Source organism: Mesoplodon densirostris, chromosome 11 (genome assembly GCF_025265405.1).
Source record: "Mesoplodon densirostris isolate mMesDen1 chromosome 11, mMesDen1 primary haplotype, whole genome shotgun sequence".
Lineage (NCBI taxonomy): Eukaryota > Metazoa > Chordata > Mammalia > Artiodactyla > Ziphiidae > Mesoplodon > Mesoplodon densirostris.
This window is the reverse complement of record NC_082671.1, coordinates 29512063-29656241: the sequence shown is the minus strand read 5'-3', so window position 1 is coordinate 29656241 and position 144179 is coordinate 29512063. Positions and strand designations below refer to the sequence as shown.

The following is a 144179-nucleotide window of genomic DNA, read 5'->3' as shown; positions in this document are numbered from 1 at the left end:
CTACTCCCTAGTTGTTATAGCAGAAGCCCTGATGGTTAGGTTTGAGCAGGCTCTGTTCCTTTTGAGTTTGTGTTTTGCCCCAAAGCAGGGGAGTGCTGAAGTAAGTGAGGTTCATGTGCTCACAGAGGTCTGATGCACCACATATGTAGACATCCACAGCTCTGCTCAAACACAGCCCAAGGTCACATACTTTCACCTGTTTTGGTTGTCCCAGAGCTACTGCAAATGCTATGGCATGGAGTGGGTGGGGCCACAGTGTTCATCAGGCTAGGGCTGGGGATCAGGGTGTTGTGGCAGTAGGAACTGAATTGGCTGCACTGCTGTCAGGGATCTGGGCTGTTTCTGGGGTGCTGATTGAGCTAGCACCAATATTGGCTGACACTGCCCCACCTGAACCACATACCAGGCCCCTGAGTCTCCTCTGCATCCTTAAATCAGGTCTTCTCCCAGGGCCTGTCTGCCTCAGATGCAGCACCAAGCTGTAGCATGAAGTGGGCAGGACCAGAGCATTCACTCATCTGGGAACAGGACAGCAATGTGGTGCTAATTGGGGTGGTTCCCAAGATGTGGCTTGAGTAAGAGCCAACAATGGCCACCACTGCCCCACACAGACCACACACACCCCATGCTCCTGATCTGTGTCCCTAGATAGTCTTTTTTCCAGAACCTGTCTGCTCCAGACCCAGTGCTGTATGGCATTGAGTGGGTGATACTAGAGCATTTACTTGACTGGGAGTGGGGACCACAGCTTACTGGTCATAGTGCCTCTTCAGTAAATGCCAAAAAAGTCTGCTGCTGCCCCACCCAGACCACACCCCAGGCACCAGGGCTGGTTCTGCAAAGCTAAACCAAATCTTTTCCTGGGCCCAGTTGGCCCAGATCCCGTGCCAAGCTGTGTTGTGGAATGAGCAGGCTGAGGTGTTTGCCCCACTTGGATTGTGGAGTGTGGCAAGGCAGCAGCCACTAGTGCGGAACTCTCTCCATCCTATTTGTTGGCAAGTCAGCACTTGCACCCTTTGTAAGTGGGGTCTAGGCTTCTCCAGCCCTTGAATCTGTCCCAGTGGTTCTCCTAGTAGCCATGTCACCTCTGTGTAGATCTCTGGAACACCATGTGGCAAATGGGATGCTCAGTCTGTGGCTTGACCTGTTCACTCCCCAGAATGAGGGTCCACCCATGTAGACCATCTTTTCCTTTCAGATCTTTTCTAGGGGTGGAGGTTCTGATGCTTTATCTCTTTTCCATCCTACCTGGTTATGTGGAAGTACTTTTTCAGCTTTGGTTGTATAGGTATTCTTCTGCCAACTTCCAGTTAGTTTCCTGTGAGAACTTTTCCACATGTAGATGTATTTTTGATGTTTTTAAGGGGGGAATGAGCTCCATATACTTCTATTCTGCCACCTTGTTCCAATCCTCTTTGTCAGTTTGGCCAGCTTAATGATTGTTTCAGTGGAGGGAGCTCCCTGCTTTGCCATTTTCCATGTTGTCACTCTTGTAATGTATTTTTTAACTGATTTATACAAAACAAATAACAGACTATTAAGACAGAATACATGAATTACAAATGGAAATAATTCTCTTGTATTTACAACTTACTTATGAAGATATTCTCTATAGGATCTAGACTACTGACAAGCTTTGCTAAAACTTTGAATTCTATAATATAATCAAATTATTTCCCAAGCTTGTCGTTTTAACAATGGTCTATGTTTTCTCAAAATCTATTTAGTAGAATTTAAAAAGTAGTAAAATTTCTTAAGCAAATGTCTTTTAAAGGGATCTTATTCTATGTATTCTAGTACATTTTACTGGAAGTCAAACATATAGTATTATAGTATCTAAGAAATTTTTAATTATATTAAAATTATAAAAATTTTTAAAGGGATTTTCTTTTAATATAATCATGAATGGGTTCAACCAAGACTGAACATCTTAAATTTTTTAGGCTACAAGTGACTGTAAACATCTAAATTCTCCCCTAAAGAATCATACTTCTCCCCGGAAGATGTGAGAAACCCACCTGAGGAACAGTGTTGTCACACTGCACAGACTAACATAACAGATAATTTTTCCCCTCTACATTTCATTTCAGTTAAAAATGAGAAATTAACTGAAGAAGAGAACTTATTTTGTAATAAATTTTTAGAGTCAATTCCAGTTTTGTTTATGCTATAAGGATGTACCACATTTGTTTATCCATTCATCAGTTGATGGATGTTACCACTTTTTGGCTACTAGGAATAATGATGCTATGAATATCAATATGATATATGTGAACATATGTTTTCAGTTCTTTGGTGGTGTATTCCTAGGAATGGAATTTCTGGTCATATGGCAACAAAATGTTAAACATTTTTAGGAACTTCCAAAATGTTTTCCAAAGGGGCTGCATCATTTATATCCATTGTTTATTTTGTTCACTGCTGTATCTCCAGCATTCAGACTATTGCATAGTAGATCTCAATAAATAGATACTGAATGAGTGAATGAATGAATGAACATGGTTCTTGTACTTATTAACAAGTTTTCTCTCAAATTAGCGACAAGCTCTTATTTAAAAGAAGAGGATTTAAGGAGGCAGTCCTAATCTCATTCTATTTAGTTAAAGCAGAAAAGAATCTCAGATAGTTACCTACAACTCAGGAGCACATGTTTTCTCAAGGAATAATCCTCATGAGCATCACTTAAGAATACAGAAATTACACATTCAAAGTAACATTAGAAGAAATGGTGGGAGTAACAAAAGTATATATATGATATATATTATCATTTATTCATAGTTAAAACTTACAAATATCATCTCAGTTTGTTAGTGTATATACTAATAAAAACAAGGTGAGGGACTTTCCTGGTGGTGCAGTAGTTAAGAATTTGCCTGCCAATTCAGGGGACACGGGTTCGATCCCTGGTCCAGGAAGATCCCACATGCCGTGGGGCAACTAAGCCTGTGTGCCACTAAGCCCGTGCACTGCAACTACTGAGCCTGTGTGCCACAAGTACTGAGCCCATGAGCTGCAACTACTGAAGCACACGTGCCTAGAACCCATGCTCTGCAACAAGAGAAACCACCTCAATGACAAGTCTGGGCTCCTCAAGGAAGAGTAACCCCCACTTACTGCAATGAGAGAAAGACTGTGCACAGCAATACAGACCCAACACAGCCAAATAATAATGATAATAGGGTTCAGGGAAGATGGAGGAATAGTAAGAGGCGGAGATCACCTTCCCCCCCACAGATACACCAGAAATACAGCTACACGTGGAACAACTCCTGCAGAACACCTACTGAATGCTGGAAGAAGACCTCAGACCCCCCAAAAGGCAAGAAGCTCCCCACATACCTGGGTAGGGCAAAAGAATAAACAGAGACAAAAGAATAGGGATGGGACCTGCACCAGTGGGAGGGAGCTGTGAAGGAGGAAAAGTTTCCATGCACTAGGAAGCCCCTTCACGGGCAGAGACTGCGGGTAGTGGAGGGGGAAACCTTTGGGGCCTCAAAGGAGAGCGCAGCAACAGGGATGTGGAGGGCAAAGTGGAGAGATTCCCGCACAGAGGATCGGTGCCGACTGGCACTCACCAGCCCGAGAGGCTTGTCTGCTCACCCACCGGGGCGGGCCGGGCTGGGAGCTGAGGCTCGGGCTTTGGTCGGAGAGCAGGGAGAGGACTGGGGTTGGTGGCCTGAACACAGCTTGCAGGGGGTTAGTGTGCCACGGCTAGCCGGGAGGGAGTCCGGGAAAAAGTCTGGACCTGCCGATGAGGCAAGAGACTTTTTCTTCCCTCTTTCTTTCCTGGTACATGAGGAGAGGGGATTAAGAGCACAACTTAAAGGAGTTCCAGAGACGGGCGCGAGCCGCGGCTAACAGCGCGGACCCCAGAGACGGGCATGAGACGCTAAGGCTGCTTTTGCCACCAACAAGAAGCCTGTGTGCAAGCACAGGTCACTATCCACACATCCCTTTGGGGGAGCCTGTGCAGCCTGCCACTGTCCCGGGATCCAGGGACAACTTCCCCAGGAGAACAAACGGCGTGCCTCAGACTGGTGCAACATCCCGCTGGCCTCTGCCGCCGCAGGAAGGCCGCGAAACTGCACCGCTCCCTCCCCCCGGCCTGAGTGAGCCAGAGTCCCTGAAGCAGCTGCTCCTTTAACCCCGTCCTGTCTGAGTGAAGAACAGATGCCCTCCATCGACCTACACACAGAGGCGGGGCCGAATCCCAAGCTGAGCCCCGGGAGCTGTGAGAACAAAGAAGAGAAAGGGAAATCTCTCCCAGCAGCCTAAGAAGTAGCAGATTAAAGCTCCACAATAAACTTGATGTACCCTGCATCTGTGGAATACATGAATAGACAACGAATCATCCCAAATTGAGGAGGTGAACTTTGAGAGCAAGATTTACTATTTTTTCCTCTTTTCCTCTTTTTGAGAGTGTGTATGTGTATGCTTCTGTGTGAGAGTTTGTCTGTATAGCTTTGCTGTCACCATTTGTCCTAGGGTTCTATCCGTCCATTGTTCTTTTTTTCTTTTCTTTTTATAAAAAATAATTTTTCTTAATAATTACTTTTTATTTTAGTTATTTTATTTTATTTTACTTTATTTTATTTTATCATCTTTCCTCTTTCTTTCTTTCTCTTCTTTCTTCCTTCCTTCCTTCCCTCCTTTCTTTCTCTCTTTCATTCTTTCTTCCTTTATTACTTTCTACTTTTTCTCCCTTTTATTCTGAGCCATGTGGATGAAAGGCTCTTGGTGCTGCAGCCAGGAGGCAGTGGTGTGCCTCTGAGGTGGGAGAGCCAACTTCAGGACACTGGTCCACAAGAGACCTCCCAGCTCCACATAATATCAAATGGCAAAAATCTCCCAGAGATCTCCATCTCAACACCAGCACCCAGATTCACTCAAGGACCAACAAGCTACAGTGCTGGACACCATATGCCAAACAACAAGCAAGACAGGAACACAACCTCACTCATTAGCAGACAGGCTGCCTAATATCATAATAAGTCCACAGAAACACCAAAACACACCACCAGACGAGGACCTGCCCACCAGAAAGACAAGATCCAGCCTCATCCACCAGAACACAGGCACTACTCCCCTGCACCAGGAAGCCTAAACAACCCACTGAACCAATATTAGCCACTGCAGACAGACAACAAAAACAACGGGACCTACAAACCTGCAGCCTGCAAAAAGGAGACCCCAAACACAGTAAGATAAGCAAAATGAGAAGACAGAAAAACACACAGCAGATGAAGGAGCAATATAAAAACCCACCAGACCTAACAAATGAAGAGGAAATAGGCAGTCTACCTGAAAAAGAATTCAGAGTAATGATAGTAAAGATGATGCAAAATCTTGGAAATAGAATAGAGAGTATGAAAGAAACATTTAACAAGGACCTAGAAGAATTAAAGATGAAACAAACAACAATGAACTACACATTAAATGAAATTAAAAATACTCTAGAAGGGATCATTAGCAGAATAACTGAGGCAGAAAAAAGGATAAGTGACGTGGAAGATAAAATAGTGGAAATAACTACTGCAGAGCAGAATAAAGAAAAATGAATGAAAAGAAAAGAGGACAGTCTCAGAGAACTCTGGGACAACATTAAACACAAAAATATTCGAATTATAGGGGTTCCAGAAGAAGAAGAGAAAAAGAAAGGGACTGAGAAAATATTTGAAGAGATTAAGGTTGAAAACTTCCCTAATATAGGAAAAGAAGTAGTTAATCAAGTCCAGGAAGCACAGAGAGTCCCATACAGGATAAATCCAAGGAGAAACATGCCAAGACACATATTAATCAACCTGTCAAAAATTAAATACAAAGAAAGCATATAAAAAGCAGCAAGGGAAAAACAAATAACACACAGGGGAATCCCCATAAGGTTAACAGCTTATCTTTCAGCAGAAACTCTGCAAGCCAGAAGGGACTGGCAGGACATATTTAAAGTGATGAAGGAGAAAAACCTACAACCAAGATTACTCTACACAGCAAGGATCTCATGCAGATTTGATGGAGAAATTAAAATCTTTACAGACAAGAAAAAGCTAAGACAGTTCAGCAACACCAAAGCAGCTTTACAAGAAATGATAAAGGACCTTCTCTAGGCAAGAAACACAAGAGAAGGTAAGACCTATAATAACAAAGCCAAAACAATTAAGAAAATGGGAATAGGAACATACATATCGATAATTACCTTAAATGTAAATGGATTAAATGCTTCCACCAAAAGACACAGACTGGATGAATGGATATAAAAACAAGACCCATATATATGGTGTCTACAAGAGACCCACTTCAGAACTGGAGACACATACAGAGTGAAAGTGAGGGGATGGATAAAGATATTCCATGCAAATGGAAATCAAAAGAAAGCTGGAGTAACAATTCTCATATCAGACAAAATAGACTTTAAAATAAAAACTATTAGAGGAGACAAAGAAGGACATTACATAATGATCAAGGGATCGATCCAAGAAGATATAATGATTGTAAATATTTATGTACCCAACAGGGGAGCACTTCAATACATAAGGCAAATACTAACAGCCATAAAAGGGGAGATCTACAGTTACACATTCATAGTAGGGGACTTTAACACCCCACTTTCACCAATGGACAGATCATCCAAAATGAAAATAAATAAGGAAACACAAGCTTTAAATGATACATTAAACAAGATGGACTTCATTGATATTTATAGGACATTCCATCCAAAAACAACAGAATACACATTTTTCACATGTTCTCATGGAGCATTCTCCAGGATAGATCATATCTTGGATCAAATCAAGCCTTAGTAAATTTAAGAAAATTGAAATTGTATCAAGTACCTTTTCTGACCACAATGCTATGAGACTCGATATGAATTACAGGAAAAGATCTGTAAAAAATACAAACACGTGGATGCTAAGCTATACACTAGTTAATATGGAGGGGACCACTGAAGAAATCAAAGAGGAAATCAAAAAATACATAGAAACCAATGACAATGGAGCCACGATGACCCAAAACCTACGGGATGCAGCAAAAGCAGTTCTAAGAGGGAAGTATACAGCAATACAAGCCTACCATAAGAAACAGGAAACATGTTGAATAAAGAAGCTAACCTTGCATCTAAAGCAGTTAGAGAAAGAAGAACAAAGAACCCCCAAAGTTAGCAGAAGGAAGGAAATCGTAAAGATCAGATCAGAAATAAATGAAAAAGAAATGAAGGAAACAATAGCAAAGATCAATAAAACTAAAAGCTGGTTCTTTGAGAAGATAAACAAAATTTATAAACCATTAGCCAGATGCATCAAGAAAAACAGGGAGGGGGCCTCCCTGGTGGTGCAGTGGTTGAGAGTCCGCCTGCCGATGCAGGGGATACGGGTTCGTGCCCCGGTCTGGGAGGATCCCATATGCCGCGGAGCGGCTGGGCCCGTGAGCCATGGCTGCTGGGCATGCGCATCCGGAGCCTGTGCTCCGCAACGGGAGAGGCCACAACAGTGAAAGGCCCACATACCACAAAAAAAAAAAAAAAAAAAAAAAAAAAGAAAAACAGGGAGAAGACTCAAACCAATAGAATTAGAAATGAAAAAGGAGAAGTAACAACTGACACTGCAGAAATACAAAAGATCATGAGAGATTACTACAAGCAACTTTATGCTAGTAAAATGTACAACCTGGAAGAAATGGACAAATTCTTAGATATGCACAACTTGCCAAGACTGAATCAGGAAGAAATAGAAAATATGAACAGACCAATGACAAGCACTGAAATGGAAACAGTGATTAAAATCTTCCAACTACCAAAAGCCCAGGACCAAATGGCTTCACAGGCGAATTCTATCAAACATTTAGAGAAGAGCTAACACCTATCCTTCTCAAACTCTTACAAAATATAGCAGAGGGAGGAACACTCCCAAACTCATTCCACGAGACCACCATCACCCTGATACCAAAACCAGACAAGGATGTCATAAAGAAAGAAAACTACAGGCCAATATCACTGATGAACATAGATGCAAAAATCCTCAACAAAATACTAGCAAACAGAATCCACAGCACATTAAAAGGATCATACAGCTTGATCAAGTGGGGTTTATTCCAGGAATGCAAGGATTCTTCAATATACGCAAATCAATCAACGTGATACACCATATTAACAAATTGAAGGAGAAAAACCATATGATTATTTCAATAGATTCAGAGAAAGCTATTGACAAAATTCAACACCCATTTATGATAAAAACCCTCCAGAAAGTAGGCACAGAGGTAACTTTCCTCAACATAATAAAGGTCATATATGAAAAACCCACAGCCAACATCGTCCTCAATGGTGAAAAACTGAAACCATTTCCACTAAGATCAGGAACAAGACAAGGTTGCCCACTCTCACCACTCTTATTCAATATAGTTTTGGAAGTTTTAGCCACAGCAATTGGAGAAGAAAAGGAAATAAAAGGAATCCAAATCAGAAAAAAAGAAGTGAAGCTGTCACTGTTTGTAGATCATATGATACTATACATAGAGAATCCTAAAGATGCTACCAGAAAACTACCAGAGCTAATCAATGAATTGGTAAAGTAGCAGGATACAAGATTAATGCACAGAAATCTCTGGCATTCCTATATACTAATGATGAAAAATCTGAAAGTGAAATCAAAAAACACTCCCATTTACCATTGCAACAAAAAGAATAAAATATCTAGGAATAAACCTACCTAAGGAGACAAAAGACCTTTATGCAGAAAATTATAAGACACTGATGGAAGAAATTAAAGATGATACAAATAGATGGAGATATATACCATGTTCTTGGATTGGAAGAATCAACATTGTGAAAATGACTCTACTACCCAAAGCAATCTACAGATTCAGTGCAATCCCTATCAAACTACCACTGGCATTTTTCACAGAACTAGAACAAAAAATTTCACAATTTGTATGGAAACACAAAAGGCCCCGAATAGCCAAAACTATCTTGAGAACAAAAAATAGAGCTGGAGGAATCAGGCTCCCTGTCTTCAGACTATACTACAAAGCTACAGTAATCAAAACAGTATGGTACTGGCACAAAAAGTGAAAGATAGATCAATGGAACAGGATAGAAAGCCCAGAGATAAACCCACACACATATGATCAACTTATCTCTGATAAAGGAGGCAGGAATATACAGTGGAGAAAGGACAGCCTCTTCAATAAGTGGTGCTGGGAAAACTGGACAGGGACATGTAAAGGTTTGAGATTAGATCACTCCCTAACACCATACACAAAAATAATCTCAAAATGGATTAAAGACCTAAATGTAAGGCCAGAAACTCTCAAACTCTTAGAGTAAAACATAGGCAGAACACTCTGTGACATAAATCACAGCAAGATCCTTTTTGACCCACCTCCCAGGGAAATGGAAATAAAAACAAAAATAAACAAAGGGGACCTAATGAAACTTCAAAGCTTTTGCACAGCCAAGGAAGCCATAAACAAGACCAAATGACGACCCTTAGAACGGGAGAAAATATTTGCAACTGAAGTAACTGACAAAGGCTTAATTTCCAAAACATACAAGCAACTCATGCAGCTCAATAACAAAAAAACAAAAAACCCAATCCAAAAATGGGCAGAAGATGCAAATAGACATTTCTCCAAAGAAGATATACAGACTGCCAACAAACACATGAAAGAATGCTCAAAATCATTAATCGTTAGAGAAATGCAAATCAAAAGTACAATGAGATATCATCTCACACCAGCCAGAATGGCCATCATCAAAAAATCTAGGAACAATAAATGATGGAAAGGGTGTGGAGAAAAGGGAACACTCTTGCACTGCTGGTGGGAATGTGAATTGGTACAGCCACTATGGAGAACAGTATCGAGGTTCCTTAAAAAACTACAAATAGAACTACAATATGACCCAGCAATCCCACTACTGGGCATATTCCCTGAGAAAACCATAATTCAAAAAGAGACATGTACCAAAATGTTCATTGCAGCTCTATTTACAATAGCCGGGACATGGAAACAACCTAAGTGTCCATCATCGGATGAATGGATAAAGAAGATGTGGCACATATATACAATGGAATATTACTCAGCCCTAAAAAGAAACGAAATTGAGCTATTTGTAATGAGGTGGATGGACCTAGAGTCTGTCATACAGAGTGAAGTAAGTCAGAAAGAGAAAGACAAATACAGTATGCTAACACATATTATGGAATTTAAGAAAAAAAATGTCATGAAGAACCTCAGTGTAAGACAGGAATGAAGACACACAGTTACTAGAGAATGGACTTGAGGATATGGGGAGAGGGAAGGGTAAGCTGTGACAAAGCGAGAGAGTGACATGGACATACATACACTAGCAAACGTAAAATAGATAGCTAGTGGGAAGCAGCCGCATAGCACAGGGAGATCAGCCCGGTGCTTTGTGACCACCTAGAGGGGTGCGATAGTGAGTGTGGGAGGGTGGGAGACGCAAGAGGGAAGAGACATGGGAACATATGTGTATGTATAACTGATTCACTTTGTTATAAAGCAGAAACTAGCACACCACTATAAAGCAATTATACTCCAATAAAGATGTAAAAAATAAAAAAATAATAGCTATATAATAATAATAAAGAAAGAAAGAAAAGAAAAGAAAAAAAACCAAGGTGATAAGATTGAACCTCATAAAAGTTGGTTTACTATTTGTTTTTGCAGTGGTCACACATTGCATTCCTCTGTCTAGGCAACTGAACACTGCAAAAAAATAAAGTGATTGCAACTACATTAGCAGAAGCAAATACCTCTACTAGACAAGATGCTTCAAGCTTGTTGACAGTTTCAGAGTTCTATCTGTAATCACAAAATATTTGGGTGTATATTTAAAGGTAATATTTGCCTTATGTACTCCAGATACTTGAGTAAAAACAACTTGGAAGCATGTTCCTATTTTAAATTCCTAGGAAATTCGTTGTGTTCTCATTCACTATTAACGCTATTAAGGGTTATGCATGTGAATCCAAGGAAAGAATAATTCCTTAATTATCAGATATTGATGTATTGCTGTATTTTGAACACCAGGCTAGCACTTGTTTCACCTTGAAACAATCGGTGAGCTGAAAGAATCCTAAAACCACTTAACTATAAAGTATAATTTGTTTTCTTAAATAATGTGAATGATAATGAAATATAAGCTCACATGGAGTAATCATTTTCATTTAATATTTTCATGTTTTTTGCATCTAATTTAAATGACAGTAGGATATTTATCTAAATTTATTTTGATGCTGTATAATGAAATGCAGTTCAAAGCAAAGCATTGATAAAAAGAGATGCTTGAATGTTCTTACAATCAGGATGGAAAAATGTGAACTCTATGAAAGTTTAAGGGAGACAGCGAGACTGCCACCATTTATTTAATTCCTGTAAAATATTAAGCATTGGAATCTCAGCTTTACATACATTATCTCATTTAATTGTCACATCACAGATAAAGTATCATAATCCTCAGGTTTATAGCAAATGATTCTGAGATTTTAGAAGCTTTATTGATCAAGAATGCTAAAGGAGGAAGTGGCAGTGCTGGGATTTAAATTTAGGATGTCTCTAAAGCCCAAACTCTTAACTACTCAACTATCATACTTTGTTCAAAATATTATTGCAATTTAAAAATAAGCCCCTTTGTAAAGTTTAGGTTCATTCTAAACAATATTATTATTATTATATAAATATCTTTTTCATATTCAATAGTAATACATGGTTGTTAAATAATTAGATAATACAGAATGAAATTATCTAATCTTATCATTGCTCAGTGTTCAATTACAGAGAACAGAATCTTTTCCACCACTCTAAACCAAAAGAGATTTTACTAAATACTAAATGGCTTACAGAATTATTGTAAAGAGTAAAGAGACAGATTCTAGGTTGTGCTGTCAGAAAGAATGCCAGAGCCATACCACAGGGAATTACTGATTCTTAAATGATTAGAAGTTAGAATTCAAAATCATGCCATCACTGCCAGGACTAGGAAACTGTTCCACAATCTACTCTGTGCATGCTATACTATACAACGGCAAAATGGATGTCCCATGGTCAGCTTCTTGAAAATCACATTACAAGTGACTCAACACTGGGACCCCTTTGATGATGTAGCAAAAAATCAAATGATTCTATGACTATGCTTGTGAGAAGAAATGGGAGTAACAAAATTATATCTACTGCCTCACTTGCACCTTCCAAATTTCCTGCAATAACATGGGGTTTGTGGGTGTTAAACAGATACAGAGCCCAAGCTGCAATGGAGCCTACAGAATGGAATTTCTAACTTTCTAGTCTCTACAGAATAGGAAAGCATCTGAGAAGAGGTTGGAAGAGGTGTTGAGCACCAGCCATCATATCTACTAAGCCCATATGACATAACCACTGTGAGCATTTGTTGATTTTTCTTAATATTTATAAATCAGTAGGTTTGTGCATCTCTATAATCTCATGATTTTTTATTGAATAGCTGAGTGGTATTCAATTGTATGGATATACCACAATTGATCTAATAAATCCCCTATTTAGAAATGCAGACAGTTCTAACATTTTTAATATTACAAACAATGTTTCAATAAATATTTTTGTTGCTAAATCAGTGAACACATTTATAATATTTTCCTTAGGATAAACCCTTAGAAGTGAATTTCTAAGTAAAGTATGCAACACTAATTTTAGAGAAATATATATCAATTTATTTTCTTACTAGCAGTGTACACAATTACCCATTCCCCCCCCCAAATCTGGCCTACATTGGGTCTTATCACTTTTTAAAAAAGATTATCAAATATTACTAAATTTTGTAGTTATTTGACTATTAATTATGTGGGACTATTCGGGGGCTTACTTCTGGTATAAAGTCTTAGAAATAATTCTTGGTTTTAAAGAGGCCACAAAGAACAACAGTTCTCAAAGTGTGGTCCCTGGACCAGCAGGAACCTAGAAATGCAAATTTTTATACCCCCACCTCAGACCTACTGATTCAGAAACTCTGAGAGTGTGGGCCAGGATTTGTGTTTTAACGAACCCTCCAGATGATTCTGATACATGCTAAGCTTTGAGATCACGAATTTAAAAGATAATTAATGGCTACTCCTACATCCTTTTTTTAAATAAAAATGTTTTACACTTCAATTTAAATTCATTTATACACACATTATATAAAAATTTACAAAAATATACAAATATGACCATATCATTCTTTTTTTTTTTTTAGTGAAGTCTTTGAAAAAAATACACTCAAGATAAAGACAGGAATTTTAAAGTAGTAACCTTTATTTTTGTAAGCAAGAGATGCAAAGAAAATTATATTCTTACATGTTTCTGGTAGAAATGTGATTTTAAATATGATTTCATATAGCAGAATTCTCTTCTTTGGGAACCTAAGTAATATAAATGAAATTTTCAGTATGTAAGGATCTAGGAAGTTCACTTCAATATACACCACGCACTGCTACAATATGTGTCACTGCATTATAGAGGGATCCATAGTGACGAATAACTAAAAATAAAGTGAATTTCCATCAGTAGGGAAATTGCTGAATAAATTATGGTATATCATCACATTGAAAAATTTATTGTCACTTAAAATAATTAAAGCTACCCAGTTGAAGTGAAGAGATTTTCATTAATTACAGTTGGGTAAGAACTCTACCTTTCTGGGAAATAGAAAATGATAGAACATCTATTTATACATGTCTATCCATATACTTGTTAAATCATATGAGAGAGGAGAAGAATGTGACAAGATGTATGCTAAGTTCTTAAATTGTATAACTATTGGGGGTAGTATTGGTTGCTAATTTGAATGGAGAGGTAGAGAAAGGTCATACTTCTATCATTATATGATTTTATCAATACACCTGGCTGGTTTAATAGTCTTTTAATCTCATTTTCCTACCCTATAAGCATCTCATGAGGATACGTGAGAAGCAGCAGCATACTGCAATAGTTAAGAACCCAAATTCTGCAACCTTAAGGACTTACTCCAAAACTAGGCTCAACTACTAATGGCTATATCGCCTAAGGAAGGCAACTTCAACTCTCTGTGGCTCAGCTTTCTCCTCTGTAAAGTGGGAAATGGCACCTATCTCATAAGTTTTTTGTGAGAATTAAGTTAATATATGTGAAAAGATTAAACTATGCCTGTCACTGTTCTAAATGAGTTAATATATGAGTTACTATTTGCTTACAAAGTGTTTAGTTTTATTTATTTATAAATTATTAATTTATTTAATTAACATTATCATTATTAAATTAAAAAATAAAATGTATAAGAGTCTTGACACAAAGCAGGTGCTCAAAAGTTAGAATTGTTCCTAAAATGCAAGTGACCACCTTCTTTCTTCTCAAAGGACATATTCCACTACTATCAAATGCTCTTTCTTCTAACACCTATTCTCTCAACTTCCCTGGGAATATAACAGTTTATCAGTTTCTTCTATACTCTGGTGTTTCACTTCTTTTTTCTTCCAGTTTTATTGATATGTAATTGCCATACAGCATTGTATAAGTTTAAAGTGTATGACATAATGATTTGACTTACATACATGATAAAATAATTAACACAGTTGGTTTAGTGAACTTCCATCATCTCATATAGATACAGAATTAAAGAAATAGAAAAAAAAGTATGTTTTTCCTTATGTTGAGAACCCTAGGATTTACTCTCTTAATAGCTTTCATTTATAACTTACAGCAGTATTAATTATCTTTATCATGTTGTACAGTACATCCTTAGTACTTATTTATCTTGTAACTGGAAGTTTACACTTTCTGACTGCCTTCCTCCAATTCCTCTTCCCCTCACCCTCTGCCTCTGCTAGCCACAAATCTGCTTTTTTTTCTATGAGTTAGTTACTTGGTTACACTTTGTTTCTGAATTGTAATTGACCTTCAACACTATGTTTGTTCCTAGCCCATAACGTAGCGATTCAATATTTCTGTACATTTTTAAATGATCAACATAATAAGTCTAGTTGTCATATGTCACCATACAAAGATATTACATAATTATTTATTATATTCCCCACACTGTACATTTCATACCTGTAACTCATTTTCTGGTAACTGAAAGTTTGTACCTCTTGATCTCCCTCACCTATTTCTCTCCTTTTTCCATACGCCTCCCCTCTGGCAACCAATGTTTCTTCTCTCTAACTATAGTTCAGTTTCTGTTTAGTTATGCTTGTTTATTTGTTTTGTTTTTTAGATTCCACATATAAGTGAAATCATGCAGTATTTGTCTTTCTGAGTCTGACTTATTATACTTAGTATAATACCATCTAGGTCCACCCATGTTGTTGGAAATGGCAAGATTTCATTCTTTTACATGGCTAAGTAACATAACTATATATATATATATATATATATATTTTTTTTTTTTTTTTTTTCATTTATTGATGTGCACTTAGGTTGCTCCCATATCTTGGCTATTGTAAATAATGTGCAATGCACATAGGGGTGTATATATCTTTTCTAATTAGTATTTTCCTTTTCTTTGGATAAATACCCAGGAGAGGATTTGCTAGATCATAAAAATAGTTCTATTTAATTTTCTATAGCTCTATTTTTAAATTTTTTGTGAAACCTCCACATTATTTTCCATAGTGGCTGCACCAATTTACATTCCTACCAGCAGTGCACAGGGTTTCCTTTCCTCTACATTCTCACCAACTTAATATTTCTTTCTTTCTTTGTTTATTTATTTATTTATAATACCATTCTAACAGGTGTGAGGGGATATCTTACTGTGGTTTTGATTTGAATTTCTCTGATTAGTGATGTTGAGCAGCTTTTTATGCGTTTATTGGCCATCTGTCTGTCCTCTGGAAAAATGTCTATGCAGATATTCTGCCCATTTTTTAAATTGGTTTTTTTTTTTGACGTTAAGTTGTATGAGTTCTTTGTATATCTTGGATATTAAACCCTTGTTGGATATATCATTTGCAAACATCTTCTCCCATTCAGCAGGCGGTCTTTCCATTTTGTTGATTGTTTTCTTCATTGTGCAAGAGCTTTTAAGTTTGATGTAGTCTGATTTGCTTATTTTCCCTATTGTTTCCCTTGCCTGAGGAGACACAGCCATACAAATATTGCTAAGACCAATGTTAAAGAGCATACTGCCTACATTTCAGGTCTTACATTTAAATCTTTAATCCATTTTGAGTTTATGTTTGTATATGGTGTGCAAAAGTTTGATTCTTTCACATGTAGCTGTCTAGTTTTCCCAATATCATGTATCAAAGAGCCTTTTTCTCCGCTGTATATTCTTGACTCCTTTGTCATAGATTAGTTGCCCATATAACTTTGGGTTCATTTCTGAGCTCTCTATTCAGTTCCATTGATCTATGTGGCTGTTTTTATGCCAGTACTAACTGTTTTGATGGCTACAGCTTTGTAGTATATTTTGAACTCAGGGAGCATTATACCTCCTGTTTTGTTCTCCTTTCTTAAGATTGTTTTGATTACCTGGGGTCTTTTGTGTTTCCACACAAATTTTAGATTATTTTTTCTAGTTATGTGAAAAATGCCCTTGGTATTTTGATATGAATTGCACTGAATCTGTAGGTTGCTTTGGGTAGCATGGTCATTTTAACAACATTTTTTCTAATCCATGAGCACGACATATCCTTCCACCTGTGTCACCTTTCATTTCTTTCATCAGTTTCTTATAGTTTTCCAAGTACAGGTCTTTTACCTCCCTACTTAGATTTATTCTTTTTAATAAGATTGTAAATGGGATTATTTTCTTAATTTCTCTTTCTGATAATTCATTGTTAGTGTGTAGATTTCTCTATATTAATTTTGTATCCTGCAACTTCACTGAATTCATTGATGAGTGCTAGTAGTTTTTTAATGGTTTCTTTAGGATTTCTATGCATAGTATCACGTCACCTGCAAACACTGAGAGCCTTACTTTTTCCTTTCATTTGGATTCTTTTAATTTCATTTTATTGTCTGACTGCTGTGGCTAGGATTTCCAATACTATGTTGAATAAAAGAGTGAGTATTCTTGTGTTCTTCCTATCATAGAGGAAATGCTTTCAACATTTTACCATCAAATATATGGCCTTTATTATGTTGAGATATGTTCACTCTATATCCACTTTGTTGAGAGTTATTATCACAAATGTTGAATTTTGTCAAAAGCTTTTTCTGCAACTATTGAGATGAGCATACAATTTTTATTCTTCAATTTGTCAATATTGTTTATCACATCGATTGATTTGCATATATGAAACCATTCTGGCATCCCTGGGATAAATCCCATTTGATCATGTTGTATGATCCTTTTAATGTATTGATGAATTTGGTTTGCTTATATTTTGTTGAGGATTGTTGCATTTAGGTTAATCAGTGATATTTGCCTGTAATTTTCTTTTTTGTGTGACATCCTTGTCTGGTTTTGATATTGGGGTGGTGCTGTCCTCATAATTGAATTTGGAAGCATTCTTTCCTTTGCAATTTTTTGAAATAGTTTGAGATTAGGTGTTAACTTTTCTCTAAATGTTTGGTAGAATTCATCTGTGACCATCAGGTCCTGGACTTTTATTAGTTGGAAGTTTTTTTTTTTTTTTTTTACCAATTCAATTTTATTACTGGCCATTGGTCAGTTCATATTTTCTATTTCTCCTGATTCAGTTTTGGGCTATTGTACATTTCTTGAAATTTGTCCATTTCTTTTTGGTTGTCCATTTTATTGGTGTATAATTGTTCACAGTAATCTCATGATCTTTGTATTTTTGTGGTCATGGTTATAACTTCTTTTTCATTTATGATTTTATTGATTTGGGCTCTCTCTTTTTTATTGATGAGTCCTGATAAAGGTCTATCAATTTTGTTTATTTTTTTTCAAAGAACCACCTCTCAGTTTCACTGATCTTTTTTATTTTATTTTATTATCTTATTTTATTATTTTTTTTTTAGTCTCTACTTCATTTATTTCTTCTCTCATCTTTATGATTTCTTTCCTTCTACTAATTTTGGGTTATGTTTGTTCCTCTTTTTCTAGTCCCGTTAGGTTTAAGTTCAGGTTATTTATTTGAGATTTTTCTAGTTTCCTGAGATAGGCTTTTATCACTATAAACTTCCCTCTTAGAACTGTTTTGCTGGGTCCCATAGATTTTGGATCATTATGTTTTCTTTTTCATTTGTCTCCAAGTATTTTTTTTATTTCCTGTTTGATTTCTTCAGTGATCCATTGGTTGTTTAGTAGCATATTGTGTAGCCTCCATATTTGTGTTTTGTGCAGTTTTTTTTTTGTAGTTTATTTCTAGTCTCATAGTGTTATGATCAGAAAGGATGCTTGATATGATTTCAGTCTTCTTAAGTTTACTGAGACTTGTTTTATGGCCTACCATGTTGTGTATCGTGGAGAATGCTCCATGTGCACTTGAAAAGAATGTGTATTCTGCTGCTTTTGGATGGAATAGTCTCCTCTCTCTGTCTCTCTCTGTCTCTGTCTCTCTCTGTCTCTCTCTATATATATATTCCATCCTGTGTAATGTATTGTTTAAGGCCAGTGTTTCCTTATTGATTTTTTTGTTTGGATGATCTGTATTGATGTAAGTGGGGTGTTGAAGTCTCCTACTGTGTTACTATCATTTTCTCCCTATGTCTGTTAATATTTGCTTTGTATATTTAGGTGTTCCTCTGTTGGGTGCATATATATTTACAATTATCAAATCTTCTTATTGGATCAATCCCATTATCACTATGTAATGTCATTCTTTGTTGCTTGTTATAGTCTTATTTTAAAGTCTATTTTGTCTGATCTATGTATTGCTACCCCACTTTTCTTGTTGTTTCCATTTGCATGGAATACCTTTTCTACTGTGGTATTTCTGAAACAGGTAATTAAAGGCTTTTATTTCTGATAACTAGAAAGAAGGCAATAGGGCTAACAAATGACATACATTAAGTTATTCATTCATTCATATTTATCAAATGACTATTACTGCTGGCACAGCACAAGGCAATTGGAAAAGAGCAGTAATGAATGAAGAAAATTTCTCTATATACTAGAGTTTATATCAAATTAATTATTCAATTTAAATTATGACATAGAGAATAAAAAGAAAGCATGAAGTCAAAGAATTCAGTAGAGAACAAAGAAAATAGGCAGAGGTCAAGTCAGGTAGGGCTTTACAGGCCACATGCAAGGTATTCTATATATGTAAAGCACAATGGGAAGGCACTGGGATGACATAATCAGAACTGTCCTTTTAAACAGTTAAACATGATGGATTGAAGATGTGTTTTCCTGCTCCTCTTGAGATGACACTGAAATGACAATACAGCAATGAAAGGCTATAAATCCAACAGGACAAAAAGAATAGGAGAGGACACAGGAGTTGACAAAAAATGTCATTAGCTTTACAAGATAGAAGAAGGTGGAGTAGTAACTGCCTTCCTGAGTAGAGGGAGCTTAAACCTCTAGAGGCAGATAAAAAGTGAGAAGTTAGTGCATCACCTCACAGAGCCTCAGAAAAACGCAAATATGAAGATACGTTGTACTGATTCTGCAGAAGTTGGGGGTAGGGTGAAGGGCTAAAAAAGGTGGGGTTAGGAGTTAGTGTAATTCTCTAAGTGTCTTGAGGCTCAAGTCTCCACCCATAAAATTCTTGTGGTCAGGTGATTACATTTCTCCAATCTTGCAAATAAAAAGGGATTTTCCCTGGAGATAGAAAGGCTCCAGAAACAAGACAATAGGATTTCAAGAGGGCAGATTGAGGCACCAGAAAAAGGAGGGTTAAGTAAAAGCAGACAGACTTTAATTATGAGCCCACATCTCTAATGAAAGATTAGATAGTCCTTCTCTGATATTTTGGGATGCTCCACTTCAAAGTACACCGAATCATTCTTCAGTGAAGCTCACTGGTTATAAGCCTTATTAATGCATTTCAGCTCCATATTATAGTGTTCTTAAATAGAAATAGAGAGCATTTACATCTAGTCATTTTTATCAGCAGACACCTGAGAAAATCCCACAACATGAAAAACAACAAAAAAACAAACAAACAAAAGTTATTCAGGGACACATAGTTTTTAGAGGCAGAAGCCCTGTGTGTCTCCCTTTGCCTGGCAAAACAATAAAGCTATCTTTTTTTACTTCACCCAAAACTCTGTCTCCAAGATTTGATTTGGCACCAGTGCACAGAGAGGCTGAGCTTTGGGTAACAGTTTTGGCAACCATGAAGGGGCCAACTTGGGGACGGTCCCAGGGGTGTCCCTGAAGGCCAGATCACCCTGGACCCTTGCCTGGAAAGGCTGAGCCCCAATCATACCCTGTCCACCATCCCAGCAGCTGGACTCTGAGTTCGGAATAGATAGTGGAAGAGGGACAGCCCTAGCAGCTGCGCTTTTGCTTTGAGGATGTTCCTCTCTTCCTCCTGCCTGGACCACCCTAGACTTCCTCCTCCAAGAAATTATTTTGGGGAAGCAGAAAAGATAGCATCTTATGTTGTGACACCTCTGCCAGAATCTGGGTCTCCCATCGCCTGGAAGCTTCCTTACATCCTTCCAAAGCTGGCAGACAAGATGCTGCTGAATGTGAAAAAGAGCAATGATCTGAGCAGCAGCTTGAAGAAAAATGGAAGGAACCCTATGATGTTCTTATTACTAGTCACGCTTCTCTAGAGTTGCATGGAGTAAAACTGTGGGTACATCACACTAGAGTAAGAAGATTACCAGAGATGAACCAGCCAAGCCTGCCTACAGCCAGTGAGCAGACTCCCAAGAAGCAGACATCTCACCCTTTGGGAAAGTATTTGTTTTGACAAATGGAATGAAAGTTCTGCTCTCTTATCCTTTCTCATACCTTTTACTACAAAACTATAGATTCATATGCTGATTCTTTCAATAATTTTAACTGCTAGATATGTGGTCAGCTTCCTATTTCCTGGTCTTCAGGATTGCCTTAATGGGTTTTCCCCATACAGGGAATGGTTTGAAAACAACTGGCTACAAGTCTCTCCAAAGTGCCAAGTGTGCAACGGGTTTCAGGCTTATTCCTAAGGGACTGAGATCTTAATCATAAAAGACTTGGATCTGGGACTTGGAACTCAAATATTTCTAATTCGGTATCTATTCCACCAAATTTAGGCAGGACTACACCCCATCTCAGCAGGAAGTAGTCAGAGCAGTCATCACCCCATTCCCTCAAAGATTTGGGAAAGATAAAACCGAAATGGGGATTAAAATCAAGTCCCCCTAAAACCAACTTCCTCTGCCGAGTTTATGATTAACATCTCTATTATCCAAAATGACTGTTTCCTTTCTTGTCCAACATCTGTTCTCCTCAAGATTGAGGAGTATCAAAGAAAAGGGGGTAATGAAACCAAGTGGGGCCCTGTGGGGCTCCTTGGCATGGAGGCCATTTTGTCCCCCATTCCTCTGTAGGCAAGACTCCAGCCTCCATGACTTTCCCTGAGTTCCAAAGGGCAGATTCAAGCAGACACTAATCAAGAGAGGAGCAGCCAAGAAACGACCTTAGGCAAGATTAAAGGGACCAGAGTAGCTCATCAAGATTAGGAGACAGACCACCTGAGATGAGATTAAGAGAGTGCATTAGTCAGAGTTCTCTAGTGACAGAACAAATAAATTTCAGAGGTAGTAAAATTTTTGGAGGGAAGAACCCCTGGATGATCATTTACTAAAATGAGAGTGTAATAGATGACAAGCCTTATTTTTGCAAATAATTAATGGATAATTCTATGTCTCTCATTTGATCTGCCTGAATTTTGGTTTATTGACATACCAGTTTCACAAAATGAAAGCATAGCTCGAAGTCCAAATCGCTATTTGTAGTTTTCTTTTTTCTCTTTTCTATTGAGGCAATGGTATTCTTTAATCCACACTTTTGGTATTCTAATACTTAAATTGCTACAGTTCATGATACACTAAAATGTGGTGATCATTTCACAGTATACACATAAATCATTATGTTGTACATCTTAAACTTATTCAATGTTATATGTCAATTATATCTCAATAAAACTAGAGCAAAAAGAAGTTATTCAGAGGGAAAAGACACAAGACAGAAACGGTGAAGGAAAGTTAAAGAAACAATTAACATGGTCTGAAAAAAAGTACAGACTATATGTCCATGAAATAAGAAGCAAAAACAATCAATAAAAAGTATGGGGCCCTCCCTGGTGGCACAGTGGTTAAGAATCTGCCTGCCAATGCAAGGGACACGGGTTCGATCCCTGGTCCAGGAAGATCCCACATGCTGCGGAGCAACTAAGCCCATGCGCCACAACTATGGAGCCTGAACGCTAGAGCCCGCAAGCCACAACTGCTGAGCCCATGTGCCACAACTACTGAAGCCCGCACACCTAAAGCCCGAGCTCCACAACAAGAGAAACCACTGTAATGAGAAACCTGCGTGTGGCAATGAGGAGTAGCCCCCGCTCAATGTAGCTAGAGAAAGCCCACGTGCAGCAACGAAAACCCAACACAACCAAATAAATAAATTAAAAAAAATAAAATAAAGACACGTGTTTCCCAAATCGCCCTTCCACTGAATGTTGGAGGTTTGCATAAGTAAAAAAATTTAAAAAGTATGCATATCTTAAAACTACAGTAGCTGAAATTGTAGGAATTTAATAGAAAGTTCATAAAAGAAAGTCAAGCATACAGATAGCCAATAGGCACATGAAAAGATGCTCAATATCACTAATTACCAGAGAAATGCAAATCAAAATCACAAAGAGTTATCACCCCACATAGGTAAGAATGCCCATCATCAAAAAGTCTACAAATAATAAATGCTGGGGAGGCTGTGAAGAAAAAAAACCCTCCTACACTGTTGGTGGGAATGTAAATTGGTGCAGCCTCTACGGAGAACAGTATGGAGGTTCCTTAAAAAATTAAAAATAGAGTTACCATATGATCCAGCAATCCCAATCCTGGGGATATATCCAGATAAATCTCGAATTCAAAAAATACAAGCACCACAATGTTCATAGCAGCACTATTTACAATAGCCAGGACATGGAAGTAACCCAAATGTCCATCAACAGATGAATGGATAAAGAAGATGCGATACATGTCTACAATAGACTACTACTCAGCCATAAAAAAAGAATGAGATAATGTCATTTTCAGTCACATGGATGGACCTAGAGATTATCATACTAAATGAAGTAAATCAGACAGAGAAAGACAAACTTCATATGATATCACTTATATGTGGAATCTAAAGTATGATACAAATGAACTTATTTATAAAACAGAATCAGACTCACAGATATAGAAAACAAATTTATGGTTACCAAAATGGAAAAGGGGAGGATAAATTAGGAGTTTGGGATTTGCAGATATGAACTACTATATATAAAATATATAAACAACAAGGTCCTACTATATACTACAGGGAACTACATTTAATAACTTGTAATAACATATAATAGAAAAGAATATGAAAAAGAATATATATATACACATACATATATCTGAATCACCTTGTTGTACACCAGAAACTAACATAACATTGTAAATCAACTATACTTCAATTTTCTTAAAAAAAAAAAGAAAATAAAGTCAAGGAAATTTCCCAAAATTTCAACTGCAAAGAGTAGGGGGTGGTAGAGATAGAAAGCAAAAGAATAACAAAATAAAAGATTCAATCCTGGTGGTCCAAAATCCAACACAAAGGAATTCTAGACAGATGCAAGAAATAGAAAGAAATAGAAAGAAATAGAAAAATAGAAAGCAAAGGATTATCAAAGGAATAAATCAATAGAATTTCTCAAAATTGAGTCTCTGAAATGTTCACTGAATATCTGTCAGGATAAATGAACAAGTGAACACAATGGAAAAAGAGAAGACACCAAACCTTCCAAAGTGATGAATCAGATTGATTAAAAGGATCTGTAGCCAGAATAGAATAGGACTTGTCAATAGCAATACCCATGCCTGCAAGCCAGAAATCTGGTCATCATCATCACCACTTGGGTGTGAATGACCATGCCATTCTCCAAATTAAGAAATATAGAGAAGGCCCAAGCATGTACAGGAAGTTAGAATTGGGCCCTTATGAACCTGAGCTACTATAGAACACAGAAAAAGAATGTGGTAAAGCTTTAAGTAAATTAAAATGCAATATTTGCCTCTGATCTTCATTTTCAGAGTGAGCTCAGCTGTTCTGATATTTCCTCATTTACTCACTCTCTTACTTCCTGTCTTTGGGGTCAAGTAATTTTTGAAATTATTTGAATGAAAAAAATGTTGACTGCCATATCAGTAAACAAAGGGTGTTGCAGCCATCAAGCCATCACATTGCAGCCACCCCAAAGGTGAGCCTTTGAGGGAACTCAGGATAGAAACAGGATGCCTGCCATCAAGCAGTCAATCACTGCAACAATCCTCCCAAAGGTGCACCCTGAGGAGACTCAGAATGGGAAAGCACAGGATATTGGCCCCACATAGTTAAGGTGTATATCAAAGGAATGATTTCAATGAGCCCAGACTCTTGTATCTTCCCATATATAGAAAAGTACTAAATTCCTTAACTTAAGCTATCTGGTTTTCTTTAACAGTAATCTTTTTATGTTCAGACTACTTGGTTTTTGTTGCAAAAACTCCTATATATCCTGGATCCTCCCTTACCTTTTCAGAGTGGTCCCTCAGAGTGATCTAAGAGTCCTGTCTCCCAGGCTCGGGCTTGAATTCCTCAGAAAATCCACCAAATAAAACGCAACTCTCAACTTCTAGGTTGTGCTTTTTTTTTTTTTTTTTCAGTCGACGATAGTTTCAGGAATGATTCACAAGTTCCCCTTACCTCAGGTAGATCTCTACCTAAGAAGATAACTCCCTCTCCTCCATATTTTGAAAGGGGTATGGGAAGAGGAAAAAGAAAGAATTGGAAAAGCATTGAGCAAGCAGGGATATCAGGGAGTACTGAATGTCCAAAATTACCACTCAAGAGGCTAGTTTAGCTCACACAGGAATTCTCATAGGATCTTCCCCCCCAAACCAATTCCTCCTCTACTTAATGCAAAGGTCACTCAGAATGAAGCTGTGACAAAGACGCTTAGAGCCTGTATTTTTTGATTATCAATGCCTCACGTTAGCACAGCAAATTGTGTTCAGTGTCAGCCTAACCTGTTCTCCCATTCCTTACTACTTTAGCAACTCCTTCAGAGTGTTGGTGAGGAAGTATATGAAAATATGTATTGCATGGTTTATTAGGCTCTTATTAAAATAGTTGACAAAGAAATTTAAAGACTGTGAGTTTAAATTCTTGTCATCTTATCCTTCATCATTGAAAAAAAAATGACTTTCAATGCAGTTTCTACTTTCCCAAAACTCTTACCTGAGCTTTAATAAGTGACATAAAATCCTGACTTGACCCACCTGTTAATGAACTGTGAGATGGCCTAAAGATGCCATCTCTAGATGGCTTAAAATAAATCAAATCCTTATGGTATTAATTTTAGAAGAAAGCAAAAATATTTCAGACAAATGAATTCAGCAAAATGAATATCCAAGCGAAATTAACTCTACTTGTTGTGGAAACACAGCAGTAGGAATAGTAATAAACAACCAAATAGTAGGAACAGCATAAACAAATACCAGGAAAGTTATTTTCAGAATTTGCTTACCTAATAATATTTAACACTGAAATCAAACATAAGAGGGTCATTAGAGAGACATTCTGCCTTACTCCACATAAGCAAGTAAGTAGTATAAAATCACTGATTTGGTCATCCCACACAAGAGCTCATATAGTAAATATGAAAACACAGCATTACATTACAAGTTGTTTCATATGGGTCTGTCTAGAGTGTGGAGGACTGGAGGGCAAGGACAATTGGAAAGGGCCTTACTAAAATCTGTTACAGCAGGACCCTGAGGGGCCTTCCTGAGTACAGAATCTCCTCTCTGCCCCCCATTTCTTGATTGTAGAAAAAAAAGGCATTAGTCTTCAAGGTCTTCAATGAGTTCCAAAGAGAAGGCTCAAGCAGTTAATGATTAGGACAATAGAGTCACAGGACTGCTAGTTCCTCCTGAAGATAGATATACAATCTGATGTGTATCTTTGAGTTATTCTGTAGAAACTAAGATGCCCCCACCCAGGTGGAGGATGGTGACTACATGCTGACCACAAGCATGTAGGCCCCAGACTGGTTGGAACCAGAAGGTTGAGATTTCCAAAACATCAGCCTATTACCTCACCACCAACCAATCAGAAGAATGTCCACAAGCTGATCACACAACCTATGACCTTCTTTCCTAACACTGTCTTTAAAAACCCTTGCCTGAAAGCCATTTGAGCATAAGCTGCCTGTTCTTCTTGCTTGGTGCCCTGCAAATAAATCCTTACTTTGCTGCAAACACCCTCTGTTAGAGTTTGGCTTTCTGTAACATGGGCACAGGAGCCCTTGTTCAGTAACACTTATCTTTAAACATAGCGGATATTCAAGATTTTTTTAAATGACAGTGAAATTATTTCTTTAGTCAATCTGATCTAAAAAAAAAAAAAAACCCCAAATCGATGTGCATAAAAAAAAAAAAGCAAATGAAGCCTGCAGATTTTACTTGCTCTTAATTCATGATAAAAATAGTCCTAGTGATACCAATTGTCCTATGAATCAGGTCAAAATGATTCAACTAATAAATGCTCCCTACTGGAATGTTATGCTGAATATTTATAGTAAGCTTTACCAGTGTTCTTACAGAGGAAATAACTTATCACAAACTGTCAAACAGGTTTAAAATAAAACAATCTATTCTACAGCAGCAAAACCTGCTGCCCCAAAATGTCTCTGGCATGTGGATTATTTTGAGCTGAAAACAACAGTACCAAAAAGACTCAGGAAGAAACTTCAACCTTCCTCCTAGCTGCCTAAAACAATGTAGATAGAGCTGTCCAGGAAGAGAGCTATCATCATAGGTAACTATTGTATGAACTAGATGTGTAGACGGGGAGGAACCTAGCAAGGTCTGTTTGTTAAAATTTTTCTTGTCTCCATATGGCCGAGAACACATTTGTTTACCAAGCATTTGCTTTCCCATCTCCATGTAAATTGCCTTCCTCCCCTTTGAGGTACCAAACCACTACCCCCAACACCCTTTTTTGCCTTTAGCTGAAGAGGGCTTTTAAGGTGAGGGCTGCAGCCATTTTGGTGAGTTACTCATTTTTTCCTGAGTCTCTCCCACTGTATACATGTTATATATATATTTTTTTCTCCTGTTGATTTGCTTCAAATCAATTTAATTCTTAGACCAGCCTGAAGAATCAAGATGGGTAGGGGGAAATTTCTTCCTCCTCAACAAGAACAAATTCAGGATATTCTATTTCTAAAGTAAAGAATCCTTACCTAACAAAGGTTAAATCAATCTTCAGCTTACACTATGGGATCAAACTCTGCCTGAAAACAATTTAAAAGCAATGTAAATGCATTTCCTGTAAACTTGTGGCACATGTTTATTAACATGATTTTGTAGCTTTAGCTCCATTAGTGATTATCACTCATTTGCATTAGAGAATTATAAGTCCAAGCCCCTCAGTCATCTCCTCGACTGAGATAAACACCTGAAAACAATTTCCTCAGGTTAAGCAGTGGTGTGTGTGAGAGATTTGAAATTAATCCTTCTCCCCTTTAACAACTGTGGCTTGTCTTTTTCAGTATTTAAGTCACTTGAAAGGGTGATAAACGGGTTCAGGTTATGCAGTCTCAATTTCCAATTCCAGATTAGTGGACAGAATCCTAACTGAATGTTAATACAAATAACGTATTTTGTTTTGGGATCTCCTAAGTTTAATAAAGAAAAAAATCAAAAAGGCAATAAATTAAAATTTGACTATTCAGTTTGTTTATGCATAAAGAAAAACTGAACTGGGTAATCAGTAAATACACCTCATGGTGAATTTCACTGCTAGTAATAAAAAGACCTCTTGGGTTGAATATTCTGTCTCTAAACAATCATAGTTAGAAATCATTTTTAAAATGCTTTCCTGGGATATCTTCTTTCTATAGACATCTAGTTTTATTACTCATCTACTCGTTTTTTCAATTTCACTTTTTCAGTTTGTTTTCAGTTGGAATGACTTTTCAGAAAAGTAGAACCGGATAGAACACATCCGTAGTCACATTGGAGGGAAGAGGGGATTGGGGTACGGAGGCTGAAAAAGGTACAGAGAAAACCAAGATTTTTTGCCCTCCTATGCCCCCAGAAGAGCATCCCCAGCCTCAGCAGGACGACCCAGCAGGGGAGCCGGGCCGCCCCTCCTCCATGGTCTCCCCCTTCCCCCGGGGACTAAAGAAGGCGCGTTCTGTTGGGGGTCACCGGGCCGGCGCCAGGCTGCGATTGGACGCGCCCCCGTCAGGCACCTGCCAGAAACACAAGCGCTGCAGCAGTCGAGGGCTTTAGTTTTTTTACGTCCCCCGCCCCCTCCCCTCCGTACTCCATGCCGGGTCTCTCTCCAGCTCGCTTGGGCTCGTTCGCGCCGCGTGAGAGTTGGCAAAAACCTCGCAGCCGCCGCTGCCGCCTCCGCCTCGCCCCGGTTACCGCCCCAGCCTCTCCCCCTTCTCCCGAGCCCTCCGCTCCCGCCATGGGGCCAACTTGGGGCTCCTAAATTGCCGCCTTTTAGCTGCGCGCTCTCCGGCCAAAGTCCTCGAGGGCTGGTTATGGTTTACGGCGCTAGAGGGGCCAGCACAGAGGTAACGGGAAGGGGAAAGGACAGCTAACTGGGTGAAGCAAGGCCAAACGATGAGTTTCCAAAAGGAGGACGGAGTGAGCAGCCTGTGCCAGAAGGCGCTGCATATCGTCACCGAGCTGTGCTTCGCGGGCCAGGTGGAGTGGGAGAAGTGCTCGAGCATCTTCCCCCCGGACAGGGGCAGCCAGGGCGGAAGTAGCACAGGTAATTGGGGGAGGGCTCCGCTCGCGACCTCCCAGTCGTCTGGGACCCGCGTCCTCTCGGCTCTAAGGTCCCGGGTCCTGAGCCTTCAGAGCGGCGCCGGCGCATCTTTGGGACGCCGCGCTTTCCTATCCTACCTCGCTCCTTCCTTCTGGTCAGCTCCTGGCGACTTCCAGCGTAGACTGTTCGGGTTTTGTCTCCTCGCCTCCATCTGCCCGGCTTCTTCCACTTCTCTGGTCCACTCCGTACCCGCCGGCGCCTTCTCTCGCTCCCAGGCGCCTGCACCCCCTCTCCCTGAGCTCTCCCACGCCTCCGATCTCCCTCCCGGAGTGGAGGGGCGAGGGCGAGCGGCGGCGTCCGATCATTAGCCGAGCGCTGCCCTCGGGGGCCATTCGCCACCCGGACTCTGGCTGCCCTAGCTTGTCCCGCGGGTGGTGGGTCGCGGCTTGGGGAAGGGGCCGGGCGGAAGAATCCGGGCGTGGACGCAAAGAACCGCGTTGGAAATGGGGCTGCCTTGGCCCCCGAGAGCAGAAAGGATCCCTGTAGGGATAACCCGCGGCCGCAAGCTGTCTAGCATTTGATAGTGTGCAAAGTCCTTTAATACATATGACTTTATAGGGCTTCATGACAACGTTGGCCCAACAGCAGGGATTATGGATCCCATTTTTTGACGCGACAGGTAAGGCTCAGCGCACATACAGATTTACGTGGAACAGAGGAAAAGGGTTATAAATCCTTTCTACACACGTGCTCATACACCCCCCAACACAGGCACCCTCTCTGCCCCTTCAAGAAACTTGGGGGGAAAAACGGGGTGGGGTGGAGGAAACATATCGACCTTCAGAAATCTGGAGGTGGAAAGAAGTCTCAGGTGACAGATTTTTCTCAAAGGGGTGTGGGGAACGTATCAGAGCCACTGTTTTTGTCATGCTTGGGGGAAAGGGTTTTTTACCACCTGCGCTATGTGCAGCCTGTTGTGCTGTTGACGCGGGCGAGATGGATTCCGGGAGTTGCTGGCCGCGTGGTTTTAAGAGTCCCTTGTGAGAGGGTCACTTGTTGCTTTGGGAGACGAACACTGGTTGGGGATTTTTGTCATCAGGCTGGAAGGTTATCATTCCTTCTGTAGGGTCTTGTTTCTTTCCCCTTACTTTCCCGTCATTTTAGTCACCTGGCAGGGATTCGTGGGTTGAGGGTAGCCAAGGCAACAGGTAAGAGCTGGACCGTAGCTCAGTGTGGAACGTGACAGTGGAGAACTCTGTGCTGGGGAGGAGGCGAAGTGGGCACAGTTAGTGATCCCCTCATCCACTACTACCAAAGACAGAGGGAGAGGGGATGGAGGTGGAGGAGAGATGTGGTTTAGTCTTTGCATACCATTATTTAAGTGGAATATTTGTACTCTTAAAATTCTCTGATCTTGGCAATAGGAACCACGAGAGGCTTCTGTATGCACTTGGCAGAACCTGAGGAGATGTTGCTGTTTGGGCCCTGGAGCGGAATGATGCATAATTGCTTCTGTACATATTCTGGAAACGTAGACATTTTGTGAATTTTTATAATCACAACAGAGACTTCCATTTGTTCATGAGGTGTTAAATTGCTAGGAATGTATGAAAGTCAACTACTAGTGGAAGGCACTGGGTGAACATTGTGTATATGCTTGTCTTGTGTATGGTAGCTAAACATGAGATAAACACTCAAAATAGAGTGAACTTAAAATCCTGTGTGGTGATTGGATAAGTTGCTCTGAAATGTCTTTGATGATACACTTGCTAAAGATAAGACTAAGAGAAGGAGGTGAAGTGAAAGAAATGAGAGTATTTAAGTTTAAAGATCTGTACTTTGGTCATTTAACAGTTGATACTGTGGATAAAACTACTGATTTCCACCATCACCCCACCACCCCACCTTGTGATCATACACCAAATAGTGGTTTCCTGGGTCTCAAATTGATTGATAATGAGGAAAATTTGAAGGTTGGAAAACAAACACTAGCTCTTAAATCTTTATAAATACACAATTATCAGCTTAAGGTAAAGCATAGTATATGAATTGTAGAAAGGGTTCTGAACTTGTCCTAAGCACTACAAGTAGTTGTAATCCTAATTCCCTTTGGACTTTCCCTTGGGAACAAAAAGTGGACAAAACATAGTCTAAAACAATTACATGGATATTCTTCTGCCCTTAGGGGAAAATATATACTATTCAAATGGGGTATTCAATTTAATATATGAATATTTATTCAATGGCTGTCACTAGAAAAGACATCCTACTAGGTTTTGTATGAGATATAAAGATGCACAAGATTGCTTTACATTTTCCATTTGTAAATCTATGCAACAATTAGAAGTACAATACTTTAATCTGCAAATATACTCCCAATACCAATATATATCTATGAAATGGATCAAAGATTATTTACCAAATCTTTAATTATATTAATAAGCCACTCAGCTTCACTTTGTTCTTTAAAGTAAATTTTCTTATAACTTATGTACTTGTGTCCTTTATTAAAGATCCCTACGTAAACACACTTCCAGTAGGCGATCCTTCTACTCACTGTTTGTTTAATGAGAAACACATTATTGGTAGGAGGACATGGACATTGAATGGTACAGTGGTTTTTTACTTTCAGCACTGCCCAGATGGTGTCAGTTATTCTAAGGTTGCAGTGACAATTGCAAGCTTCCAGATTGTGTATATTTTTAGATCCCTTCATATAAGTGTAGAGGCAGAGAAGTTCAGGTATAGTCCTCCTTTGGTCTCCATGGGGGATTTGCTCTAGGAGCCCCCACAGATAACAAAATTTGTGATGCTCAAGTTCCTTATATAAAATGATGTAGTATTTGCATGTAACCTACAGCACTTCCTCCCATATACTTTACATCATCTCCAGATTACTTTTAATACCTAAATCAATGTAAATGATTATGTAAATAGTTGTAAATACAATGTAAATGTAATGTAAATGGTAGCCTGTGTAACAAATTCAAGTTTTGGTTTTTTGAACTTCCTGGAAAAATTTTTTTTTTTTAAATATTTTCAGCCTGTGGTTGCTTGATCCCATGGATATGGAACATGGATACAGAGGGTTGACTGTAATCCTAAAGTTATTCTAACTTAAAGAAGGCATGAACCATATATATAAATAAGATATTCTCCTACTGTTTTTTTTAATGCCAGTAAGGAGCAGCTTCACCATTCTCTTTACGATTTACTACTACAGAAGTAGCAGAAGCAGCAGCAGCGTTATTGACTTGAGGATCAAGCAATTAAGTCGACAGATCCCATATTTTATTAAACTTTACAAAAACTTAACTGCAGATGGCAACACTGGTTAATTTACTCTTTTGGAATAGTTTTTTAGAGACATTATTGATGCCAACATTACTGGAAAGTTCATCATATGCTATTTTTTTTAGAAAATCAGATTTTTGCAGTCTTTTTGCCACTGATTCTCCCTGTCCCCCTAAATAGATAGATCACCCACTAAACTCATTAATTTATTGATATAATAGGACTTAATGCTATAATGTTTAGGGAAAATACAAAACAATATATTGGCCTTAAATGTGATTTTTCATACGTACTGTGATTGAATATACATAAGAATTTTTGAACTGCATTTGAGTTCATTTCTGGTCAGTCTTTAATTGCTTCTCCATATCCAAATCCCTATGAAGTTTTAGGAAACTTTGTTGCTTAAAAAGCAGACCTCATAAATGCAGCTAATCAAACCCACTTAAGCTCATAGTCACATCACAACTGTATAGACCTAACCATAATTTAAATATTTAAAATAAACATTTAATTCATTGTTATAAATTTTCATTTTTACACTTTTAATTTAGTACTAAAATTTCTAAAATAAACATTTAAACAAATTATTCTAAATTCATATGTGTGTTCTTCAATTTCTTATATGTGGGAGCAAGTAGGTATTTATATGGCAAACACTTTCACTGAAGTTACTTGACTAATAAGAATGATACCAGTACCATTAATTAAATGTTGTGCATAGTTGTTCAAGTTAATGTAAATGTAGAATTAATATACAATCACAGATTATAAATCATTTATAAATCATTTACTCAATTATGAGTATATGTAAAGACAAAAAATAAATTTGGCTAATTTAATACGATATTTGGTACTATACTTGATACCATATTTTATTGAATCTAAGATGCTATTGATTACAAGACACAACATTATTTTATATGATACCAAAAAAGGAAAAAGAAAGATGCAAATTAAATTATGCTTTCTTATCACATAGAATTTTTATTTTATACTTATGGAAAAACTTCTAAAAGTTAGAAATAAATTTTAAATATCATATATCACTCTTGTACAAATATAAAAAGGAAAGCATAAAAGACAAATAGGTTAAAATAATTTAAAAATTAAAATTTTGAGTCTGATTCTTCTGAATGGCTTTTTGAATGAGAATTGGTGATACCTTTGTTTATCCACTCATCATTGGACTCTTTGCCATCAAGAATGCTGTTAAGACTAGTAATGATGCCTTTTATTCCTTGCAGGAATTCATAAGAGATATAAAATCTAGTGTTGCTGTGCTCTAAAGCTAGCTGTACAGTTATGTCGAATGTTGGCAATGTTGCCAAACTCATCTGACCCAACAAAAGTTTGGCTTATGAGGGTTACGGGTCTGCTTCGCTATTTTCTCCAGTATTTTCTTCCAAGCCAATTTAGACTCATTCTGCGACTTCTGATGCTGATGTATTTGCTTTAGCACATACACAGATAAAACTATGACACACATACTTAATGGCAATTAGCAGTTGTAACAAGCTTGTTATTCTTCATCCAGCTGCCTGGAATGTAGACATTAAGCTTGCCATCTTGGACTTTAAGGAGAAAGCAAAAACCTTTGAATAGAAAAGCAAAAATATGGAAGAAACCAGGATTCCAAACACCTGAAGCTGATGTATTTGCCCTACTTTCTTATGCTGAGCCAATTAATTAAATGAGAGAGAAATAAACTTCTATCTTGTTTAAGTCAGTATTTATTTGGTCCCTTATTATAGAAATCAGAATTATACCCCATTATAATAATAACACCATATGAAGAGTATAAATAAGTTAACTTCAAAGATAATTCCAAATCTTCGTTTTAGAGGCAGCTTTCCTCGGCCTTCTCTGAATAAGAGTTGCTGGTTTGAGTTTTATTACCTCTTGTTCTCTGCAGAATGTTGCCATAAACATGGTCTGTCATCAGGCAACAATGAGGACAACCAAAGAAATAAAAGACTTGGAATATACAAGAAATTATAATTTCTGATTAATTGAGAAATTACTTCTTTGTACATTTTGAGAAATTAAAAAACTAGAATTTTAAAATTTTTTTTTTTTTTTTTTTTTTTTTTTTTTTTTTGCGGTATGCGGGCCTCTCACTGTTGTGGCCTCCCCCGTTGCGGAGCACAGTCTCCGGACGCGCAGGCTCAGCGGCCATGGCTCACGGGCCCAGCCGCTCCGCGGCATATGGGATCCTCCCAGACCGGGGCACGAACCCGTATCCCCTGCATCGGCAGGCGGACTCTCAACCACTTGCGCCACCAGGGAGGCCCTAGAATTTTAAAATTTAAAAAAAAATGATGCAGAAAGACACAGATAAGATTATCAACTAAGGCAGTAGTAATTGGAATTGAGAGCATACAAATTGGCCTATACTTTTCTGCATCGTAGCCATCTGCATGGTTAATAGGTAATTAGACCTAACAGTACTTACAATCCATAGTAATTAAGACCATGCAAATATTAGACTTTAGCAAAGTTCTGTTTTACTAAACGATTTTGAGGAATTAGCATTTTTTGCCTTATTCTGTTTTCTGATGAGAGTGGTCTTTCCTGTTTCTTTCAGAACAATGCCACTTTATTTTGAGATATTAAGACATGATAAAAGAGTAAGATCTTTATAGCTACAAATCATTCAAGAGATATAGAGTCAGCCAACCAGACAGACAGATAGATAAGTAGATACATACCGGTGGAAGCAATAGTTATGCATATGTATGTAGTCAAATCAGAGTTCGAGCAAATTTAAACCTGATTTTCTTTGACTGTAATCTAATTTTTGAAATTTCATTTACTCTAATTCTTACCAAGATATAATTGGATGAATGGCATATAATGGATTCTTTTTAATGCAAATGTCTTTAGTGTCTTTAATGTCTCTGCAAAGAGACATTAAAATTTTGAGCTAGAGAGATCCTACTCATCAAGCTTGCTCATTAAAATAGGCAATTTCAAAGTCTGTGTGGAGAAGGCAAACCATTCATATTCATCACCCTGACCTCAGAATGGTTGGCCCCTTTGCTCCAGTGATCTTCTCCTCTCCACCTTACCTCATTTCTTTTATGATCATGGTCAAACACTAGTCATTATGTTAAACAGTACTATTTTAGAATTATAAATTCAAATATTCTGAGCCCCAACGAAGAGCTCCTATGCTTTTATCTTTCTCATTTGGAAACTGCATTCAGTTTTCTACCTCTGTGTTAATTCCCTGTCAACAAATATTGCATCATACTTACGATACATCATTTCATCATTGCAATCATTTTCTCCTTTGAGGTTTATCACATTCTCCTGGGACGGTAGGGAGTGCTCATTCATGGATAAATTCATCTGCTTCTCTATTCCTACACCAAAGAAACTGAATATTTAGGAGGTTTTAAAACCAGGGAGATGAGTATCACTCTTAGTCTCCAATTTCAGAAGAACCCTCAATTCTGACCAGACATCCTTTGTTTTCCTATTCAATTTTCTCCTGTTCTCTAAAGTTCATATATCAGATTTTCCGCACTCTGTTTAAATATTCCAAATTATTCCCCAATATCCCTAAATAACTGGCAGTTGACCCTAACTCCTATTTTGCAGAGAAAATTGTACTTACAAACAAGAATTCCCTTGTCTTCCTGCCTATACCTATAAACTTACCTGAGTCCAGAACCATCCTCCTTTTCTTTTCTTTTTTTTAACATCTCTATTGGAGTATAATCGCTTTACAATGATGTGTTAACTTCTGCTTTATAACAAAGTGAATCAGCTATACATATACATATATCCCCATATCTCCTCCCTCTTGCCTCTCCCTCCCACATTTCTTATCGCACCCCTCTAGGTGGTCACAAAGCACGGATCTGATCTCCCTGTGCTATAGGGCTGCTTCCCACTAGCTATCTATTTTAGATTTGTTACTTTATATAAGTCCATGCCACTCTCTCACTTCATCACAGCTTACCCTTCCCCATCCCCGTATCCTCAAGTCCATTCTCTACGTCTGCATCTTTATTTCTGCCCTGCCCCTAGGTTCTTCAGAACCTTTTTTTTTTTTTTAGATTCCATATATATGTGTTAGCATACAGTATTTATTTTTCTCTTTCTGACTTACTTCATTCTGTATGACAGTCTCTAGGTTAATCCACCTCACTACAAATATGATGTTGAGCATCCTTTCATGTGTTTGTTGGAAATCTGTATATCTTCTTTGGAGAAATGTCTGTTTAGGTCTTCTGCCCATTTTTGGGTTCGGTTGTTTGTATTTTTGATATTGAGCTGCATGAGCTGCTTGTAAATTTTGGAGATTAATCCTTTATCAGTTGCTTCATTTGCAAATATTTTCTCCCATTCTGAGGGTTGTCTTTTCATCTGCTTTATGGTTTTCTTTGCTGTGCAGGAGCTTTTAAATTTCATTAGGTCCCATTTGTTTATTTTTGTTTTTATTTCCATTTCTCTAGAATGTGCGTCAAAAATGATCTCCCTGTGATTTATGTCATAGAGTGTTCTGCCTATGTTTTCTGCTAAGACTCTCTGGCCTTACATTTAGGGTTTTAATCCACTTGGAGTTTATTTTTGTGTATGGTGTTAGGGAGTGTTCTAATTTCATTCTTTTATATGTAGCTGCCCAGTTTTCCCAGCACCATTTATTGAAGAGGCTGGCTTTTCTCCATTGTATATTCTTGCCTCCTTTATCAAAGATAAGGTGACCATATGTGCGTGGGTTTATCTCTGAGCTTTCTGTCCTGTTCCATTGATCTATATTTCTGTTTTTGTGCCAGTACCATACTGTCTTGATTACTGTAGCTTTGTAGTCTATTCCAAAGTCTGAGAGCCTGATTGCTCCAGCTCCATTCTTCTTTCTCAAGATTGCTTTGGCTATTTGGAGTCTTTTGTGTTTCTATACAAATTGTGAAATTTTTTGTTCTACTTCTGTGAAAAATGCCATTGGTAGTTTGATAGGGGTTGCATTGAATCTGTAGATTGCTTTGGGTAGTAGAGTCATTTTCACAATGTTGATTCTTCCAAGAACATGGTATATCTCTCCATCTGTTTGTATCATCTTTAATTTCTTTCATCAGTGTCTTATAGTTTTCTGCATACAGGTCTTTTGTCTCCTTTGGTAGGTTTATTCCTAGGTATTTTGTTCTTTTTGTTGCAATGATAAATGGGAATGTTTCCTTAATTTCTCTTTCAGATTTTTCATTATTAGTGTATAGGAATGCAGGAGACTTCTGTGCATTAATTTTGTATCCTACTACTTTACCAAATTCATTGATTAGCTCTAGTAGTTTTCTGGTGACATCTTTCGAATTCTCTATGTATAGTATCATGTCATCTGCAAACAGTGACAGATTTACTACTTCTTTTCCAATTTGTATTCCTTTCCTTTCTTTTTCTTCTCTGATTGCTATAGCTAAAACTTCCAAAACTGTGTTGAATAATAGTGGTGACGGTGGACAAACTTGTCTTGTTCCTGATCTTAGAGGAAATGGTTTCAGTTTTTCACCATTTAGAACTATGTTGGCTGTGGGTTTGTCATATATGGCCTTTATTATGTTGAGGTAAGTTCCCTCTATGCCTACTTTCTGGAGGGTTTTTATCATAAATGGGGGTTAAATTTTCTCTAAACCTTTTTATGCATATATTGTGATGATCATATGGTTTTTCTCCTTCAGCTTGTTAATATGGTTTATCCATTGATTGATTTGCACTTATTGAAGAATCCCTGCATTCCTGGGATAAACCCCAATTGATCATGGTGTATGATCCTTGTAATGTGCTGTTAGATTCTGTTTGCTAGTATTTTGTTGAGGATTTTTGCATCTGTGTTCATCAGTGATATTGTTGTGTAGTTTTCTTTTTTTGTGACATCTTTGTCTGGTTTTGGTATCAGTGCGATGGTGGCCTTGTAGAATGAGTTTGGGAGGGTTCCTCCCTCTGTTATATTTTGGAAGAGTTTGAGAAGGACAGGTGCTAGCTCTTCTCTAAATGTGAAGCCATCTGGTCTTTGGCTTTGGTTTGTTGGAAAATTTTTAATCACAGTTTCAATTTCAGTGCTTCTGATTGGTCTGTTTATATTTTCTATTTCTTCCTGGTTCAGTCTCAGAAGGTTGTGCTTTTTGAAGAATTTGTCCATTTCTTCCAGGTTGTCCATTTCATTAGCATATAGTTGCTTGTAGTAATCTCTTGTGATTCTTTGTATTTCTGTAGTGTCAGTTGTTACTTCTCCTTTTTCATTCCTAATTCTATTGCTTTGAGTCTTCTCTCTTTTTTTCTTGATAAGTCTGGCTAATGGTTTGTCAGTTTTGTTTATCTTGTCACAGAATCAGCTTTTAGTTTTATTGATCTTTGCTCTGTTTTCCTTCATTTCTTTTTCATTTATTTCTGATCTGATCTTTATGATTTCTTTCCTTCTGCTAACTTTGGGTGTTTTTTGTTCTTCTTTCTCTAATTGCTTTAGGTGTAAGTTTAGATTGTTTATTTGAGATGTTTCTTGTTTCTTGAGGTAGGATTGTATTGCTATAAACTTCCCTCTTAGAACTGCTTTTACTGAATTCCATAGGTTTTGTGTCATTTTGTTTTCATAGTCATTTGTTTCTAAGTTTTTTGATTTCCTCTTTGATTTCTTCAGTGATCACTTCGTTATTAAGTAGTGTATTGTTTAGCCTCCATGTGTTTGTATTTTTTACAGATATTTTCCTGTAATTGATATCTAGTCTCATAGCATTGTGGTCGGAAAAGATACTTGATACAATTTCGATTTTCTTAAATCTACAAAGACTTGATTTGTGACCCAAGATATGATCTATCCTGGAGAATGTTCCATGAGCACTTGAAAAGAAATTATTCTGTTGTTTTTGGATGGAATATCCTATAAATATCAATTAGATCTGTCTTGTTTAATGTATCCTTTAAAGTTTGTGTTTCATTATTTATTTTCATTTTAGTTGATCTTTCCATTGGTGAAAGTGGGGTGATAAAGTCCCCTACTATGATTGTGTTACTGTCGATTTCCCCTTTTATGCCTCTTAGCATTTGTCTTATGTATTGAAGTGCTCCTATGTTGGGTGCATAAATATTTACCATTGTTATATCATCTTCTTGGATTGATCCCTTGATCATTATGTAGTGTCCTTCTTTGTCTCTTGTAGTAGTCTTTATTTTAGAGTCTATTTTTTTCTGATACGACAATTGCTACTCCAGCTTTCTTTTGATTTTGATTTGCATGGAATATCTTTTAACATCCCCTCACTTTCAGTCTGTATGTATCCCTAGGTCTGAAGTGGGTCTCCTGCAGACAGCATATATATGGGTCTTATTTTTGTATCCATTCAGCCAGACTGTGTCTATTGGTAGGAACATTTAATCCATTTACATTTAATGTAGTTACCAATATGTATGTTCCTATTACTGTTTTCATAATTGTTTTGGGTTTGTTAATGTAGATCTTTTCCTTCTCTTGTGTTTCCTGCCCAAAGAAGTTCCTTTAGCATTTGTTGTAAAGCTGGTATGGTGGTGCAGAATTCTATTAGCTCTTGCTTGTCTGTAAGTTCTTTAATTTGTCTGTAGAATCTGAATGAGATCCTTGCTGAGTAGAGTAATCTTGGTTGTAAGTTATTCCCTTTCATCACTTTAATTATGTCTTGCCATTCCCTTCTGGCTTGCAGAGTTTCTGCTGAAAATTCAGCCATTAACCTTATGGGGATACCCTTGTATGTTATTTGTTGTATTTCTCTTGCAGCTTTTAATATTTTTTCTTTGTATTTAATTTTTGATAGTTTGATTAATATGTGTCTTGACATGTTTCTCCTTGCATTTATCATGTATGGGACTCTCTGTGCTTCCTGCACTTGATTGTCTATTTCCTTTCCCATATTAGGGAAGCTTTCAGCTATAATCTCTTTAAATATTTTCTCAGCCCCTTTCTTTTTCTCTTCTTCTTCTGGGACCCCTATAATTGGAATGTTGGTGCATTTAATGTTGTCCCAGAGGTCTCTGAGGCTGTCTTCAATTCTTCTCATTCTGTTTATCTTTATTCTGCTCTGCAGTAATCATTTCCATTATTTTATCTTCCAGGTCACTTATCCGTTCTTCTGCCTCAGTTATTCTGCTATTGTTTCCTTCTAGAGCATTTTAAATTTCATTTATTGTGTTGTTCATCATTGTTTGTTTGCTATTTAGTTCTTCTAGGTCCTTGTTAAACATTTCTTGTGTTCTCTTCATTCTATTTCCAAGATTTTGGATCATTTTTACTATCATTACTCTCAAATCCTTTTCAGGTAGACTCCTTATTTCCTCTTCATTTGTTTGGTCTGGTGGGTTTTTACCTTGCTCCTTTTCTGCTGTGTGTTTCCCTGTCTTCTCATGTGCTTACCTTACTGTGTTTGGGGTCCCCTTATTGCAGCCTGCAAGTTTGTAGTTCCCGTTGTTTTTGGTGTCTGCCCCTAGTGGCTAAAGTTGGTTCAGTGGGTTGTGTAGGCTTCCTGGGAAGGGGACTAGTGCCTGTGTTCTCGTGGATGAGTCTGTATCTTATGTTTCTGATAGGCAGGACCATGTCTGTTGGTGTGTTTTGGGCTGTTTGTGACATTATATTTTTAGGCAACCTCTCAGCTAATGGGTGGTTTTGTGTTCCTGTCTTGCTAGTTGTTTGGCATAGGGTGTCCAGCACTGTAGCTTGCTGGTTGTTGAATGGAGCCTTAGCATTTAGATGGCTATCTCTGGGAGAGCTTTTGCCATTTGATATTATGTGAAGTTGGGAGGTCTCTAGTGGGCCAATGTTCTGAACTCAGCTGTCCCACCTCAGAAGCACAGGCCTGACCCCCTGCCAGAGCACCAAGACCCTGTCAGCCATGCGGCTCAGTAGAAAAGTGGGAAATAAAGCAAGCAAGCAAGAAAGAAAGTAAGAAAGAAAGGAGGGAGGGAGGGAGGGAAGGAGGAAGGGAAGGGAAGAGAAGGGAAGGGAAGGGAAAGGAAAGGAAGGAAGGGAGGAAGAAAGGGAGGAGAAAAGGGAGAATGAAAGGGAGAAAGAAAGAAAGAAAGAAAGAAGAGAGAAACCATACCAAAAACAAATCCACCAATGATAACAAGCACTAAAAAGAATAGTAAAAACAAAGTAAAGAAAAAAGTAAAAACTGACAGACAGAACCCTAGGACAAATGGTAAAAGCAAAGGTATACAGACAAAATCACACAAGGAAGCATACACATACACACTTACAGAGAAAAAATTAAAAATATGTATATATATTTTTTTAACAAATAAATTAAAAAAAGGAATTGAGCAACCAAATCACTAAACAAATCTACCAATGATAATGAACTCTAAATACTAAACTAAGATAAACATAAAACCGGGAACCAGTCAGTCATATACAGCAAACCCCAAGTCTACAGTTGCTCCCAAAGTCTACCGCCTCAATTTTAGGATGGTTCATTGTCTCTTCAGGTATTCCACAGATGTAAGGTACATCAAGTTGATTGTGGAGATTTAATCCGCTGCTCCTGAGGCTGCTGGGAGGAATTTCCCTTTGTCTTCTTTGTTCGCACAGCTCCTGGGGTTCAGGTTTGTACTGGCCCTGCCTCTGCATATAGGTCGACTGAGGGCGTCTGTTCCTGCCCAGACAGGACAGGGTTAAAGGAGCAGCTGATTAGGGAGCTCTGGCTCACTCAGGCTGGGGGGAAGGAGGAGTACAGTATGCAGTGCAGTCCTGTGGTGACAGAGGCTGGCATGATATTTCAACAGCCTGAGGTGGCCGTGTGTTCTCCCGGGGAAGTTGTCCCTGGATCACGGGACCCTGGCAGTGGTGGGCTGCATAGGCTCCCAGGACAGGAGGTGCGGATAGTGACCTGTGCTTGCACACAGGCTTCTTGGTGGCTGCAGCAGCAGCCTTAGTGTTTCATGCCCATCTCTAGGGTCTGCGCTGATAACCGCAGCTCGTGCCCTTCTCTGGAGCTCATTTAGGTGGCGCTCTGAGTCCCCTGTCCTCGCGCCCCCTAAAATAATGGTCTCTTGCCTCTCAGGCAGGTGCAGACTTTTCCCCAGACTCCCTCCTGGCTAGCTGTGGTGCACTAGCTCCCTTCAGGCTGTGTTCATGCAGGCAATCCCCGTCGTCTCCCTGGATCTGACCTCCAAAGATGGAACCTCAGCTCCCAACCCCACCCATCCCAACAAGTGAGCAGAGAAGCCTCTCTGGCTGGTGAGTACTTGTTGGCAGTGATCCTTTGTGTGGTGATTTCTCTGCTTTTCCCTCTGCACCCCTGTTGCTGTGCTCTCCTCTGTGGCTCAAAAGTTCCCCCCCACCAACCACCCCCTCTCTCCATCAGTGAAGGGCCTTCCTAGTGTGTGGAAACTTTCCCTCCTTCTCAGCTCCCTCCCCAAGGTTCAGGTCTCATCCGTATTCTTTTGTCTCTGTTTTTTCTGTTTTCTTTTGCCCTACCCAGGTACGTGGGGAGTTTCTTGCCTTTTGGGAAGTCTGAGGTCTTCTGCCAGCATTCAGTAGGTGTTCTGTAGGAGTTATTCCACATGTAGATGTATTTCTGATGTATTTGTGGGAAGGAAGGTGATCTCCACGTCTTATTCCTCTGCCATCTTGAAGGTCTCCTGCCCATCCTTGTTTTCTTACAAAGGAAGACGTGATCCAGTCCTTTCACCTTTGCTTCAGACTCCACCCATGGTCACCTTTTATGAGACTTTACTATTAATTATTCATCCTGCTTAATTTTCTATCTCTTCTTGTCTACTGATTCCTTCCCATAAATTTTAAAACATGCTAAAATATTGCATATCCAAACATCAATTCCATGTGCTACTGTTTCCCTCTTCCCTAAATATAATGTCCTGAAGGAACTATCTACACTCACAGAATTCACATCCTCACTCCCATTCATTCATTAAACCACATTCATCTGTTTAACAGTCTCTGCTTCACTAGTCTCCTTGAATGCACTAAAGACCTACTTGTTAAAGTTAATGGATACTTACCAACCTTTGTTTTAATTGAACTTACTTTAACTTCTTATGCTGTTTACCACTTCTTAAAATATTCTCTAAACTTCTATGAAAGCACATTGGCCTCATTTTTTTCATACTTCTACTCTTTCCCAGTCTTCTATGCAGGCTCTTTGTTCTTTAAAGTTATGTTTCTTTTATTATCGGTGTCCTCAGAAATCTGTTAAGGAGCTTTTATCTTCTCTTTCATGGATTCAGATTCTACTATTTAAGAAAGTCCTTCAATTTTATCTTGAGTTGCAGTGACCAACAGCTTACTCAAAATTTCTATTTGCATGTTGGATATGTACTCCAAACCCAACACAGCCGAAGCTGAAGTCATTGTCTTACTCACTTCAACAACCTGTTTGTCTCCCAGTGAATCACATTCTTGTCCTTCAATCTTCACACTCTTTCACTAGAGCCTTGATTTCCCAATGTGCTCTGTTTCCCATTTCAGCCACCCTTGTTCAGAACCACTATAATCTCTCATGTGGATGACTACTATAATCTGTTAACTATTTTTCATCTTCTAGTTGGCCTCCACTCTTATCTTCTCCCTAGCCAAAAGGTTATTTCTGAAATGCGTATTCAACCATCTCATACCTTGACTTAAAAATGTTCCTGGGACTACTTATTTGAATTTGAACTAAGTCCAAACTCATAACATCCTTCATGTCATAGCTAAATACTGAATCATAAAAACTCATTTTAAACATTTTGATGACTTTATAAATTCTCACAGATCCTCCCTTAATCTTTTGAGAGTCAGATTCTTTTTTTATCTTGCTAAACAAATTTTGTTGAAAAAAAAGTCATAAAGACCTAAGAATTAAACTATTGGTTTTGTTTTTTAAATACTTTTTAATAATTAGTCATAATTTTAATAACAAGCAATGTAAAAAGTGTGTAATACAATAGCTTCTTTTTATAATTTTAATTTTATTTTTCTTAATAAAATTCTAACTAATGCAACTTCTTTCACTTCTTGCTGTTGTGGGGAAATCTCTTCCCTCCTTGCTTTACATTTCTGGATGGAAGGAGCTACAAGATAGAATAATCATGGAATCTTGGCCTACCCCATCCCTAAGGAATTACTTACCTGTTTCCCCCTTTTCTTTGAGTTATAACCTTGATATCCTCAGGAAACAAATATTCTCCTTTGGATAGTAAATTTTATAGGATCAAGTACCCATGGGGAACACATGTGGTTGTCCAGCCAGGACTGTGACTGTATGGGCTAGTCTAGTTAATTCAAGGTGATATATTAGCAAATCCACTTTCTAATAGACCTAAGCTGATATTCACTTTTATTTTTTTTAATTACTACCTGCTTGAACAGTTTCTCTGAGCACAACTGAGTAGGAAAATAGAATGTTATTTATTAACTTCCTGAAGCATTAATATTTACTTAGAAATTTTGGTCTCCATTATAAGCAAATTCACTCCTTTCAGTACTAAATAGCATTAGAAGATGTGTTTCTCTTCTAACTAATCTGTGAATCACCATTCAATCCATACTCAATCCATACCTATGCCTCTTTTCCCCTAGGTACTCTTGTTTAAAGAAAAAAAATAGTTGACAATAGTAGCAACCTATTGTTGCACTTATGCAAATTATGATGCTAAATAATTTACATACATTTCCTTATATAAAACTCACAACATTCCTACGAAATAAATATAAATTCCCCCATTTTACTGAGACTCTTAAAGCCTAAACAATTTGCCCAAAGTCACACAGTGTTGGAGTTGACATTTTAACCCAGGTCTAAATAGTTTCACAGTATAAGTTATATTATACTATTTTCCTAGTATAAGAATTTCTACATATTCCCTCTATATCACTCAACTTTTAGCCATCTTGAAGTTCACAGACATTTGAGTATCTTTTCAGATAATTCCCAAAATGTGTATTCAGTAGCTCCATAAATATTTTTTGACCATGTGATATATGCTAGACACTAAAAATTAAAAGGTAAATAAAGGGAGTAAGTGTACTGGTAGGATGGGAGCATTTGGAGAAGCAAAATAAATACACATCCACAATTCCTTGTCCACAATTATGAAACCTCCAAACCTCTAAAACCTGAAAATTATTTTGCTAATTGTCCAATTTGGGGACTTCCCTGGTGTCGTAGTGGTTAAGAATCCGCCTGCCAATGCAGGGAACACAGGTTTGATCCCTGGTCAGGGAAGATCCCACATGCCACAGAGCAACTAAGCCTGTGCATCACAACTACTGAGCCTGCGCTCTAGAGCTCACACGCCACACTTACTGAAGCTTGCGCACCTCAGAGCCCGTGCACCACAACCACTGAGCCCACGTGCTGCAACTACTGAAGTCCACGGGCCTAGAGCCCAAGCTCTGCAACAAGAGAAGCCACCACAATGAGAAGCCCACACACTGCCGCGAAGATTAGCCCCCCTCACCGCAACTAGAAAAAGCCTGTGTGCAGCAAGGAAGACCCAAAGCAGCCAAAAATAAATAAAAATTTTTTAAAATTGTCCAATTTGGCACCAACACCTTACCTAAATTGGCATTAAGTTGCTTACGGTCTTCAGTGATCCCACTCAGTGTGACTGATCCATATATTTCATTACATATATATTAATGTGTTTGGTTACTAGATGTTATCCCAGATAATGTATACCTTACTACTTTTCTAATATCCAAAAGAAAATAGTTTTTGAAACCATCATGTCCTAAGTGTTTGGGATAAAAGATTATAGGCCAATAAATTATTACTAGTGCTATGGTAGTGGATGTGCTTTCAAGGCCCTTAGAGTCAGAGAGAGCTTCAGGGAAGAGGTACTACTGGATCTAGATTTTGAGGCATGAATACAAATTTGCCAGGCACCCAGACAGGAGGAAAAAATGCCCTGGAACTATTAGAAACAGCCTGAACAAAAATCATGAGAGAGTAACGTATGGTCAGGAGAAGGAGAATAGGTAGGGGAGTGGCAGAAGAATGAAGTTGGTTCAATAGCCAGGGGTCAAATCACAAAGACACTGTGGAATGCCATGCAAAGTTTAGATTTGACCAGATTGGGTAATTTGGAAAGATGTTAGGCTAAAAGTGGTAAGATGACCATTTACTAAGTTTCCAGAATATGACTTGATTCCTGCTACTCTGGTACAGTTGATAGTACAGCCTTTCACTTTCAAAAGTGACTTGGTTTGGATGAAGTATTTTATGAACCACATTAGTGAGAAGGGAGGTGTGATATTGTGCATATATATTTAGTCTTCTTCTACAGTTCCTGGCTCACAGCTCCCAAAACCCTTAGAATTTCCTCAGTGATGAGAGCAATGTCTTTTTAGGTTAATGGGGTGACTTTTGGACCCCACCTAAGGATGAGGGCTGTTTTCCAGAAGAATCAACCATGTGATTAGAGGGTTGGAACTTTCAGTCCCACCGCTGCTGACCTCCTGAGAAGGGAAAGGGGCTGGAGGTTGAATCAGTCACTAGTGGCTAATTATTTACTCAATCATGCCAATGTAATGAAGCCTCTATAAAAACCCAAAAGGATGGGGTTTGAGAGCTTCTGGGTTGTACATGCAGAAATTTGAGAATATTGTGCTCTGAGCTTCCATGTCCTTTCCCCATACTTTGCCCTATAATCTCTTCCATCTGGCTATTTCTGAGTTATATCCTTTTATAATAAACTGGTAATCCTTTTATAATATATCCTTATATCTTTTTATAGTAAACTGGTAAAGAAATGAGTTTCCTGAGTTCTGTAAGCTGCTCTGGCAAATTAATCAAACCCAAGAAGAGGGTCGTGGGAACCTCCAATCTTTTGCCAGTTGGTCAGAAAACCACAGGTAACAACTTGGATTTGCTACTGGCATTGGAAGGGAGGGGAGCAGTTATGTAGGACTGAACCTTTAACCTGTGGAATCTAATGCTACCTCTCGTAGGCAGGTGTCAGAATTGAGTTGAACTGTAAGAACACCCAGTTGGTATCCAGAGAATTGTTAGTGGTATGGGAATTCCCTCCCCCCAACACACAAGTTGAAATTGGGTCAAAGAACCTAAAAACAGGGGGCATTTTCAGTTATAGACTGAAAACTATTTCCATCCTTTCCTCTATCCCACTTTGTCCTGCAGTTTCCTTATATCTTGGCTTTGGCTCCAACTGAGTAGAAGTTAGCCACTGAAGAAGTTAATTGAGTTAAAATATCCAGAAAAATATAATGTAACTGGAGCTGAAAATACATGAAGGTTATGAGGCCATCATTGGCTTCCTCCATTTTAAAACTGTAGTTAATAATCAGGAAGCACATTCATTTTATAATTTTTCTCTTTCCCTCAAGGTATGGTGCTAATGGATAATTTTAAAATGTAAAAATAAACTACAAAGTATAAAATATGATCACACATTCCTCACCAATGGAATATAAATGGAAAATATATTCAATGTAACTTTAGCTAGCAATTGAAAAATAAAGGAAAATATTAGTGTCTATGTATCATAGCATGTCAAAATTAATTTTTATTCTTATAATTAAGTAACAATAAAAACTTGGAAGTATTTCAATTTCTTAATGGATTTCCATCAGCTACAAATTGAGAGTTTAACTAGAGCCATTTTATCTCACTAATCAGAGAAATAAACAAACCTATCATTTCCCCATCAGGTCAGTGAAAATTAAAATACAACAATATTTCTCTGAAATTGTAGGAACTGGTAGACTTATATGATGTTTTTTTTTAGTCAGTCTGGGGTTCTTTTTGGAAATATCTAGTAAAGCTAAATATGTGCATAACATGTGACCCTGTGGTTCTATTTCTAGATATGTACTTTAGATAAATATTCACAAATATGCACAGGGACAAGAGTACAAGGATGCTCATTGTAGCTATGTTGTAATAGCAAACAGTGGGCATAATCCAAATATCCATCATGATGAAGTATTATGGAATGCTGTGACATGAAGTTAGACCTCAAGTATTGTTGAATAAAAAAAAGCAAATTGAATAAAGAAATATGCAGTAGCCATTTATATTAAAATTGTATTAAATAATTCTATATTTTATAGTTACTTAAGATATATTTGTTTTTATTAGTGCTTGGGCTGGACAGACACACACCAAACTGGGGTTAGTGGTTGCTTTCTAGGAGGGGTGGGACCTCCTGGATTTACAATGGTGGTTAAAGGAAATTGGATTTATTCTTTAGTTTTCTAGGGCTGCCATAATCAAGTACTACAGACTGGGTGGCTTAAACAACAGAACCTTATTCCTCAGAGTTTTGGAAGCTAGAAGTCTGAAATAAAGGTGTCAGGAGGGTTGATTTCTTCTGATTCCTCTTCTCTTTGGCTTGTCAATGGCTGCCTTCTCCTTGGGTCTTCACATGGTCTTCCTTCTGTGACTGTCTTTGTCTTTATCTGCTCTTCTTATAAGGACACCAGTTATATTGGGTTAGGGCTCATCCATATGACCTCATTTTGCCTTAATTACTAATTTAAAAGTCTCTATCTCCAAATACACATTCTGAGGTACTGGGGTTTAGGACTTTAACTTATGAATTTGGAGGGGATGGAGGGACAGACACAATTAAGCATATAACATATTCCTAACATCTTTATTTAAAACAAAGAAACAAAAGAAATTGGTTTCATATTTGACACTGATGCTAAACAGAGTTGTAAAAGAAAAGTATAAGGTTATCTAAATCTAGAAAAATTTTCCCTCATGGGGAATCTATTTGGTCTTCCAAACTTTAAGAGTGCTATAACACCAGGTTGCTAACATTGGTTATTTTAGGAAGGTGAAAATGGAAGTGAGTAGGGGGATATTCTTAACATTTTTTAATGGATTTTACTTTTTTAAAACAGTTGTAGATGTGCAGAAAAATTTGTGAAAATACTTCAGAGTCCCCATATTCCCCACACCCAGTTTCTCCTATTATTAACATTTTATATCAGTATGGTACATTTGTTACAGTTGATGAACTAGTATTGATACACTGTTAACTAAAGTCCATACTTTATTCAGATTTCCTTAGTTTTTACCTAATGTCCTTTTTTTTTTTTAACTACAGGATTCCATCTAGGATACCACATTGCATTTAGTTGTAATGTCTCCTTAGTCTCTGGGTTATGACAGTTTCTCAGACTTCCTTTTTTTTGGACAACATTGACGGTTTTTTGTAGAATGTCCCTCTACTGGAATTTGTCTTCTGTTTTTCTCATGATTAGATTCAGGTTGTTGGTTTGGGGAGGAAGACCACAAAGTGCCATATTCATCACATCCTATCAAGGGTATTAACATGAATTGTCACTGTTGATGTTCCCTTTGATCACCTGGGTGAGGTTAGTATTTTTCTGATTTCTTCTGTGTAAAGTTACATTGTTTTTGCCCCTTTCCATACAAGTACTCTTTAGGAGAAAGTCACTTTGTGCATCCCACAGTTAAGGAGTGGAGAGCTATGCTTCACTTCCTTGAGGGCAAAATATCCACATAAATTTTTTGGCGTGCTTTTGCATGAGAGATTTTTTTCTTCTCTGCCATTTGCTTATTTATACAATCATTAACTTTTTTTTTACTATATCCCTTTTAATTATTTTACATAATGAGCATATATTAATTTTGTAATTATTTTAATTTTTAAAATTAATTAATTAATTTATTTTTGGCTGCATTGGGGTCTTTGTTGTTGCTCATGAGCTTTCTCTAGTTGTGGCAAGAGGGGGCTACTCTTCATTGCAGTGCATGGGCTTCTCATTGCGGTGGCCTCTCTTCTTGCAGAGCACGGGCTCTAGTAGCAAGAGCTTCAGTAGTTGTGCACTCAGGCTCAGTAGTTGTGGCTCATGGTCTCTAGAGCTCAGTCTCAGTAGTTGTAGCACACAAGCTTAGTTGCTCCGTGGCATGTGGGATCTTCCCAGACAAGGGCTTGAGCTCATGCCCACTATGTTGCCAGGCAGATTCTTAACCACTGCACCACCAGGGAAGTCCCTGTAATTATTTTTAAATAAGAATATTTTAAAGATACTTACATAAGAAATCATCAACCAATTTTGGACTTTAGAAATTAGGAACATGAAAGCTTATTAGAAAGGACCTATGGAGTTTGAAAATACAAATAATTGTGTACCCATTCTCTATTAGTAATGTGTTATTCTCATTTACACCATAGAAAGCAGTTTATACAAATATTTAACATTACCTGTTTAGAGAGTAAGAAGGTTTCATCTTTAGGTCAAGCATGAAGCAAACAGAAGCCTTTCCAGTTGTATACAGTTTCAGAGCATCTTAAGCTTCATGACTTCAAGGCAGGTTGCATGTAGCTGACCTTCATTTTGCAAACTCTTGGAATGTTTGTACTATACTTGGAAATGATATGTACATACCATGCTTTTCTTGTATACAATTGGAAACTTCCTGGGAAAGAAATTTTTGTCTCCTTTGAGAATTTCCAAACATAATTATTAATATTTCCTCCCTACAAAGATACTTAAAAGTAAATTTTTGAAACTCTAAATCAGCAAACTATTACTAATAACCATAATATCAAATTATCCCACTGTTGCTGCCCTATTACATACACTATCAATGACTTAATATTTCTTTACATTGTAATTTTTTCCAGATATTTCAGTCAGCCTGTTAGCAGTTGTTGTCAGCTTTTGTGGCCTGGCCTTGTTGGTTGTTTCACTTTTTGTCTTCTGGAAGTTGTGCTGGCCTTGTTGGAAGAGCAAACCCATGACTTGCAATGTCAGTACCCTTCCACAGAGCATGTCAAGTGCTCCCACTGAAATTTTTGAGACTGAAGAGAAAAAAGAGGTTAAAGAAAATGGAGAACCAGCACTAAGAGCTATTGAGCCTGCAATAAAAATCAGCCACACTTCCCCTGATATCCCAGCAGAAGTCCAAACTGCTTTAACAGAACATTTAATTAAACATGCACGTGTGCAAAGACAAACTACTGAGCCTACATCTTCATCCCGGTAAGGAAAGATCAAATATATAAAACTATTTGTGGGGTGTGTGTGTGTGTGTGTGTGTGTGTTGTATGTGATTTTCTAAGAGAAAAAAACTGAGGTGGGAAAGGAGAAAAGAAAAGACAAACAGGAGAATGAGAAAGACACGGGAAACAGATAATAGAATAAGGAGGGAATTAGCAGGACAGAATAAATAGGGATGAAGAGAGAGAAATTAAGGACAAAGAAGCCAAACAGAGAGCAGTACCATGAAAGGGGCTTACTGGAATTTGAGGTCTCATTAAAATCATCTAATTAGAGTTTTTCTCCCGTTGCGGAGCACAGGCTCCGGACACCCAGGCTCAGCGGCCATGGCTCACGGTCCCTGCCACTCCATGGCACGTGGGATCCTCCCGGACTGGGACACGAACCCGTGTCCCCTGCATCGGCAGGCAGACTCTCAACCACTGCGTCACCAGGGAAGGCCAAGATTATTATTTATTGACTTTTTCCTTTGAAATATCATTGTTTGATCATTGCTATTTTCAGTCTTTCAATTTAGTTTAAAACAACCAATAAATATCAAGAAAACAGCCATTTGCAATGCGTTTCATGAAATTATCCACAAGTTCACAGTCAAAACTGAGTAACAGAGACTAATGTTTCATCTACAGTTGTTTAGCACCCACCCCATAAACTGATGGAAAATTTCATTGCTTATTTGAACTCACATAGACCAAACTCTTATACTGGTTAGAGTATGGTAAGTTCCACAAGAGCTTTGATGAATACCATGAGCATAGCAAGGAGTGTACATGAAAGGAAGGAAGAGGGAGACCTCCTTAAGGAGATACATTTTAAGGAAGTGCATTTTAACTCAGCCTGGAAAAATCAGCAGAAGTTTGCTCGAAGGAAAATAACTTGCTGTGGTGTGTATTGAATTGTGTTAACTGTAAAGGGAAAAAGATTCTTGTGAAAAGCCATTTTTTCTACTAAGTATGGTATTCAATCTTTAACACGAAAAACATGTTAGTAGCAGTGTTTCTCTGATTCCCAGAAGTAGCAACTAGTTTTACACTAGGACAGGGTAAAAATCGATAGCAATGGGGGTGAGTCTGTTTTCTGCTAACTGATTGACTTCCTAATCTTACCTTCCTACTTCTCTAAATCAAAGATGCATCCATGCTTTCTGACATGACGTACTTTTTGTGGGTTTGGAAATCTATCAAGTTGAAAAACTGCATGGGTCATGCTTGCTACTAGGATTGAAAGAATATTCAATATATCTTTTATAAAATAAAAAAGGATTGTATCTATAAATAACTTGTCTTCTTTCTGAAATAAATTCCAGAGGGATGAGTAAGAATAATTGTTACTTCGGGGATGAGAAACTTTGGGGTAAGGAGGATGTATGGAGGTGTTATACTTTTCTGAGCTATTTAAATTTTATAACCAAGGTATGCTTCATATTTAGTTATTATGTTGACAAGTTTTCCTGAGCACTGCATTTGGGTTCATTTTTATAATCCAGTATACATTCATTTAAATTTATTTATGGATATTTAACTATAAAATAATTATCCCATGTGCCACTTCTTTATATTTATAGGAAAAACTGCTTCAAAATTATCTCATGTGGTTGGTTACTTGATTGTCATTACTATCACAACTGCAAACTGTGGCCAACTATGGTATTTAATAAAGCCTTAACATACCCAGAAATTTCAGGGTAAAAGTGTTCAATTAACCTACAAAACATTTTTTAAAAATATTGATAATGGCTATGACAATATATCAACTTAGTATTCAGAATTATTCAACTCTTTCAGTTGATAAGTGCACCCTACATAAGGACACTCAATTAATGAAGACAAATTGAGGTAAGCTATGACAATATCTTGCCTTTCTTTGTGCAGATTTTTTTTTTTGGAAACCTCAGAAAAATGAAGTACTATCTCCAAAATATTATCTGCTGAATGTAAACATACAACTTATCTGATTATCCCTAGCTAGGGGAGAATGAAAGAATACATACTGAGAACACATTTGTGAAGATTTGGTTTTAGATGCAGAATTGGTTTCTAGAAATAAAATACAATAGGGAATGACAACAGGTCATTTTAGCCCTGGATTTCTCAGTTATTAGATGAAATTGAAGAAATCAGAAAAAAACATTTTTCTCTCAATCTTAAAAAACATAAAAATTGGATTGTACCTGTACATCTCATATTTTCTTAAGAGAAAAAGTGGAATACAAATTCATAGTTCTGCTAGAACTTTGATATAATTTCATTACCTCTTTGAATTTCCTTGTTTATGAGTGGCTGAAGAGGGAAGAAAAAAAAGTATTGTTTTTGAGTGCCTGCAATTTAGTCACTATGCCAGGCATCCTTCCTGCTAATCCTCTGCCAGCCTGTATGAAGTAAGTATTATTAATTATACCCATTACTTGTGAGTTAACTGAAGCCCAGAGAGATTTTAAAAAATGCCTAAAGCCATTCAGCTGGTGAAAGTTAGAATTCAGATTTATCCAGATTGATGGAACATGTTTTAAGAGTTAAAGCCAAGGGAATATGGTTTTTTGCAACCAAAGATGGTTAAAGTCTGCTGCGGGCAGGTAGTTTGGAGATTGGAGAATGAGGGTCACTTCCTGCTCATTCTGCTCAGTTGGAAATGTGGAATTATATGTGGTTATCATGAATAACAAGAGTCATGAGTTTAATCTGTTTAGCCTTGGGATGAATTCCTTGCAGAAAACTTGATTATTCCTAGTTCTCAAAACCCCTCATCTATATAATTACTTCATCATACTAAAAATTACCTTTATATAGAGAGGAAGGGGAAATTGCTGAATTCATTATGCAGACAGAGAGATCCAGGGCACATCATTATAAATCAGATTATTCTGCTCAAATGCTAACTTTTCATTGAGGTCTAGCAAAGCAGAACCGCCCCCCGCCCCCCACCCCACCACTCACACATGCACACACAGTAAATTTAACTTTAATGCTTGGTTTTCTCACCTTATTAATATATCCCAGCTCTAGTCTGCTGTTGGGACTCCATTTTATTTGGTTCAGACAATAGATGACATATTCTCTCAAGTTTTGTCACTATTCTTAAGCGGCATCTTGATTAGTTTAACAGCATTGCCGGAAACTGCCACATTTCCCAAGTTCTCATCTTCCTTTTCAAATACCTGGACATTTGGCCCCATCAGCCTGCTGGCAGCCAAACAACCCAACAGACATCTGTGTATTTCTTATTATTAACATTATTCTCACATCTGTCTTGATTGACTGTTGATTCATCCAATAGCCTTACTCAGTAGATACAGTCAGCAGATATAACTTTTGGGTATAGTCAGTGTACTCTACATACTCTGTCCACTCTGCAAACTCTAGTGAACTGGAAAAAAATCCACAACATAATGCAGAGAGGTAAGATACCAACTTCAGTATAAGGAACTACAAGTGCAAACTGTGTGGTGGAGAATGTGGAATTAAGATAATTACAAAAATCATTTTTAGCTGAGGCATGGAGAAGTCCCATTAAACTGAGACCAAAGGAAACTAGGAATTCACATAAAGACAATTGGAAGAGAGTACGCATTCTAGATGGAAACATTTTATGTGAAAAGACACAGAATGGCAAATCTTATTATGAAAACAGCAGGTAAGTTGCCTTGATCAGAAAATAGAGGTCAGTGGAGGAGTAATGGAAGATAAAGTCAGCTGGGATTAAAGTCTGAGGAGGCCTTGGAGTCATGGCCAAAATTGTTCAAGGTCTGTCCTGTCAAAACTATTTGTAGCAAAAGAGTCCTTTGGATAAAGAGCTGTGTTTTAGGAAAATTAATTTGACAACAGTGTGTAGGACAGACAATAGAAAAAGGCATCTATTTTGAAAGTAATATAGTAGTTCAGGCATGATAAAAATCTTATAACATTTTGAGTCCATACTGCCCCACACATATAGCTCTACACTGCCTTCTTAGGAAGAAAACCTGCCAATTTTATTTCTGTACTGATCTTGACACCTAGACAAAACACTGTAGGAACTCAGGGTATATTTGTTGAATTTAAAAAATCAGTAAATGAATTTGATGACTTCATTTTATCTATCCAAATGGATCTTTCATGGTTGCCAGTTAGAAGGGTGCTTGGTCTTTTTATCATCCTCCTGTAGACCTCAACTCTCTGCCTCTGTGCTTTTGCTTATGCTGCTTCCCTTGTCTAGAATGATAAACTCTTTTTATCCACTATAAGATCTTTAAGGAAAATGCATCTTTTTTTGTCCAATTATAAGCTATTGTCCTTTAAAGCCATAGCTACAGTCTAGCAATTATTTATTGTCTTAATGTTGAGCTCTAGCTGTTTGCCAGACCTGAGATGCTAAGTTCTCAAAGAACAAGTCTGTATAACCCACTTTAATGTGCTCCTAATTTCCTCACTGGGTAGGTGCATAATAAGCATCAAGTGAATGATTTGGATTGACTGATGATCTCTCCACTTTGCTTTGCTCCTTTAAAGACAGCATCAGATGGTGAGATAAACATTGCTAATATTAGGAGAAGGTTAATGATGGTGTACTCCCAAGGAGGAGTACGAGGACCAATTTTCTGTGCATTCATTAATAGTGTGAAATTAGGTGAATTGTAAGTGGCAAAATAATTTGTTGAGGATGAGAAATTATGTAGATTAGCCACTGTTAGAGAGGATTATAAGTACCTACTGAAAATAATTTGGAAACCTAGCGACAGGTCCATTTGAACATGAACAAAAGCATGACATGGAAAGAAATCATTGACTCATATGTGCTGATGGATTTACAATTAGCTATGGTTGCTTAGAAAAGCAATTCTTAATATCATCACACATAAAGTCAGAAAGAACACTCAATGTATATTGTTAAAAGAGAAATGAAGAATTACATAAAAATATGTAATACTGGAGTGCATAGTTTTCTTTGAGATTTTTTAAAAGTTAAGTCCTTCTCTAAAGATAGCAAAAAATGCAATTTTCATTCTAAGATACTGTAAGGAGTGGAAGACAAGATGTTACACAAAGGAAGAATTTAAATGGTATTTAACCAGCTAGGATATCAAGAAGCAGTGCTTGGCCAGAACAATAGAGAACCTGAGATCTAACTCCTTGAAATAAAACTTCATAAAACATGCTGTGCCGGTGCTTGAGGTGGTGAAATAATTTCCGCTATGAAACATATGTATTTGGTATATAAACTAACTTCTGAAATGGGGTGGCTCTTTGAACCAAGGTCAGAGATAAAACCTTATAAATGTATTCAGACTTGGAGAGTTTGTTTTCTGGCACTGATAAATATTATCTCCTCTTTACAAGCACTAATTATAAATTGATTAGGCCCTTCTTCTTCATAGTACGAATAATTCTTGGGAAGTTGACTTTTATTAGTGACAAGAATCTTGTAGTAAATTATTTCATACAAACTCCAACAGACTTTCTTGAATCCCAGCGTGTGTTTATTATGAAATTCATGAAAAGATTAATAATATTTAGTTCTGCTATTATAAAGACTACTAGTAGAAGGGTTAGGGAATGGAAGGTACGTCTGAAACAAGTGATTTCAATACACTTTTCAGTATGCTCAATGAGATGTGGAGGAACAGAAGGAGGGACCCCTGGTGGTAGGTCAACTCAGTTGGAGGACTACAACATTTTTCTTCAAATTCTAGCTGACCTCTCTAGGAGAGAGGCTCATGATAGCCAGCAACATAATTCCAGGTAAGGGAAGACCTAAATGACAAATTGAGCATAGAAATTTAGAGCTAGAATACAAAATTAAGGTCAAAAGACCTTATAGGGGCCTAGCAATACCAAACAGACTATTCTTGGATTTATTAATCTGACAAGTAGTTATTGTGAGGTTTTTTTTTATTTAGGCTTCATTTTATATTACTTCTTTTCTTTAATATAAAATATTATGTTCTCAAAACTTTGTTTGTAGATCAAAAACTACCAACCTAATTACTTCATACTCTATTCCTTTAAATATATGCTGGATCAAAAACAATTGCTTATCATCTCTTTTTATGATTTGTAAGCTTTTTTTTTAACATAGTGAGAGGCCAAGGGACAAGTATTTACAGAATAAGAACAATTCATTTCCTTAATTACTATTAAAAACAAGTTTCCTGTAAATTCTTTGAACAGAATAAAGATAAGTTACTTAAATTAATTTTAAGCATTACATTGAATAATTGAGAAGAAAACCAGTTTTTTTTGAAACAGCTTTTATTATGATTGGATTGTTAGTCATATGGCTAAATTCTTCAAGGAAAATTTTTAACTTATTTATTCAACAGTATTTATAGAACACTTGTTATGTGCCAGGCATTTTTCTAGACATTTGATACACATTAGGGAACAAAACTCAAAATTCCCTACCTGCATTCTTGTGGAGAGGAACCATACAACATAACTAAGTCAGTTACATGATGTTTTAGAAGATAATAGATTCTGTAGAAAATACTAGTGCAAAATAAAGGGGTTGGTAGGTCTGAATGAGGAGATGGAAGGGTGGTCCATGCTGGTGTTTGGGGAGAACTTTCCCTGTGGAGGAGGCAACCAGTGCAGACGTCCTGAAGGTGGAATCTGCCTTTTCTGTCCCAACCACAACAAGGAAACCAGTGTAGGTGTAGCAGAGAGAACCAGGTGGAGAATGCTAGGAGAAAAATCAGAGAGGTAGTAGGACCCAAACCACTTTTGGCTTTGAGTAACATGCAAAGCCACCAGAGAGTTTTTAATCAGAGGAATGCCATGATCTAACTTGTTTTGAAAGGATTACTCTGTTGTTTTGAGTATAAACATTGAAGGAGGCAAAATGATAGAAGCAGAAAGACCACTATGGAGGCTGTAATCCAGGCCAGAAGTGATGGTGGTTCAGACCAAGGAGATGGTAGTTAATGATGGATATATATATCTATATCCTGGCTGGATTCAGGATATACTTTGAAGATAGAATAAACAGACTATGACACACTAGCTTGGGCCTAAGTAAGAAAAGAGGAGTCAAGAATGACTGCATGTTTTGGCCTGAGCATCTGGAAAGATAAAATTGATAAACATGAGGCTGTGAATGGAGTGAGTTTGGGAGCCCAAAACAGGAGATATAGAACTGTTGTGTTTAAGGATGTTGTTAGAAATCTTAGTGGAAAAATTGAGTACGCAACCAGATAATAACTCTGGAATTCTGGAGAGAATCTGTAAAACATATGTAAACTTGGGGTCCACATAGAGATGGTGTTCAAAGCCAGGAGATGATATTATCAGAGAGGTGAGTGTAGATAAGAAAGAGAAAACCAGAGATGAATCCCAGAAGTACTCCAATATTAAGACGTCAGAAACAGCATTGTAGACTGAGAAGTCGAGACTAGTAAAGAAGAAGGAAAACCAGGAGGGTATAACCTGAAAGCCAAGTGAAGAGAGTATGTAAACAATCAGGAGTGATTAACTGTCAGGTGACTATTGTAAGGTCAAGTGGGGTGAGGATCATGGATTGACCGCTGAGTTTAGCAATGTCAGGGAGACATTATTGACATTTTCAAGAGCTATTATGTCAGAATTGGTATGTGAAAAACGAGTTAGAGTGAGTTTATATAGAATGGGAGAAGATAAATTGGACAGTGGATGTACTATCCTCAACTCTTTCAAGGAGTTTTGCTGCAAATGTGTTAGAGAAACAGCAGTACAGAGAGAGGAAGTAGAGTGAATGGAAGGTTCCTTTAAGATAGCAGAAATAACAGTATCCTCTTGTGCTGATGGTAATAATCCAGCAAAGAGGCAGAATTAATAATGCAGGAAGCAAAGAGGAGCAGCCTTGAAGGTGACATGAGAGAAAATGGGATTTAATATACAAGTGGAGGGATTGGCTTTAGATAATAACATGGGTAATTAATCATATCAGAAAAGTAAAAAATATGGATACAGATGCTGATAACAGGTTGATGAGGTGGAAGGTTTCTGCTCTTTGCTTCAACTTCATTAGTGAAATAGGAAGTAAGGTCATTAATTGAGATTGGGAATGAGGAAGGTGTTAGAGGTTTGAAGAAAGGTGAGAAGGTGTGAAATAGTCTTGTGAACCTAGGAGATTAAGAGGGAGAATGGTTTGCTGTTCAGTGTTAGGGTTTAATGAGGAATGTGGTCATGAATTTAAAATGGAACATTGAGAGTTCTTTTATGTTTTTCTCTAGTTGTATTCGCTTGCACATGTACAGGTGTAGAAATGATGGAAAGTTGAATTCAACCAGGACTGTGGTTTTGCCCTGCAACTAAGAAGGTAGAGAGCAACAAGAGAATTGGGAATGTATGTGTGAGAGTGGCTCTATTGATTAACAATGGAATTGAAACTGGATAAAGAGGGAAAAGTGATATCAAGGAACTAGGGATTATGAAATAGTGATAGAATCAATGTATTGGAGGTTCTTGTGAGTTGGAGAGTTATTTGAATTGGAATATAAGAGGGTGTGAGCTGGAAAGAGGTGCTGCTCAGAGAGAAGCATGTGTGAAATTGGGGTTGTGGAGAGTTTGAAGCTAATTAATAATGATGAAATCTGGCTATGAATATGGTAGTAACTGAGGTAAATAGAGAACATCATTAGAAGAGAGAAATTAAAAGAACCTAGAGGCCAAGTAGTTGGAAGAAACTTGTTCATGGCTAGGAATCGAGGCAAAAACATTGTCAAAGAGAGTTAGTGAACCAAGTGATTAAAATCACTTTGAAGGGAGTGATTTGAGTATTAGTAAATGACTAACAATAAGTGGTAATGGGGATATGATCTGTTGAATTGAGCTTTAGAGCCGGGAGTGGTGTATTCAGGGAGAATGATGTGAATGTGGTAATGAAGGACAAGAAGAATGGACAACTCCTTCACTTCTAGGACCAGTGGAACAAGGATTATCGCAAAAATATCAACCACCACATGATAGGGGCACAGAACAAACAGTGTCCTTGGGGAAGAATCAGGCTTCTACTGAGCAATAACATGAGAAGAACATTTAAAGAAGAGATTAAAGATATAGAGGATTGTGCTGACATCAGACAATGAATTAATTTCAAAAATTCCTTGTGGTACATTATACAACTTAGTCTGCCTTCATATATATAGTGCCCTGCTTGGTATATGCTCAGATATTTTTGTGCTGAATGAGTCACTCTTGTCATTGTTTCAAATTGAATGGAAAAAATAGGAAACAAATAAAGATGAAAACTTTGTTTACCAGAAAATTAATTTAGTCTTATTATTTGAGCCTCTTTAGCTATAAAACAGGGTTACAACTTTTAATATATGGTGATAGTTTCCTATATAAATATTATTAATATTAAAACAGAGAGATGAACTCCTTGTAAATATATTGAATAAACAAATAAAACACTGCTAAATATATTTTTGCTTTTCACCTCTTATTTCTCAAGCAGTACCTAAGATAAATTTAATAGTTAGTAAAGACACTGCAAGTAAGAGTAGGAGGATATAGGTTTCCCACTTAAGGAAGAAAGAACTGCTGTGGCTGAGAAGTGAGAGTCAGAGGGAATCTGTTGTCCAGGGTGGTAGTCCAGGACATGCTCACACAAGAATGACTTTGTGCCAACTCTGTATCCCCAAACAGGAAACCTAGATTTGAGATTGTCAGAACCAGAGAGTTCATTACAGCATTTGCCCTTCAGCTCCATGTGTCCTAAACTCTAATGATAATTATTAGCAGTATGAAAAATGGTAAGTTTCAAAGTTATCTGTAATATCTCATTTGACCTTCACAACTATGAAAGGACGGTTTTATGGATGAGGAAAGTAAACATCAAAAAAGTGAAGTGACTTGCCCAAAGTTGCTGTTACTCCATAGGGAGGCTGGGACCAAACTATAGTCTGATTTCAGTCCAGCATTTTTTAAATCTCATCTCAGTGTAATGCTCTTCAAGTGCTTTCTCCTGGGTCGTGTGGAAAAATTGGCACGGTTTCCAGTGAGATTCCAGGACTCTACTCACACATTAACCAAAGCAGCTCTCTCCGTATGTGTTGAACTTCTGGTCTCTGATTTTGTTTGAAAGAAAGGATCTGTTGGTGAAAAAAATATTTGAAAATTACCATATTAAAACATTTTATTCCTATGGCATCAGATAATATTGACTATATCTAGTAGTTACTCTCAGATATTTCAGGTAAGGTGGGAAAAGTTTTTCCTTCTCCATCTGGAAGAGTACTTATGCGGTGCCTTCCTGGGTTTGAAGGGTAAGATTGGGGTCAGTAACAGTCAAATGGCCTGTACTTTAATTGGTTGATATTTGTGTGAGACTAAATAGACACTTACCACTATCATTCCAAAAGAGAAAAAAAATTCAAGAAGATAAAGAGGATCTGTGTTGTCATGGTAATAGTTTAACATTGTAATAATTAAAGCTTCTCTTAACTGACTAGCTAAATTGTGACTTAAAACATGAATTATTTACTGTATAATGGGGGCACTGGCTTACTAGAACAAAAATGTTACTACTTTTTGATTCTTGTTAGAAGGGACTTTACAGCTGCCCAATTATATTCAGTGGCATAAGAAATAAATAATTGAATTTTTAGGGAGAAGATAGAAGCTTAAATTTTATTATGTTGAAATGCATAAGGGAGGTGAAATTATGGATCAAGTTATAAAAAAAGGAATTAATTTCTTGGGAGCTTTTTGCTCACAAAAATTAAAAAAAAATTAAAATTGTTGTGAAAGTGATTTTGGCAGAAATATTAGATTGTTTAGTAAAATATTCTAAATCTCTTAAAAATATTGAATGTATTAACTGGATTATCTAGACCTCTTTAATAATTCACAACTACACATACTACCTGTATTCCTTTTTAAATTCTTATTATTTCTTAAATGCTCCCTGATGGTTCCCTGACCCTAATTTAAGCCCCTGATCTTGTATATCTGGAATAGATTCAGGATCATAATACATTTCATAGCATGTCCAATACATTAAAATGGGATCAATCTGAGGATCAATCTGAGGAAACAGATCACTTCAAGATTTAAGTAACTTAGTAAAGACTTTTACATATATACTCACTTAGATACTGAAACTGAAATATTGGGTCTTAAATTCAGTATAGTTTTAATTAGGTGCTTATTCCCTCATCTGAGATAAAGTTATCCTAGTTTGTTTCTTTATATAGAAATAATTTTTCAATTATGATCAAGTGGAAAAAGTTATAACAGCAAGCATAAAGGATTTTGAAGTAAGTGCTGGAGAGACATTGAATTTAAGAGAGAGATGAAAGATGGAAAGCCAAGCTGAAGGCTACTGTAGAAAGCAAAGTATGAGATGATGAGGATATGGACCAAATAGCAATGGAAATAGAGTAGAATGGACAATTATATGAGATATCTCAAAGCAAAAAATCAACAGGACTTAGAAAATTAAGCAAATCCCATGAAATAAAGGAAAAGTGATTCAAACAAGCATACTGCAGTATTCCAAGCATAAGTGACTGATAAAAATGTTAGAGCTATTGTCAGAGATTGTGGAAGAGTGAACTGGTTTGAAAGCAAAATAGAGAAAATAATTAGTTTGCTTGAGTTTGGAACAAAATTAGGACATTTGTTTAGAAATCCCCCTTCAAGACAAAGAGATATGGAACTAGGATTTTGTCTATCTGAGAAATATCTAGGGAATCACCAGATTAAAGGTAGTAATTATAGCCCCAAAACAGATTATTAGTCTGATGGAGTGACTGAGAAGAGAAAAGAACAAAAGACTTGGAACCAGACAGTGAGGAAACACATAAGTTGACATAGCTCATGCTAGAAATCATGGAGAAAGTATGAGAAGCAGATCTTAATGCAAGTCACATTTATGAGCCATTAGTAAGCTGATATACCTAATGTTCTGGAAATGTTGGAGAGATAAATAGTAACAGTGAGTATAGGAAATTCAGTTTGAATTTTAAGAACTATTATTTAGCCCCAAACTCTAAAATTCTACAGTTTTTTAATCCTTAAGAGTTTCTGAAGCCCACTCCATGTTGAAAAAAAGAAAATGTACTAATTTTTTTCTGTCATAACTATATATTCTTTTGAAAAATACACATTCATTTAGTTATCTTAAGTATTAGAAATAACACAGCATAAGAATATGTGGACTTATGTTTTTTTTAATATTGTCATCACTAAAATGGGAAATTCATAAGACCAAAATATTCAGATGAAAAGAAACCAGTCATCTGAATGATTTGTTTACATAATGTTTACATCTAGATACACCGAGGTAACATTTTGTAGAATACTGAACTTTTTTGGTAATCATCTTTCTTTACAATTGTGTTGAAAAGTTTTGGGCTTATTATGGTACATAAAAATACCAAAAGCTCATAAAAATGTACATATGTGTGTTTTAGGTGTTTCTATAATATTAGGAGACTTTTCTTTGAATATTGCATTCCTGGTTTTTCAAAAGTAACTCTGTGTGTGTGTGTGTGTGTGTGTATGTATGTGTATCCATCTGTTTATTGCTGTAGATATAATGCTCCCATTATCCTGGGTGTGGGGGAGAGTTTATATGCCACTGTATATAACATTATCATCAAAATGATCTACTTAAATGATTTTGTGTGTATGTGTGTGTATACAGACACAATTCCTTCAGAAGACACCTACCAAGGCAAATGCAGGTTTCCAGTGTTGATTTTGGCATGGGCACAGAACCCATTTTACAAAGAGGAGAAACAACAACCAGCATTGGGAGAATAAAACCAGAGCTCTACAAACAGAAATCAGTTGACTCTGAGGGCAACAAGAAAGAAGATGTCAAAACCTGTGGGAAGCTTAACTTCACCCTCCAGTATGATTATGAAAATGAACTTCTAGTTGTTAAAATTATCAAAGCCTTAGATCTCCCTGCTAAAGACTTCACAGGAACTTCTGACCCTTACGTGAAGATGTATCTTCTTCCAGACAGGAAAAAGAAATTTCAGACCCGTGTGCACAGAAAAACTTTAAATCCTGTGTTTGATGAAACTTTTCAGTTTCCTGTAGCATATGATCAACTAAGCAACCGAAAACTACATTTCGGTGTGTATGATTTTGACAGATTTTCTAGACATGACATGATTGGGGAAGTGATTTTTGATAATTTGTTCGAAGCCTCTGATCTCTCCAGGGAAGCCACAGTATGGAAAAATATTCATTGTGCTACCACAGTAAGTTATAATTCCACCAATGTTTTCCTTTTTATTTGACCTGCAGTGATAAAATAGACTAATTTTTACCCACATTAGTTCTACAAATTAGAGAATTTATGTCCTAAAGACCTGCAAACAGAGTATGTGATTACATACATATATAATAATTCAGACACTTAACACTATGTAGGTAACATTAGTGATTGTATAAATAAAAAATCTTTTCTTTCAACGTCTAACCTTTGTTTCTACACTTTCTGTTTGGGGAAATTCATTACTTCACTGTATTGGACATTTCTTGTAATTTGCCAAAAATAGTAGGCCTTTTCTCTTGTAAAATATTTATCTGTAACCTATTATCAACACTCAATTTCTTCATAGTTTTTTTTTTTTTTTTTTTTTCTTTTTGCGGTATATGGGCCTCTCACTGTTGTGGCCTCTCCCGTTGCGGAGCACAGGCTCCGGATGCGCAGGCCCAGCGGCCATGGCTCACGGGCCCAGCCGCTCCGCGGCATATGGGATCCTCCCAGACCGGGGCACGAACCCGTATCCCCTGCATCGGCAGGCGGACTCTTAACCACTGCGCCACCAGGGAGGCCCCTCTTCATAGTTATTATTGACTTTCATTATTTAAGATGATTTTGTTCCTCAGATTAAACCTAAAATGTACTTTGATGCCACTGGAAACTCCTTGATTTTATCTAAAACAACCCATTCCTTCAGGAGATTTTGTGGAATTGATACGATTGTAGCATTTGAAATGCCGAATGATCAAGAAGTAATTGTTTACATTAGAAATTTTCCTTTTCATTACAAAATGCTTTTTCTGATTATAAAATAATTTAATATTGAAAATTTTAGAAACAGGGTAAAAAACATAAAATTAAATAATCCATAATGCCATGAATTATATGTAAAAACGGCATATTTCTTTCTACTTTTTTTTCTATGAATGTTTTAAAAGAATTAAGATCAAACCAAGTTTAAATTTTTTCACACTCATTTTTTTGTGCTATATATGTATTAGTACATGATATTTAAATATATGATCCATTTTCCTAACCATTCTTTTATTGTTGGACATTTGAATTAGGCATAAATTTTGTTAGACTAAAAATTTGTTGCATTCTCTATACATAAATCTCTTTTTAATTCAAGATTATTTGTCCAGAATAGAATTGGAGAAACAGAATTAGGGAACTGGTCTCTTTGGAGGTTAGATTGCTAAATTTTTTTCATTTATTAGTTTTTAAATGAAGACATTTAATTTTTTACTACCAGGTTGTCTTAACATCTTTTGTCTAAGTTTTACCACAAATTATAAACTAGAAATGTTGAAGTTTTGGACAGTGACAGGGATTATTTAAAAAACAAGAAAACTGTTTTTTAATTCAAAATAGCTCCTTTTGTGTTTCCCCCTTATTAATGTTTTACTAAGTACAACCAGTATTTAGGGTTATTAAATTTTCATTATTGAGTTTTTATTTCATGGTCTCCACTGTGATAATCTATTAGGGAACAAACTGGATCTCTTTTGATTTCATATTGTTTTTCACATTATTACTTATATTCCTACAGGGATAAAAGTGGTGAAGAGTGAATTTTACTGTTTTAAATATATGACACCTTCTGTAGAATTCTACAAATGCAGATAATAATTAACTGTTAGGTTATTTCTCTTGATTCGCCAATCTTATATTAGTCCTTCTTTTATTCATTCAACAAATATTTGCTGATTGCCTACTCTGTGTTTGATGTACTGTAAGTACTAGGGGTGCAACAAACGTTACCATACAAAAACTGTTCTGTTCATATATTGGGGTTCAGGTAAGTAACCCCTAAGTGAAGTCTAAAAATTAACATAATTTTATAGGTGATTGACAGTGGATTATTTTTTTTTTACATTCATAAATTTTTGTATTCCATACTGGTCCTTAAAAAACAGTAAGAATCCCTTGTGGAAGCTTCAATTTTTGACTGCTAATAGAACATAAACTGTTTTTTTGGTAAATATTAATGAATTCTTCAATTTTATTTTCAACTCTCCCATGTGCTTGAAGTATTAATTTTTTATTTCTGCTGTAAAAATTACCACAAATGTAGTGTCTTAAAATAACACAAGTTTATCACCTCATATTTCTGTAGGTTAGAAGTCCAACATAGGTCTTATTGGACTAAAATCAAGGTATTGGCAGGGCTCTGTTCCTTTCTGGAGCCTCTAAGGGTGGTCCATTTCCTTGCCTTTTCCAGATTCTAGCAGTCACGGGCATTCCTTGGTTTAGATTTAACCCACGTGAGCAATCTATGATAAGCTTCCCATCACAAGGTTTATAATATTAATTGCATCTGCAAAGTCCTTTTTGCCATGTAGGTAGCATACTCAGGTCAGGATATTAGGAAGCAGCCATCTTTAGGGATACCTTTATTCTGCCTACCACAACATAGACATTTTCATTTCAGTATTCTGGATATGAAAGGAAGTATGCAGATAATAATATGTATTATTAAATTATTCTAGTCAAATGACGTTTCTCTTTAACTGGAACAGTGAGCCACACACTGTTCTAGATACTGTTTATGACTTTTTTGTTGCAAAGATAGTGATGAAACCTAAATTCCTTGACTACGGGACCAAAGTTCACAGTATACACTAGTATCATCTTTATGGTTAATGTAGTATTTAATTAAAACTTCTCAAGCTTTTGAAAAATTATTAAACAATTTTATATTCTTATATTAATAAAAATGAAAAAAATAATGTGAGTTGAAATTTGCTTAAGAAACTGTCTTTTCCTACTCACACATCTTTAATTTTAAGTAATTTCACACAGAAATTATAGAATGTTCTAGAAAGAAGGAGAAAGGAAAAAAAGTAATGTAGTCATATACCCTCACTAAATACTTGTTGAATAAATAACTTAGCATATTTGCATATAAGGCCAAGTGAAAGAATGTATGTTAGTACAAATCTCCCAGAAGAAAAAAAAAAAAGTGCAATGATGTACCTTTTGATATGCTTGGTTATATTTGTTGACATTAACTACTTTCTGTAGGCAAAAATTATTCAGTGTGTAGCACAAATTAAAAATTATTCAGTGCCTAGCACAATTTCATATGTAAAATAAACCAGAAATATTTTAAATTTATTGTTAAAAATCCTAAATGGTTGAAACAAGAGGCACGTATCATGTATTTACAATTTTATTACCAATAAATTATTTCTATGCAAGAGGGGTTAATATTTTTATCAGGAATTAGCAGGGCTTTTTTAAAATTTCAGGTTGAATGAAAATAAAAAAATAAAGGCGTGTCTTTATTCTGTGCAAAACATTAGTTTTCACTTTAGAGCGGTATATTACAAATATGGCAAGCCAGTTGGCTCTTCAACTAACAGAAATATCTTTAACATAGGGAAAAATCACATTGGAGGACAGTGTGTACCCTATGCCTCTACTTCTGTAATGGGAAAGAGAAATATATATTCATATTCAGTTATATATACAAAAAAAGTTCTATATGAGGAGACACAAGAATTTAATAATAGTTGTTACCTATTGGCAAAAATAGTAGAAGCTGGATGAATATGGAGAAGGAATGATTTGCAACATATTCCTTTATATACATTTTAAGCTTAAACTATGCGAGAATAATATTATTCAGATTTTAATTAACATTTTTTCAGAAAGTCCTGTTTAATAAATACTAATGTATTTTGAATATATAAATGTAGTTTTCTTATACATACTCAAGAATCCATTGAAAGTTTACATAGATAAGGAAAAGCTTTCCTTCTTATGAACAGAACCACTTCATTTTGCATATTTATTTATTTACTCATCTATTCAAAGAACATTTTTTTTTTCAGCACCAACTATGTTCTAGACACTTAGGAATTCTCAAAGGAGTAACTGTGTGTGTGTGTGTGTGTGTGTGTGTGTGTGTGTGTGTGTGTGTGTGTAACCACACTGACCTGGTTTATAGCTATAAAATGCTTGAATCTATTATCTTCTAACTAAGGGTCTATCAAATATTATTTTTTTGAATATTTATGTTTTGTAAATAAGTTCATTTATACTATTTTTTAGATCCCACTTATCAGTGATAACATATAATATTTGTCTTTCTCTGTGTGACTTACTTCATTTAGTATGACAGTCTCTTTATTTCATTCTTTATTATGGCTAAGTATTATTCCTATTTCATTGTATACGTGTGTGCGTCTATCTATCTATATATATCACATCTTCTTTATGCATTCATCTGTTGATGGATATTTAGGTTGCTTCCATATCTTGGCTATTGTAAATAGTGCCACTCCAAATATTGAGGTGCATGTATCTCTTCAAATTAGAACTTTCCTCTTTTCTGGATTTATGCCCAGGAGTGAGATTGCTGGATCATATGGTGACTCTATTTTTAGTTTTTTAAGGAAACTCCATACTGTTTTCCATAGTGGCTGCACCAATTTACATCCCCACCAACAGTGTAGGAGGATTCCCTTTTCTCGACACCCTAGCCAGCATTTGTTTGTAGACATTTTAATAATGGCCATTCTGACTGATGTGACACAATACCTCATTGTAGATTTGATTTGAATTTCTCTGATAATTAGCAATATTGAGCATCTTTTCACATGACTGTTGTCTTCTTTGGAGAAATGTCTATTTAGGTCTCCGGCCCACTTTTTGAGTGGGTTGTTTTTTTTGTTTTTGTTTTTGAGTTGTATGAGCTGTTTGTATGTTTTGGAAATTAAGCCCTTGTCAGTTGCATCTTTGCAAATATTTTCTCCCAGTACGTAGGTTGTCTTTTCATTTTGTTTATGGTTTCCTTTGCTGTGCAAAAGCTTGTAAGTTTGCTTAGATCCCATTTGTTTATTTTTGCTTTTATTTCTATTGCATTGGGAGACTGACCTAAGAAAACATTGTTACAACTTATGGCAGAGAATGTTTTGCCTATGTTCTCTTCTAGGAGTTTTATGGTGTCATGTCTTATATTTAAGTCTTTGAGCCATTTTGAGTTCATTTTTGTGTATGATGTGGGGTAGTGTTCCAATTTCACTGACTTACATGGAGCTGTCCAGCTTTCCCAATACCATTTGCTGAAGAGACTGTCTTTTCTCCACTGTATGTTCTTGCCTCCTTTGTTGAAGATTGACCATAGGCATGTGGATTTATTTCTGGGCTCTCTATTCTGTTCCATGGATATTTGTCTGGTTTTGTGCCAATGCCATGCTGTTCTGATTACTGTAGCTTTGTATTATTGTTTGAAGTCTGGAAGGGTTATGCCTCCAGCTTTGTTCTTTTTCCTCAACATTGCTTTGGCAATTCTGGGTCTTTTGTGTTTCCATATAAATTTTAGGGTTATTTGTCCCTCCCTTCTGGCAACCACCAGTTTGTTCTTTGTATCTGTGAGTATATTTCTGTTTTATTGTGTTTGTTTTATTTTTTAGATTCCACATATGAGTGAAATTACATGGTATTTGTCTTTCTCTTTTGATTTATTTCACTTAGCATAATACCCTCAAGTTCTATCCATATTATTGCAAATGACAAGATTTTATTCTTTTTCTATGACTGAGTAGTATTCCATTGTATACATATATACCACATCTTCTTTATCCATTTATCTATCAATGGAAACAGGTGGTTTCCATATCTTGGCTACTGTAAATAATGCTGCAATGAACATAGAGGTGCATATATATTTTCAAAAGAGTGTTTTTGTTTTCTTCAGATAAATACCCAGAAGTGTAATTGCTGGCCCATATGGTAGTTCTATTTTTTCATTTTTTAAAGGAACCTCCACACTGTTTTCTATAGTGGTTGCACCAAGTTACAATTTCCACCAGCATTGTATTCTCTTTTCTCCACATCCTCACCAAAATTTTTTTCTTGTCTTTTGATAATTGCCATTCTGACAGGTGTGAAGTGGTATCTCATTGTGGTTTTTGAGTTGCATTTCCCTAATGATTAATGATGTTGAACACCTTTACATGTGTTTATTGGCCATCAGTATGTTTTCTTTTGAAAAATGTCTATTCATGTCCTCTTCCCATTTTTTAATCAGGTTGTTTGCTTTTTCAATGTTGAGTTGTATGAGTTCTTTGTATATTTTGGCTGTTAACCCCTTATCACATATATGATTTGCAGATGTCTTCTCCCACTCAATAGGCAGCCTTTTTGTTTTGTTGATAGTTTCCTTTCCTGTACAAAAGCTTTTTTAATTTGATCTAGTCCCATTGGTTTATTTATGCTTTTGGTTTCCTTGCCTGTGGAGACACATCCAAAAAAATATTGCTAAACCAATATCAAAGAAGTTACTGCCTGTTATCTTCTAGGAATTGTATGGTTTTGTTTCTTACATTTAGGTCTTTAATCCATTTGGAGTTTATTTCTTTATATAGTGTGAGAGAGCAATCAATTTGATTCTTTTGAATGTAGCTGTCCAGGTTTCCAACACCATTTATTGAAGAAGCTTTATCCCATTGTATTTTCTTGCCTCCTTTGATGTAGATTAATTGCCTAGCTAAGTGTAAGTTCATTTCTCAACTCTCTGTTCTGTTCCATTGATTGTTTTTGTGCCACTACCATACAGTTTTGATTACTGTAGCTTTGTAGAATAGTTTGAAGTCAGGGAGCATGACACCTCCAGCTTTGTTCTTCTTTCCCAAAATTGCTTTGGCTATTCAAGGTTTTTTGTGGTTCCATAAAAATTTTAGTGTTATTAGTCCTAGTTCTGTAAAAAATGCCATTGGTATTTTCATAGGTATTGCACTGAGTCTGTAGATTGCTTTGGGTAGTATGGACATTTTAATTGTATTGATTCATCCAATTCATAAGCACAGTATATTGTTCCATTTATTTGTATTGTCTTCAATTTCTTTCTTCAAAGTCTTGGAGTTTTCAGAGTAAAGATCTTTCACCTTCTTGGTTAAATTTATTCCTAGATATTTTATCCTTTTTGATGCAGTTTTAAATGGAATGCTTTTCTTTATTTATCTTTCTGACAGTTTGTTATTAGTGTATAAAATGCAACAGATTTCTGTATATTAGTTTTTTGGGGTTTTTTTTTTTTTTTTTTCTGCGGTACGTGGGCCTCTCACTCTTGTGGCCTCTCCCATTGTGGAGCACAGGCTCTGGATGCACAGGCTCAGTGGCCGTGGCTCACGGGTGCAGCTGCTCTGCGGCATGTGGGATCTTCCCAGACCGGGGCACGAACCCGCCTCCCCTGCATCGGCAGGCAGACTCTCAACCACTGCACCATCAGGGAAGCCCCTGTATATTAGTTTTTTATTCTTCAATGTTACTGAATTCTTTTATTAGTCCTACTACTTTGTTGGTGGAGTCTTTGACACTATATATAGTGTCAGGTCATCAGAAAACAGTGACAGTTTTACTTCTTCCTTTCCAATTTGGATGACTTTTATTTCTTTTTCTTGACTAATTATTGTGGCTAGAATTTCCAGTACTATGCTGCATAAAAGTGGCAAGAATGGGCATCTTTGTGTTGTTCCTGATCTTAAAGGAAATACTTTCAACTTTTCACCATTGAGTATGATATTAGCTATGGGTTTATCATATATGGCCTTTAATATGTTGAGGTATACTCCTTCTAGGCCCACTTTGATGAGACTTTTTATCATAAATTAATGTTGAATTTTATCAAGTGGTTTTTCAGCATCTATTGAGATGGTCATATGATTTTTATCCTTTGTTTTGTTAATATGGTGTATCACATTGATTAATTTGTGTATATTGTACCATCCTTGCATCCCTGGAATGAATCCAACTTGATCATTCTCTCTTTATCTTTAACATTTGCCATTTTAATTATAATATGCCTTGGTGTGGATATCTTTAGATTCATCTTGTTTGGGACTGTCAGTGCTTCCTATACCTGGATGTGCAGAGGTTAGGGAAGTTTTCAACCATTATTTCTTCAAATATATTTTCCATCTCTTTGTCTTTCTCTCCTTTTTCTAGGAACTCTGTAAATATTATAATGCTTGATTTTTATCCTAGAGGTAAGGTCCCCTAAACTCCCCTTTAACTTTCCTTTAAAAAAGGAAATCCTTTCTTCTATTTGCTGTTTTGATTGGGTGATTTTACTATTCTATCTTTTATATTGCTTGTTTTTCTTTGTCATATAATCTGCTGTTGATTTCCTCTAGTGTATTTTTATTTCAGTTATTGTACTCTTCATTTCTGATTGATTCATTATTATATTTTCTAAGTCTTTGTGAAGTTTTCAATGAATTTTCCCATTCTTTTCCTGAGTTGGGTGGGCATTTTTGTGACTGTTTCTATGAACTCTTTCAGTTAAATTACTTGTTTCCATTTCATCAGGCTTTTTTCTGGGGTTTTATTTTGTTCTTTTGTTTAGAACATATTCTTCTGTCTCCCCATTTTGTTTGACTTTAGATTTTCTTTCTATGAATTAGGCAAAACAGCTAATTCTCTACAGTCTTGATGGAGTTGCCTGTGTGGCTGAATCTCCTGTGTAGGTTACTTGTGCCTAGTGGCTTTGGCAGGCTGGCTGGAGTGGGAGCAGTCCATGCCAAGTGTGGTTTCTGGGTAGTGCTGTGCCTGAGGCCACCTTGTGGGGCACTGAAGCTGGTTCGGGTCAGTCTGGAGGGCAGTACTTTGGGAGTGCTACACTGGATGTCACCTTGGCAGGATGGCTGGGGCTGGGGCTGGAGTGGGTATGGGCTGGGAGGAGTCCCAGAGGGACTCAAACAATGGTGAGTCCCTGGTACCTCTGACCCCAGAGAGGGGTCCAGTAGTGCCCTGCTCATTTGGAAGAATCTCTAGGATTAGTAAATAGATTTTCTTCTCATATAGTTTAGATGCTCTTTAAACTGCTATCTTTTTAACGGTATCCCAGAACAGGCAAGTCTATGCCCGAGCCCCTCAGCAATATCCCTCCCTACTTCAGGTTACTGCAATGAGGGTGTGGTTCCCATAGATATCATGTCTCTGTCTTTCCTACCCATTTCTATATGGTCCTTCTATGTTCAGTAGCTGTTCAATCAGTCCTCAGGTCTTCTGGAGGAGATACTGTATATGTAAAGTGTAGATTCAGTATGTCTGTGGGAGAAGGTGAGCTAAGGGTCTTCTTATCCTGCCATTTTGCCCTTCACCCCAGCACCTATTCAACATTTTTTTTTTTTTTTTTGCGGTACACGGACCTCTCACTGTTGTGGCCTCTCCCGTTGCGGAGCACAGGCTCCGGATACGCAGGCTCAGCGGCCATGGCTCACAGGCCCAGCCGCTTTGTGGCATGTGGGATCTTCCCGGACCAGGGCACGAACTCATGTCCTCTGCATCGGCAGGCGGACCCCCAACCACTGCCCCACCAGGGAAGCCCCCTACTCAACATTTAACAACAGACTGTTAAAAGGGACTTTGTCTCACAAATATTTTATATTCAGTAAATCACCAGAGCCTAAGTTCTTTAGTGACTAGACTTCACTTCCTGTTAACTACAGCCAGAGACAGAGACAGAAAAAGACAGAGAGAGATAGAGGCCCATGAATGATAGACAAGCTACATGGTGATTGCACTCTTTACATTTAGAACAATGTAGGAATTTAAATTGGAAATTATGTAGATGCTATGAATATAGGCAAAAAAAATCATCTTGCTTTTTAAACAACCACAAATATTATTATTCAAAATTTAACTTTTAGATATACATTAACTTTGAATTTTTGTTTTGTGCAGCAGAATGCCGTAATGAATATTACAGGAATGTACTACTTAAACTGCTAATAAAAGGCTAATATAATCACTGTTGTGGACTCTGGAACAAACTGACCATGGCTTTGCATCCTTGCTGTGTCATTTATCTGTATGTCTTTGAGTAAGTTACTAGATCTCTCTAAGTCTTAATTATCTTATCTGCAAAATGGGGATTATGAGAAGGTGAACCATAGTTTGTTGAATAGACTAAATAGATGCCTAGCATAGAGCCAGACATTTGCAAATGCTCAGTATACATTAGCGGCCAAGAAGTATAAACAGAATGATATCACTGGAATATGGTTTTGGTGTTGTAGTTGACATATTAAATAGGAAAGAAGATCTTGGTGCTAAAAATGGCTATGTCCTATTATAATAGTGAAGATAGTTTTAGGTGGTATGCTTTTCTATTTAGGTCAGAAAGTTTTGTGTGAGAGATAATTTAAATCTATTTAGTTACTGTATGCTGTGATTCAGTGAGTAGATACTATTTCTTCTTTTATGATATATATACTCACACTGATACCTAGCATGCCCCTCATCTCCCACCTGACTTGACTCTTCCTTTTCCACTGGGCACGTCTCCTCTTTTTTTCCTCACCAACCTCTGCATGCACTTATCAAATGTATCTTATAAAACCTCAAGAGTTAATGATGCTGGTTATCTTCCGTATGTTCCTTTCCAATAATCTTCACCCTGTTTGGTGCCTTAAGTGGCTGGCCTGTTTGTCCACAAACTCTCTGCTCTCTGAGTTCTGGCAAGAGCTGTTAGGACAGAAGGAGAATCACATTTGGATATGTATTCTCTTTAGATCTTTCTCTGAGAGATTGCCTCAGGATGGCTATGTCCTTTATCTGAGGGTACCGTTCCTCTCAAATTAGGCTATTATTATTACCACTTCTTTCTGAATTCAGGTAAATGTCCCCACCCACTTGCCCTTTCAGACGTAGGGGTCATTACCACCTCTACTCTTACCCGCACCAGGGCACCACACCATCTCTTGTGGTTTCCCTACTTCCTGCTCACATCACTGTAGATGGGCCCATCATTAAGCCCTTTGGAATTACTCTAATTTGTGTGTGTCGTTTGTTTCTTCTTGTATCCCTGAATGATACCACAAAGAAAGAAAATGATTCCTGATTACAAATAGTTTAATTTCCTGTAACCTTCTTAGACCATGCCATGTGTCTAAGATGTTTCATGTGTTTAGTACCTTTAAGGAAGCTAAATTAGTCCATTAAATTCTTGATAATAAGACAAGGCCTTAAACCACAAAAAGAACCATTACATTGTTAAAATTTTCTAATCTTTTCTTTTTTTAACATCATTATTGGAGTATAATTGCTTTACACTGTTGTATTAGTTTCTGCTGTATGACAAAGTGAATCAGCTATATGTATGCATATATCCCCATATCCCCTCCCTCTTGTGTCTCTCTCCCACCCTCCTTATCCCACCTCCCTAGGTGGTCACAAAACATCAAGCTGATCTCCCCGTGCAATGCAGCTGCTTCCCACTAGCTATCTATTTTACATTTGGTAGTGTATATATGTGAGTGCTTCTCTCTCACTTCGTCCCAGCTTCACTTCCCCCTCCCCGTGTCATCAAGTCCATTCTCTACATCTGCATCTTTATTCCTGTCCTGCCCCTAGGTTCTTCAGAACCATTTTTTTTCCTTTAGATTCCATACATATATGTTAGAATATGGTATTTGTTTTTCTCTTTCTGGCTTACTTTACTCTGTATGACAGATTCTAGGTCCATCCATCTCACTACAAATAACTCAGTTTTGTTTCTTCTTATGGCTGAGTAATATTCCATTGTATATTTGTGCCATATCTTCTTTTTCCATGCATCTGTCGATGGACACTTAGGTTGCTTCCATGTCCTGGTTATTGTAAATACAGCTGCAATAACATTGTGGTACATGTGTCCTTTTGAATTATGGTTTTCTCAGGGTATATGTCCAGTAGTGGGATTGCTGGGTTGCATGGTAGTTCTATATTTAGTTTTTTAAAGAACCTCCATACAATTCTCCATAGTGGCCGTATCAATTTACATTCCCACCAACAGTGCAAGAGGGTGCCCTTTTCTCCGCATCCTCTCCAGCATTTATTGTTTCTAGATTTTTGGATGATGGTCATTCTGATGCGGGTGAGGTGATACCTCATTACAGTTTTGATTTGCATTTCTAAGGATTAGTGATGTTGAGCATCCTTTCCCATGTTGGCAACCTGTATATCTTCTTTGGAGAAATGTCTATTTAGGTCGTCTGCCCATTTTGGGATTGGGTTCTTTGTATTTTTGATATTGAGCTGTATGAGCTGCATGTATATTTTGGAGATTAATCCTTTGTCAGTTCCTTCATTTGCAAATATTTTCTCCCATTCTGAGGGTTGTCTTTTCATCTTGTTTACGGTTTCTTTGCTGTGCAAAAGCTTTGAAGTTTCATTAGGTCCCATTTGTTTATTTTTGTTTTTATTTCCATTTCTCTAGGAGGTGGTTCAAAAAGATCTTGCTGTGATTTATGTCATAGAGTGTTCTGCCTATGTTTTCCTCTAAGAGTTTGATAGTGTCTGGCCTTACATTTAGGTCTTTAAACCATTTTTAGTTTATTTTTGTGTATAGTGTTAGGGAGTGTTCTAATTTCATTCTTTTAGATGTAGCTGTCCAGTTTTCCCAGCACCACTTATTGAAGAGGGTGTCTTTTCTCTATTGTATATTCTTGCCTCCTTTATCAAAGGTAAGGTGGCCATATGTGCATAAGTTTATCTCTGGGTTTTCTATTCTGTTCATTGATCTATATTTCTGTTTTTGTGTCGGTACCATACTGTCTTGATTATTGTAGCTTTAGAGGTTAGTCTGAAGTCAGGGAGCCTGATTCCTCCAGCTCCATTCTTCTTTCTCAAGATTGCTTTGGCTATTTGTGGTCTTTTGTGTTTCCATACAAATTGAAAAATTGATTGTTCTAGTTCTGGGAAAAATGCCATTGGTAGTTTGACATGGATTGCAATGAATCTGTAGTTTGCTTTAAGTAGTATAGACATTTTCACAATATTGATTCTTCCAATCCAAGAACATGGTATATCTCTCCATATGTTTGTATCATGTTTAATTTCTTTCATCAGTGTCTTATAGTTTTCTGCATACAGGTCTTTTGTCTCCTTAGGTAGGTTTTTTCCTAGGTATTTTATTCTTTTTGTTGCAGTGGTAAATGGGAGTGTTTCCTTAATTTCTCTTTCAGTTTTTTCATCATTAGTGTATAGGAATGCAAGAGATTTCTGTGCATTAATTTTGTATCCTGCTCTTTTACCAAACTCATTGGTTACCTCTAGTAGTTTTCTGGTAGCATCTTTAGGATTCTCTATGTATAGTATCATGTCACCTGCAAACAGTGACAGCTTTACTTCTTTTCCGATGTGTGTTCCTTTTATTTCTTTTTCTTCTCTGATTGCTGTGGCTAAATCTTCCAAAACTATGTTGAATAATAGGGGTGAGAGTCGGGATCTTTTTCTTGTTCCTGATCTTAGAGGAAATGGTTGCCGTTTTTCACCATTGAGAATGATGTTGGCTGTGGGTTTGTTATATATGGCCTTTCTTATGTTGAGGTAAGTTCCTTGTATGCCTACTTTATGGAGGGTTTTTATTATAAGTGGGTGTTGAATTTTGTCAAAAGTTTTATCAACATCTATTGAGATTATCATATGGTTTCTATCCTTCCATTTGTTAATATGCTGTACCACATTGATTTCCGTATATTGAAGAATCCTTGCATTCCTGCAAAAAACCCCAATTGATCATGTTCTATGATCCTGTTAATGTGCTGTTGGATGTTGTTTGCTAGTATTTTGTTGTGGATTTTTGCATCTATGTTCATGAGTAATATTGGTCTATAGTTTTTTTCTTTTTGTGACATCTTTCTCTGGTTTTGGCTTCAGGGTGATGGTGGCATCGTAGAATGAGTTTGGGAGTGTTCCTCCCTCTGCTATATTTTGGAAGAATTGAGAACAATAGATCATTGTTCTTCTCTAAATGTTTGATAGAATTCACGTGTGAAGCCATCTGGTCCTCGGCTTTTGTTTGTTGGACGATTTTTATCACAGTTTCAATTTTAGTGCTTGGGTTTGGTTTGTTTGTATTTTCTACTTCTTCCTGGTTCAGTCTCAAAAGGTTGTGCTTTTCTAAGAATTTGTCCATTTCTTCCAGGTTGTCCATTTTTTGGCATATATTTGCTTGTAGTAATCTCTCATGATCCTTTGTATTTCTGTAGTGTCAGCTGTTACTTCTTTTTCATTTCTAATTTTATTGATTTGAGTCTTCATCCTTTTTTTCTTAATGAGTGTGGCTAATGGTTTATCAATTTTGTTTATCTTCTCAAAGAACCAGATTTTAGTTTTATTCATCTTTGCTATCATTCCCTTCATTTCTTTTTCATTTATTTTTGATCTGATCTTTATGTTTTCTTTCCTTCTGCTAACTTGGGTTTTTTGTTGTTGTTGTTGTTGTTCTTTCCCTAATTACTTTAGGTGTAAGTTTAGGTTGTTTATTTGAGATGTTTCTTGTTTCTTGAGGTAGGATTTTATTGCCATAAACTTCCCTATTAGAACAGCTTTTGCTGCATCCCATAGGTTTTGGGTCGTCGTGTCTCCATTGTCATTTCTTTCTAGGTATTTTTTGATTTCCTCTTGGATTTCTTCAGTGATTTCTTGGTTATTTGGAGTGTATTGTTTAGCCTCCATGTGTTTGTATTTTTTACAGATTTTTTCCCTGTAATTTAAATCTAGTCTCATACCCTTGTGGTCAGAAAAGATATTGATATGATTTCAATTTTCTTAAATTTACCAAAACTTGATTTGTGACCCAAGATATGATCTATCCTGGAGAATGTTCCATGAGCATTTGAGAAGAAATTGTATTCTGTTGTTTTTGGATGGAATGTCCTATAAATATCAATTAAGTCCATCTTGTTTAAGTATCATTTAAAGCCTGTGTTTCCTTATTTATTTTCGTTTTGGTTGATCTGTCCATTGGTGAATGTGGGGTGTTAAAATCCTCTTCTATGACTGTGTTACTGTCGATTTCCCCTTTTATGATTTCCCCTGATGTATTGAGGTGCTCCTATGTTGGGTGCATAAATATTTACAATTGTTATATCTTCTTCTTGGATTGATCCCTTGATCATTATGTAGTGTCCTTCTTTTTCTCTTGTAATAGCCTTTATTTTAAAGTCTATTTTGTCCGATATGAGAATTCCTACTCCAGCTTTCTTTTGATTTCCATTTGCATGGAATATCTTTTTCCATCCCCTGATTTTAAGTCTGTATGTGTCCCTAGCTCTGAAGTGTGTCCCTTGTAGACAATATATATAAAAGTCTTGTTTTTGTATCCACTCAGCTGGTGTATTCTTTTGGTTGGAGTGTTTAATCCATTTATATTTAAGGTAGTTATCGATATGTATGTTCCTATTACCATTTTCTTAATTGCTGTGGGTTTATTATTGTAGGTCTTTTCCTTCTCTTGTTTTTCCTGCCTAGAGAAATTCCTTTAGCATTTTTTGTAAAGCTGGTTTTGTGGTGCTGAATTCTCTTAACTTTTGCTTGTCTGTAAAATTTTAATTTCTCTATTGAAACTGAATGAGATCCTTGCTGGGTAGAGTAATCTTGTTTGTAGGTTTTTCCCTTTCATCACTTTAAACATGTCCTGACACTCCCTTCTGGCTTGCAGAATTTCTGCTGAAAGGTCAGCTGTTAACCTCAGGGGGATTCCCTTGTATGTTATTTGTTGCTTTTCCCTTGCTGGTTTTAATATTTTTTTCTTTGTATATAATTTTTGATACTTTCATTAATACATGTCTTCACATGTTTTTCCTTAGATTTATCCTGTATGGGACTCTCTGCTTTTCCTGGACTTGATTGTCTATTTCCTTTCCCATATTAGGGAAGTTTTCAACTATAATCTCTTTAAATATTTTCTCAGACCCTTTCTTTTACTCTTCTTCTTCTGGGGCCCCTATAATATGATGTTGGTGCATTTAATGTTGTTCCAGAAGTCTCTGAGACTGTCCTTAATTCTCTTCATTCTTTTTTCTTTATTGTGCTCTGTGGTAATTATTTCCACTATTTTATCTTCCAGGGACACTTATCCGTTCTTCTGCTCAGTTATTCTGCTGTGGATTCTTTCTAGAGAATTTTTAATTTCATTTATTGTGTGGTTAATCATTATTTGTTTGCTCTTTAGTTCTTCTAGGTCCTTGTTAAATGTTTCTTTTATTTTCTTCATTCTGTTTCCAAGATTCTGGATCAACTTTACTATTATTACCCTGAATTCTTTTTCAGGTAGACTGCCTATTTCTTCTTCTGTTGTTTGGTCTGGTGGGTTTTTACCTTGTACCTTCATGTGCTGTGTGTTTCTCTGTCTTCTCATTTTGCTTAACTTACTGTGTTTGTGGTCCCCTTTTCACAGGCTGCATGTTCATAGTTCCCATTGTTTTTGGTGTCTGCCCCTAGTGAGTGATTTTGGTTCAGTGGGTTTTGTAGGCTTCCTGGTGGAGGTTTTTGGTGCCTGTGTTCTGGTGGGTGGGGCTGGATCTTGTCTTTCTGGTGAGCAGGGCTGCATCTTGTGGTATGTTTTGGGGTGTCTGTGAACTTAGTATGATTTTAGGCAGCCTCTCTGCTAATGGGTGGGGTTGTGTTCCTGTCTTGCTAGTTGTTTGGCATGGGCCATCCAGCACTGGAGCTTGCTGGCCATTAGGTGGAGTTGGGTCTTAGCACTGAGATGGAGATCTCTGGGAGAGCTCTCACCAGTTGATATTATGTGGGGCTGGGAAGTCTCTGGTGGTCCAATGTCCTGAATTTGGCTCTCCCACCTTAGAGGCTCAGGCCTGACATCAGGATGGAGCACAAAGATCCTGTCAGCCATATGGTTGCTGGTCTTGGAGAGTCTCCTAGGGAAGAAGGGGACTGCTGCAGCTCACCCTGGGGACATAGACACCAACAGCGGCCGTTCCTAGGATCTGAGTCTACTGTGAGGAAGGCGGTGCTGGCAGGCACCCTAACATTTTCTAATCTTTTTTACACAGAGAATTTCCAAGGGCTTCCTTACACTGGAATTTCACATTTCATCGCAACTGAAAAATCTGAATTCTGCCTTTTAAAAATCAAGATTTCAGTGTTAATAATAATCGTTTATTTAGAATAGTCTAAAAATTGCCCCAATTTATGACAATTTTATAGGTTTCAAAATATATATTTGTGCATCCAGTTTCTTACTTTAGAAATATAACTTAGAAACACATAAAATGCTCTACATATCCCTATTTTTAAAGTAGAAGCTACTGAATATAATTTAACCTTTCCTTGTTAGTGGTGATCATTGTGACCATTAATTATGATAGTAAATTTAAAAAGCAGATTTTTATTTTTGTCCGTTTTTCTTCTATTGCACTATTTTCTCTCCATATAAGTATATGTGCTTCCTGCATTCCTTACTTCTCCAATTTGTTATTTTTAGGTTGTATAATAAAATATCTAAGTTGGAAGAATTATATATAAGTAAAATCAATATGTGTTAAATAATGATCTGAGATTTTGTTCTCAGAGTAAACTGCATGAGACATAATAAGTCAGAAGTTTTCTCTATTAACCTAAAAGTTCATGGGTATGTTCTGAGTAGGATTTTGAAAGTCTAGATCTTATTATCTTATTACTTTAGAATTTGTAGAGAGTTCAAGTGATCCTTTCATTTTATAGTTAACAAATGGAGGTCCAGTAATAATAAGAAAATCACTTAAATTCACACAACTGATTGATAGAAGGTTCAAAACTAGATTTAAACTCTTAGTTCAGTGTAGTTTGCCCTGAATTATGTTAGATTTTTACCATGCTTGAAACATACTAAAAAGATATGAAAAGAATTAATTTTTTTAACATGGAAGTTCACTTTTGGTTTACAAAATTAAAATCTCAAAATACATAAATTGAAGAGATTTTAAATAAGATATTTATGACAAAATATATGTATAAAACCTTTAAAATTTATAATCCTGTCAGATCCATCTTATTAACAACTTTTATCAAAAATGCATGAAGAACTAAGCAATGACTCTTGGCCTTATTCAAAAAAGCAGTCAGAATCAGTGTTATTTCAGGAAATTTCTAGGCTATTTTTCTTCTTAGATGTAATTGGTGAAAAATACATATTAGAAGTATAATTTAATTAGATCTGTTGTGTCTTTCTGTATTGTAATGCTTGGAGGTTATAGGAGATAGAGAGAAGCTTTTTATCCCCATGATGTTCTAGCAATATACGTGAGTCTGTTGCAAATTTTAGGAATTTAGTGTAATTCTACAGGTAGTATTGAGTTAAAACTGTTCCTTTCTCTCTTGCATTTAACTAGTTTAATTTTTTTAAATTCTCTTACATAGTGAAAAGGATAAGCAGTTGATTTTTAAATGTGAATGTTCAAAATATTCTCCTCTTCCTCTATGATAGACTGCATTAAATAGCTTACTAAAATTCAGGTAACTGATTTTCTAATTTTTAACAAAATTTTGAAAATATATAGTACTTCATTTGCTAGCTTTGAAATCTAAGGACATGAAAACAAATTTGAGTTTGTTCTTCTGGCTAGTAAAATGTGAAGCAGTATTTCCATTTGGGAAAGGCACAGAGGAAAACAGAAAGCCACAGGAATTCAAAGCGAGTGCCCTTTAGAAACCTGGATTTGCTACCATCAAGTCGTATCACTTTGGGGAAATTGCCTAACATTTCTGAACTTGTTTCCACAACCAAAAAAAAAGAGGTTTATAATAATATCAACCCCACAGAAATAATTTTGAAAATAAAATAAGTTAATAAATATGCAGGTCCTGTAAAATTTAAAGTTGCTAAGTTACATGTCAGTTATCCCCAACATGCTGTAATCTTGCAAACAAAGAAAACAGCTATTTGTTATCCACTTGGTTATTAATATCCCAATTCCTTCCATGTCTTAAATTTCTTACCTTAATTTTTTTTTTTTTTTTTTTTTTTTTGCGGTACACGGACCTCTCACTGTTGTGGTCTCTCCCGTTGCAGAGCACAGGCTCCGGATGTGCAGGCCTAGCGTCCATGGCTCACGGGCCTAGCTGCTCCATGGCATATGGGATCCTCCCAGACTGGGGCATGAACTCGTGTCCCCTGCATCGGCAGCCTGACTCTTAACCACTGCGCCACCAGGGAAGCCCTCTTACCTTAATATTTAACTTTCTTAAATGTATTACCATCACAATTTTTTAAATGAATGAGATATTCTTTACTGTTATCCTCAATCTTAAATTGAATAAAACATGACAAGTTATAAAAGACTGTGCTATAGCATACACTGCATTAATTCTTTCTATGAATTTAATTAGTTCACTAAACCAAGGATCTCACTGACTGAATACCAATTTTATTTATGTTTTTGGAGTACTTTTAAATTTTTATATATTCTATGCATAACTCCACACCCCATGGTAAGTAAAGGGATCCTTTACAAGTGTAGACACCTATGAAATAACAGTCTAGAGAAGAGCTTAGGTCACCAGAAGCAGAAAATTATGTCCAAACGGGCTGTTATCATACCAAGTATACTGCAAATGTTTTAATTTATAATCTATTTAATTATAGAGAAACAAGTATGATATATTGACCATCTAGTGAAAAATAATGACTAGGAGAACATTTTTGTAACACCGGCTGTTTACCTACTATGCCTATTTGTAGACCAAGGATCTTAAATCTATTGATTCAACAAATTTCTATTTAGTTCTCCTATTTACCAAGCACTTTTCTGGATGTTTTAAGATATAAAATGTCCCCAATCTAAAAAGGTTTACTTTGTAGAAAAAGGAGACAGGTAATAATGAAAGAAATATTCATATGTCCAATGAATGGAAGTGCTATATGAAACATGAGGCAGGGTAAAAGAAAAGAAGTGGCAGTGAGGTGGGGCCACTCTTCATAGGATGGTCAGATAAGGCCTCTCTGATGAGAGTGATAGATGAGGGTCAGATCATCTAGAGACTTCAAGTCATGAAAAGAACTTTGAGTTTTATTCTGAGTGACATGTGAGACCATTGATGGCTTTTGATTAGAGGTGAGCCATGGCTTCATTTATTATCAATAAGATCTCTGGCTACTATGTGGGGAACAGACTTTGTTTGGGAGGGGAGGAACCAAGTAAACCAATTTCTTATTCTTTAAAATTCATCCAGTTCTAGTATCTACATACAGCAATACTGAGAGGAATTCCTTCAATTAGGAATTTTGTAATGATATTTAAAAGCATCAAACACTCTAAGGACTGTTGTACACAGTTTACTACACAAGTTTCTATGCCCCATCTATAAATGGTGATTAAGGTTTGAGAATAAGTCTCCAGTTCCTCTCAGCAAGAAACTTATGATATCTCTTAACCAGTACAGTGAGGAGTTCTTATCAAATTTGTATCCTCTTATTGTGTCCCAAGTTCTTCTTGTCCCAGTATCTATATTACGCTATCGCCTGTTTGCTTCAGGGCCCTTATTATGCAGGTGGTTAGGAGACTTGATTTGTTAAACCCAGGAAATGTTGTTTTTACGCCTCAGCTCTGTCTCTTCAACCTGAGCACTTAATGACTCCTGGTAGTTAAGTCTATGGCTGTGTTGGATAGGATAAGAGCTAAACCAGTGTGTCAGGTAGAGTTATTTCCTGCTTAGATTGAGGGCTGAAAATAATTCTCCCACTGAGAAGAAACAAGGGCACTATTAAATAGCATCCCCGGCAATAATAGCTCTTGGTTGTGACCATTAAGCACAATGGTCCCATCTCTAACACTGCCATGCTCTCTGCCCATTCCTGCCCTGACATCAGCAATGTTTCACCTTATCTTTGTGCCATGGCCAACCACAGTGCTTAATATTATATGCTTAATAAAAAGGCATTCCTTCCTTCTTGCAGAAATACTAGCAGGTCCTGCTAAAGGACACCATGTGAGCATTTTCTCTATTTTTAAGTGCAGATGATGAGAAAAATCCAGGAATGTAACTAGGTTTTGTGATAGGACCCTCCTCTTGCTGTTTCTTCCCCACCTTCATTGAACATGATGAAATCTGGTTTAATCAGCATCACTGGGAGAAAGAGAAAGGGAAGGGAGGAAGTGCTGTGTGAAAATTTTGGTTCTTTGGAGGAAAAGGAGGGAAGTAGGCTAGAAACTGGAAAAGGATTATAATGTTAATTACATTCCCTAATTGTATTCTTTCAAAAAGCTTCTTCCTCCTTCTCGTTTGCTTCCCATAGTCACTAGACTGCTTGTGCTGGCTGAGTGGAAGAGATGGCCTGATATACAAAGAAAAGAAGCAATTTGTCCACCTTAGGGATATATTTAATTCTGAAATTCCAATGCACTATAGAATTATAGCAAACATAATACCAGATCACACTAGCATAGAGGGATCTACAAAGAAATAAGTTCAATACAACTAGTAGATAAGTATAATGTAACTTCAGCCCCCCAAACCTTAGTGTACCTTTAAATGGCTCAAACGTGTTTTGAGCCATATATGGACATGCCCTTGCACACTTCTAGGGGTTTCACTCACAAAGGCCTCAACATTCATGAACAGTGTCTTTGCTCAGTTGATCTCAGATTACTGAGTAATCTTCAGTTCTTCAAACAGTAGATGTCCCTGCTGTCCCTGAAGTCATGACCTGGCCTGATATTTTTATGATTTATTCATTCAATATGCTTTTTTATTGAGCATCAACCTTATACCAGTCACTGACCCTAGAAAGATTGTTATAAACAAGAAAAAATAGTATTTTTTGAATATCTACTATGTGTCAGTCTGCAAACTGGACCCCTGGCATACATTATCTTTGTATATTATCCCCTTTAAATCTAAATGCAACCTCTCCAGGTAATTGTTATTAGCCATGAAAATGGATCTCATCCTGACTGCAGAGAAAATCTGCGTTGATTTGAAAATCTCAGGAATACTTATTCCTGAGAAGGGATCCTGAGCCAGTGATCTCTGTTTACCTTCTGGTCATGCTTAGACACTTCAAAGCCTCACCCCACAGCTTCTTTATATGCTGCTCCCTCTATTTTTAATTCCCTTTACCATTAGTCATTCCTCAAGGTTCAGATTAAAAGTCACCCACCTCTGAAGTCCTCCTAGATCCTCATGGGAAGAATGATGTATTTTTCATCTCTATTTTCTTAATTAGAACCTAAGAATCCCTCTTAAAAATGCTTACAGCACTGATTTTAAAAAATGTACTTTAAAATCACGCAGACCTATGTTTTTATTCCAGTTTGTCCCCTAGTTAATTGTGTGGTGTTCTGAGAGGTTATGTGACTTGTCTAAAATCCCATGTAAGCCCTATGAGGAGGAAAATTTTGTCTTGATCATCACTGTTCCCTCAATGACTAGAAGACTGTGTGCCATTTTGGATGTTCTCAATAAACACAAGCATGCTAATAAATGAATGAATGTTTACAGATTGACGAGGTATTTGATACAGCTGGAGTGCAGAGTTTGGGGGGTTTGTTGTGTATAACAAGAAATTTGTAAAATGAAGGTAGAAAAACATAGGGACAAAATTGTTAGGGACCACATGTGTCATGTTGAGGAATATGGACTATATTGTAGGTCCTGTGTATCCAACACGTATCAGAGAGTCAAACACAATCTGATTGAAATTTTTAGCAGAGCCAGGGGACAATATAAATGACACTGCACATTCATTGTTCAGTATGGTCTTTTCTCACGAATCTCCAACAAAATCAACACAGTGCTCTCTGCCTTAAGGATTGGATCCTTCCTCATCTAAGCCACATTGTCTGGAAATTTAATTGATAGCCATGTTTTATGACCACTTATTCTTGAACTTGAAATCAAGCTATTAGCACCAGTTGATCCTTTCTTGTCTTTCCAATGAGGCTTTGCCAGCTCTGTAGCACACAAAGACTAAAAGGGCCTGTCCATACATTCCTGAACATGTCTGAGCTATGTATATTATTTAGTCCTCATTTTACTGGTGTTTAAGACTACAAAGGTTTAGAGCTGGAAAATAAACTAGTTTATCTCTTTGAACACCCTCATTTTATACCAAAGAAACTGAGGCCAAGTGGGGTTAAATGGATTGATTGAGGTTAAGTTCAATGATTTTCTCAGGTGGATGAGAGGTGTGGGTCAGAGAGAAATAAGTATTTTACTGTAGTTTTAATTCAGCAGACCCACTTTGGGTTTTCATTTCACTGTAGCTTCATTTCATGAAGTAATTTAGTAACTTAATGAAGAAGCTCATTTTAGCCAATAACGTATCATTTAACAATGTGAGGAAAGCTATCTGTTTTCTTACCAACCAGGAAATTAGGAAGGCAGGCTGCATTTAGGGTGCTAGGTGGATGTGATGACTGCTGTCACCATGGCAACCAATTGTTCATTTAAAGATTTTTAAATAAGTCTTGGTGATTCTTCCTAATATGTCTCCGAATTCAAACCTGTCTTCAGCCAAAGCCTTCCTATGCCTGTTTATTTCAATGGTCCCTTTCTTCTGTCTTTTTCCATCCTAATCTAGCCTACTCAAAACAAAGAAATGTTTTTTAAACTATCCTTTTCATTAGCATCATTATTTTTTTTTGAGTGTCTGTTCATGACAGGCACTTTAGATGCATGATAACTACCCTGTGAGGCAGATGTTATTATCCCCATTTTACTTGTGATCAAACTGAAGTTAAAGGAGGTCATGTATTTTTGCCATGTGCTTGGGAAGTAGTATATGGAAGATATAGGATTTCAACTCTGGCTTTTCTGACCCAGGAACCTATGCCCTTTCCATTCTGCCAAGCTCCCAGTCTTTCATGTTACCAAAATCTTTGGATCCCTATTGCCCAGAGAAGTCACCAAGCCAATTGCATCTAGCCTTAAACCTCCCCCAACAGGTCACCAAATTCCATATTTCTCAACATAAATTGCCCATTCTTATTTCTGAGTATTAATCATAGTACACACATAGAGCTTCATTCCTCTTTTTCTCTGTAAAATCCTATCTCTTTAATCCTTCAAACCCCGATGTAATGATTATTTTCCTCCAGGAGTGCTTCCCTTGGTTATTATAATCACTAGTTATTGAGCCTTTAACCTGCCGCCTCTCCATATCTTGAGCTCACTATTTGTTCAGTTAGTCCTGAAATAAGAAATGTAATGCAACTATTTGCATATCAATTTATCTTTCCAATGATTTTCATTTTAATTCTGGAGAGACATTACATGCAAAAACTTTATAACTGTGAATATGTTTGTGAGGCTGACTGTAGCCAGTCATCAGGAAATGATCTTTATCTCTCCAGCTCTATGTCTGTGGAACCAGGTTGAAGAAATCAAATATATAGTCCCTGACCTAACCTCAGTGTTAGCTTTTTTCATGAGCCCTTTTTCCAAGTATGGATTCAGAAGATTGTCACTGTGAATGTTTCACCAATTACATTGGTGTGTATAAGAATGAAATAAAAGTCATCCTACTTGAAAGAAATTTTATGAAACATGATATCCTAGACTTTATAGTAGGCTTTCAAATAATTATTTGCCAAAAGGCACAAGAGTTGTTCAAAGGTTAATATGGGGATTTCATTTTTATATCAAATTACAGTAAATGAGATTACCCATAAATAAAATTTTCAGAAACTCAAAGTCTTTCTCATTTTAAGCCAAAGTTATCACTTCAAACATTTTAAGGATTTTGGATAAAAATAACTCTAAAAAATAGTGTACACTTCTCTACCTTCTTAAACAAAACATATAGGATAATTTTCCCTAGCTTGATGACTCAGTCATCATTTTGAACATCAATTACTCTTCAAGTCTGAATAAAATGTCGTTTTTAAGTTACTGAGGAGTTATTAGTGTTAGTTACCCTTGATACAAAATGATTCTAGATTGCTATCCTTTTTAGAATACAGTATTTGCTTATTTTTTATATGCTTTGTGTCTTTGTAGCTGTCATTTATCTCTGCCTTTGCTAGACCTATGCTGTTAATTTCCCCATCTTTACATTTCACATGTGTGTTTTGAACTGCTATAGACTGATATATCAAGTAAAACTTCTTCTTAGAATTTTGTCTAAAATAATAGTAAATGGGTGTTGAATAAGAGAAGATGTAGTCTCCTTATATAAGAGAATTTTATTGCATAACTTTGTTATATTTATGCTGTATGTTCAGAAACGCTTCAATTTATTTCCTGGTTCTTTGCTGGGCATTAGAGGGTTCAAATTGTTGAAACTAAGACTTTCCTTATAAACTGCAGTGATCTGGGGCAGACCGAGGCAAGTAAAACTCAACCTCATCCTTGGAGGTGGGCTGTAAACACACGGACAGATTCAGTGGTGGGTACTGAAATCAGTGCACATTTTAGCTTAGAAAACTGTCACCAAAATCTGGAGTTCTGATGTTACTTTTGTGATGGGACCTTTTTAAAGGTCATACAGCCATTTACCTTCATTAAGTTCATTTCTCATAATTATCTCTTATATTTCTTCCAGATTTAAAAAGTTGAAGAATATTGGTATTTATCCTAGAGAGTATTTTGCCCTTTTCCATATGTAGGTAGTTTTAGTTCTTTCACATTCATACTTCCTGAAGGAAAAAAATTATTCTAATGAAGATTCAAATTTTTGTGCAGTTATTATGCATGCATACTATACATTAATTTTCCCTACTCAGTTCATTCTAGTTCCCTTAAAACTCCTGACTATATGGAATGTAAATATTTAAGTAGGTTTCTTACTACTGCAGTAACAAAAAGCCAACTAGCTTGTCATACGAAGTTGCTCAGAGATGTCCTTTAATCATGCTCTTTGCTTTCAGTTTATTTGGGCTAGTTCTTTGGTCACTCCCCAGTTTAACCTCTTTATATTTGCCAATACTCAATAATAGTCAAAATTATGTTGCAAATGAATTCATAGAAAGGATCTTTGAGAGATGAGACCAAAGACAGCAAACTTTCTTTGTTCCAGCCAGTAAACATGTGATACATCTAAAGAAACAGAAAAATTACTTCTGCAGATGGTGTGATGTGTAAAAATAAAAACATATCAGTCAGACATGTGAAAATGTTGTATTTTCTAATCCCTTTAGATGTCTCTGTGTACTTTTTTCTGCATATATGTAGTTCATTTCCTGTTGAATTCTAAGTATTTCATCTCTGAGATCATGTCTCCTATTTCTTTCCTAGCTTCTCCATCACCATTCCCACCATGTTTCTTGGTGGAACAGGTATCTTGTTCTACATTTATAAAGGGATCCCTTAAATTTTACCAGCTTTCAACAAAATATGCCTACTCTGATTGATAGTTCCAGGGAGGTGAAATGTCCAGTAAGGGAAAGAAGGATGGCTAACAGACAGAGAACTTCAGTCCATTGACTGAGCCTAAAGAAACACGTGGAAAAAGAGAAAGAGAAATAAAGAATCAGATAAAAATAAAATTCAGACTTCTTTTCTTAGCCCTTTATAGCCTACTCTCTTCCTCCTCAACTGAAATCTTCAAGGGCAGAATCATGCCATTTCTATTTTTTTATCTATAGCACCTACCAGTGCACTTAATAAATAATACTCAGTATTTACTTGGTGGTGAAAAGAATGAGTACTAGAAGGAGGTTGTACTCTTCCTGTTTTTTCTCAGGCCTCTTCTCCTTTTGGATCTTTCTCGCTATTTTGGATCTGCAGCAATCAAACAGCCCAGAGGAGACTCATTTCGATATACTTTTGTTTTAAAATAATTATTTTCTTACTATTTTTTCTCAAAAAAATAATGCTTTTTATTATTATTTTTCACTTGTCCAGTATTACTGAGCACCTGATATGTGTAAGGTCCTGCTCCATGAGATAACAATACAGCAATGAGCAAAACAGCATGCCTTATCATATGCCAGACACTGTGTGCCTTGGACTTTATTTACATTATCTCAATTAATGAGTAAAACCCCTGTGGAGATGGCATTTTCCTCAATCTGAAAATGAAGTTTCAGAGATTCAAAGCTTAATTAAATTTCCTAGGATCTCACAACCAAGAGGTAGAAAACAGGAATCAACTCAAGTTTAACTGACTCTAAAATTTATGCTCTTAGTTGCTGAGCTCTACTACTTCTAGATCATGAATAAAGAAAGGGGAATTACATAAATCAGAACCTAAACTGTAAGGATAAGTCCAGTAAACGTTAATAGTTCTTCATGAAGAATTTTTTAAAACCAGTTTTATGGACCTGGATGCATAGAAACTTATTTCTCCCCATATTAAATCTACCACAGTTTGTCTTACCAGGAATATATATACATTTTTTTTAATCTGAAGTATGTCACTTTATTTAATTTATATTTTTAACATCTTTATTGGAGTATAATTGCTTTACAATGTTATGTTAGTTTCTGCTGTATAACAAAGTGCATCAGCTATATGTATACATATATCCCCATATCTCCTCCTTCTTGTGTCTCCCTCCCACCCTCCCTATCCCACCCCTCTAGGTGGTCACAAAGCACTGAGCTGATCTCCCTGTGGTATGCGGCTGCTTCCCACTAGCTATCTATTTTACATTTGGTAGTGTATATATGTCCATGTCACTCTCTCACTTCATCTCAGCTTAACCTTCCCCCTTCCCATGTCCTCATGTCCATTCTCTACGTCTGCATCTTTATTCCTGTCCTGCCCCTAGAATCTTCAGAACCATTTTTTTTAAGATTCCATATACATGTGTTAGCATATGGTATTTGTTTTTCTCTTTCTGATTTATTCACTCTGTTTGACATACTCTAGGTCCATCCACCTCACTACAAATAACTCAGTTTTGTTTCTTCTTTTGGTTGAGTAATATTCCATTGTATATATGTGCCACATCTTCTTTATCCATTCATCTGTCAATGGACACTTAGGTTGACTCCATGTCGTGGCTATTGTAAATAAAGCTGCAATGAACATTGTGGTACATGTGTCCTTTTGAATTATGGTTTTCTCAGGGTATATGCTCAGTAGTGTGATTGCTGGGTCGTATGGTAGTTCTATTTTTAGTTTTTTAAGGAACCTCCATACTGCTCTCCATAGTGGCTGTATCAATTTACATTCCCACCAAGAGTGCAAGAGGGTTCCCTTTTCTCCACACCCTCTCAGCATTTACTGTTTCTAGATTTTTTGATGATGGCCATTCTGACTGGTGTGAGGTGATACCTCACTGTAGTTTTGATATGCATTTCTCTAATGATTAGTGATGTTGAGCATACCTTCATGTGTTTGTTGGCAATCTGTATATCTTCTTTGGAGAAATGTCTGTTTAGGTCTTCTGCCCATTTTTGGATTGGGTTGTTTGTTTTTTTGATATTGAGCTGCATGAGCTGCTTGTATATTTTGGATATTAATCCTTTGTCAGTTACTTCATTTGCAAATATTTTCTCCCATTCTGAGGGTTGTCTTTTCGTCTTATTTATGCTTTCCTTTGCTGTGCAAAAGCTTTTAAGTTTCATTAAGTCCCATTTGTTTATTTTTGGTTTTATTTCCATTTCTCTAGGAGGTGGGTCAAAAAGGATCTTGCTGTGATTTATGTCATAGAGTGTTCTGCCTATGATTTTCTCTAAGAGTTTTATAGTGTCTGGACTTACATTTAGGTCTTTAATCCATTTTGAGTTTATTTTTGTGTATGGTGTTAGGGAGTGTTCTAATTTCATTCTTTTACATGTAACTGTCCAGTTTTCACAGCACCACTTATTGAAGAGGCTGTCTTCATTGTATATTCTTGCCTCGTTTATCAAAAATAAGGTGACCATATGTGCATGGGTTTATCTCGGGGCTTTCAATGCTGTTCATTGATCTATATTTGTGTTTTTGTGCTAGTACCATACTGTCTTGATTACTGTAGATTTGTAGTATAGTCTGAAGTCCAGGAGCCCGATTCCTCCAGCTCTTACCAGGAATAATTTGATTTAATTCCTTTAAATAGCTCTTTGAGAAGCACCCTAAATGTGCATTGTTCACACTCATTTTCATTTGTCCACCATCTATGCAGCCACTGACAGCAAATTTATCTATACCAGGGTGCTGTGGCCAGTTTTACTTTAAAAATGAAACAAAGCAGGTCAGTTTTAATCCAGATTAATTAATAATCTTTTCATTTCTTCAAAAACTGCACTAAGAGCCAGCTATGTACCTTCATTAAGATGTAAAAATAAGACAGATAATAACCGTGCTCTCCTAGACCTTATATATTAGAATTGGGGAAACAAAAAATAAATGTAAAAGATCATTTCTGGTGATGAGAAGTACTATGAAAAAAATGTGAAGGATGTGTGAATGGGGTGGGTATAGGATAGGAAGAGGGAAAGCCTCACTGAAGAGATGCTGTTTGAGCTGAGTCCTAGTTGGTGAGGAGGAGTCAGCCATGTAAAAATATGAGAGAGAAAAAGAAAATGCAAAGGTCAAAAGCAGGAACAAATATCATTCAATTGAGTAACAGAAAAAAAAGCTTTTGTGCCTGCATAAGAGTGAGCTGAGGGAGAAGCAAGAGATTAATAGAGTGATAGGTGGGTCCAGATCACATGGGACGTCCTTATATGTATTACTTTGTAATGCATTATCTAAACAAAGACATATTTAATAATGGAAAGAGACATTCTTAATAATTATATCAGGACAGTAGGTATAAATCTGGAATTTCCTAGATTACCAGGATTTATAAGTACCCCACTTATATGCCTAGGTACGGCATTTGAATTTTATTCCAATATAGTTGTGAGCCTTTAGATGGTTTTAAGCAGGAAAGTGAAATAATGTGATTTGCATTTCATAAGTGATCACTTTGCTTCTGAGATCAGTTTTAGAGACTACTGAAGTAATCCTGGCAAGAAGTGATATTGGTTTCAATGATAGTAATAGAGCTGAAAAGAAAGTCAGTAATTTCATATATGTTTTGTAGATAATGTAGACATGTTAGGGGTGAGAGAAAAAGAAGAATGAAAGTGACTGCTAGGTTTTTGCCTACAGCCTTTGGGTAAATTATGATATCATTTCCTGATTTTGGACAGATGACAGAGGGATTGGTTTCAGAAGATGTTTGGGAATGAGTAGAATCAACAGTCTGATTTTGACTGTATTAAGTTTGAGATTCCTGTTAGAAATACAAGTGGATATATCAAATGAGCAACTGGGAAATACTCTTTTTTCTTACTCTGTCTATTACAGCTTTTTTGCAATGCAATTTGTATCCTCAATAAAACAATTTAAAATGGCATTCAAATATTCCACCAAAGCGATTTTTCACTCTATTATATTTTGTTTTCACTATCTGGTATTTGAAATTGCTAACATTACCAATTGCCTTTCTAGGAAAGTATAGACCTGGGTGAAATCATGTTTTCCCTTTGTTATTTGCCAACTGCTGGACGTATGACATTGACAGTCATCAAGTGCAGAAATCTGAAAGCTATGGATATCACCGGCTCATCAGGTATGCACACAATTGGCTAGTGGGTACATTCCCAAATAAAATATTCCACATAGCCAAAGTTATATATGGCTCTTGAATTACTGAGTTCATTTGTCTGTCATGGGACACTATAAAAGTAGAAAAAGAGATTACCAAATAAAGTGCTCCAAACACCTCTTTAGTTTACATTATCATTATGAAATTTTTAAAAAGTATTATCTAATAGATAGACTTTGACTTGGGTTTTTATTTTTATTTCTTTCTCTACTGATTTAGTTCTTTCTCAAAAATGCATTATTTACCATACACTTCCCTACTTCCAACTAGTCAGTTGCTTATAAAGGAATATCCTTGGACTTTAAGCCATTCAATTTAAACTTGTGTTACTCTACAAGTAAGAGTCCTAGGAAGACATATTTAGACTGAATTTATCTTCCTCACCTGATCTGCAAAGAAATAACAACATTCCAAGACCACCGTTTGCATTTGCTTTCTTACCACCTTTCTAACTAAAAATTTGGACAACAACAGGGACTGAAATAATAAAGTAAATGAATACTACTTAAAGTTTCTTAAAGATATTCTTGAAGGAAATTTCTCTTGTGCTAACTTTGTTAAAGAGGTAAAACCACATCATTCTCTTTAATCCCTTCATTTAAATCACCACAGTTCTGAAGCATTATTTGTGAGTTAATAGGTGAACTCTGGCACAGCTCTGTGGAAGAAAAAATGATAAAGACAGAGTAGGGAGTTCAGTAGCATTTGTTGAATTAAACAAATAAGAAATAGTAGTGGAGATATAGTAAAAGATGACATGGGAACTTTTTGGTTCTACAGAACAAAGAAATAAACTAAGTTTTCATCACAAAAAGTATGAGGGAACTCTCAGTTCTAATGTAGAGAGAACTCCAGGATATACTAAGTGAATAAAAAATGAGGTACAAGCATAAATATGGATATCATGCTCCCTCCTATGTAAGAATGAGGAATCTTAGAATATATATCATGTTGCTAATATTTGCATGAAGAAATACTTGAGTGATATACAAAAACTGAGTGGTGGAGAGGTATGGGGACAGATGGGAGGGAGACTTCTCACTGCACATCTTTATCTCATTTTTGAACTATGTCATGAATTTCCTATTCATTTTTTAAAATTTGCAATGAATAGTTGAAATATAAAGATAGAAAGAAAGCAAATAAATTCCACATTCATTTTGGTGAAAAGGTCATAGGTAAGTAAATGTTGAAAAACTTAAACAGCACACTCTGCAAATTATTGTTTATTTTAGTCTTTCTACCATGTATCAAAAGAGAACCAAATTTCAAGAAAACAGCATCAAAGTTGTAATTAAGTGCAAGACTACTTTTTATTTATATGAAGTTTCTCATCAGGGGAGTGCATGTTTTGAGAACATCACCTCATTGATTCTCACAACAGACTTGTGAATCAACTAAGGAGCCAGTAAATTACCCTTGTCACTAGTAGAGAAATGTCATCAGAGACATGATGGGGGTAGCAAACAATAAACTAGGACTCGTTCTCATTGTTAATGAGAGGCCTAGGCCTGGAAGCTCATACATAGAATTATATCACAAAAATAAGCTTCTTCCTTAGAACATATTTCCTATTATTAAAACATTGAAAAGTAAATAGGAGTCTGTTTCTGTTTTATAAATAAGTTAATTTGTATCATTTTTTTTAGATTCCACATATAAGCGATATCATGTGATATTCTCTTTCTCTGATTTATTTCACTTCTTAGTATGATAATCTCTAGCTCAATCTATGTTGCTGAAAATGACATTATTTCATTCTTTTTTGAGTATTATTCCACTGTATATATATACCACATCTTCTTTATCCATTCCTCTGTTGATGGACATTTAGGTTGCTTCCATGTCTTAGCTATTGTAAATAGTGCTGCAATGAACATTGGGGTGCATGTATACTTTTGGACCATGTTTTTCTTTGGATATATGCCCAGGAGTGGGATGGGAGGATCCTGTGATAGCTCTATTTTTAGTTTTTTAAGGAACCTCCATAGTGACTGTACCAATTTACATTCCCACCAACAGTGTAGGAGGGTTCCCTTCTCTCCACACCCTCTCCAACATTTATTGTTTGTGGACTTTTTGATGATAGCTATTCTGACTGGTGTGAGGTGATATCTCACTGTAGTTTATTTTTTCTTTCTTTTTTTTTCTTTGCGGTACGCAGGCCTCTCACTGTTGTGGTCTCTCCCGTTGCGGAGCACAGGCTCTGGACGCTCAGGCTCAGAGGCCATGACTCACGGTCCCAGCCGCTCCGCGGCATGTGGGATCTTCCCGGACCGGGGCAGGAACCCGTGTCCCCTGCTTCGGCAGGTGGACTCTCAACCCCTGCACCACCAGGGAAGCCCCTCATTGTAGTTTTGATTTGCATTTCTCTAATAATTAGTGATGTTGAACATCTTTTTATGTGCCTTTTGTCTACCTGTATGTCTTCTTTGGAGAAATGTCTATTTAGCTCTTCTGCCCATTTTTTGATCAGGCAGTTTGTTTTGATGATATTAAGCTTCATGAGCTGTTTGTAAATTTTGGAGACTAATCCCTTGTCAGTCACATCATTTGCATATATTTTCTCCCATTCTGTGGGTTGTATTTTCATTTTATTTATCATTTCCTTTGTTATGCAAAAGCTTTTGAGTTTAATTAGGTCCCATTTGTTTATTTTTGTTTTTATTTCCATTACTCTGGGAGATGAATCAAAAATGATATTGTTGTGATATGTCAGAGAGTGTTCTGCCTATGTTTTCCTCTAAGAATTTTATAGTTTCCAGTCTCACATTTAGATCTTTAATCCATTTTGAATTTATTTCTGTGTATGGTGCTAAATAATGTTCTAATTTCATTTTTTTACATGTAGCTATCCAATTTTCCCAGCACCATTTATTGAAGAGACTGTCTTTCCTCCATTGTATAGTCTTGCCTCTTTTGTCGTAGATCAATTGACCATAGGTGCCTGGGTTTATTTCTGGGCTTTCTATCCTGTTCCATTGATCTATATTTCTATTTAAACAGACTCACAGACTTAGAGAAGGAACTCATGGTTACTAGAGGGTAAGGGTGGGGGGTACAGATCATTAGGGATTTGGGGGTTGACATGTACACACTGCTATATTTAAAATGGATAACCAACAAGACCTACTGTATAGCACAGAGAACTCTGCTCAATATTATGGGAAACCTAAATGGCAAAAGAATTTGAAAAAGAGTAGATACAGATATATGTATAACTGAATCACTTTTCTGTACACCTGAAACTAACACAACATTGTTAATCAACTGTACTCCAATATAAAATAAAAAGTTAAAATAAATAAATAAATAGGAAACAGCCATTGAACATTTCCCTTTTACCTTGTTGTCCTCTATATACCCTATTTCCAGCCATAAAATATGTTTTTGCCCCTTGATACAAATGCTTATGAAATATACAGAGACATTTTTCTAGAGCCTAAAAATCATCCATTTCATTCATTTGCTCAAATAAATTAATGTTCCCATGTTTTTGACTTATTCTAAGGAAATAAGTTTTGTCACTTTGTTACATTGATGGAAAGAGAGAAAATATGGTTGTGGTTCTACAGTTGGAGGGTAACTATATAAAAAAAAATGAAGGTAGAGCAGACACTGATTGTTTTGACCGCCTAGGATACTCACCCCAATGCCAATACCCCCTCCCAAAACCATACCTCCTTTTTATAAAAAGATACAAAAATTAAGGCTTTTTAAAGAAACTTTTGATAAATATTGTATAATTTTCTATAATACTGTAACAGTTTTTCTACTTAAGGTGGCAGGGGTAAGAAAGTAGAGATCAGTCAGTTAGGGCAGAACTTGTTAACAATTATTTGACCTCTTTGGCCCATAAAAATATAGCCCGACTAAAATCTTATCTTTCCAATTGACATTATACAGACAATTCATATGAGGAAACTTCCCTGAGAACATCTGTAAACCAAATATCACCTTTTCATTGTATACTGTTGAGTATGTAATAACTGATTTTTAGTGATCATTTCTTCAATCCAAACTCTTTATCAAGCACTATGACTAAAATGGAACCTCTAAGTTTAGTACCTTTTCCAACAATTCAAGACAATTCCCACATAGATTTTGCTAATTTCAATTCACTGTTACTATATATACTTATCTAGATACAATGTTGCTCCTTCGTAAATTTTAGTCTTCTTATTCTAAGTCATTTTGAAGGAAATTAATTTTAATACAATTATTTTTACTTGTTAGGATTACATTCCCGACTAAAAGACACATTATAGTTTAGACTGGCTTTTGATAAACTAGTGAGTTTTCTCTGTTGTATTAAACACAGTGATCAAGTTAATTCTTTTCTGGTCCATTCAGTAAGAAGTACTAGAGAGTCTATTGCCCCCAATATGTCATTTGAATTTAAAACCGGTAATACTAAAGGGCTTAATATACTACTTTTCTTATTTAGTAACATTTAACCACAGTTTTATTTATGCTTTGTACTATTACTTTCATTTTAATAAAATTGCCTTCCCGTGATAGATCCTTATGTCAAAGTGTCTCTGATGTGTGAGGGTCGAAGATTAAAAAAGAGGAAAACGACTACAAAGAAAAACACTCTAAACCCTGTGTACAATGAGGCCATTATTTTTGATATCCCTCCGGAGAATGTCGACCAGGTCAGCCTCTCCATTGCAGTCATGGATTATGACAGGTACTTTCATCCCTCTACTCACTGAATAACAGCTACATTTAGTCATATGCAGATCAAATTCAGCTTTTCAGGTTATTTACTGCTACAAGAGTTTTAATTTAAACTGGAGTGAATAAAAATTATTCATTCAAAATTAATTTTATTCTATGTTATTATTTATCCTTTTTCTTTTCCAAAAGACATCATTCTTAAGTTGAAGGACAGGATACCTGCGGATGGTGAAAGAATGGGATACATTATAGGAAGCACTTTTGTGAAGTCTTTTTACAGTAACAACATATATTACAATCAACGTATTTTGCTTTCCCAGCTGGGCTGGAATATGAATATCATGATACTGAGCTCTATCATTAACTAGGACTGTGAAAGGGCAAGTTATCTCTTAGAAATTCACTTTTCCATTTGTAAAACATCAGTGTAATGTGCAGCTGTGATCAGTGAGTATTAACAGTGGAAGATTAATAGTGCCCATAGCGTTATGCCTTGAGGCTTTCACACCAGTCTTAAATCATTGCTTTGTGGATAGTTCTTCCAGTTCGCACACTTTGATTACTTCTCCTTTCACAAAATAAATGGCAAAATCCTGAGTGAAGCTCTGAAGCTTCTTCCTGCTGCAGCACCCACTCCTTCCTTTTCTGAAATGTTGCCCTGCATCAACATTTCAGATACAGGTATCTCGTGTATGCGAGATATCTCATATACACGAGATACCTGTATATCTCATTTCACCCATGCTTTACAGCCCTGCTCAAGGCACCACTTCTGTGTCTTTCTAGGCTAACTAATCTCTTCTCCCTCTGAACTTTTGTCCTACTAAAGGTTTATATATATTATTTGATCCTTGCTATATACTTCTTTTTATTGTTTTGCTTTTTATATTTATAAGACTTTCAGAAAGGAATCTTGTATGTTTAACCTACAAAATTATCAGCACATAGACAATGTCTTATTTTGTTCTAATGATAACACAAGTGGGACAGAATACACATACACAAATATTCAAAGTGTTTATTTTATATCATTATGCAAATGGCAGTAAACCAAGACCCTATAACATAGAGACATTAAAAATGGTATCCTCTGGATGAGAGCTAGAAAAAGGAAGCACTGAAAAATACAATGATTTATACCACCTATTTGAAGTTAGTTTATATCACAGTTTACAAAACAAGTTGACACAATTTAAAGAGAGAGAGTGAGAGAGAAATCTTGAATTAGTTGAAATGGCAAACTTTAAAAATGTTGTAATGTTTTCATCAGAAACCCTTATTCTGCTTTACGAAAAAATTACTCCTATTGATTTCTCACAGCATAGATTGCAGGTAGATACAATTGCACATTCATCACCCAAATAATTTTAGGGAAATGGACGCTGACAATATATAAAATAGAAAGATTAAAAGTTATTTCTAAAATATGTTTTTTTGGGAAACTTCATATTAAAATAAAAGATATTAAGCCTACATATCTATTAATACATCAGTGACAGGAAGAAAGTAATGAAATGTCCTAAAATCATCTCAAAACTTTCCTTATAGATAGATGTATGTCAAAATAATCCTCAAGAAAATGCCTTTAAATTCCATTCCATTCTTGAAAAGCAGCTTACCATATGTATGCTTGAGTCAACTGTCTTGATTCAAGTCCTGCTTCTGTCTCTTACTAAGTGTACAAAGGCAGGCAGGTCCCTTAACTTCTGGGTGTTTAATTTCTTTGTCTGTAAAATGAGATGATGATAATAATATTCATGGTCATGGTGTGAGGATTAAGTGAGTCAGTACACTTAAATTACTTAGAACAGTGTCTGGCACATTGCAAGCTCTTAAACATATTGATATCATTATTATTTTGATTTGTTGCTATGAAAACAAGGCATGAATAGAAAATAAGAATGTTGCTCAGTATGCTCTGGTACTATGCAATAATAAGTCAAATTCCATGGTTCAAAATGTAGCCCTGCCCTGTTTAATTGTAATACAAGCAGTAATGTTCACTGACATATCATTTAGAATCAATTAATTATGGTCATTTATACAAGAAAGTGGGTATTGAGCTCTTGGTAAGAAATGTAGGCATCATTATAAAACATTAAAACTTTTGGAAAGAAGGAGATTAGAGTTACATCGCTTAAAGTTAATAGGTCTGCTACCAAGAAAGAAACTCATCATGTAGGTAAAGACCAGCAGACATTTCTCATTCACACTATTCTTATTATTGTGAAATGTTCTCAATTTACAGGGCACTAAGATGGTTTGTGTGTGATCCTTTTACAGATTCATTTTTGAATGCTGATCCTGTTCAGTAAATTTTAGCCTACTTAAGACTCTTCATTTGATCTGAAGTAGTTTAATATGTAAAATTATCTAGAACCTACCACAAAATCTACTCTTTTAATCATAAGTTTAAAATTCTGTTTAAGGTGTGTGAAACTTATCTTTGAATGTTGGAATGAAAGTAAAATATTCTCTAAATCATAGGGTAGGACACAATGAAGTCATAGGAGTGTGTAGAACAGGACTGGATGCTGAGGGTCTTGGGCGAGACCACTGGAATGAAATGCTGGCCTATCACCGAAAACCAATAACACATTGGCACCCCTTGCTGGAGGTAAGCTCTGGGATTCTTTCACATCTAATCTTTTCTTTATCTCTTGCTTAAATATTATTTATCTGCTAACACTTCACTAATGTTTTATATATTCACCTATTTTTTTAAACAGATATTGTTCTTGCTTTTGTCCCACAAACTCTATCATCCAGAATGAAAAGTTCAGTGTGCCTTGTTGGTTTTTAAAAACCACTAAACTTTCTGAGTTTGATATTCCTTTACAGTAATCCCATAAAAACTGCAAGCCTATTATTTTCTTTGCATTGCCTGAAAACTTATATCAGTGAGTGGTGGAGCAATCAAGTAAATTCATTACTAACTGGAAACTGAATTTTCCTGCTTCTCTTTTGTGAAAACAGCTACCTCACCTAAACTTCTCCAGAATCCCTAAATAGGGGTAATATCACCTAATACAGCTCATCTATATAAGGGGACAGATATAAAACCACTGACTCTGGTCAGGAAGTAAAAGGGCTCACAGATTTTTAAAAATATTTTTTGCCTGAGTTGAAGGCCTGGCTCTGCTGTGTGAATACATATTACACTCTGTAATAGCAGTAAACTCATAGAGTAAAACTAAATAAAATGCTGAATGTTAAGTGCTTAGTACAGAGTATGGCACAGTGTTTGCTCTAATTATAACTAATATTAATAGTTATATTAACCAGAAGAAGTATCAATACCAGTTTCTATCAGGATTTTTAGCCATGAAGACAGTTGTCAGAGACTGCGGGAGTCTCTTGAAGAGTCTCAAAATAAATAAATAGAGAAGAGTCTCAAAATAAATCATTTATATGACCTGATTAACTGAGGTAATGCAGGTTGATAAAAGGATGTATGGTAGAGGGTGGAATTTATGCAATTTAGTAAAAAGTTATGATAGCCACATAGTAAGTGAAGGATACATTGCCATCTCTCCCATGGATAAGATTCTGCTTCTTGTTCTGTCACTAAGCACAGGGTTGAATAGGAGAGACAGAGCAGTGTAATTAAATGTCAGTGAGCCCTGGTTCTAAGCTCAGCTTAGTCACAAAAATGTGACCTTGGCTGTGTTACTCAAGACACTACAAGGAAAATTTGATGAACACTGTATAAACAGCACATGCTCAGACAACAGAGGTGAACTGTCACCATAGATATCTGCTTTATTATATTAATGTTCCAAATCTTTACCTCACTTCATCATTTAATGTAAATCATAAAAGACAGACAGACATGCAAATGCACATTCACACAGCACTTTCCCCTAAGTAATAGCTCAACGAGTAATAGCTCAACGAGTCCTGAGAAGGTTGTTTCATTTCAACAATGTGTATTGTCTAAAGTATACTCTACTGCTTTACTATTCTTTTCCTGATTCTCATCTTTGTTTACATGTAAAGTTTGAAAAGTGAATATTAAATCTAAGAATCTAGACATGAGAGTAAATTTTTCTGGGCAGAGAACCACACTGAAGGGAGACATGGATTCTAACCCTTGCTCCTCTGGCTGTCTAATCCTAGGCAGACCACATACTCTGTCTGCAGCTACATTCTCCCATATTTAATGAAAATAGAAATGCCCACCCCTACAGAATTCATAGGAATGATGTAGGGAGAAGTGAGATAATGTGACCAACAACTTTTAACTAATGAAAGGACAGATGTTGCATGACCCAAGGCATATTATACTTATGACTGTTTAATAAGAAGTTATACATTTATATGATGAAGAAGAGCTATGAAATAGGCATGTGTTTGTGTCTGAGAACATGTGAATACTTTTCAGTCACCATAGAATATATAGGAAGAATAAGCTACAATATGGGCCTCAGAAGAATATCCCAGATATATTTTTCTAGCAGCTGACTATCAGAGGACAAGTGGGCCAAAAAGATTATGTAAATATACTTGTTCTAGTAAATAGCTCATTTTTTTTCAACTCCTGTACCTACATTCACTGATCAAACAGAACATAGGGACTGGAGACTTAACAACTGGCTGGATTTTGAATTGTGGGAAAGTGGTACATGTGTAATTATGTTTTGTTGCCACAGCAGGTATCAAAATGAGAAGGGAACAATTATTCAAGAGCTGAGTAAGTTGGTAAGAGGAGACTAAAGCATCACTTGGAAAATCTGGCTACTTCTACCTAGATACAAAAGTTTATTCTGTTATAATTAAACTTTTAAAATACACATAATATTTAAAGACCATGAGAAATTATTCTTTATCACTCGTGGCTCCCATTTTCCCAGTCCCTCTCATCTCATTAATTGCTCTTATAAAAATCACCTCTTGCCTTAGAGAAAGTGGAATGCAGTCTCTTGTGTCTTGAACCTTCTTGTTCTTACCCAGCAATTGCCCCCGACTGTAGTAAACCATTAGTTATTTTACAATAAGAACTAAAAGCCTGTGATAGAATGTGAAATGAATCTGCAGTTGCTCTGCATGACATCTATGTACAATGCTCTACCTACATCTTTGTTAGATGTTTGTGTCCCCTCATGATACCTGAGAAGGTGAGTTCTGAAAGGCGTGGGGAGTTATGTATATCTTCTCTTCAGAGGCTTGCATATCAGGGGTGAATATTCGCTATTAAAAGGTAACAATTACCCACTTTATTATTTTTTACACTAGATCATATATTATGAAATTATTATCTTTCAGTTACCTGGCCGGGCAACCAGTTTTGATAGTCAAGGATCCTGTCCATCTCCCAAACCACCTTCCACACCATAATGCTTTCAAAATAAGACCATTATAATAAGGACCCAGGACTGTGTACTCATCAGATCAAAAAAAAAAAAGTGGAAGATTTGATCTCCTTATTTAAAATATATCCTGATAATGAACAAACGATGTGCAATTTTTATTTACTTTTTTTGTTTATTAACTTTGGAAATCTTGATGTATTTTACTTGAATACAAATGGTCCTTACATAAGGCTTTTTATTCTTTGTGTCATATGTCAATTAGCACAAAGAATGTTTTCGCTAAGTTGTAAATTCTCTGCATAAGCAAAGAATACATTTTTAAAAATTAATCCATACTTATCTAAAATTAAATAGTTAATGCTGCTATTGTATAAAGAAGCACATGTCACATATGTATGGTTTTGACTTTATTAAAACTATGTTCATTTCTAGTTGTGCACATGGTTCTATATACACTTTAAGGGAAATTCTGAACTTTACTCACAGCATTAAATCCTTGAGTAATCAAATTAATATTACTTATCTGATAATATATTCTTTCATTCTCAACAAAATCTTTTCTTGGTGAAGTTTGGCTCTGCTAAACTCAAAACTTTTTCTTTCAAGCTTGTTCTTTAATATATAGAGAAAAAAACTATAATTTGAAGAACTTCTTTGAGTATAAACTTAAGAAGTAATATTTAGTAGCTGGAAAATGGAGATTGAGCTATTTGGGCTACTATTTTATATTGTCTTAAAGTTACATTAGTTCAAACATCTGTAGCACTATTTAACTCATATTTTAAAAATTATATTACTCTTAATCTCAAATGTAGCATTAGTATTCCTAATTGACTAGAATCAGAACTCATAAGTCTTCATAAGGTTCTCAAGTACTGTGACATGTTTATTTTGTAACATAAAGCTATCACATAGATCCTGTATTTCTGATAGGCATACTGACACCAAAGGTACAATAAATGTCTGTGCTCATTGTCGTTTGGATTGTACACAGTAATGGTGACTTTTAAACTCAAACAGAAGTAATTTTTAGAAGTGGGTATTTTCTTAAAGAAAAAAATGACATTTCTCAGCAAATTATAAAACTATACCATAAATAATACAACTTGAACATTTAATATAAATAAATAATTCTTAAGGCCCAGACCCACAGTCTTTTGTGAAAGGCATTTGCCTTCATAAGGATCAAGGATCAGGTCACTAGTCGTAAACACTATGCAAATGTTTTTACATGACAGAACTTTCCTTTAAATCATGTCAACTTTTTATTGTCTTGTTTCTGGGCCCTATTGGAACGTATCTATATTGAATGACCCCAACCTTACTTTTGAGATGTGTACCATGGATAGTGCATATTTCAAGCTTATCCCAAGAGAGAAGGTTAAACCCCACCCCCCAAAAGAAAACTGAAAAGCAAGAAAATCTGCAGGTAGGCTATAAAAACATATTCATCAGAATGAGAAAATTTTATCAGCAATTACAAAGTTTTGATTTTAGTAAAATCCTTTATTTTAAAATATTAAAAAATACAAAGTTTCAAAAATCTTGAAATTTTGTGTGTTGGCATCTCTCATATGATGGTATTACTATTAATTAAGATGTAACTATTTTACACATTAATATTTTAAAGTCAAACGCAGTTCCCTAAAATTTTTCAAAAATGCTTGTGCCATCTTAATGAAAACAAGTATTCCTTGTTAATATTTCCTAACTTAAAATAACTAAAGAAACCTGTTGGACATACCTGGTTACCTTATCAAGCCTAAAAGAACCACTTGCTATAGACAGAATGAGGATGACACTTCCATTTTGTAAGTCTTTGTTCTACTGGAAAATAAAATTGTCAAATGGGAAGACTCAATAAAATAACATATTTGGAGACAATTGTTTATAGGTATTGCTGCAACTTACAATTAATTAGCAACTCTAGTTCCTTAGTATAATTATTTTCACCTGAAAATATATTTTAAGGGCTTTATATTCATGCTTTTCTTGGCCTCCTATGGAGATAAAGTCAATGTTTATGATGAAAAATGCAAACAATCAGCCAAACAGGAGACGTTAATATGGTTATTGTAGATTAAATGTTTAAGGTAATTTTTTTTCATGTTTCTTAGGGATTAGAATACACTCACCATGACTGAGCATTTGTTAATCTTTGAGAGATTAAGGAGAGAAAATTAGTAACTCAGATTTCATGCATCATTAAAATGATAGTTCATATTGTAAAAATGTAATTCTACCATTTTCAATACAATACACCATCACTCTGCACAGTCGTGCATCCATACAAACATAACTTATCCTCTTTCTACCTGTGGTTGAAGATGGAATGTTTTTCATTTCAGTATTTAAAATAAGGTTCGATGTTACAGATATCCTCCACTAATTTGTGTGGAACACCACATTTTAATGACAGCTCTGACACATTATGAAGTTACAGTTTAGGTATATAATGAATACCTACTTCCAGGGAATTATTCAGGGACTTGCCAAACATAAATCTAAGAAAAAGGAACAAGTGTTGATTGATTAGCATAACAACACTGATGTTCTTTTTGGTTTTGTTTCTTGTTTTGTTTATTTATTTATTTATTTATTTATTTATTTATTTATTTATTTTACCTGATTCACTAAGTAATCAGGTGAATTAGGAAATTGAGTATGAAAAAATATTAATGTTTGTGGAGTATATAATCTTCTCACAAAAATCTGAACAGCTGATGCTTTTTTTACCCTAGTTTCTTAATATTTTATGGACAATTTTAATTTTTTTGTCAGGGCAGCCCTGTTTCTGGTACTTTATTTTACATATAAAACTTATGATTTTAATACATTCATAGTTCAGTAAAAAATATCATCAGGACTAGTGCCAGGGAACTAGAGATGGGAACACAGAACAAAGCACCCACTTTCTTATGCAGTTTTTGGGAGTGATTGCATGTTCTAGTTACTGAGGGAGCTCACAATTGATGGCTACTGACTCGGGTATTAGATAAAAGCAAAATATATTTGAACCTATTTGGTTATGATAGTTAATTGACACCTGCGTTTATTCTTCTGTAATGTCTATTTTTAAATCGCAAATGCAATAAAAGCTATCAGTCTCTTAAAACTTTAATTTAATGATTAATTGCTTCAGAAATGAAAAATCCAAACTTTCACTTCTTTCTCAACTTTTACTATCCATGAAACAAAATATAACTCATTTCAGAATGAGTTATCAAAAGAGCCAGAGACTATTGTAACTAAAGGGACACAAAATCTTAACATTGAAAACATTGTTATTTCTTTACCTCTTTAAAAACAATATTCGATATCATCTCAGATATATTTTCATGGATTTTCATGGAATGGATTTCCATATGATTTTTTTGCCACTTTAGTTGCAATTATGACCAAGTAATTTAATTGACTGATAATTTTTAAAAAAAGAAAGAAAGAAAACTAGAGGTGATAAGGATTTAAGAAAATCATTCATCTTCCAACTAAATCTGTTCTTGAAGCAGCTCTTGTTGTTGTGATGTACTTTAATTGATTTAAACTTTTGTAGTTTGTAGGCTGCCAAAAAGAAATGATACAAAAGCATGGAAAGTAAAATAATTTAAATTAAGAATCTATATAACTGAATGGCAGTTAAATGCAGATGTTAAAGCATATGGAAATAAAGATATTGAATGCAAAATCAAAAACCACCTTTGTATTTTAACTTTTAGGAGAAAGTAAATTCTCTAACACTGTTCAAAAAACCCATGACATAGCATTTTAATAGTTACTCAATGATATGGCTCAGGATGTGATTCATCTGAACCTACTAAGACCCACTATTTAAAAGAAACTAGTGAGTTTTTATTTTATATGGGAAAGAGAGTTAATTAAACTAAATGTTTCCAACATGTTATTCAGTGATACTCTTTAAGATAAGAATTTTCTATTTCATTAAAAGGCTTGTCCTATATTTGTTCAGTCTTATATTAAAATGAACAGGAATTTAGTTAAAGATGCATTGGTAGTACCTGTAATCTGGCAAATTACAGTTAACCAAAAGGATGTGCATTTGAACAATGGCAATTAATTAGTATTCAGTTGAAGGGTTTTCTCATCAAAGCAAGAAATTGTTTTTATTTCCACCCTGTTCATTATGAAGATTGGTAACCAGGGTTTGACTTCATAGCATGATAATATCATGCTGTAGAGACCTTAAAAAGAAAGCACTAAATTAAGGGCTGAGGTGAGACTTAAAGATTTATTGAATGCAAACATTTTGGATATTAGAAATGGTGATTGAAAAAATAAGTAGAAGATATATAAGAGAAAAGATAAGTTTATTCATGCTTGAAATGATTTAAATACACTTCTATAAGGAGAATTGATTACAGTAGTCCTATTTTTATCTCTTCTGAAACACTGGAAATGACTTGCCATTAATGGATCTAAAGCTGCAGATAGTTTTTATATGGAAATGTTTTAATCTCAAACTGATGATGATTTCTTTGAAGCTCAACTGGGTCATGAATACCCTCTCCAAAGAAAAAACTATGCCTGATTTTGTCATAAAGGGGTAAAAATAGACCATTTTCTTCAGAAATTTTGTGGTGATTTGCATCTGCTATGCACAGGATCCCTATTTACTGTACAGGATGGTGGATTTCAATTGTATATACAAAATATTTGCATTTATAATATTTTATAAACAAAAAGTCCAACTCAAGTTTATGTCATTAACTTTTTATTGACCCTTCCAATTGAGATAAATGATTGGGTTCATCTGCAAAATATAGATAAATTATGGAACACATGAAGTGAGATCCTCATTGAAGAATGAAGAATGAAGAAGTCAAATAGAAATATCTCACACTGTAAATATGATGATTCCACTAATGAATATTCCAAGATATTTGCCAGTTATTCTAAACTGGCAGAATCCATGAAAATTCTTCATTTCATAAATGATATTGAATAATTTGGATCCATCATATTTGATTGTTTTTGTATCCTTCAGTCATTGTTCATAAGGTGGTTTTTTAACTGAAGTTTGTGATATAATATGTAGCTTTTGTTCAAATCAAAATCTTTGACTTCCGTATTATAGAACAAAAATTTTTAAATCTTTTGAAATTCATGTTTCTGGCTTTTGTACATGGTAACCAGCCATTTGTGAAATTTGACAGCATATAATTATATTACTTAGAACAAATGTTGTGCAACCACCTTTAAAAGATGTTACACATTTCAGTATTTTTACAATGTCTTCTTTAAAATGTGTGAACATATTTGTTAGGTTCAGATGAATTATGAAACAATGAAACCTCAAAGCTGTTGTGAAGTGTACAGTTTATGAGATTACTTTTGTAAAAGAAAAAGGAAAGAACTTGAAATATAATTTTACTGTTTCATATGTATTTTGAAAAATAAAGTGATTATAAATTATTTTTTCTTGCCTTTGAAGAAAACATTTTTTTCAGATTTAATTTTGAGACCTTTATGTTGCTAAGTCTTTCTTTAATAGTCATTATTTTTGGCACTCATTAGAGAGCAGAGTAATTCATCTATCAATAATTCAGTAACTGGAGCAACTGAATATACCTTAAAAATCTCACTTAATACATACCATTATTTTAACAAAATTATAAACTTAAGGTCCTGGATTATTTCCATTAAGGTATAATGAAACAATCATTAGTCAAGTGTTAAGAGAGGTAAATGCCATTTACACATCTTAGCTACATTTTTTTCATCTGCAAAAACTCCCTATAAATAACTTGGCAGGTGAATCAGTAGTTGGGAATACCAGTTATTTTGTTTGTTTCTGTTTTACCTCAGATTTTCAAAAATACTTTCATAAGGATTATACATACAGCAAATAGTTTTAGGCAATCAACACAGCAGTGAATCAAAGGAAATCATAATCATTGATAAAACAGATGTTCTGTACCTAGAATCATTGTTTAAAAAAAAATACAACTCCTAAGAAGAAGCAAATAAATAAGTCTATGCCTCTGTTTAGAATGCAGGATAATGAAAAGTCAATGATCTGACTTGTCTGGCCTTGTTTAAGTTCCTACACCCAAAAAGTTTGAGGAGCCAACATGAAATCTAAGTTGTTTAGATTAGTTTTTTAAGTTGCTTCTTTAAAAAATTAGTCAAATGGCAACTCTTAAAGATTTTTTGTTAGTATTTCTAAATGTCTCCCCAGGAAGTGTTTATATTTCCATTAACAATATATGAGAGTTCCCAGTTAACCTAGTCAATACTTGGCATTATTATTATTTGAATCTTTGCCAATTTAAACACAACAAAAATGATATTTCATCAGTATTTTAATTTTATTTCTTTTTTATCCAGTGGTATTAAACATTTTTCATATATTTTGATTAGAAATTTGAATTTTATTGCTTAAAACTTTTCTCATTCTTCTGTTGGAATTGTCTTCTTTATTCATTTTTAGAGGTTTTTATTCCTTTTTTTAGTGCAAACATATTCTTCATAGGACCACATCTCAAACTGATTTCCATTCTGCAAAGATGAAGGCATATAATATTAGGTTATAATCTGTAAAGGCAGTTTATACAATCTATACAAATGAAACATATATAATAAAAATATATGTGAGATACAAAGTGCAATCAAAAGTTAGCATGTTTTATCTTAAAAAGCAGGAGTTATTATCTTGACAATATACTAGATCATTTTGTGCTGTCACTACCAGTGTATCTGAAAGAATTTGAAGACATCCAGTTCATGGATAAACCATTATTTATGTTATTTTTTTAAATTAATTTTTATGTTAGATTTGAACAGTTTCAAATCTATCCACTTTCATAAAATAATATAAGAATGAAGGGAAGATATATCCATTAATGTCTACAGAAAATAAAACCAAAAATATGAACTGTAACCACAATAGGACACTTGCCAAAGAGTTTTCATGTTTTTTTAAACTCATTTTTCCTTCAAACGAAAAAAAAATCATCCAAAATTCTACATACAAGTATAAATTATGTGGACAGATGAACCCCAACTGTGAATGCACTTAGCGAGTCTAATTGTTTAGCTTGTATGCATTTCATGAGCAAGATTTGAGGGGAGGTGGTGTTTGTTTGTTTGCTTTTTATAATTTCCAGGACAAATATGACTGAAAATTGTACCTTAAATGAGAAGGTAGACTTGAGTCAGTGACAGGAACTTAAACCAGGATGTAAAGGAACTAATAGGAATTATACTGAGAACACAAGATACAAACAGGCCACCAAATTGCACAACTCCTAGAGGCATTGATCACACTACTCTATGTAAATGGTGCCTGCAGCAACACATGAATCTAATCACCTTACATTAGTGAATAACATGGAAAAAGCATACTGAAAGCTATAGAGGTAACTTATCCAGAAGCAGTAATTAAAAGCTAGAGTCAATAATTGGGGAGATTTTTTTTTTTAACTGCAGAACATGGCTTTGAACAAATGGTAAGTATGGGCTTTTATTCTCTACATATCATGAAATGTAAAAGCTTATATTTATACAAGTTGAAAATATTTTCACATTTGCTGTTTCTTAATTCTTACCAAAGTCATTTGGGTTATATCACTCCCATTTTACAGAGGTGGTGATTGTGGTTAAGGAAGATTAAGTGAAAGCCCAAGGTCACAGAGTAGATGGTGAGACTGGGCTTCAAATCTAGATCTTTGGGCCTCAAACTACAAGCATAAGCAACTTCATGCTTTTCAGTATAACATTTTGAAAATACAAGAGACAGCTAATTGGATTTTTTGCCTCTTTAGATAAATCACCAAGATGAAAGATGTATAAACTTTATTAACATTTACTCTTCCCTAAATTGAGATCAGTTGTATCTGCCTGATCTACCAATTAGTTAAGATATATGTCATTTTTATAACATGTAAACCACTATGCAAATAGTAGGTACTAGTTTTATCACTAACATAATTCTCATCATTAATACCTAAAACCCATGAATGGGGTAAATATCTTCAAGCATGATAAGATAACATTATTTGCAGATCAATTTGCTAAGAAGAAGGAACTCTCTTCTGATACTGAATTTACCCTGGCCTGATGAAAAAAGAGCAAAGATGGGAAGAGAAGGAGCATAGAATCCTGCTAATAATATCTCATTAAAAAAATAGTTTTTGGGAGAGACCTTCAAGATGGCAGAGGAGTAAGAGGTGGAGATCACCTTCCTCCCCCAAAATACAACAGAAATACATCTACATGTGGAACAACTCCTACAGAACACCTACTGAACATTGACAGAAGACCTCAGACTTCCCAAAAGGCAGCAACACACCACATACATGGCCATGTGGCTGACAGGGTCTTGGTGCTCTGGCTAGGTGGCAGCCCTGCGCCTCTAAGGGGTGACAGCCAAGTGCAGGACACTGGTCCAACAGAGACCTCCCGGCTCCATGTAATATCAAACAGGGAAAACTCTCCCAGAGATCTCCATCTCAACTTTAAGACCCAGCTCCACTCAACAACCAGCAAGCTACAGTGCTGGACACCGTATGCCAAACAACTAGCAAGACAGGAACACAATGCCAACCATTAACAGAGAAGCTGCCTAAAATCATAATAAGGTCACAGACACCCCAAAACACACCACCGGATGCAGGTCTGCCCACAAGAAAGGCAAGATGCAGCCTCATCCACCAGAACACAGGCACCAGTCCCCTCCAACAGAAGCCTACACAACCCACTAAACCAACCTTAGCCATGGGGGCAGACATCAAAACAACGGGGACTATGAACCTGCAGCTTGCAAAAAGGAGACCCCAAGCACAGTAAGTTCAGCAAAATGAGAACACAGAGAAACAAACAGCAGATGAAGGAGCAAGTTAAAAAACCCACCAGACCAAAAAAAAATGAAGAGGAAATAGCAGTCTACCTGAAAAAGAATTCAGAGTAAAGATAGTACAGATGACCCAAAATATGGGAAATAGAATGGAGAATATACAAGAAACTTTTAACAAGAATGTAGAAAAAATAAACAGCAAACAAACTATGATGAACAACACAATAAATGAAATTAAAAATTCTCTAGAACGAATCAATAGCAGAATAACTGAGGCAGAAGAAAGGATAAGTGACCTGGAAGATAAAATGGTGGAAATACATACCACAAAGCAGAATAAAGAAAAAAGAATGAAAACAATAGAGGACAGTCTCAGAGACCTCTGGGACAACATTAAATGCACCAACTTTCGAATTTTAGGGGTCTCAGAAGAAGAAGAGAAAAAGAGAGGGACTGAGAAAATATTTGAAGAGATTATAGTTGAAAACTTTCCTAATATGGGAAAGGAAATAGTCAATCAAGTCAAGGAAGGGCAGAGAGTCCCATACAGGGTAAATCTAAGGAGAAACATGCCAAATAAACAAGACAAATATTAAACTATTAAAAATTAAATACAAAGAACAAATATTAAAAGCAGCAAGAAGAATACAACAAATAACATACAAGGAATCCCCAAAAGGTTAACACTTTCAGCAGAAACTGTGCAAGCCAGAAGGGAGTGGCAGGAAATATTTAAAGTGATGAAAGGGAAAAACCTACAAACAAGATTACTCTACCCAGCAAGGATCTCATGCAGATTTGATGGAGAAATTAAAATCTTTACAGACAAGCAAAAGCTAAGAGAACTCAGCACCACAAAACCAGCTTTACAAAAAATGCTAAAGGAAATTTTCTAGGCAAGAAACACAAGAGAAGGAAAAGACCTACATTAACAAACCCAAAACAATTAAGAAAATGGTAAAAGGAACACACATATCAATAACTAAGTTAAATGTAAATGGATTAAATGCTCCAACCAAAAGATATAGACTGCCTGAGTGGATACAAAAATAAGACTTGTATATATACTGTCTACAAGAGACCCAATTCAGACCTCGGGACACATACAGACTGACGATGAGGGGGTGGAAAAAGATATTCCAGGCAAATGGAAATCAAAAGAAAGTTGGAGTAGCAATTGTCATATCAGACAAAATAGACTTTAAAATAAAGACTATTAAAAGAGTCAAAGAAGGACACTACATAATGATCAAGGGATTGATACAAGAAGAAGATATAACAATGGTAAACATTTATGCACCCAACATAGGAGCACCTCAAAACATAAGGCAAATGCGAACAGCCATAAAAGGGGAAATTGACAGTAACACAATCATAGTAGGGGAATTTAACACCCCACTATCACCAATGGACAGATCATCCAAATGAAAATAAATAAGGAAACACAAGTTTTCAATGATACATTAGAAAAGATTGATTTTGTTGATAATTATTGGACATTCCATTCAAAAACAACACAATACACTTTCTTCTCAAGTGCTCATGGAACATTCTCCAGGATAGATCATGTCTTGGGTCAAAAATCAACCCCTTGGTAAATTTAAGAAAATTGAATTCTTATCAAGGATCTTTTCTGACCAGAACACTATGAGACTAGACATTATTTACACAAAAAATTTGTAAAATATACAAACACATGGAGGCTAAACAATACACTACTAAATAATGAGATCACTGAAGAAAGCAAAGAGAAAATCAAAAAATACCTAGAAACAAATGACAATGAAAACACAACAACCCAAAACCTATGGGCTGCAGCAAAAGCAGTTCTCAGAGGGGAGTTAATAGCAACACAATCCTACCTCAAGAAACAATAAACCTCTCAAATAAACAACCTAACCTTACACCTAAAGCAAATAGAAAAAGAACAAAAACCTCAAAGTTAGCAGAAGGAAAGAAATCATAAAGATCATATCAGAAATAAATGAAAAAGAAATGAAGGAAACAATACCAAAGATCAGTAAAACTAAAAGCTGGTTCTGCGACAAGATAAACAAAACTGACAAAACATTAGCCAGACTCATCAAGAAAAAAATGGAGAAGATACAAAGCAGTAAAATTACAAATGGAAAAGGAGAAGTAACAACTGACACTGCAGAAATACAAAGGATCATGAGAGATTACTGCAAGCAACTTTATGCCAATAAAATGGACAACCTGGAAGAAATGGAAAAATTCTTAGAAAAGCAAACTTTCCAAGACTGAACAAGGAAGAAATAGAAAACATAAACAGACCAATCACAAGCACTGAAATTGAGACTGTGATTAAAACTCATCCAACAAGCAAGAGCTCAGGACCAGATGGCTTCACAGGCGAATTCTATCAAACATTAAGATGAGAGCTAACACCTATCTTTCTCAAACTCCTCCAAAATATAGCAGAGGGTGGAACACTCCCAAACTCATTCTACGAGGCCACCATCACCCTGATACCAAAACCAGACAAAGATGTCACAAAAAAGAAAACTACAGGCCAATATCACTAATGAACATAGATGCAAAAATGCTCAACAAAATACAAGCAAACAGAATCCAACAGCACATTAAAAGGATCATACACCATGGTCAAGTGGGGTTTATACCAGGGATGCAAGGATTCTTAAATATACACAAATCAATCAATGTGATAAACCATATTAACAAACTGAAGGACAAAAACCATATGATCATCTCAATAGATTCAGAAAAAGCTTTTGACAAAATTCAACACCCATTTATGATAAAAACCCTCCAGAAATCAGGCATAGAGAGAACTTACCTCAGCATAATAAAGGCCATATATGCCAAACCCAGAGCCAACATCATTCTCAATGGTGAAAAACTGAAATTATTTCCACTAAGATCAGGGGCAGACAAGGCAGTCCACACTCACCACTCTTACAGAGCATAGTTTCTGAAGTTTTAGCCACAGCAATCAGAGAAAAAAAGAAATAAAAGGAATCCGAAATGGAAAAGAAGAAGTAAAGCTGTCACTGTTTGCAGATGACATGATATTACACATAGAGAATCCTAAAGATGCTCCCAGGAAACTCCGAGGGCTAAGCAATGAATGTGGTAAAGTAGTAGGATACAAAATTAATGCACAGAAATCTCTTGCTTTCCTATACACTACTGATGAAAAATCTGAAGCAGAAATTATGGAAACACTCCCATTCATCATTGCAACAAAAAGAACAAAATACCTAGGAATAAACCTTCCTGAGGAGACAAAAGACCTGTATGCAGAAAATATAAGAAACTGATGAAAGAAATTAAAGATGCTATGAACAGATGGAGAGATATGCCACGTTCTTGGATTGGAAGAATCAACATTGTGAAAATGACTATACTACCCCAAGCAATCTACAGATTCAGTGCAATCCCTATCAGAGTACCAATGGCATTTTTCACAGAACTAGAACAAAAAATTTCACAATTTGTATGGAAACACAAAAGACCCCAAACAACCAAAGCAATCTTGAGAAAGAAAAACGGAGATGGTGGAATCAGGCTCCCAGATTTCAGACTATACTACAAAGCTACAGTAATCAAGACAGTATGGTACTGGCACAAAAACAGAAAGATAGATCAATAGCACAGGATAGAAACCCGGAGATAAACCCATGCATATATGGTCACCTTATTTTTGATAAAGGATACAAGAATATGCAATGGAGAAAAGACACCCTCTTCAATAAGTGGTGCTGGGAAAACTGGACAGCTACATCTAAAAGAATGAAATTAGAACACTCCCTAACACCATACACAAAAATAAAATAAAAATGGATTAAAGACCTACATGTAACACCAGACACTATAAAACTCTTAGAGGAAAACTTATGCAGAACACTCTATGACATAAGTCAAAGCAAGATCCTTTTTGATCCACCACCTAGAGAAATGGAAATAAAAACAAAAGTAAACAAATGGGGTCTAATGAAATTTAAAAGCTTTTGCACAGCAAAGGAAAACATAAACAGGACAAAAAGACACCCCTCAGAATGGGAGAAAATATTTGCAAACGAAGCAACTGACAAAGGATTAATCTCCAAAATTTACAAGCAGCTCATGCAGCTCAATATCAAAAAAAAAAACAACCCAATCCAAAAATGGGCAGAAGCCCTAAACAGACATTTCTCCAACGAAGATATACAGATTGCCAACAAACACATGAAAGGATGCTCAACATCATTAATCATTAGAGAAATGCAAATCATAACTGCAATGAGGTATTACCTCACACCAGTCAAAATGGCCATCCTCAGAAAGTCTACAAATAATAAATTCTGGAGAGGGTGTGGAGAAAAGAGAACCCTCTTGCACTGTTGGTGGGAATGTGAATTGGTACAGCCACTATGCAGAACAGTATGGAGGTTCCTTTAAAAACTACAAATAGAACTACCATATGACCCAGCAATCTCACTACTGGGCATATACCCTGAGAAAACCATAATTCAAAAGGACACTTGTACCACGATGTTTATTGCAGCTCTATTTACAATACCCAGGACATGGAAGCAGCCTAAGTGTCCATCAACAGATGGATGGATAAAGAAGATATGGCACATATATACAATGGAATATTACTCAGCCATAAAAAGAAACGAGAGTGAGTTATTTGTAGTGAGGTGGATGGACCTAGAGTCTGTCATACAGAGTGGAGTAAGTTAGAAGGAGAAAAACAAATGCCATATGCTAACACATATATATGGAATCTAAAAAAAAAAAAAAAGTCATGAGGAACCTAGGGGCAGGACAGAAATAAAGACGTAGACCTAGAGAATGTCCTTGAGGACATGGTAAGCTGGGACGAAGTGAGAGAGTGGCGTGGACATATAAACACTACCAAATGTAAAATAGATAGCTAGTGGGAAGCAGCCGCATAGCACAGGGAGATCAGCTAGGCGCTTTGTGCCCACCTAGAGGGGTGGGATAGGGAGGATGGGTGGGAGATGCAAGAGGGGGGAAATATGGAGATATATGTATAGCTGATTCACTTTGTTAGAAAGCAGAAACTAAGACACCATTGTAAAGCAATTATACTCCAATAAAGATGTTAAAAAAAATTTTTAATAGATAAATAAAAATTATTTTTCCAGTCACTATTCTGGTTCAGGCCATGAACCCTGTTATCTACATTTTATAAATCTTGATAATTGGTTTAGAAACCTCAAGATTCTCACAGTTGTCACTCTTTACTATCCAGTGTTGTTAAATCCACCACTAGAAATGCAACTCTGTACATCCCATGTCCTTACACAAATCCCTAAATGAATCTTAAAGGAGAAAAGTATTGTATTGGATCAATTGCAAATCTATAAGGAAAAAATAGTAATTTGACTCCCGTCTCATATCATACATAAAAGTTAAATTCAGATACATCAGGCCTCAATATAAGACTTAAACCTATAGTACTTCTGAAAGACCAAGTATATCTTCTTGATCTTGGTATAGGCACACCTGGCTGAAATGTTGTTTCTTAAAAGTAACCAAAGAAAAATATAGAAAGTCTTAAAAATGTAAAGATTTAAAATTCCTCAAAATTGATTTAAACCAACTCAACTTTTCAAAGCAACTCCAATTAAAATCCCAATGAGGATTTTTTCTTTTTTAATATTTATTTTTTAAATTTATTTATTTTGGCTGTGCTGGGTCTTAGTTGCAGCATGCAGGATCTTTAGTTATGACATGCAGGCTCATAGTTGCAGCATGCAAACTCTTAGTTGTGGCATGCATGTGGGATCTAGTTCCCCGGCCAGGGATCAAACCTAAGCCCCCTGCCTTGGGAGCACAGAGTCTTACCTACTGGACCACCAGGGAAGTCCCCCCAATGAGTTTTTAAATTTTTCTTTCTATGAAATTTGAGAAGCTGATTCTTAAACGTGTATGGAAAACTAAAGGTCTATGAACAGCCATACTGCTGAAAAAGAAAGAGGAAGAGGTGAGACTTACTCTAAAAATATGGTTTATTCTGAACTTATAGTAATTAAAAAAGTGTGACACTAGTGCGAGGATAGAAAGATTGGCAAAATAAATAGAGTAAAAATATGTCAAGTACGTATGGAAATTAGATATGTGACAGAAGGAACATACTAGGTTGTGGGAAAACAAATGGAATTATTTATTTAATAATTGGCAGCTGTAAGAATGATTATTTTTAGGGAAGAACATAAATACCAATCCCCTTTTCAGTTCACATACTAAATTCAACCTCAAATGGCATTAAATATTAAAGAAAAACTTCCAAAATTCTATTATAAAATATAAATGATTTAGAGGGAGTGAATGGTTTCTTAAGACACAAAATATGTTCAAATTAAAACAAAAGACCAATTGTATTACATTAAGTAATTTGACACCAAAAGCAATGGCAACCAAAGCAAAGATAAACAAGTGTGACTACATTAAGGAAAAGCTTCTGCACAACAAAGGAAATTAACAACAAAATGACAAGGAAACCTACTAAATGGGAGAAAATAATTGCAAATCATATATCTAAAGGGTTACTATCCAAAATATAGAGAAAATTCATATAACTCAATAGCAAAAAACAAACATCCAATATAAAAATTGGCAGAGGGCCTGAACAAACAATTTTCCAAAGAGGACATGAAAGACACACAGATCACTAATCATCAGAGAGATGCAAGTCAAATCTGCAATGACGTATCACCTCACACCTGTTACAATGGCTATCATCCAAAAGACAACAAATAGCTAGTGTTGGCCAGAATGTGAAGAAAAGGGAACACTCATACACTGTTGGTGGGAATATAAATTGATGCAGCCACGATAGAAGACACTATGGAGGTTCCTCAAAAACTTAAAAATGGAGCTACCATATGATCCAACAATTCCACTTCTGTGTTTTTATCCAAAGAAAAAACAGTAATTCGAAAAGTTCATGCACCCCCATGTTTTTCAGCATTATTTACAATAGCCAAGATATGGGAACAACCTAAGTGTTCATCGAAAGATAGATGGATATAGTTCAGCCATAAAAAATGAAGGAAATCTTGCAATCTGTGACAACACGGCTGAACTTCATGGGTATTATGCTAAATAATACTATATGATTTCACTTATGTGTGGAATCTTAGAGCCAAACCAAACCAAAACAAACAAAAAAGAACCACACAACAACAACCAAGCTCAGAGAAGGGATTGGTGGTTGCCAGAGGTGGGGAAGGTGTGGGGTGGTGGTAAAGGGGTGTCAAACTGGTGAAGGGAGTCAAAAGATATTAAACTTCCAGTTATAAAATCAATGTCATGGGTATGCAATATACAGCATGGTGACTATACTTAATACTATACTGCATATTTGAAAGTTGCTGAACTCTTAAAGGTTCTAATCACAAGAAAGCCTATATAACTATGTGTGGTGACAGATGTTAACTAGACTTCTCGTGGTAAAGAATTTGTAATATATTACAAATATCAAGTCATTATGTTGTACCTCTGAAACTAATATATGCCCATTACACCTCAATTAAAAAAAAAAAACTTAAATAACTTTTCATTATCAAAAATCAACTTTAAAAAGTGAAAAGTCAAGCTACAAATTAAGGATAAGATATTTACAACACATGATTAAGAGTTGCAAATTGTATAAATAAATCCTACAAATCAATTATAAGGACTTAAATAACCCAATTTAAAATGGGCAAAAACATGAAAATCATGAGAAGTATTTTATGGAGGAGGAAATATGTATGGCAATAAACTTATGGATATTCTCCACCTCATTAATCAAAGAAATGCAAATCAAGCTTGTAATAAGATAATATATCATATGACATTAATTGACAAACTCACAAAGTCTCACAATCCCAACTCTGAAGACCAATAGACCAATAGAATTTCCAATACATTTCTGATTGGAGAGTAATAAAAAACACCCAACAGTTTGGAAGTATCTATTAAACACTGACATACCCAGGTTGGAGCAATTCCACACCTGAGTATATACCCAGAGGAAACTACTTCATCCATGTGTATTAGTTGATAGGTACAAGAATTGACATTGAAACACTGTACAAAATAGGGGAGGATAAAAATAGGAAATGACCTGCACCCCTATAGAAAAGTGATGGATTTTAAAAGTATGGCATATTCAACAAAAAAAATGATACATAACCGTGGAATAACTGAATTATTGTTACCAATGACATGGATAAATCTTAGTAACAAAAGGTTGACTGGAAACCTTAAAACTGAAGAATTTCTGTGTACACTTTTGTATAATTTTTAATCTTGAAAGGATGTTGTATCATTGCAAACAAAAACTACATACAAAATAATTTAAGAAAGCAATGAAATTAAAATGGTGATAACTGACTAAGTATATACATATAAATCAATGGAACAGAAATTAGAGTCCAGAAATAAATACTCACATTTATGATCAACTGATTTCTGACAAGAGTGCCAGAAAAAGTCAATGAGGAAACAATAGTCTTTGCAACAAATAGTGTTGGGACAAATGGATGTCCACATCCAAATAAATGAAGCTGGAGCCCCAGCTCACACAGTATGCAAAAAAATAACTCAGAGTGGATCAAACACATAAATGTAAGAGCTAAAATGATAAAATTCTTAGGAGAAAACATAGGGGTAAATCTTCTTGACCTTGGATTTATCAATGGTTTCTGAGATATGAAACCAAAAGCATTAACAATCAAGAAAATAATAAACTGAACTTCACCAAAATTAAAACTTTTTATGCTTCAAAGGATACCATCAAGAGCCTAAAAGGACAGCCTACTTAATGTGAGAAACTATAAGCCAGTTATATATCTTATAAGGATCTTATTTATAAATATATAAAGAACTCAAAACTCAATAATAAAAACTATGAACCCATTTTTTAAGTGGGCAAAAAATATGAAAAGATGGAAAAGATGTTTAGCATCATCAGTCCTCAGGGAAATAGAACTCAAAACCACGAGATACCACTCCACACCCACTAAAATGTCCATAATTTAAAAGACAGATAATAACAAGTGTTGACAAAAATGTAGAAATATTGGAATCCTCATTGGCAGTTGGTAGAAATGTAAAATGGGCCAGACACTTTGGAAAATTTCTGGCAGTTCCTCAAAATGTTATACATAAAGTTCCACATTACCCAGCAACTCCACCCCTAAATATATACACAAGAGAAATAAAAACATGTCCACAAAAAAAAAACTTGTACATGAATGTTCATAGCAGCATTATTCATAATAAGCAAAAAAGAGGAAATGATCCAAATGCCTATCGAGGAAATGATCCAAATGCCTATCAACTGATGAATAGAAAGGTAAAATGTGGTATATCCACATATGGAATTTTATTTGGCAATAAATAAAAATACAGTACTGGTGAATACTACAACATGGTGAACCTTGGAAACGTTATGCTAATTGAAAGAAGCCAATCACAAAAGATAATGTATTGTATGATTCCATTTATATGAAAAGTACATAACAGGCAAACCTATAGAGACAGAAAATAGTTTAGTGGTTGACTGGCGCTGCCTTCGATGAGGAGACTGGGAGTGACTACAAAGGGAACAGGATTACATTTGGAGCAGATGAAAATATTCTAAACTTAATTGTGGGAGGAGGAGCTTCAAGATGGCAGAAGAGTAAGACGTGGACATCACCTTCCTCCCCACAGATACATCAGAAATACATCTATATGTGGAAAAACTCCTACAGAACACCTACTGAATGCTGGCAGAAGACCTCAGACCTCCCAAAAGGCAAGAAACTCCCCCACGTACGTGGGTAGGGTAAAAGAAAAAACAGAGACAAAGAATAGGGACAGGACTTGCATCAGTGGGAGGGAGCCGTGAAGGAGGAAAGGTTTCCACACACTAGGAAGCCCCTTAGTGGGTGGAGACTGCGGATGGCAGAGGTGGGGAGCTTCGGAGCCACAGAGGAGAACGCAGCAACAGGGGTGTGGAGGGCAAAGCGGAGAGATTCCTGCACAGAGGATCGGTGCCGACCAGCACTCACCAACCTGAGAGACTTGTCTGCTCACCAACCGGGATGGGTGGGGGCTGGGAGCTGAGGCTCGGGCTTCGGTCGACTGGGGTTGGTTGCGTGAACACACCCTGCAGGGGCTAGTGCCCCACAACTAGCCGGGAGGGAGTCCATGAAAAACTCTGCGGCTGCCGAAGAGAAAGGGGACTTTTTCTTGCCTCTTTGTTTCCTGGTGCACGAGGAGAGAGGATTAAAAGTGCCGCTTAAAGGAGCTCCAGAAATGGGCGTGAGCGGCAGCTATCAACGCGGACCACAGAGATGGGCATGGGACCCTAAGGATACTGCTGCAGCCACCAAGAAGCCTGTGTGAAAGCACAGGTCACTATCCACACCTCCCCTCCCGGGAGTCCGTGCAGCCCACCACTGCCAGGGTCCCCGCAATCCAGAGACAACTTCCCCGGGAGAATGCACAGCACGCCTCAGGCTGGTACAACATCATGCTGGCCTCTGCCGCTGCAGGCTCGCCCCACATCCGTATCCCTCCCTCCCCATGGCCTGAGTGAGCCAGAGCCCCCGAATCAGCTGCTCCTTTAACCCCGTCCTGTCGGAGCGAAGAACAGACGCCCTCAGGCGACCTACATGCAGAGGCGAGTGCAAATCCAAAGCTGAACCCCGGGAGATGTGCAAACAAAGAAGAGAAAGGGAAATCTCTCCCAGCAGCCTCAGGAACAGCGGATTAAATCTCCACAAACAACTTGATGTACCCTGCATCTGTGGAATACCTGAATAGACAACAAATCCTCCCAAATTGAGGAGGTGAACTTTGGGAGAAAACATATATATTTTTTTCCCCTTTTTCTCTTTATGTGAGTGTGTATCTCTATATTTCTCTGTGTGGTATTGTCTGTATAGCTTTGCATTTACCATTTGTCCTAGGGTTCTGTCTGTCCGTTTTTGGGGGGGGGGTAGTTTTTGTTTTTTTTATTACTCAAAAATTTTTTTCTTAATAATATTTTATTTTTTATTTTAATAACTTTATTTTATTTTATTTTATTTTCTCTTCTTTCTTTCTTTCTTTTTTTTTTCTCCCTTTTATTCTGAGCCGTGTGGAAGATAGGCTCTTGGTGCTCCAGCCAGGTGTCAGGGCTGTGCCTCTGAGGTGGGTGAGCCACGTTCAGGACACTGGTACTCAACAGACCTCCCAGCTCCATGTAATATCACATGGTGAAAGTCCCCCAAAGATCTCCCATCTCAAGGCCAAGACCCAGCTCCACACAGCGACCAGCAAGCTACACTTCTGGACACATTATGCCAAACAACTAGCAATACAGGAACACAACCCCAACCATTAGCACAGAGGCTACCTAAAATCATAATACGGCCACAGACACCCCAAAACACACCAACAGACACGAACCTGCCCCCAGAAAGACAAGATCCTGCCTCATGCACCAGAACACAGGCACTAGTCCCCTCCACCAGGAAGTCTACACAACCCACTGAACCAATATTAGCCACTGCAGACAGACACCAAAAACAATGGAATCTACGCACCTGCAGCCTATGAAAAGGAGACCCCAAACACAGTAAGTGAAGCAAAATGAGAAGACAGAGAAACACACAGCAGATGAAGGAGCAAGATAAAAACCCATCATACCTAACAAATGAAGAGGAAATAGGCAGTCTACCTGAAAAAGAATTCAGAATAATGATAGAAAAGATGATCCAAAATCTTGGAAATAGAATGCAGAAAATACAAGAAACGTTTAACAAGAACCTAGAAGAACTAAAGAGCAAACAGAGTTCAACAACAAAATAAATGAAATTTAAATTCTCTAGAAGGGATCAATGGCAGAATAACTGAGGCAGAAGAACGGATAAGTGAGCTGGAATATAAAATAGTGGAAATAACTACTGCAGAATGAAAAGAACTGAGGACAGTCTCAGAGACCTCTGGGACAACATTAACACACAAATATTCAAATTATAGGGGTTCCAGAAGAAGAAGAGAAAAAGAAAGGGACTGAGAAAATATTTGAAGAGATTATAGTTGAAAACTTCCCTAATATGGGAAAGGAATAGGTCATTCAAGTGCAGGAAGTGTAAAGACTACCATACATGATAAATCCAAGGAGAAAAACGTCAAGAAATATTAATCAAACTATCAAAAATTAAATACAAAGAACCAATATTAAAAGCAGCAAGGGAAAAACAACAAACAACACATAAAGGAATCCCCATAAGGTTAACAGCTGATGTTTCAGCAGAAACTCTGGAAGCCAGAAGGGAGTGGTGGGAAATATTTAAAGTGATGAAGGAGAAAAAACTACAAGCAAGATTCCTCTATCCAGCAAGGAACTCATTCAGATTTGACAGAGAAATTAAAAGCTTTACAGACAAGCAAAAGCTAAGAGAAGTCAGCACCACCAAACCAGCTTTACAACAACTGGTAAAGGAACTTCTCTAGGCAGGAAACACAAGAGAAGGAAAAGACCTACAATAATAAACCCACAAAAATTAAGAAAATGGTAATAGGAAATACATATTGATAATTACCTTAAACATAAATGGAATAAATGCTCCAACCAAAAGACATAGACTGGCTGAATGGATACAAAAACAAGACCCATATATATGCTGTACAAGAGACCCACTTCAGACCTAGACTCACATACAGATTGAAAGTAAGGGGATGGAAAAAGATATTCCATGCAAATGGAAATCAAAAGAAAGCTGGAATAGTAATTCTCATATCAGACAAAATAGACTTTAAAACAGAGACTATTACAAGAGACAAAGAAGGACACTACATAATGATCAAGGGATCAATCCAAGAAAATATAACAATTGTAAATATTTATGCACCCAGTGTAGGAGCACCTCAATACATAAGGCAAATACTAACAGCCATAAAAGGGTAAATTGACAGTGACACAATCATAGTAGGGGACTTTAACACCCCACTTTCACCAATGGACAGATCATCCAAAATGAAAATAAATAAGGAAACACAAGTTTTAAATGATACATTAAACAAGATGGACTTAATTGATATTTATAGGACATTCCATCCAAAAAATAACAGAATACACTTTCTTCCCAAGTGCTCATAGAACATTCTCCAGGATAGATCATATCCTGGGTCACAAATCAAGCTTTGGTAAACTTAAGAAAAATGAAATCATATCAAGTATCTTTTCCAAACACAATGCTATGAGATCAGATATAAATTACAGGAAAAAATATGTAAGAAATACAAACACATGGAGACTAAACATCACACTGCTTAACAACCAAGAGATCACTGAAGAAATCAAAGAGAAAATCCAAAAACACCTGGAAACAAATGACAATGAAAACACAATGACCCAAAACCTATGGGATGCAGCAAAAGCAGTTCTAAAATGGAAGTTTATAGCTATACAAGCTTACCTCAAAAACAAGAAACATTTCAAATAAACAAGCAAACCTCACATCTAAAGCAATTAGTGAAATAAGAACAACAACAAAAAAACCCAACGTTAGCAAAGGAAAGAAATCATAAAGATGAGATCAAATTAAATGAAAAAGAAATGAAGGAAATGGTAGCAAAGATCAATAAAATTAAAAGCTGATTCTTTGAGCAGATTTTAAAAATTGATAAACCATTAACTAGAGTCATCAAAAATATAAAAAAGGGATAAGACTCAAATCAATAGAATTAGAAATGGAAAAGAAGAAGCAACAACTGACACTGCAGAAATGCAAAGGATAATGAGAGATTACTACAAACAACTCTATGCCAATAAAATGGACAACCTGGAAGAAATGGACATGTCTTAGAAATGCACGATCTTATGAGACTGAACCAGGAAGAAATAGAAAATATGAACAGACCAATCACAAGCACTGAAATTGAAACTGTGATTAAAAACCTTCCAACAAACAAAACCCAGGGCAAGATGACTTCACAGGTGAATTCTATCAAACATTTAGAGAAGAGCTAACACCTATCCTTCTCAAACTCTTCCAAAATATAGCAGAGGGGGGAACACTCCCAAACTCATTCTACGAGGCCACCACCACTCTGATACCAAAACCAGAAAAAGATGCCACAAAGAAATAAAGCAACAGGCCAATATCGCTGATTAACACAAATGCAAAAATCCTCAACAAAATGTTAGCAAACAGAATCCAACAGCACATTAAAAGGATCATACATTATAATGAAGTGGGGTTTATCCCAGGAATGCAAGGATTCTTCAATATACACAAATCAATCAACGTGGTACACCATATAAACAAACTGAAGGAAAAAACCATATGCTCATCTCAATAGATGCAGAGAAAGCTTTCGACAAAATTCAACACCCATTTAGGAAAAACACCCTCCAGAAAGTAGGCATAGAGAGAACTTTCTTCAACATAATAAAGGCCATATATGACAAACCCACAGCCAACATCATCCTCAGTGGTGAAAAATTGAAACCATTTCCACTAACATCAGGAAAAAGACAAGGTTGCCCACTCTCACCACTATTACTGAACCTAGTTTTGGAAGTTTTAGCCACAGCAATCAGAGAAGAAAAAGAAATAAAAGGAATCCAAATTGGAAAAGAAGAAGTAAAGCTGTCACTGTTTGCAGATGACATGATACTATACATGGAGAATCCTAAAGATGCTACCTGAAAACTAGTAGAGGTAATCAATGAATTTGGTAAAGTAGAAGGAAACAAAAGTAATGCACAAAATCTGTTGCATTCCTATATACTAATGATGAAAAATCTGAAATTGAAACACTCCCATTTACCATTGCAACAAAAGGAATAAAATATCTAGGAATAATTCTACCTATGGAGACAAGAGACCTGTATGCATTAAATTATAAGACACTGATGAAACTAATTAAAGTTGATACAAATAGATGGAGAGATATACCATGTTCTTGGATTGGAAAAATCAACATTGTAAAAATAACTCTACTACACAAAGCAATCTACAGATTCAATGCAATCCCTTTCAAACTACCACTGACATTTTTCACAGAAGTAGAAAAAAAATTCCACAATTTGTATGGAAACACAAAAGACCCCAAATAGCCAAAGCAATCTTAAGAACGAAAAATGGAGCTGGAGGAATCAGGCTCCCTGACTTCAGACTATACTACAAAGCTACAGTAATCAAGACAGTATGGTACTGGCACAAAAAGAGAAATATAGATCAATGGAACTGGATAGAAAGCCCAGAGATAAACCCACACACATATGGTCACCTTATCTTTGGTAAAAGAGGCAAGAATTTACAGTGGAAAAAGAGCCTCTTCAATAAGTGGTACTGGGAAAACTGGACAGCTACATGTAAAAGAATGAAATTAGAACACTCCTTAACACCATACACAAAAATAAACTCAAAATGGATTTAAGACCTAAATATAAGGCCAGACACCATCAAAGCCTTAGAGGAAAACATAGGCAGAACACTCTCTGACATAAATCACAGCAAAATCCTTTTTGACCCACCTCCTAGAGAAATGTGAATAAAAACAAAAAATATACAAATGGGACCTAATGAAACTTCAAAGTTTTTGCACAGCAAAGGAAACCATAAACAAGACGAAAAGATAAACCTCAGAATGGCAGAAAATATTTGCCAATGAAGCAACTGACAAAGGATTAATCTCCAAAATATACAAGCTACACATGCAGCTCAATATCAAAACACAAAACACCCATCCAAAACTGGGCAGAAGACCTAAATAGACATGTCTCCAAAGAAGATATACAGATTGCCAACAAACACATGAAAGAATGCTCAACATCATTAATCATTAGATAAATGTAAAACAAATCTACAATGAGGTACCACCTCACACCGGTCAGAATGGCCATCATTAAAACATTTACAAACAATTAATGCTGTAGAGGGTGTGGAGAAAAGGGAACCATCTTGTACTGTTGGTGGGAATGTAAATCGATACAGCAACTAGGGAGAACAGTATCAAGGTTCCTTTAAAAACTAAAAATAGAACTACCATATGACCCACTAATCCCAGTACTTGACATGTACCCTGAGAAAACCATATTTCAAAAAGAGTCATGTACCAAAATCTTCATTGCAGCTCTATTTACAATAGCAGAACATGGAAGCAACCTAAGTTCCCCTCAACAGATGAATGGATAAAGAAGATGTGGCATATATATACAATAGAATATTACTCAGCCAAAAAAGGAACAAAACTGAGTTATTTGTAGTGAGGTAGATGGACCTAGAGACTGTCATACAGAGTGAAGTAAGTCAGAAAGAGAAAAACAAATATCGTACACTAACACATACATATGGAATTTAAAAAAAAGAAAGAAAAAGAAAATGGTCAGAAGAATCTAGGGGCAAGATGAGAATAAAGATGCAAACCTACTAGAGAATGGACTTGAGGATATGGGGAGGGGGAAGGGTAAGCTGGGAAAAACTGAGAGAGTGATATGGACATATATACACTACCAAACATAAGGTAGATAGCTAGTGGGAAGCAGCCGCATAGCACAGGGAGATCAGCTCGGTGCTTTGTGACCACCTAGAGGGGTGGGATATGGAGGGTGGGAGGAGGGAGATGCAAGAGGGAAGAGATATGGGGACATAAGTATATGTATAACTGAGTTACTTTGTTATAAAGCAGAAACTGACACAACATTGTAAAGCAATTATACTCTAATTAAGATGTTTAAAAAAATAAAATTAATTGTGATGGGTTTTACAAGTATGTGAATATACTAAAAACCATTTAATTATACACTTTAAGTGGATGAATTGATTTGTATATGAATTATATCCCAATAAAGCTGTTACCAAGAAAAGAGAATGACAAACAAAAACTTTAAGATAGTGTTTATTTGTAAGTGGGAACTAGAGGAGTGAAATAAGGATGAATAAATGTACAGGTATAAATAACTAGAAATGGTCTAGTTCTTAAGATTTGAGTTCACAGATGCTCTTTATACTAATAAATATGTATATTCACCATACCAACAAGCATAAAAGAGGACCTTGCATGGACCAATGAAGACAATTTGTCCACAAGCCAAACATTATGTTTAAAACAATTCTGTGCAACTGAGATTCATTTAAAAATTCATTAATTAGCATTTATTCTGCTATATCTTGTGTATCACATTCCCAGTTCACAAAACTGGATCAGTGGATCAAATGTGGTTAATCGAATCTCTTAAACAGAGATAAAAGTTTAATTTTAGAACATAAAACAGTAAATGCAAAATTAATAGACATTGTTCTCTTTAAATCTCTCTTCTATCAAGATCAAGAATTATGTCTGTGTTCATTCCCCCACCGTCCCCATGTTTCCCATGCCTATATTCCCTTTTGAATAGATCTGTTTCATTTTATTTATACTATAGTCTCAGTCATCATATGGGGAAATGAAGTAGCATTGCTGACCAAAGAACTGACATACAAATGTAGCGATGGAGTAGAGGTTGAGGAGAGTGTTCGTACATTATAAAACATAGTTTATAAATAGTCTCACAAATTTTTAGTCTAAAAGTTTTTGTTTTGTTTATAGATTTAGTAATTTTGAAATATCAGTTTTAGTGGGTTTTTTTGTTTGTTTGTTTGTTTGGTTGTTTACTTGGTTGGTTGGGGGTTTTTGTTTTTTGCATAAATTCCTCTTTACTCTCCTCGATGGTTTTGTTTCCCTTCAGTGCTTCTACTTTTGAAAAGTGAGGATTGGCTATATATTTACTTTAAGGTAATTATTTATTGGCTTTAAGGCAATATCCCCACTCCTTAATAAATGTGATGTAGAAGTTTTAAGGCAAAGATAAAATCTGAATCTGGAAGCCAATTTCAACAAATCACTTCAATTATTAGCCAAGTTACATTTTTGAAACATTGTTTCATATAACCCGTGACGTTATACAATTCAATGTGTTTCCAACAAACAATATTATTTTCTACATGGTACACCTTTGCCTTCTTCGCAAATATTTTGGGAAACAAAATGCCTATTATATCTCAGATGCATAGTGTCATAAAAGTATTTTAAAGTTCAGAGCATTTGGAATTCCTTACAAAGCCTCACCATTGTTCAACCTAAACAATGAATTTTCCACATCATCACTAAAATTCAAATTTATATAGATTCCACACCTATGAGCACAGATCTTATTTAAATTAACTTTGATTTCTTTGACTCATTATAATAAACTCTAAGTTGTTTACAGCTGTCCCTTCAACAACAATAAAATTTAAGAATCTCTCCTTCAATTTTGATATTTAATTCAGCTGTCTTACATGAACTGACATCTGTCATTTATTTCTACACCAATATTTCCACCAGAAAATACTAAATAAGCCCAAAAGGATCTACTTACCAATGCCATGCAGCATTCTAGTCCTTATGATTCTATTTTAAATTTGCACAATTCTATTGGACTATTGTCTTATAAACTAAAACATTGGGATAGTTCTGAAGTAGATTATCTTTCTTAAATATAGACTTGGTTGTCTAAGTAAATATAGTAACTATTAATTTCAAGTGCATTCTAGTATTTTAACCTGTTGTGAGTGATTAGATAATTTAATTATAATTGTAAATATATAATTCTACTTATCAGCAATAGTTTTACCATGAAATTGGCATTCAGTCCTCAATTGTATTGATTTTAAAAATTATTTAATGTCCTTTATATTTTCTGAAATTTTCCAATGTTGTTTAATTTAGAATATTTTATATCATAGTTATTTTTCATGGGTAAATTTTTATTATTAGAGCAAATGACACAAACAAGGGACTTCTACCTCCTACATATAAAATGATGAGAAATATCTGAACCAAGATGTTTTAAAATTTCAAGTTTTATTTTAAAGTTTCCTTGCTTTAAAGGTAAACTTTGATTGATACTATTTCTCTCTTCTTTTCATGACTTTCAAAACAAGTGGATAATTATAACCTCATATTAGAACCTCAATGTATTCTCCTTATACTGCACCAGATGGAAACTTCTTGATAATAATAAAATATTTGTTTTACATTCCTGACTTAGTAACTGAATGAATAGAAATTGTTGTGAAAATGTTATGTACAGTTTAAATATTGCAGTTTAAAAGTCATCACAGGTATCAAGAAATAAATTATATCCAACCGCAGCTGAATTTTAGGAGACTTTGTGTATTCACATGATAATATTGTACAATGTCACCATAAACAAGCAAGCATGCTTGAACAGGCTGTATGCAAGACATAAGCAGTACAGAGATAGTAAGATGGCAGTAAGAACATCAGTTGTGTAATTTTCATTTGCTTTCTGGCTGAAAATATTCAAGTGTTCACCTTGTCACAAAACAGAGGGAAACATGATTTATCTCTTACATTACAGATTAGCTATACTTTTAAAAAATTACCACATTTTAACAGTTGCACATTCTCACCCTTCACATTTTGGGTATGGTACAGGATATATGTATCCCCAAAGTTCATTGACCTTATTCTTAACATCAGAAAGTAGAACAATATCCTCTGAGTTTTGCAGAGAAAAAAATTGAGATAAAAATTCTACACAAGGCTGAATTTGCATTCAACTATAAGTACAAGAAAAAGATATTTTTAGATGTGCAAGTATACAGAAACTATAGTATATATATACACTTAATACAAAATATTTGAAGAACTAAGTTAACAAAATGAGAAAAGAAGAAAAAAGCAAAGATCTTAAGAATAGAGAAATCACAGTATAAAGGAATTATCTCTAATTTAAAAAAGCTGTTTTTAAAACTGAATAAATATGAAATTATTATAAATTTTAATATAATATTAAAATATCTTGAAAAAGAATATAAGATATAAAATATTAAACAATAACAAGGACTTAAATTTCATATTACACTGACGAAAACTGGAAATGAAATGGGGAAGGGATGGCAGAAGAAAGGCAAGTTTAATGTGTTATAATACATGGAGGTTGTTTTAAATGCTTAGATGAAAATATTCATGGAAAATAATCAGTTATAATTACCTAAAAACAGATATTACTATAATAAAAACAAAGAATACTCTTTCTAATTTACCAGAGAGAAAAAACAAAGTCGTCAATATAGCAAAAGACCACTAACAAGGAAAACAATAAGAAAAGATTTAAAGAACAATAAATTATAAACAAGATAACATAAGGTCAAATATCAGTTAAGCTAATCAAAGCAAGTTAGAAACCTCATATATTTATATCAAACAGTGTTGGATTAAGTAAACAGCATGAATGTATGACAATAAGACTTTGGCAAATAAGTTATGTCACATAGTGCACTAAAAAATCACATTTAAGAAAAATACTTAATGATAACAGAAAATTATTTTTATAAATTTTAAAGAGAAATTGTAAACAAAATATTTGATTTATAATATCAGCTGCCTTCTGAAGGGAATAAGCACACAGCAGTGCAAGTAGAGTGGTCTCAACTGCCATCTCGTTACATTTTGATGCATAGAAAGAAGTTTAAAAGAAGATAAAGATGTGACTTTCAGGAGAATGCATCTTGGCGTGATTGTTTTTTGCTTTATATATATATTTTTTACTATAAAACCCAGGGATTTTCTAAAAAGGGGGAAAATTCTCTAGTCATTAGTTTATTCAATAAATATCTACTGAGCAGCTATTCTTTTTTTAATTTTAATTTTAAAAACATCTTTAATAGAGTATAATTGCTTTATACTCTAATATATGGTGTGTTACTTTCTGTTTTATAACAAAGTGAATCAGCTATACATATACATATATCAGTTATACATATGTCCCCAAATCTCTTCCCTCTTGCATCTCCCTCCCTCCCACCCTCCATATCCCACCCCTCTAGGTGGTCACAAAGCACCGAGCTGATCTCCCTGTGCTATGCGGCTGCTTCCCACTAGCTATCTATTTTACGTTTGTTAGTGTATATATGTCCATGTCAATCTCTCACTTTGTCCCAGCTTACCCTTCCCTCTCCCCATATCCTCAAGTCCACTCTCTAGTAGGTCTGTGTCTTTATTCCCATCTTGCCCCTAGGTTTTTCTTTTTCATTTTTTTTTATATTCCACATATATGCGTTAGCTTACGGTATTTGTTTTTCTCTTTCTGACTTACTTCACTCTGTATGACAGTCTCTAGGTCCATCTACCTCACTACAAATAATTCAGTTTTGTTCCTTTTATGGCTGAGTAATATTCCATTGTATATATGTGCCACATCTTCTTTATCCATTCATCTGTTGAGGGACACTTAGGTTGCTTCCATGTCCTGCTATTGTAAGCTGCAATGAAGATTTTGGTACATGACTCTTTTTGAAATATGGTTTTCTCAGGGTACATGCCAAGTAGTGGGATTAGTGGGTCGTATGGTAGTTCTATTTTTAGTTTTTTAAGGAACCTTGATACTGTTCTCCCTAGTTGCTGTATCGATTTACATTCCCACCAACAGTACAAGATGGTTCCCTTTTCTCCACACCCTCTACAGCATTAATTGTTTGTAAATGTTTTAATGATGGCCATTCTGACCGGTGTGAGGTGGTACCTCATTGTAGATTTGTTTAACATTTATCTAATGATTAATGATGTTGAGCATTCTTTCATGTGTTTGTTGGCAATCTGTATATCTTCTTTGGAGACATGTCTATTTAGATCTTCTGCCCATTTTTGGATTGGGAGGTTTGTTGTAAGTGGAAGTATTTTCTTAATTTCACTTTCAGATTTTTCATCATTAGTGTATGGGAATGCAACAGATTTTTATGCATTAATTTTGTTTCCTACTACTTTACCAAATTCATTGATTACCTCTACTAGTTTTCTGGTAGCATCTTTAGGATTCTCTATTTATAGTATCATGTCATCTGCAAACAGAGACAGCTTTACTTCTCCTTTTCTGATTTGGATTCCTTTTATTTCTTTTTCTTCTCTGATTGCTGTGGCTAAAACTTCCAAAACTAGGTTCAGTAATAGTGGTGAGAGTGGGCAACCTTGTCTTGTTCCTGATGTTAGTGGAAATGGTTTCAATTTTTCACCACTGAGGATGATGTTGGCTGTGGGTTTGTCATATATGACCTTTATTATGTTGAGGAAAGTTCCCTCTATGCCTACTTTCTGGAGGGTTTTTATCCTAAATGGGTGTTTAATTTTGTTGAAAGCTTTCTCTGCATCTATTGAGATGATCATATGGTTTTTCTCCTTCAATTTGTTAATATGGTGTTGATTGATTTGTGTATATTGAAGAAGCCTTGCATTCCTATGATAAACTCCACTTCATCATGGTGTATTATCCTTTTAATGTGCTGTTGGATTCTTTTTGCTAGTATTTTCTGGAGGATTTTTGCATCTCTGTTAATCAGTGATATTGGCCTGGCAGTTTTCTTTCTTTGTGACATCTTTGTGCAGTTTTTGTATCAGGTGATGTTGGCTTTGTAGAATGAGTGTGGGAGTTTTCCTCCCTCTGCTATATTTTGGAAGAGTTTGAGAAAGATAAGTGTTCGCTCTTCTCTAAATATTTGACAGAATTCGCCTGTGAAGCTGTCTGGTCCTGGGCTTTTGTTTGCTGGAAGATTTTTAATCACAGTTTCCATTTCAGTGCTTTTGATTGGTCTGTTCATATTTTCTGTTTCTTCCTGGTTCAGTCTCTGAAGCTTGTGCATTTCTAAGACTTTGTCCATTTCTTCCAGGTTGTCCATTTTTTTGGCATAGTTTTGCTTGTAGTAATCTCTCAGGACCCTTTGTATTTCTGCAGTGTCAGTTGTTACGTCTCCTTTTACATTTCTATTTCTATTGATTTGAGTCTACTCCACACCACTTTTTTTTTAATGATTCTGGTTAATGGTTTATCAATTTTGTTAATCTTCTCAAAGAATCAGCTTTTAGTTTTACTAAATGTTGCTATCGTTCCCTTCATTTCTTTTTCATTTATTTCTGATCTGATCTTTATGATTTCCTTCCTTCTGCTAACTTTGGGGGGGGGGTTGTTCTTCCTTCTCTAATTGATTTAGTTGTAAGGTAAGGTTGTTTATTTGGGATGTTTATTATTTCTTAAGTAGGACAGTATTGCTATAAACTTCCCTCTTAGAACTGCTTTTGCTGCATCCCATTGGTTTTTTGTCATCGTGTTTACATTGTCATTTTTTTCTAGGTATTTTTTGATTTCCTTTTTGATTTTTTCAGTGATCTCTTGGTTATTAAGCAGTGTGTTGTTTAGCCTCCATGTGTTTGTATTTTTTACAGATATTTTCCTGTAATTGATCTCCAGGCTCATACCATTGTGGGCAGAAAAGATACTTGATACAATTTCAATTTTCTTAAATTTACCAAGGCTTGTTTTGTGATCCAAGATATGATCTATCCTGGAGAATGTTCCATGAGCACTTGAGAAGAATGTGCTGTTGTTTTTGGATGGAATGTTCTATAAATATCAATTAAGTCCATTTTGTTTAATATGTCATTTAAAGCTTGTGTTTCCTTATTTATTTTCATTTTGGATGATCTGTCCATTAGTGAAAGTGGTTTGTTACAGTCCCCTATTATGATTGTGTTATTGTCGATTTCTCCTTTTATGGCTGTTATTATGTGCCTTATGTATTGAATTGCTCCTATGCTGGGTACATAAATTTTTACAATTGTTATATCTTCTTATTGCTTTGATCCCTTGATCATTATGTGATGTCTTTCTCTGTCTCTTGTAATAGCCTTTATTTTAAAGTCTATTTTGTCTAATATGAGAATTGCTACTCCAGTTTTCTTTTGATTTCCATTAGCATGGAGTATCTTTTTCCATCCCCTCACTTTCAGTCTGTATGTGTCCCTATGTCTGAAGTGGCTATATTGTAGACAACATATATACGGGTTTTGTTTTTGTATCCATTCAGCCAATCTAAGTCTTTTGATTGGAGCATGTAATCCATTTTTGTTTAAGGTAATTATTGATATGTATGCTCCTATTACCATTTTCTCAATTGTTTGGGGTTTGTTATGTAGGCCTTTTCTTTCTCTTGTGTTTCCTACCTAGGGAAGTTCCTTTAGCGGTTGTTCTAAAGCTGGTTTCGTGGTGCTGAATTCTCTTAGGTTTTGCTTGTCTGTAAAGGCTTTAATTTCTCTATCAAATCTGAATGAGATCCTAGTTGGGTAGAGTAATCTTGGTTGTAGGTTTTTCTCCTTCACCAATTTAAATATGTCCTGCCACTCACTTATGGCTTGCAGAGTTCCTGCTGAATGATCAGCTGTTAACCTTATAGGGATTCCCTTGTGTGTTATTGTTGTTTTTCCCTTGCTGCTTTTAATACTTTTTCTTTGCTTTTAATGTTTTTTTTACATATTTATTGGAGTGTAATTGCTTTACAATGGTAGTTAGTTTCTGCTTTATAACAAAGTGAATCTGTTATATATATACATATGATCCCATATCTCTTTCCTCTTGCATTTCCCTCCCTCCCACCCTCCCTATCCCACCCCTCTAGGTGGTCACCAAGCACCGAGCTGATCTCCATGTGCTAGGAGGCTGCTTCCCACTAGCTATCTGATTTATGTTTGGTAGTGAACATATGTCCATGTCACTCTCTCACTTTTTCACAACTTATCCTTCCCCCTCCCCATATCCAAAAGTCCATTCTCTAGTAGGTCTGTGTCTTTATTCCTGCTTACCCCTAGGTTCTTCATGACATTTTATTTTTTCTTAGATTTCATATATATGTGTTAGCATATGGTATTTGTCTTTCTTTTTCTCTTTCTGACTTACTTCACTCTGTATGACAGACTCTAGGTCCATCTACCTCACTACAAATAACTCACTTTCGTTTCTTTTTATGGCTGAGTAATATTCCCTTGTATATATGTGCCACATCTTCTTTATCCAGTCTTCCGATGCTGGACACTTAGGTTGTCCATCTCCTGGCAATTGTAAATAAAGCTGCAATGAACATTTTGGTACATGACTCTTTTTGAATTATGGCTTTCTCAGGGTATATGCCCAGTAGTGGGATTGCTGGGTCATGTGGTAGTTCTATTTGTAGTTTTTTAAGGAACTTCCATACTGTTCTCCATAGTGACTGTACCCATTCACATTCCCACCAGCAGTGCAAAAATTTTCCCTTTTCTCCACACCTTCTCCAGCATTTATTGTTTCTAGATTTTTGATGATGGCCATTCTGACCAGTGTAAAATGATATCTCATTGTAGTTTTGATTTGCATTTCTCTAATGATTAATGATGTTGAGCATTCTTTCATGTGTTTGTTGGCAATCTCTTTATCTTCTTTGGAGAAATGTCTATTTAGGTCTTCTGCCAATTTTTGGATTGGGTTGTTTTTTTATTTTTTTAATTAAGCTTCATGTGCTGCTTGTAAATTTTGGAGATGAATACTTTGTCAGTTGCTTCATTTGCAAGTATTTTCTCCCATTCTGAGGGTTGTCTTTAGGTCTTGTTTATGGTTTCCTTTGCTGTGCAAAAGCTTTGAACTTTCATTAGGTCCCATGTGTTTATTTTTCTTTTTATTTCTATTTCATTAGGAGGTGGGTCAGAAAGGATCTTGCTGTGATTTATGTCATATGTCGTATGTCATGTTTTCCTCTAAGACTTTGACAGTTTCTGGCCTTACATTTAGGTCTTTAATCCATTTTGAACTTATATTTGTGTATGGTGTTAGGGAGTGATCTAGTCTCATACTTTTACATGTACCTGTCCAGTTTTCCCAACACCACTTTTTGAAGTGTCTGTCCTTTCTCCACTGTACATTCGTGCCTCCTTTATCAAAGGTAAGATGAGCATATATGCGTGGGTTTATCTCTGGGCTTTCTATCCTGTTCCATTGATCTATCTTTCTTTTTTGTGCCAGAACCATACTGTCTTGATTACTGTAGCTTTGGAGTATAGTCTGAAGTCAGGGAGCCGGATTCCTCCAGCTCCATTTTTCATTCTTATGATTGCTTTGGCTATTCGGGGTCTTTTGTGTTTCCATACAAATTGTGGAATTTTTTTTCTACTTCTGTGAAAAATGTTGGTGGTAGTTTGATAGGGATTGTGTTGAATCTGTAGATTGCTTTGGGTAGTAGAGTCATTTTCACACTGTTGATTCTTCCAATCAAAGAACATGGTATATTTCTCCAACTATTTGTATCATCTTTAATTTCTTTCATCAGTGTCTTATAATTTTCTGCATAAAGGTCTTTTTTCTCCTTAGGTAGGTTTATTCCTAGATATTTTATTCTTTTTATTGCAATGGTAAATGGGAGTGTTTTCTTGATTTCACTTTCAGATTTTTCATCATTAGTGTACAGGAATGCCAGAGATTTCTGTACATTAATTTTGTATCCTGCTACTTTACCCAATAAAATTGATTAGCTCTGCTAGTTTTCTGGTAGCATCTTTAGGACTCTCTATGTATAGTATCATGTCATCTGCAAACAGTGACAGCTTTATTTCTTCCTTTCTGATTTGGATTCCTTTTATTTCCTTTTCTTCTCTGATTACTGTGGCTAAAACTTCAAAAACTATATTGAATTAGAGTGGTGAGAGTAGGCAGCCTTGTCTTGTTCCTGCTTTTAGTGAAAATGCTTTCAGATTTTCAACATTGAGGATGACGTTGGCTGTGGGTTTGTCATATATGGCCTTTATTACGTTGAGGAAACTTCCCTCTATGACTACTTTCTGCAGGGTTTTTATCATAAATGGGTGTTGAATTTTGTCAAAAGCTTTCTCTGCATCTATTGAGATGATCATATGGATTTTCTCCTTCAATTTGTTACTATGGTGTATCACGTTGATTGATTTGCATATACTGAAGAATCCTTGCATTCCTGGAATAAACCTCACTTGGTCATGGTGTATGATCCTTTTAATGTGCTGTGGGTTCTGTTTGCTAGTATTTTGTTGAGGATTTTTGCATCTATGTTCATCAGAGATTTTGGCCTGTATTTTTCTTTCTTTGTGACATACTTGTCTGGTTTAGGTACCAGGCTGATGGTGGCTTCATAGAATGAATTTGGGAGTGTTCCTCCCTCTGCTATATTTTGGAAGAGTTTGAGAAGAATAAGTTTTAGCTCTTCTCTAAATGTTTGATAGAATTCGCCTGTGAAGCCATCTGGTCTTGGGCTTTTGTTTGTTAGAAGATTTTTAATCACAGTTTCAATTTCAGTCCTTGTGATTGGTCTGTTCATATTTTCTATTTCTTTCTGGTTCAGTCTTGCCATGTTGTGCATTTCTAAGAATTTGACCATTTCTTCCATGTTGTCCATTTTTTTGGCATACAGTTGCTTGTAGTAATCTCTCATGATCTTTTGTATTTCTGTAGTGTCAGTTGTTACTTCTCCTTTTTCATTTCTAATTCTATTGATTTGAGTCTTCTCCCTTTTTTTCTTGATGAGTTTGACTAATGGTTTATCAATTTTGTTTAACTTCTCAAAGAACCAGCTTTTAGTTTTATTGATCTTTGCTATCATTTCCTTAATTTTTTTTCATTTATTTCTGATCTGATCTTTATGATTTCTTTCTTCTGCTCACTTTGGGGTTTTTTTGTTGTTGTTGTTCTTTTTTTTCTAATTGCTTTAGGTACAAGGTTAGGTTATTTATTTGAGATGTTTCCTGTTTCTTAAGGTAGGATTGTATTGCTTTAAACGTCCCACTTACAATTGCTTTTGCTGCATCCCATAGGTTTTGGGTTGTCGTGTCTGCATTGTCTTTTGTTTCTAGGTATTTTTAAACTTCCTCCTTGATTTCTTCAGTGATCACTTCGTTATTAAGTAGTGCATTGTTTAGCCTCCATGTGTTTGTATTTTTTACAGATCTTTTCCTGTAATTGATGTCTAGTCTCATAGCATTGTGGTCGGAAAAGATACTTGATACAATTTCAATTTTCTTATATTTACCAAGGCTTGATTTGTGATCCAAGATATGATCTATCCTGGAGAATGTTCCATGAGCGCTTGAGAAAAATGTGTATTCTGTTGTTTTTGGATGGAATGTCCTATAAATATCAATTAAGTCCATCTTGTTTAATGTATCATTTAAAGCTTGGATTTCCTTATTTATTTTTCATTTTGGATGATTTGTCCATTAGTGAAAGTGGGGTGTTAAAGTCCCCTACTATGATTGTGTTACTGTTGATTTCCCCTTTTATGGCTGTTGGTATTTGACTTATATATTGTGGTGGTCGTATGTTGTGTGCATAAATATTTACAATTTTTATATCTTCTTCTTGTATTGATCCCTTGATCATTTTGTAATGTCCTTCTGTGTCTCTTCTAATAAACTTTATTTTAAATTCTATTTTGTCTGATATGAGAATTGATACTGAAACTTTCTTTTGATTTCCATTTCCATGGAATATCTTTTTCCATCCCCTTACTTTCAGTCTGTATGTGTCTCTAGGTCTGAAGTGGGTCTCTTGCAGACCACATATATATGAGTCTTGTTTTTGTATCCATTCAGCCAGTCTGTATCTTTTGGTGGGAGCATGTAATCCATTTTTGTTTAAGGTAATTATCAATATGTATGTTCCTATTCCCATTTTCTCAGTTATTTTGGGTTTGTTATTGTAGGTCTTTTCCTTCTCTTTTCTTTCTTTCCTAGAAAAGATCCTTTAGCATTTGTTGTAATGCTGGTTTGGTGGTGCTGAACTCTCAGCTTTTGCTTGTCTGTAAAGGTTTTAATTTCTCCAACAACTCTGCATGAGATCCTTGCTGGGTAGGGTAATCTTGGTTGTAGGTTTTTCTCCTTCATCACTGTAAACATGTCCTGCCAGTCCCTTCTGGCTTGCAGAGTTTCTGTTGAAAGATCAGCTGTTAACCTTATGAGGATTCCCTTGTGTGTTATTTGTCATTTTTCCATTGCTGCTATTAATATGTTTTGTTTGTGTTTAATTTTTGACAGTTTGATTAATATGTGTCTTGTCATGTTTCTCCTTGGATTTATCCTGTATGGGAATCTCTGTGCTTCCTGGGCTTGATTAACTATTTCTTTTCTCATATTAGGGAAGTTTTCAACCTTAATCTCTTCAAATATTTTCTCAGTCCCTTTCTTTTTCTCTTCTGCTTCTGGGACCCTTATAATTCAAGTGTTGGTGCATTTAACGTTGTCCCAGACGTCTTTGAGCCTGTCCTCAGTTCTTTTCACTCTTTTTTCTTTATTCTGCTCTGCAGTAGTTATTTTCACTATTTTATCTTCCAGGTCACTTGTCTGTTCTTCTGCCTCAGTTATTCTGCTATTGATCCCTTCTAGATTATTTTTAATTTCATTTATTTTGTTGTTCATTGTTGTCTGTTTCATCTTCAGTTCTTCTAGGTCCTTGTTAAATGTTTCTTGCATTTTTTCTGTTCTATTTCCAACATTTTGGATTATCTTTCTTATCAATATTCTGAATTGTTTTTCAAGTAGACTGTCTATTTCCTCTTCATTTATTAGATCTGGTGGGTTTTACACTTGCTCTTTCCTCTACTGTGTATTTTTTGGTCTTCTGATTTTGCTTATCTTACTGTGTTTGGGGTCTCCTTTTTGCAGGCTGCAGGTTTGTAGTTCCCATTGTTTTCGGTGTCTGTCCCCAGTGGCTAAAGTTGGTTCAGTGGGTTGTGTAGGCTTCCTGGTGCAGGGGACTATTGCCTGTGTTCTGGTGCATGAGACTGGATCTTGTCTTTCTGGTGGTCAGGTCCACGTCTGGTGGTGTGTTTTGGGGTGGGTCTGGACTTATTATGATTTTAGGCAGCTTCTCTGCTAATGGTTGTTGTTGTGTTACTCTCTTGCTAGTTGTTTCGCATAGGGTGGTCAGCACTGTAGCTTGCTGGTCGTTGAGTGAAGCTGGGTGTTGGTTTTGAGATGGAGATCACTGGGAGATTTTCGCCATTTGATATTATGTGGCACTGGGAGGTCTCTTTTGGACCAGTGTCCTGAAGTTGGCTCTCCCACCTCAGAAGCACAGCACTGACTCCTGGCTGGAGCACCAAGAGCCTTTTATTCACACAGCTCAGAATAAAAGGGAGAAGAATTAGAAAGAAACAAAGAAAAAAATACAATAAAGTAAGATAAATAAAATAAAGTTATTAAAATAAGATAATTATTAAGAAAAAATTTTTTTTCAAAGAAAAAAAAAGGACGGATAGAATGCTAGGATAAATGGTGAAAACAAAGTTATACAGACAAAATCTCACACAGAAGCATACACGTACACACTCACAAAAAGTGGGAAAAGGGAAAAAATAATAAATCTTTCTCGCAAAGTCCACCTGCTCAATTTGGGATGATTCGTTGTCTATTCAGGTATTCCACGGATGTAGGTAAATCAAGTTGATTGTGGAGATTTAATCCGCTGCTCCTGAGGCTGCTGGGAGAGATTTCCCTTTCTCTTCTTTGTTCGCACAGCTCCCAGGATTCAACTTTGGATTTGGCCCCGCCTCTGCATGTAGGTCGACGCAGGGCATCTGTTCTTCGCTCAGACAGGACGGGGTTAAAGGAGCAGTTGATTTCGGGGGCTCTGGCTCACTCAGGCCGGTGGTAGGGAGGGGTATGGAGTGTGGGGGGAGCCTGTGGTGGCAGAGGCTGGCATGATGTTTCACCAGCCTGTGATGCGCTGTGCATTCTCCCGCGAAAGTTGTCCCTGGATCCTGGTATCCTGGCAATGTTGGGTTGCACATTATCCCAGGAGGGGTGGTGTGGATAGTGACATGTGCTCGCACACAGGCTTCTTGTTGGCAGCAGCAGCAGGCTTAGTGTCTCATGCCCCTCCCTGGGGTCCACGTTGTTCGTCGCAGCTCACGCCCGTCTCTGGATCTCCTTTAAGCAGCGCTCTTAATCCCCTCTCCTCGTGCACCAGGAAACAAAG

At 36.1% G+C, this 144179-nt stretch overlaps 1 protein-coding gene across 1 annotated transcript; it reads left to right on the top strand.

Moving 5' to 3' along the window:
• Positions 1–28728: 28728 nt before the first annotated feature.
• SYT10 (synaptotagmin 10) lies at positions 28729–104584 on the top strand. The gene is made up of 7 exons (XM_060113105.1): positions 28729–28879; positions 50765–51122; positions 63744–64311; positions 94408–94528; positions 99086–99257; positions 101735–101864; positions 104513–104584. Exons 1-7 carry the CDS (start codon positions 28729–28731, stop codon positions 104582–104584), a joined length of 1572 nt encoding a protein of 523 aa, XP_059969088.1.
• Positions 104585–144179: the final 39595 nt, after the last annotated feature.

Bases quoted from the DNA above. Each gene is read 5' to 3' on its own strand.
- SYT10 (XM_060113105.1), top strand. From the start codon at position 28,729: ATGAGTTTCCAAAAGGAGGACGGAGTGAGCAGCCTGTGCCAGAAGGCG. The intron at 64,312-94,407 runs GTAAGTTATAAT...TTGCCTTTCTAG, and splicing joins ATATTCATTGTGCTACCACA to GAAAGTATAGACCTGGGTGA. The intron at 99,258-101,734 runs GTACTTTCATCC...TCTAAATCATAG, and splicing joins GCAGTCATGGATTATGACAG to GGTAGGACACAATGAAGTCA.